Genomic DNA, 143,683 nt, shown 5'->3' with positions numbered 1-143,683 from the left:
AAGGTCTCTGGGAGTGGTCAAGATAGACGAAGGGTCCTGTATGGAAAGGAGTGGAGTCTGTATGGGAAATGTATTGGCTAGTATCCTTAGGGACACATGAACTGTCTCCTGGCCATCTCCTCTTACATGTATAATAGGCATCTCAAAATGTGCAGGCTAAAAAGTGAACTCCCAGTCTTTCCCTTAAACCCACTCCTATCTCTGTCAACAGTAACACTATTTTTCCAGTTGCTCAGGCCAGACATCTTGGAGTACTTTTTGCCTCTTCTTTCTCTTATATCCCACATCAGTAAATCTTGCTGTCCCTATTTAAAAAAATCTATCCAGAATTTGACCACTTCTCTTCATCTCTGCCACTGTGATCCAAGCTACCAGCATCTCTATCAGTAATAGCCTCTTGAGTGGTCTTCCCCCTGTACCTCCAGCCCTGCAGTCTATTCTCAACATAGTGCTGGCCAGTGAGCCTTCTAAAATGTAAGTCAGATGACATCTCTCTTCTCTAAACCCTCAGTGCCTTCCCATTCACTGAAAGGAAAAGCCAAAGAGTCCTTTACAACGGCCTTCAAGGACCTTCGTGATCTGGTCCCTGCCAAACTCTCTGACCTCATTGTTTATTTTTCCCCTTCTCACAACACCTGGCTTCCATTCAAAAGTCACCCTTAATATTTATTTACGTATTTATTTATTGACAGAGTCTTGCTTTGTCATTCAAGCTGGAGTGCAGAGGTGTGATTATAGCTACTGCAACCTCGAACTGCTGGGCTCAAGTGATCCTCCTATTTCAGACTCCCAAAGCACTGGGATTACAGATGTGACCCACTGTGCCTGGTTTCACTCCTAATATTTAAAACCACAACCCTGTCTATTACCCTTTTCCTTCCCTCTTTAATTTTTCTCCATAATGATGTTTGTAATCTACATATTTTACTTATTGATTTTATTAGCCCCCAGTAGTATGTAAGCACCATTAGGGTGGGAGTTTTTAATCTGTTTTGTGCACTCTTAAGGAACTACCAGGACCTAGAACTGGACCAGGCAAAAGTAGGCTCTCAGTAAACTTTTGTGGTTTTTTAAAAAATTATTTATTTATGTTTGAGACAGGGTCTCACTTTGTCACCCAGATTGAAGTGTAGTGGCACGATCACAGCTCACTACAGCCTCAAAGTCCCAGGTTCAAGCAATCCTCCTGCCTCAGCCTCCCAGGTAGCTGGAACTTCAGATGCGTGCCACCGCGCCCAACTAATTTTTTGTATTTTTTTGTAGAGACAGGGTTTTGCCATGTTGTCCAGGCTTGTCTTGAACTCCTGAGCTCAAGAGATCTGCCTGCCTCTGTGTCTCATAAATATCTGTTGATTCTTTCCTGGATCATAGTCAGTGGCTTCGAGAGGCAATTTAAACATAGCAAGTAAGTCATGGATGCTAGAGCTTGGTCCAAAGGCAGCCCTGCCTGGGTTCCGATCTTGACTTTACCACTAAATAGCAAGACACCTAAACTCTCTGTGCCTTAATGTTTTCATCAGCAAAGCAGAGAAAATAATAGTACCTAGTTCATGGAGAGCCTCTGGGGTCATTAATAAGTATAAAGCACTTAGAAAAATACCTGTCACATAGTAAGTACTATATAAGCATTTGTTGTAATTATATGCATACAGGGTTGAGATACTAAATATAGGTAGTTTAGATTTTCTAAAATCTTTCAATGCGTTGTCTTGCCCTTGCCCATGTGAAAATTCATTTCCCATGTTTCTGCTCACTTACACAAACTTGTATGATCCCCCTGTAATCTGTCTCCAGGGGCCTGGCTCTTGACAGGTAAACTTGGATGTTTCCCTATTTGCTCCCTCTTGCAGTCATTTCAAAGCTGTTAAATAGTAATCTTGCTGGGCCCCAGTTTCCCAATCTGTACAATGAGTGGGTTGGACTAGATCATTGTAAAGGGCCTTTCTAACTCTTTCAGTCTCCCAGATGGGAGGAGGGACCGGTCCTACCTCTAACTCCACCCCCTTGGATATGCCCTCTGGCTGCCAAGGGGAAAGGTGACAGAGTCAGCTGGGCTCAGCTTCAAGGGGACCAGGTAGGAGACGTGCCAAGGTTCTTGGGCAAGGGTGGCAATGGTGCTCCTGGGCTGTAGGCAGGCAGTGGGGAAGGTGTCATAGGTAAATGTCATCTGGAGACACTGTGGCCTGGACACGAGGAGAGGCAAAGGCACTGTGGGGAGAGACACTCCTCTTCCAGGGACACAGCTGTGATGACAAGTCAGGAGACACTTTGCGTCTGGGTATCTTCCTACTTTGGATAGTGCTGGGAGGCCTCTACCCTCTTTAGCCAGCCAGTCTCTTAGGGACAGAGTGAGCTGCAGAGTAAGAACAACCCAAACCCACGGACTGCCTGCCTGAGCCCTGCCCACCACTCCCTGAGCAGCACTGCCTGAGGCTGCCCACCACTCCCTGAGCGGGACCAAAGGAGCTCGGGTAGGGGCCAGGCTCGCCTGAGTGTACCCAGATGCACTCCTGTCAGCTTTCTGTAGTGCTTCAACCACTGCTCTCCCTGCTCTCTGCTTTTTTTTGCCCCAGCTCAGGGATGGGGGTGGGCAGAGAAATCCTGCCACCCTCACTTCTGTCCTTTCCACCTCCAGGGGGGCCATGGCCAGTACAGAGTCCTCGCTGCTGAGATCCCTAGGCCTCAGCCCAGGTCCTGGCAGCGGTGAGGTGGAGCTGGACTGCTGGTTTGATGAGGATTTCAAGTTCATCCTGCTGCCTGTGAGCTATGCAGTTGTCTTTGTGGTGGGCTTGGGCCTCAACACCCCAACCCTCTGGCTCTTCATCTTCCGCCTCCGACCCTGGGATGCAACGGCCACCTACATGTTCCACCTGGCATTGTCAGACACCTTGTATGTGCTGTCGCTGCCCACTCTCATCTATTATTATGCAGCCCGCAACCACTGGCCCTTTGGCACCGGGATCTGCAAGTTTGTCCGCTTTCTTTTCTATTGGAACCTCTACTGCAGCGTCCTTTTCCTCACCTGCATCAGTGTGCACCGCTACCTGGGCATCTGCCATCCACTGCGGGCACTACGCTGGGGCCGCCCTCGCCTCGCAGGCCTTCTCTGCCTGGCAGTTTGGTTGGTTGTAGCCGGCTGCCTCGTGCCCAACCTGTTCTTCGTCACAACCAGCACCAAAGGGGCCACTGTCCTGTGCCATGACACCACTCGGCCTGAAGAGTTTGACCACTATGTACACTTCAGCTCGGCAGTCATGGGTCTGCTTTTTGGTGTGCCCTGCCTGGTCACTCTTGTCTGCTATGGGCTCATGGCCCGGCGCCTGTGTCGGCCCTTGCCAGGTGCTGCCCAGTCGTCTTCCCGTCTCCGCTCTCTCCGCACCATCGCTGTGGTGCTGACTGTCTTCGCTGTCTGCTTTGTGCCTTTCCACATCACCCGAACTATTTACTACCTCGCAAGGCTGTTGGAAGCTGACTGCCGGGTGCTGAACATTGTCAACGTGATCTATAAAGTGACTCGGCCACTGGCCAGCGCCAACAGCTGCCTGGATCCTGTGCTCTACTTACTCACGGGGGACAAATATCGACGTCAGCTCCGGCAGCTCTGCGGTGGTGGCAAGCCCCAGTCCCGCACGGCTGCCTCTTCCCTGGCACTAGTGTCTCTGCCTGAGGATAGCAGCTGCAGGTGGGCGGACACCCCCGCAGGACAGTAGCTGCTCTACTCTTAGGGTAGATAGATTGTAACGCGGGAAGCCAGGAAGGGAGAGAAAAGGGGGTGAGTGCAGGGCAGAGGTGAGGGAACCCAATAGTGATACCTGGTAAGGTGCTTCCTCCTCTTTTCCAGGCTCTGGAGAGAAGCCCTCACCCTGCGGGTTGCGGGGAGGCAAGGACATCATGTGTAACCTCATCTCTCATAACCCCTTCAGTTGCCCACTCCTTTTTAGCTAATGCCAGTCTTCTACTCCTTTCTCTTTGTTTCTATCCCTTCCTGGGGCCATTGGTTCTACATGTCTTCTTGAAAAATCTTCCCCAGTCCTCTTTCCCCATCCCATTTCCCCCACAGCTGCCTAGACCATGTATTTCTCCAGCCACACCAGAGCATTCAGCTGAAGGGGTGGATCGGATCAGGCAGAGTCATCTCAGGACTGGCCTGACTTATCTGATGATGATAACCAGAATCAGGAAGTGGAGGCAACTTCCATATCACAGATGCCGAGGATGTGCCATATGTAGCACCCACACCAACTTCCTGGTTCTCCCTCAAAGACAGCAGAGTCTTGCTTACTGAGGCACTGGAATAGGGTGCGATCCTGGGGAGCCTGCATGCAGCTGGGGGCCTGACACTGTTGAACTGGTATGCAGCACGAATTAAAGTCCTGTCATGGGGTGGGGACCTTAGCTGATAACAGCCTTTGGGACAGGAATGGGACTGGACCTCCTTTATGATGTTTGCTGAGAACATGTATATGACAGCTCTCCTGTATTTAACCAAAGGAAAAGTGGATGGCTAAGACTGAGGGGGTGGAGCTCTCATGTCTGGCTGTAAGTTCTGGCATTGAGGGGTAGAGCAGGTTTGTGCAGAGGACGGTGGTAACAGGAATTGATGCCCAGAGCTAGCGTTTTAGGGATCTCTCCCTTTCTCTAGCTCCTGCCCCAAATGAATGATAAATCTGTCACCAGCTCTTTTAGATCAGGCTTCAGGACTTTGAGGCCAGGGTGGAGCACTAAGACTGTTAAGGTTCTTTTTAAAGTTTCCTACCCATTCATTCCTACTCTCTCTCAGTGCCATCTTAGCACTTACAGGCTTATAGGATCAAGTCGCTAGGGGGAGGAGGTATGTTGGAAATTGAGAAACTAACCCCTAAGTCTTGGGAAGTCAGAATTTCTTGGCAGGCATTCTTGAGAAGGGTGGGCTCACATTTACAGGTCTTTGCCCTCTGAAATCACCTTCCAGCCTGTTGGTCTCCTGAGTCAGACCCCAGCCGTGCCTTTCTTTTTTTCCCACCCTTGCTGACCTGTCTCTGATCTCTTATTTATCTAATGATATACCAACTTCCTATTGGCTTCTAAGAGGTCTCTCTCTGGAGACTAGGGTTGGGGTCGGACTGCAGGAAAAAAAAAATGACTTCAGTTTCCCTAAATTTCCCTTTTTGTTTTTTGAAGGGCTCCCACCTTCTCCCTAGATATCCAGGACCTTCTTGCTACGCAGGACTCCTGCCATTAGGAGTAAATGAACCAACCTCTTCTCCTCTTCTTAATAGTTCTCCCAGTCTCACAGCCACTGCTTAAGCTGTTACAGACACTGTTCCTCATCTGTGCTCTCTTCCTTTTATTCCTTTGACTATGGCCTCTTTGCCCATCACCTCCCCTACCTGCTGTCCCCATCCAGTAAATCTGCTGCCTCCATCCCAATTGACTCAGCCTCCTCCATTTCCTCGGTCTATTTAACTCCCATATGCTTAATTGAGACAAACTTTCTTGTGCATTACTTTAGGGCTGTCTTCCCTTGCACTTAAGCTTTAAACACCTTGACTTTCACCTCAGGCCAATCTCCTTTCATCTAGGACTGGAGGGGATTGCAGATGAAGCCAGAGGACAAGGCTGGCTTGACCCACTAACACTTCAAATCCTGGAACTTCACCTAAGCTCTCATTCGTCTTAGACTGGCGTGTTCCTAGCAAACATTTCCCATTCCACAGGGCCCCAAATTCATCTTCCTCTTGTGACCTCTTAAGAGTTACCTTGGCTGGGTGCAGTGGCTCACACCTGTCATCTCAGCACTTTGGGAGACCAAAATGGGTGGATCACAAGATCAGGAGTTTGAGACCAGCCTGGCCAACGTGGTAAAACCCTGTCTCTACTAAAAATATAAATAGTAGCCAGATGTGGTGGTGGGCACCTGTAATCCCAGCTACTCAGGAGGCTGAGGGAGGAGAATCAGTTGAACCTGGGAGGTGGAGGTTGCAGTGAGCCGAGATTGTGCCACTGCACTCCAGCCTGCGTGATAGAGTGAGACTCTGTCTCAAAAAAAAATGACCTTGCCTCTTGCAAAATTGGGAAGCTCTAATACTTCAACTTTTGTTTCATTCATAACTGCTTTGTATTTGCCTTGTCTTCCTCTCTTTCTTCCCTGCAGTTCCAGAATAAGAGGTGGTCTCCTTTCTTATTCCTTTACCTCTCTCCTTTATTTCAAGTCTCTTCCATCACTTTATTTTATCCCATCTTAAACACAAACAAACAACAAAAACAAAGCATTACCAATTACCACTGACACCTTAACCCTGCCATCTTTTGTCCTTTCTTTTCTTTTTTGAGATGGAGTGTCACTCTGTCACCCAGGCTGGAGTGCAGTAGCACCATCTCGGCTCACTGCAACCTCTACCTCCCGGGTTCAAGTGATTCTCCTGCCTCAGCCTCCCAAGTAGCTGGGATTACAGGTGTGCACAACCATGCCAGGCTAATTTTTGTATTTTTAGTAGAGACAGGGTTTCACCACATTGCCCAGGCTGGTCTCGAACTCCTGACCTCAGGTGCTATGCCCCCCCACCCCCGCCTCGGCCTCCCAAAGTGCTGGGATTACAGGTGTGAGCCACCACACCTGGTCAACCCTGCTGTCTTCTTCCGTCGTCTTTCTGCTATCTTTAGACCATAGTCTAATTACCATGTTACTCATCCTTATTCATTTCACTGCCAAATCTCTAAAAGAATACTGTAAACCCAGTTTCCTCACCACAAAATCACTCTAATTATCTGCATCTGCTTTCCTTCCTACACTTTGCTGGACTCAGAAGAACACAAATTATCTCTTAAGCAAGACCTTTAACAATCTTGTCTCTACCTTCATCTTCTTTGACCTCTCTATTTCGGTTGACAGTGTTGCACTGTTCTATTTAAATTGTTTTCATGTTGCCATGCTCCATGCTTCGTCAGTTTGGGTACATATACATATTTATATGAGTGTAGTCAGAGCATACATGTATTTTACAATTCGTTTTTAGAAACCTTCGTGTGTGTGTGTGTGTGTGTGTGTGTGTGTGGTGGAGTCTTGCTCTGTCACCCAGGCTGGAGTACAGTGGCACAATCCTCAGCTCACTGCAACCTTTACCTCCCAGGTTCAAACCATTCTCCTGCCTCAGCCTCTGGAGTAGCTGGGATTACAGGCACTCACCACCATACCCAGCTAATTTTGGTATTTTTAGTAGAGATGGGGTTGCACCATGTTGGCCAGGCTGGCCTTGGACTTCTGAACTCAAGGGTCTGCCCACCTCAGTCTCCCAAAGTACTGGGATTACAGGCATGAGCCACTGCACCTGGCCGACAAACCTTTTATTGTAAATATTCTCCCGGGTTGCTGTAGTTTTTCATATCTATTATTTCAATTGCCCCACAAAATTATACCTGTCAGTAGATTATATTTTATTTGACTATTCTCTTATTATTGAATATTTAGATATATTTCAATTTTTCTGTGCTTTGAACATCTTAATGTGTATAGCTATTTTCTTCTTTGTAATTCTGTCTCTAGGACAAGTTCCCAGGAGCGGGATTACCAGACCAAAGAGCATGAGCATTTTTATGGACTGTGATTGCCAAAAGGACTGCAAAAATTTTCAGCTGCACAATGACATATGAGTGTTCTAATTCCCTTGCAGCGCCAGCATTGAACTTTAGAAGAAATCTCTTTAGATGATTAAAAATTATTTTAATATTTTTTGCATTTCTTTGATTACTCCTGGGACTAAACTCTTTCCCATGTTTACTCTTTGAATCTTTCTTCAGTTGGCATCCTAGTAGTATTCATATATATGTATTCTTCATTTAATATTCATGTGATACCTTTGTCATTATTTGATGTAAATATTTATCTCATTTATTGTGATACTTTTCATTTTAGTTCCTTATTTTATCCTATCACTTTAGAATTTCTCTCTTCGTGCTTTTCTCTCTCTGATTACTTTCTGTCTATCTCCTTTGCTGATTTCTCTTTTGCTCCTTAAGTAAATAGCATTCCTGAGACTGGTCACAGAGTCATAGCATTTGGGGATTATTTAATGCCCTTTGTTCATCAGACTGTTGATTTTGTCTTGGAGAGAACATACATGCAGGTGACTCATAGTCCTTGAGAGTACCTCAGAGATCATATAGGGCCTGCACACCCTCTCACTTTACAGTGGAGGAAACAGGCCCAGAGAGGTGGCTGGCCCATGACTTAGTAAGTTAGTGGCAGAGAAGAGGCAAAGTCCCAGGTCTCCTGACTCCCAGGGTTCCATTACATACCATTACACCAGACCAACTAAATTCTAGTCCTTCCCTTCTCCCAACCTCCACCTCCTTATCTTCAATTGCCTACTAGACAGTTTCACTTGAACCTTCCATTGTTACTTCCACCCCAGCATGTCAAAAGCGAAACTACCTGAACCAGTTTCCCTACCTGTCTTGCTAATTTCTGTTGATGGCATCGCCTTTCTTCAAGTCAGCTAGGCTTGAAAACTCTCAGGCAAGTTCAACTCTTGTCTTTCCCTATTTCACAGGTTCTAACATTTCTTTTTTCATCTTGCCAATTACAATTGGCCTTCTTTTTAGTCTCAGCACTACCATTCTAATACTGGCTTTTGTCACCTTATCCCTGACTGTCATAGGCTCCTAACCAGTCTTCCTTATCTCTAGTCTCTTCCCATCGAAAGGCATCCTCTACCATGCGTATTGACAAATTGGTCTGCCCACACACTGCTTTTAGAGTTTCACTCTCTTACTCAAAATTCTTTCATGGTTCTCTACTGTCCACAAGACATGTCAAAATCCTTTTGTCAGAAATTCAAGAGGGGCTTTTGAATCTTATTTTCCATTATTCCCCAATAAAAGTCTCTCTTGTCTAGATAAATTGGTCTCTTCATTCTCTCTCCAAACAAGACTTGCATTTTCTCACCTCTGCCTTTATTTTTCCTGACCCCGACACTGGACTGCCCTCTCTTTCTTCTTGGGCTGCCCTTTCTCTATTCAGTTTCCAAGGCCAGGCTTACGTCCTACTTCCTGTTTGAGGCCTTCTCTGCTGACTCTTACCCACTGTGACCTTCCGGGTCACTCCTAGAGTAATTATTGTCTATATTAGTCATTGGACACTTTTATTGTCTTTTAACATTACTTCTACTGTTATCTTGGATTGTTATTTAACTCTTCATGTATGTTTGTCTTGAGTTCCCACCTATAAACCCCTTGAGTTACTGTGATAGAAAGGAAAGAGTATAGAACAGAAAATCAGAAGAGCCAAGTCTGAACTCTGGTTCAGAAAATGGGGCTCAGGTGTATCATCCTGGATGAGTCACTCAGACTCTCTGAGCCACAGTTTCATCATCTGTAAAAACAAGATCATAATCTCAGCTTTAAGTACTTCTTCAGATTCTTTTTTTTCTTTTTTTGAGATGGAGTTTCGCTGTTGTTACCCATACTGGAGTGCAATAGCATGATCTTGGCTCACCACAACCTCTGCCTCCTGGGTTCAAGCAATTCTCCTGCCTCAGCCTCCCAAGTAGCTGGGACTACAGGCGCACACCACCATGCCCAGCTAATTTTTGTATTTTTAGTAGATACGGGGTTTCACCTTGTTGACCAGGATGATCTCAATCTCTTGACCTCGTGATCCACCTGCCTCAGCCTCCCAAAGTGCTGGGATTATAGGCGTGAGCCACCGAGCCCGGCCAGTACTTCTTCAGATTCTGATGAAGTTCTGCAAATCTAGAGCGCTAAGCAAATATAAGCGGTTGTTATGATATCATTCCATTTGCTTAATAACTTGTGCTTAATAAATATTTTCTGAATGATTATATGTTAGTGATTCAGTTTATTGTTTCTTCTTCCGGGTATATTTCCACTTTGAGAGGCCACAGGAACCCTGAGGAATTAAAGATCTAGGGAACTTTAGGAACAGTGGGGGTGGGAGGGCATTGGAAAGATATTTTGAAGGGAAGTAGACCTAGCCATCACCTTTCACATTCCACTCTGTGGGCTACTCACTACTTGGCCTGCCTATAAGGCTAACCTGAATGTAGGGAGGAGGGGAAGGGGACACATTCTGAGCTTTCACTTTGCTCACGTTCTCTATTGCTTCATCCAAAAATCCCCAGCTGGTTAAGTCAAATGCTTCATGTAGGACTCTGCTCTCGTTCGTTGATATGATGAAAGCCAGTATTTTGGTAAAGGATGTGATAAGGAGTAGTAGAGAGGACAAACAATTTTCATCAGATAACTGGACTTGGCTTTGAATCCTTGATCTGATACTCGTTAGCTGCATGATCTTGGACAAGTTACTTGATCTCCCTGAACTTCAGTTTCCTCATTGATAAGTTGGGATAAGAATACCCATTTTACAAGACTGTTGCAAAAAGTCAATGGAGTAATGGATGAAGAAACATCATTTACAATTTCCTGTGGGTGGGTACATCCTTTCAGTGGTTTTCAACTTTAGCATAGCTGGACATGGAACCAGAACTCCCATTCAAGTACTAATCAGGCCCAACCCTGCTTAGCTTCTGAGATTAGATGAGATTGGGCACGTTCAGAGTGGTATGGCCACAGATCATGGAAACAGAACTCTATATGTGAATCTGCTACTTAGATGTGATAGTTAAGATCATGACAAAGAATGAAACTTCGAGTGTGAGGAGCAGAGGGCTGAGAACTGATCATTGAGGGATGGCCACAGTGATGGATTGGGAGGAAACAGTTTGGGATACTGGTATTGCATCAAGGGAGAAGAGAGCTTCAAAAAGAGAGATTTAGAATAGTTATTTAAAAAAAAAAACTTGGAATGAAAAAAAGAGAAAGATTAAGAAAGCTATTAACAGTGTCAAATGCCTAAGAGAATTCAAGGAGAATGTGATGTTCAGAAACACTCAATAAAAAATACTTGATTCTCTGCCAACCTGGGTTTATGCATACAATAGATAACAGCCAATGGCATTGACTAAAAAGGCCAATTTTAAATAGCTTTTGTAATCAATAACTTTATACATACACTTACACTCCTTTACTTTGAGTTCCTTGGTGACCACACCTCTTTCCAAAGTTTTCAGAATAACCCATTTAATGGGTTACTTGCCATAACCTACGGAGCTGATATTTCCCATGAGATGAGATGTGGCTAGTTATCAAAAGAAAGAGCAGAAATACCTGAGTGCAACCAAAGAGTGAGTCTGTCTGTGAGGGTATCTCATAGAGGTATAGGTTTGGTTACCAGAGCTTATGTATTTGGGTCACAGGATGGGAAGAAAAATTACCCTTCTTGAATCAAAGTGTAAATTATTAAAATGTAAGAACTCTTCAAGAGAAAAAGGAAGATGAAACCTTTCTTGAAGCTAGTTGGTTATTATTGTCAATTTTGTTCCACAGTCTGGGGTCCCAGTCCTGTTTTGGATCTACTGATGGAAAGAAGGAAACAAATGTACTGGGGCCAGGTGCAGTGGCTCACGCTGGTAATCCCAGCACTTTGGGAGGCTGAGGCAGGCAGATCACCTGAGGTCAGGAGTTTGAGACCAGCCTGGCCAACATGATGAAACCCTGTCTCTACTAAAAATACAAATATTAGCTGGTCGTAGTGGTGCATGTCTGTAATCCCAGCTACTCAGGAGGCTGAGGCAGGAGAATCGCTTGAACCTGAGAGGCGGAGGTTGGAGAGCTGAGATCATGTCACTGCACTCCAGCCTGTGCAACAGAGTGAGACTCCAACTCAAAAAAATAAAAAATAAAAATAAAAGAAAACAAATGCACTGTGAAAACCCAAGAGAAGAATCAACTGATACCCTCTCAGAGATCACCATGCCGATGGCACCTGCCCAATTTGTGTTACTTCTCACTGATATTTAACTTACTGCTCTTTGTAAATCTCATTCCCTTCACTAAATAAATAGCACTGTATCTGCAATATGAATAAAACATTTCTTTTTACTCACTCTAAATATTGCTAATCCCTTTCCAGAGGGTAGCTGTTGTTCTGATTCTTTGAGGGTTTAAGCTAGTTTGATTTTTTAAAAGTTTTTGTCTAAATAAAGTTTTCTAACAAAGTTTTCTCAAGTACATTTTCCAGGTGCAACTAAGTTTTGAAGGGGCTGGGTTTAATAATGTTAAGCAGGTTTCTCTACTACAGGATTTATCTGGAGCCCTTAACATATGATATCCACTGTGAATTTCTAAGAGGAGGATGTTCTATATACAGTACCTACCAGACTTATGGACCAAGGAACCATTTTTTCTGCAAGGCACATCTCAAGGACCTCCTATGCCAAGATATATTTTAGGAGACACTGTTCTAGTCAGGGAAACCTACTATCTGGAAACCACCTAGTCAGAGGGCAGGAGTTAGCTTATGTCTCCTGCTCTCCTAGATTTCTTCTCTCCACCATGGGCAGATGCAGGCCAAGAAAAGTTCTTTTCTTTTTTTGTATGTAGAAATGTAAAAAATACTTTTCTACATTTTCCAGCTTTTCAAATTGGAAGGAAAAGTATTTCTCCCTCTCCTAATAATAAGTGAAATACTTTTCCTGGAAACCTTTCCCTTTTGAGGTAGTCTATCAGTTAGGAATGCATTTGACTGCATGTAACAGAAACTCATGGTGAGGCTCCACAAGATATGTGTTTCTTGTGTGTGTTTGTTTTAATAAAAAAATCCCCAGGTTGGCAGTACAGGGTAGGTGCAGCTGCTCAAGAGAATCCTTACAGCTTCCTGCTTTACCATCTTTTTAATGTGTGTTTTTCATCTTTATGGTTATAAAATGACTGCTCAACTTCCAAGCACTTTGTCTGTGTTCTACACAGGAGGGAAGGGGTAAAAGCATATAGCAAGGTTCTGAAGAATCCAGTAAACTAAACCCTTTTTCCTTATCAGGAAAACAATATCCTTTCCAGAAACACCACCCAGTAGACCACTGGTTAGAGCAGGTCATGTGGCCACCCCCAGTTATGTGTATGGGAAGTTGCTGCCCCAAACAGAAGGGGGGTTCTCTGAGTAAAGAAGACAGGGATAATAGGTGTTGGGTAGGATACTAGCAGGGTCTGTTAAATACTGCTTGTTGTTTTTCTTCTGACTTACAACCAATTTTCCAATGGTAACCTTCTGTAACACAACTAAATTCCTGAGAAAGTTCTGTAATGAAAGCATGATTAACAGCATACAATTTTTTATCATATCTGTTACAAACTTCTCGGAAAACCAAGAACCTAATAAATCATGAGTTCAACAATTGAAATTCCTCCAAATTGTCTTGTGCTCATTGTGTACATATTATTGTAGCCTGACATTGTCACTTCCATTTCACATGCAAAGTTGTATACAGTCTGCATGTGAGAATGCTTAATGTATAGTAAATCAGCATTAATAACTGTCAATTGCATTTGAGCAGTCATCCAATAGATTGAGTTCTTAGGGACGTATGTGTCTGACTTATTTCTCTGTTTTCTCCAGTGCCTACCACATAATAGGTGGTCAATAAATATTGCTGAATGAAGTGAGTGAATGAGTGAATATCTGAGGTGTCCAGGAAGACCTGTCAGGGTTATCAAGGAAGATCTAGCCTGAAGTAGGCAAGGACTAGCCTTGGTGAGAAGATAGCAGAAAAACTGAAATGTCCACAGTTGATTCAAAAGCAACTCTTTATATATTGATTAATTTTGGTGCACAAGAGATGGTTTTGGAAAACTTTTATTCATCTTTAAGTATCTTTGTTTTTCAAAATTTGAGTTTTTATTTTTAATTTATTAAGGCATTGCCAAGCCAGCAAGGCTGACATAACTGTCTAAAAATGAATTAGAAATAAAACTCCAAAAAAATCTAGGAGCAATAATCCCACATCTGAAAAGTTATGGATTTTTATTAAATTTTTAAAACTTGCCTTACATTATTATAAACACAATGCATTACCATTACACAAAGATCATAAAATATACAGACAAGCAAGAACGCCATGGGGCAGGCAAAGTTTTATTAGAACCCAGAAAACAATAACCATATGAAATAATTTGATAAATTAGGCTTTATCAAAAATTTGTACAAATTGCTAGAAACAAATCTCCAATGCAGATTTTTTTTTTTTGAGAAGGAGTCTTGCTCTGTCACTGAGGCTGGAGTGCAATGGCACAATCTCGGCTCACAGCAAGCTCTGCCTCCCAGGTTCACGTGATTCTCCTGCCTCAGCCTCTGGGGTAGCCAGGATTACAGGCATCTGACACCACATCTGGCTAATTTTTGTATTTTTAGTAAACGCAGTGTTTTACCATGTTGCCCAGGCTGGTCTCAAACTCCTGACCTCAGGTGATCCAACAACCTTAGCCTCCCAAAGTGCTCGGGATTACAGGTGTGAGCCACCGTGTAAATTTCAAATAATTGAGCCACCAGAAAAATTTCAAATAATTCATATAGCTGCTTCATCCTCAAGAAGAGAGAGCATAATTCCCGACTCCTAAGGGTCAAATATAGAGACTTATTTCCAAAGAGCACTGTTGAGAAACATTAAGTTTACCCTGCCCCCATGGCTCCTTTGTGGAGCATACCTTCTAGTTTGTGATTGGTGGTAGGAGAGTAACAGCTGTCTACCTGGTGTATTCCTGAGTTATGTATATATGTAGAACACCTGTGTATTAATAAGAATATATGTAGAACATCTGTGTATTAATAAGAATCACCTGTCAAAGAACAAATAAATACATGGTTGACTCTCTACTCAGGGCCTTCAGTCCCAGAAAGCTGCAAGCCCTCAGGCTCTCAGGCTGTTAGTCCTGAGATAGCTCCACTCTGTTGGCTATCTGGATGTCTGCCTCTCTCAATACCTTCAGCCCGCCTGGGTGGGGGTTTCATGGCTGCGCTGGTTCTTGGTAAGTAACGTCCAGTGGGGACTCAAACCCAGGACAAAGAGTTGCCGGAACAACAAAGAAAGGAGAGGCTAAGCTGAAGGTATCCCGAGTAAGTTTGGAAAGAATCCTCAGGGCAAACTGGGGAGCTCGGAAGGCATCCCGGGACCGTTTGAAAGTATACCCCAGGTGAATTAGGGGGAACCTGGAAGAGCCAGGGGAGATTCCCAGGTGAGTTAGGGAGTACCTGGGGTAAGGCTCAGAACATTAGAGAAAGAATTTCCTAGGGATAGCTGGGGGAGTTCAGGATTCCCAGGGTGGCAGCTGGGGAAGCTTGGTCATACTGGGGTAACGGGATAAAAATGAAGTAAACATGGGGCTTACTTGGTGTGGTGTGTTTGGGCTTTGATATGTCTTGCCCTGGAGTTGTTTTAGACCAAGGAGGAGGAAAAGGATTCAGGACAGAAATCAAGTAAACATGGGGCTTATTTGGTGTGGTCTGTTTGGGCTTTGGTGTGTTTTGCCCTGGAGCTGTTTCAGACCTACATTGAGGAAGACGATTCAGAAGATACAGGAGAGAAGTGTGATAAAGTATGTAAAGAAATTATAGGAGAGAACGATCCAAGATGGCCGATCGCTAACATCCTGGGATTGCAGCTCTCAGGGAAGGCGCGGAGAACTAGAGGACGCCACACTTTCAGACAAAGTCTGGTCGCTCACGGAGCAGAAGATCCCCCAGTGGTGGAAACACACGGGTCGCCAGCGCGACTCTCGTGGTCGGCGCAGCGGTTCCGCCGGCACCTCGGCGCGGCAGCTCTTGGCGCAGAGTAAACGGGACCGCTTCCTCTTCTGACCGAGGTTTGGAGCCCCGGGAAGGCAGAGTCGCCTACTAGGGAAACAAGAAGGAAGCCCGACAGGAGAATCCTGGGCAGAAAAGCACCATCAGTTTTAACGCCGCTGCTCTGGCCCTGGGAACTAACAACCTGGACGTCCACTCAAGAGACCTAATCTGAAAGTTGGTAATTTCAAAGACGAGAGGAGGATAAATTTACAATGACGGGAAGAAACCAGCGTAAAAAAGCTGAGAATATTCAAAGTCAGAACGCCTCTCCCTCTAAAGATGATCACAGTTCCACATCAACAATGGAACAAGGCTTGATGGAGAACGAGCGCCTCCTGATGACAGAATCACTCTTCAAGGAATGGATAATAACAAACTTCGGTGAGTTAAAAGAACATGTTGTAGCCCAACGTAAAGAAACTAGGAACTTTGAAAAAAGGTTTGATGAAATCCTATTGAGAATAGACAACTTAGAGAGGCGTATGAGTGAAATAATGGAACTGAAGAATACAATACAGGAACTCCGAGAAGTATGCACAGGTTTAAACACTCGAATTGTTCAAGCAGAAGAAGGGATATCAGAGGTCAAAGTCCAACTTAATGAAATAAAACGTGAAGAAAAGATTAGAGAAAAAAGGATAAAAAGGAATGAGCAAAGTCTCCAAGAAATGTGGGACTATGTGAAAAGACCAAATTTACGTTTGATAGGTGTACCTGAATGCGACGGAGAGAATGAATCCAAGCTGGAAAATACCCTTCAGGATATTATTCAGGAAAATTTTCCTAAACTAGCAAAGCAGGTCCACATTCAACCCCAGGTAATACAGAGAACACCACAAAGATATTCCTCAAGAAGAGCAACCCCAAGGCACATAATCGTTAGATTCACCAGGGTTGAAATGAAGGAGAGGATACTAAGGGCAGCCAGAGAGAAAGGTCGGATAACCCACAAAGGCAAGCCTATCAGACTTACAGCAGATCTCTCGGCAGAAACTCTACAGGCCAGAAGAGAGTGGGAGCCAATATTCAACATCCTCAAAGAACAGAACCTTCAGCCCAGAATTTCATATCCAGCCAAACTAAGCTTCACAACTGAAGGAAAAATAAACTCTTTTATGAACAAGCAAGAACTCAGAGATTTTATTACCACCAGGCCTGCTTTACAAGAGCTTCTGAAAGAAGCATTACACACAGAAAGAAACAACCAGTATTAGCCTTTCTAAAAATACACCAAAAAGTAAAGAGGACCAACATAAAGAAGAATTTACACTAACAAATGGATAAAACAGCCAGTCAACATCAAATGGCAGTAACCCTAAATTTAAATTGACTAAATTCCCAATCAAAAGACACAGCCAAAACCCAACGGCATGTTACATCCAGACCTGTTTCACATGCAAGGATACACAAAGACTCAAAGGGATGGAGAAAGATTTACCAACCAAATGGAGAGCAAAAATAAATAATAAATAAATAAAAAGCAGGAGTTGCAATTCTTGTATCGGATAAAATAGATTTTAAAGCAACAAAGATATAGTGGTAAAAGGATCAATGCAACAAGAGCTAACGATCCTAACACCCAGATAGGAGACTTAGATTCAATGAGACAGAAAATTAATAAGGATATCAAGGACTCGAACTCAGATCCAGAACAAGTAAACTTAATAAATATTTATAGAGCTCTCCACTTCAAATACACAAAATATACATTCTTGTCAATACCACATCACACCTACCCATTAGTTTAAATAAAACATTGATTGGCCATTATTAATACCCAATTTTTTTCAAAATAAAGCAATATTTCCATTTACTCTCCCTCTTTCTCTTCCTCTTTCTTCCTCTCCTTTATTTTTTTTTCTTTCCTTCTCTCAAAAAAAAAGAAATCAACTTGTAAACCTCTAGATCCAGGTTGGCAATGTCTCTTTCATTGCTTGATTTCCTTTCTTCCCTTCCCTCCCTCCCTCCCTCCCTCCCCGCTTCCTCCCTTCCTTCCTTCCTTCATCCCTTCCTTCCTCCCTACCGTCCTTCTTCCCTTCCTTCCTGCCTTCCTCCCCCCCCCAAAAAAAAAAAAAAGAAATTATAGAGCAAAAAGATAAAAAGTCAAATGAGGAAAAGGTGTGCCCGTCAGCCCCCACCCCCCACACCACCCCAGTATCTTGTTGAGGGATGGCCAGGTCCTCCCGTATTTCTACTGCTGCTTCTGTTGGTGTTTGTATTCCTAGAACTAAGGTAAGCACTTCAGGCATTTGTACTCCTAGAATTATGGTAACTGGTTTCACCCAAGCCAGAATTCAACAAGTGAGAAAAGAGGGAGATTTGGAGGTGTCGTAATTTCCAGTTGTTGTACACTCTCAAGATCAGCAAGGGCAAGTACGGGTTGCTTTTGAACTCCTTCCCTTCAGATTGTGGAAGGAGTTTAAGCAGGCCGTTAGCCAGTACGGGCCTCAGTCTCCGTTTGTGCTAGGATTATTAAAGAATGTAGCTATTGGGCTGGGCGCGGTGGCTCACGCCTGTAATCCTAGCACTTTGGGAGGCTGAGGCGGGTGGATCATGAGGTCAAGAGATCGAGACCATCCTGGTCAACATGGTGAAACCCCGTCTTTACTAAAAATACAAAAAATTAGCTGGGCATGGTGGCACGTGACTGTAATCCCAGCTACTCAGGAGGCTGAGGCAGGAGAATTGCTTGAACCCAGGAGGTGGAGGTTTCGGTGAGCCAAGATTGCGCCATTGCACTCCAACCTGGGTAACAAGAGTGAAACTCCGTCTCAAAAAAAAAAAAAAAAAAGGAATGTAGCTATTTCTTACTGGCTGATTCCAATAGATCTGATTTTGGGAAATGGGTTGAGGGGCCTATCTCAGACCCAGAGACAAACTGGGGCCTATCCAGTACGAACTATTCCCTTAACTCTGTACAATGCATGTTCCTCACCACAGCTGGGAGCACTGCAGTAGATTTGTGCAGCTCTCGGAGAGTAAGCAGTTTGCCAGGAGAGCCACTGCAAAAAATATCTATGGGAGTTTGTGGCCCTTTACCCCCGCCCCCTGGAACTGTGGGTTTACTTCTAGGAAAATCTAGTCTTACTACTCAAGGAGTTAGCATTCATACAGGAGTTACTGATGTGGACTTTATAGGGGAAATTCAAATTGTAGTGTTTTCTTCCATTCACTGGAGTGCTGAGCCTGGAGAACGCATACCACAGCTTTTAGTTTTACCATATGAGAAAATTGTTAAAACTCGCGCTTTGAATGAAGAGACCCCCCCCCCCAAACAGGCTTTCTGTGAGCAACATGGCTGTTTCTTCACCTGGGTGCAGGTGGGCTAAGGCAGAAAAGGGCATTAGCGAAGCGTGGTGGGATAGGAGTTGGTTTTATAGGTTGGGGCAAATCTTTTGGGAAGGGGGCAGGGGTGTTATGGAGTAAGATTAGTTACAGTGGTGGCGGTAGGGGCAAGGAGTATACATTACCGTAAGTTCAGTTACAATGGCAGGTGGGGTAAGACGTAAGAACAGTTAAGATGGCAGGGTTGGGTGAGGAGTATTTACATTATTATAATAACAGTTAAGATGGCAAGGTGGGTTGATGTCCGGGGGAAGCTCCACTGGGTGATCAGGGATAATGGCGAACACGGAGCGGGGTGGGGATGGGGTGATCAGCTAAGGCATGCAGGCAGGACTTTAGACTTTCTGGGTCTGGGCTTGCACATGGAGGCCTGACAAAAATAGGGCAAAGTGAAACTAAAAAAAACTAGAAGACTCGGAGGTACAAACAAGACAGAACAGCATATTGGGTAAATCAAAATTACTGATAAACGTCCTACATGTGAGATTTACTTTCCTTGAATGTATTTACAGGATTTGTAGATGCTTGGAGTAGGGCAGGCCTCAGAAGTGTATCAAAGTAGTCTCATTTTAACCTGTGAGGGGCCTGAGGGACAGCTTGGAACGATCAGCCTATTGTCATGCAAATCGCCGTTAACTTGTGGGGAAGAGACTTGTTGCAGCAATGGGGAGCTCAGGTTTTAATACCTGAACAATCATGTAGCCCCCCCAGGCCATCAAATGATGCAGGACAAGGGTTATGTGCCTAAAATGGGATTGGAAGAAAATATGCAGAACGGGAGAACAATCCAAGATGGCTGATCGCTAACATCTCGGGATTGCAGCTCCCAGTGAAAGCGCAGAGAACTAGAGGACGCCACACTTTCAGACACATTTTTGTCGCTCACAGACTAGAAGATTCCCAGTGGAGGAGCCCCACGGGTCGCCAGCGTGACTCTTGTGGCCGGCACAGTGGTATTGCTGGCACCTTGGCACGGCAGCTCTTGGTGCAGAGTAAACGGGACTGGTTCCCCTTCTGACCGACGTTTGGAGCTCTGGGGAGGCAGAGTCGCCTATTACGGACTCAAGAAGGAAGCCAGACTGGAGATTCCTGGGCAGAAAAGCACCATCAGTCTTAATGCCGCTGTTTTGGCCGGCGCAGTGGGTTGCTCATATTTTGGCCCTGGGAATTAACAACTTGGACGTCCACTGAGAGACCTAATTTGAAAGTTGGTAATTACAAAGACGACAGGTGGATAAATTTACAATGATGGGAAGAAACCAGCATAAAAAGGCTCAAAATCAGAATGCCTCTCCCCTTAAAGAGGATCACAGTTCCTCATCAACAAGGGAACAAGGCTTAATGGAGAATGAGTGCATTCCATTAACAGAATCAGGCTTCAGAAGGTGGATAATAAGAAACTTCTGTGAGTTAAAAGAACATGTTGTAGCCGAATGTAAAGAAACTAAGAACTTCGAAAAAAGGTTTGACGAAATCCTAATGAGAATAGACAATTTAGAGAGGACTGTAAGTGAATTAATGGAACTGAAGAATGCAATAGGGGAACGCCGAGAAGTATTCACAGGTTTAAACACTTGAATTGATCAAGCAGAAGAAAGGATATCAGTGGTCGAAGACCAACTTAATGAAATAAAATGAGAAGACAAGAATAGAGAAAAACAGATAAAAAGGAATGAGCAAAGTCTCCAAGAAATATGGGACTATGTGAAGAGACCTAATTTACGTTTGATAGGTATACCTGAATGCGACGGAGAGAATGAATCCAAGCTGGAAAATACTCTTCGGGATATTATTCAGGAAAACTTTCCCAACCTAGCAAGGCAGGACAATATTCAATTCCAGGTAATACAGAGAACACCACAAAGATATTCCTCAAGAAGAGCAACCCTAAGGCACATAATTGTTAGATTCACCAGGGTTGAAATGAAGGAGAAAATACTAAGGGCAGCCAGAGAGAAAGGTTGGGTCACCCACAAAGGGAAGCCTATCAGACTTACAGCAGATCTCTCAGCAGAAACTCTACAGGCCAGAAGAGAGTGGGGACCAATATTCAACATCCTTAAAGAACAGAACTTTCAGCCCAGAATTTCATATCCAGCCAAACTAAGCTTCACAACTGAAGGAAAAATAAAATCTTTTATGAACAAGCAAGTACTCAGAGATTTTATTACCACCAGGCGTGCTTTACAAGAGCTTCTGAAAGAAACATTACACATAGAAAGAAACAACCAGTATTAGCCTTTCTAAAAATATACCAAAAAGTAAAGAGCATCAACATAAAGAAGAATTTACATCAATGAATGGACAAAAAAGCCAGTTAACATAAAATGCAGTAATCCTAAATTTAAATCGACCAAATCCCCCAATCAAAAGATACAGCCAAAACCCAACGGTATGCTACATCCAGACCCATTTCACATGCAAGGATACACAAAGACTCAAAACAAAGGGATGGAGAAAGATTTACCAACTAAATGAAGAGCAAAAATAAATAAATAAAAAGGAGGAGTTGCAATTCTCGCATCTGATAAAATAGATTTTAAAGCAACAAAGATATAGTGGTAAAAGGATCAATGCAACAGTAAGAGCTAACGATCCTAACACCCAGATACATAAGACCTATAAAGAGATTTAGACTCAATGAGACAGAAAATTAATAAGGATATCCAGGACTTGAACTCAGATCCGGAACAAGTAAACTTAACAAATATTAATAGAGCTCTCCACTTTAAATATACAAAATACACATTCTTGTCAATACCACATCACACCTACTCATAGGTTTAAATGAAATACTGATTGGACATTATTAATACCCATTTTTAGAATAAAGCAACATTTCCATTCTCTCTCCCTTTTTCTTCCTCTTTCTTCCTCTCCTTCACTCTTTTTTTTCTTCTCTAAAAAAAAAAAAATCCTTTTTTAAAAAAAATTTGAGTCAAGATAGTTGGTTGGTCAATTAAAAAAAAAAAAAAAAAGAAAAGAAAATTTGCAGAGCACAAGGAATCCTCAGAAAGTAAAGGACAAAATTCTCGCCAGGACCTAGGATAATATACTTTGATGGCGGCCATTGTTAAGCCTTCAGAGCCTATTGGTTTGACATGGATAACAAACTTATATGGATAAAGCAATGGCTCCTAACAAAAAAACTGGAGGCTTTAGAAAATTTAGTTACTGAACAGCATCTGAATAAACAAACCAAGGAAGAAACTGTAAGGCAATTAATCTGGTGGCAAGATCCACTCAAAGAATCGGAAAAGGACAGTGTGTTAACCTGGGGGAGAGGATTTGCTTGTATTTCTGCCGGTCCAAATCAACAACTGGTGTGGATACCAATCCAGACATTTAAAGCCATACTATAAGCCAAATGCCAAAAAGGACTTGTGGAGGACTCTGTGACCCCAGTCACAGAGATGGCAAGACTAACATTGAGGTGGAGTACTGTTCCCACAAGGAGAACATGCCGAACATCACCACTGACTTAGGGTTAAATTAAAAAAGGTTTGACAAATACTGGAAGCTAATGTAATCATGATGATGGTTATGATGATTAAAGTGAGTATTTCTGGAGTTGGGATTGAAGTAAAAGAAAGTTTTACACATTGGGCATACATTCTTTCCTTCCTTTAATGATTTCTGACCTTAGTATTTTCTGTAATTTAGGAAATAAACAATGTTTTGGCCATCAAAACCTGAGTGCGAATAAAGAATGGTCCCCTAAATTAAACACGTTAATCTGGAGAGATTGTGTTGTGATGGAGGTTGAGATACTGCACAATTCCTATGGAATTATTATTGGGCCCCTAAGGGGATACTTAGCATTGATTGCACCGGTCAGTTCTCTTATAGTAACATGGAATTCAGATGGCAGTTAAAGAACTGCAATTATTTAGAATCTATACATACTTAGAACAACTCTATTGTCTGGAGAGATGGGGGACTAGTAGGACCACGACCACAAATAGTATGGCCAATGTTAAGAGATGAATAAAAACTTTGAAAAATACCTATGGCTCTAAAACCAATAAAAGTCTGGGAAAGAAAATAGAGAATCGGGCCCTAATTCTTATTCATTAGAAGTTTACTAGAAATAAAAGCTCTTTAGATTCAGAGCTGTGTTAAACCCCCCATATCTTTTGGTGGTAGGAGAGTTATAGGTTAACTTTAGTAACTCTAAAAAGTATGAGACTGAACAACTGAACCTAATTGGGAGAGAATAAAACAGCACCTGGAAAAGCCTTTAGATGGCAAGCAAGGGGGAGGGACCCCGAGGGCCCCTGATGCCCTTTTTCAGCAGGAAGTAGTTACAGAAGAATGACCTCAGCCCTATTTCCCAAAAGATTTCTGGGTCCCAACTCATTAAGGAAGAAATGTAAGAGTAGGTAGTCAGGTTCTGAGGTGCTTAAGGAAGCTGCAGCCCTGAAATTTGGATTATAAACACTTGGAGATCTATGATTGCTGTTATGATTATTAATCTGTTTCTCTTCGTAGTTTGCAAGTACAGATTCAGAAGTCTCTGAGAAATAGTTCACCAAGATGGAGTCATGTTTGCTTACCCTAGTTTTGTGAAACAAAAGGGGAAAGATGTTGAGAAACACTTTTACCCTGCCCCCATGGCTCCTTTGTGGAGGATACCTTCTAGTTGATATCCTATGTGATTGGTGGTAGGCAAGTAACCACTGCTTACCTGGTGTATTCCTGAGTTATGTGTATATGTAGAGCACCTGTGTATTAATATATGTAGAACATCTGTATTAATAAGAATCACCTGTCAAAGAGCAAATATGTGGATGAATCTCTGCTCAGGGCCTTCGGTCCTGGAGAGCTGCAAGCCCCACAGGCTCTCAGTCTATTGGTCCCCAGGATAGATCCACTCTGCTGGCTATCTGGGTGTCTGCCTCTCTCAATACCTTCAGCCCACCTGAGTAGGGTCCTGACTGAGCTGGTTTCTCAGCAGAGCCCAGAGTGGAAAGGGGGAAGAGGAGTAACTTTAAAGTGGAGAAACCTGACAAACACTACCTCAGCCAGGTGATTAAGGTCAGCAACAACTGTGATAAGTCATGTTGATACTATGTCTTGGTTATAAGGTGATGAACAATGGCACTTTACCTGGTCTTCTTCCCTAAAACCCATAACTTCAGTCTCTTCATTAAAAAACATCAGACAAATTTCAACAGCAGGACATCCTACAATGTACTTGACCAGTGTGCCTCAAAAGCATCAAAGTCATTAAAACAGGAAAATCTGAAAAACCAGCAAAGCCAAAGGGAGCCAAACATATAATACCTTAATGTAATGTGGTATCTTGGATGGGATCCTGGAACTGTAAAAGGACATTAGGTAAAAACTAAAATCTGAATAAAGTATACTTAATAATGTATTGTGAAAAATGTATCAATGTTGGTTCATTAATTGTAACAACTATACCATACCTAATGTAAGATGCTAACAATAGGTAAACTCCGTTATCTTAATTTTCAGTAAGTCTAACATTCCAAACAAAGTGTATGAAAACATAAAAATTTGCTCATAAAAAGAGACCATTACTAGCTGAGTGTGGTGGCTTAATCCTGTAATCCAGTACTTTGGGAGGCTGAAGCAGGTGGATCACCTGAGGTCAGGAGTTCAAGACCAGCCTGGCCAACACAGCGAAACCCCATGTCTACTAAAAATACAAAACTTAGCTGGGCATGGTGGTAGGAGCATGTAGTTGCAGCTACGATGGAGGCTGAGGCAGGAGAATTACTTGAACCCAGGAGGTGGAAGTTGCAGTGAGCCAAGATCATGCCACTGTACTTCTAGCCTGGGTGACAGACCATCTCCAAAAACCATTACCTCATGAATAGACAAACCACTGACTGGCAGAAAATATTTGCAAAGCATCTGACAAAGTACTGGTATCTAAGATATATAAAGAATTCCTGCTAACAATGAGAACACAAACAGCACCACAAAATAGGCAAAAGATATAAACAGATACTTCAGAAAAGAAGATATACTTATTAGTGACTAAGTGTGGTGAAAAAAATGATCCAACATTATTAGTCATCAAAGAACTGAAAATTAAAACCACCATGAGATACTATTACACTATCTCCAGAATAGCTAAACCTGAAAGGACTGATAATGCCTAATGTTGGTGAGAGTGTGAAACATCCAGAAATTTCATACATTGTTGATAGGCGTGTAAAATGCTACAAACATTGGAAAGAGTCTGTTAGTTTCTTATATAAGTAAACATACACCTTTGACTCAGGAACTATATTTCTAGGTATTTACCCAAGATAACGCCATGAAGATGTTTATAGTAGCTTTATTCTTTGTGTGTGTGACAGTGTCTCGCTGTCAGCCAGGCTACAGCGCAGTGGCATGATCATGGCTCACTGAAGCCTCAACTTCCTGAGCTCAATTGATCCTTCCACCTCTGCTTCTGGAGTAGCTTGGGACTACTGGGGCTTGCTACCACACCTTGCTAATTTTTCTTCTGTAGAGATGAGGTCTGGCTTTGTCACCCAGGCTGGTCTTGAATTTTTGGACTCAAGCTATTCTCCCACCTTGGCTTCCAAAAGTGCTGGCATTACAGGCATGAGCCACTGTGACAGGCCAGCTTTACTGTTTTTTTTTTTTTTTTTTGAGACAGGGTCTCACTGTCTCTCTAGCTGGAGTACAGTGGCGCCATCTCGGCTCACTGCAACCTCTCCATTCCGGTTTCAAGTGATTCTCCTCCCTCAGCCTCCCGAGTAGCTGGCAGCTTTGCTTATAATTGCTCCAAATTATAAACATTCCAAGTGACCATCCACAGGATAGTGGATAAACAGACTTGTAAACTATACAGCAATAACAAGGAATGAATCACTGATAAACGTAACAGTATGGATGAATCTCAAAATCATTATGCTGAATGGGAGAAGCCTGACACAAAGGGTTTGTACCGCATGATTCCATTTATACAAAAGTCCAGGATATGTGAAACTAATATATAGTGATAAAAGTTCCTTCTGGGTAGCTTGGGAGCAGGGATTGAGAGGGAAGGCATATAAAGAAACTTGGGTGATGCTAATGTTCTATATCTTGATAGGGGTTTAGGTTGTCACACATGCAGTGGTACACAAGATTTGTGCATTTAACTGTATGTAAACTTTACCTAAAATGTAAACAAATATTGAACTATTAATGATATGTATGCTAAGACATTTATGGGTGAAGTGTACTGATGTCAGCATTTTATTTTGAAATGCATAAAAAGATGGATCAATAGATGGATCAAGAAAATATAAAATGCCACTTTCAACTTGTCTGTATGCTTCAAAATTCTTGTAATAAAATGTTGGGTAAAGTCCACCATAAAGAAGAATAGAGAGTTACTGTTCATACCTTGGTGTATATCTTTCCAGATCCTTTCTTATGCACAAATACAAGGGGCATTGTAAACTTATTTTGGCCTAATGCTGAGTGGCCAAGTTTTTTTTCTTTCCAATTTTCATTTTAGGTTCGGGGTTACATGCGCATGTTTGTTACATAGGTGAATTACATGTCACTGGGGTTTGGTGTACAGATTATTACATCACCCAGGTAGTGAGCATAGTACCTGATAGGTAGTTTTTTGATCCTCACCTTCCTCCTATCCTCCACCCTCAAGCAGGCCCTAGTGTCTGTTGTTCCCTTCTTTGTGTCCACGTGTACTTAATGTTTAGCTCCCACTTATAAGTAAGAACACGCAGTATTTGGTTTTCTGTTCCTGTGTTGATTCACTTAGGATAATGGCTTCCAGCTCCATGCATGTTGCTGCAAAGGACATGATTTTATTCTTTTTAATGGCTGCATAGTATTCCACAGTGTATTTGTACCACATTTTCTTTAATCCATCATTGAAGAGCATCTAGGTTAATTCCATGTGTTTTCTATTGTGAATAGTGCTGTGATGAATATACATGTGCATGTGTCTTTTTGGTAGGATGATTTCTATTCCTTTCGGTATATACCTAGTAGTGGGATTGCTGGGTAAAATGGTAGTTCTGTTTTAAGTCCTTTGATAAATCTCCAAACTGCCTTCCACAGTGGCTGAACTAATTTCCATTCCCACAGTGTATAAGTGTTCCCTTTTCTCTGCAACCTCACTAGCATCTATTTTTTGACTTTTTAATACTAGCCCGAATGGCAAGTTTTAAAGTCAATATTCAACTGAAGCTCAGGGTGAAGTTGAATATCAAATATTTTAGCATGAATCCCTGGTATATAAGAATAAATCTGGAACTTTATTAAAATAAGTGTTAGTGGAACTTAAAATTTTCAGTAGCAATTTTTAAGAAATTTGACCTTACAGCAAAGGAACTATATATAATGTGTCACATTGTGAGTGGCATGATTGTTCTTATGCTCACTGTTTTGTACATTCGCCATGTTAAATAAACTTTCAGATGAAGTCAAGGGAAGAGCACAATTCATGGCCTAAATGGAATTAGTTAATTAAAAATTAAATATAGTTCCTAGAAGTTATTCTAATGTTGTTAAGACTAGTACATCAAACAATTCTGTAAAGATTAGAATTCAGATATAATTTAACTATTTTTTTTGAGGCAGGGTCTCACTCTGTCTCTCAGGCTGGAGGGCCATGATGTGATCACAGCTCACTGTAGCCTCAAACTCGAGCAATCCTCCCACCTCAGCCTCCCAAGTAGCTGGGACTACAGGCATGCACCACCATGTCTGGCTGATTTTTGTAGAGATGAGGTCTATGTTGCCCTGCTGGTCTCAAACACGTGGGCTCAAGCAATCCTCTCATGCCAGCCTCCGAAAGCATTGGGATTATAGGCATGAGCCATTGCACCTGACTGGAATATTACCTATGGTACGTAAGTGATCGTCTTATGTCCCCATATGTAACATGTAGTATGTTATGTACTGAGTATTTGTGTTCTCCACACCATAATTCATATGTTAATGTCCTAACCCCCCAATTTGGCAGTGTTTGGAGATGGGACCTTTAAGGAAGTAAGTAAGGTTAAATTGGGTCATAAGGAAGGGGCTCCAATCTGATAGGATTAGTGTCCTTACAGAGAGAGACACCAGAGAGCTCTGTCTCTCTCCCCAAGTGCATTCACTGAGGAAAGAAAGACCATATGAAGACCTAAAAGCAAGAAGGGTGGCCATCTATAAGTCAGGAAAAGTGCCCTTACGAGGAAACAAACTTACTGGCACCTTAATCTTGAACTTCCCAGCCTCTAGAACTGTGGGAAAATAAATTTTAGTTGTGTAAGCTGTCCAGTCTGGTATTTTATCATAGCAGCCCAAGCCAAGTAATACGGTACAGTACATTGGCCAAATTCAGTGACTCTGCCTAGGATTTATTAAACCCACGCACCCACACACACACCCACACACACCCCTGGGTTTTATCTTACATATGTTCTAGTTAATTAGTTAACTTTCCTGTAACTTTTAAAGCTTTTCATGTAGGAATATAATTAATTTATTTTCTTATTAGTAGAAACATTTAAAAGTGATTAGTTTTTCTTTCAGTACCAATCTAGCAGAAACCCACACATTTTTAAAATAAATTATTTTAGATTAATTTTACATATACAAAAAAACTGCAAAGATAATGCATAGAATTCCCAAATATCTCTCATTCAATTTCTCCTAATGCTAACATCTTATTTAACCATGGCACATTTTTCATAACTGAGACATTAACATTGCTGCATTACTATTAATTAAACTCCTGGCTGGGCGCAGTGGCTCACTCCTATAATCCCAGCACTTTAGGAGACCAAGACCGGTGGATCACAAGGTCAAGAGATCCAAGACCATCCTGACCAACATGTGAAACCCCATCTCTACTTTAAAAAAATACAAAAATTAGCTGGACATGGTGGTGCGCGCCTGTAGTTCCACTTACTCGGAAGGCTGAGGCGGAAGAATCACTTGAACCGGGAGGCAGAGGTGGCAGTGAGCCAAGATTGTGCCACTGCACTCCAGCCTAGTGTCAGCGTGAGACTGTCTCAAAAAAAAAAAAAAAAAAAAAAACAAACCTCCAGACTTTATTCAAATTTCACCAGTTTTTCCACTAATATTGTTTTTTTCTGTTCCAGGATGCAATTCAGGATAGCAGGTTGCATTCTGTCAACATGTGTCTCCTTAGACTCCTTTGGTCTGCGAACAATTTGTCTTTCCTTGTTTTCATGACTTTGATGATTTTTGAAGTCCTAGTCAGGTATTTAGTGAAATATTCCTCAATTTGGGCTTCTTTGATATTTTTGTCATAATCAAACTAGGTTCTTGGGACTGGAGAATAGCACAGAAGTGAAATACCTTTCTCATCACAAGATATCAACATGATTTATCACTTGTGATGTTGTAACCGCCCAAGGGGTTCACCTTGCCCGCTGCCTAGACAGAGCCGATTCATCAAGATGGGGAATTGCAATAGAGAAAGTCATTCACACAGAGCCAGCTGTGCGGGAGACCGGAGTTTTATTATTACTCAAATCAGTCTCTCCAGCATTCAGGAAGGAGAGGTTTTAAGGATAACTTGGTGGGTGGGAGGAAGCCAGTGAGCCAGGAGTGCTGATTGGTCAGAGATGAAATCACAGGGAGTCAGAGCTGTCTTCTTGCTCTGCGTTAGTTCCTGGGTGGGGGCCACAAGATCAGATGAGCCAGTTTATTGATCTGGGTGGTGCCAGCTGATCCATCAAGGGCAAGGTCTGCAAAATATCTCAAGCACCTATCTTAGGAGCAATGTAGGGAGGGTCAGAATTTTGTAGCCTCCAGCTATATGACTGTAAACCATACTTTCTAATCTTGTGGCTAATGTTGGTCCTACAAAGGCAATCTAGTCCTCAGGCAAGAAGGAGGTCTGCTTTGGGAAAGGACTGTTGCTGTCTTTGTTTAAACTGTAAGTTTCTCCCAAAGTTAGTTCAGCCTACACCCAGGAATGAATAAGGACAGCTTGGAGGTTAGAAGCAAGATGGAGTCAGTTAAGTTAAATCTCTTTCACTGTCTCAGTCATAATTTTGCAAAGACAGTGTCAATGTTAACCTTGATTGCTGGGTTAAGGTAGTGTTTACCTGTTTTCTCTGCTGTAAAGTACTATTAAGTTGGTGCAAAAGTGATTGCATTTTTGCCATTAAAAGTAATGTTTTTCACTTTCCACATTCCATTCTTTGAAATTGAATTGCTAAATCTAGCCTGCGCTTGGGGGTGGGGAGGGGATTAAGTTCTACCTCCTGAGGGGAAGTATCTACTTACATTATTTGTAATTCTTCCATGAGGAAGATTTGTCCCTTTCCCACCATTTATTTGTTTACTCATTCATTTTTATCAATATAGAATCTTGTATATATAGTTTATATTTCAGATTATAATTGAACACTATGTTATTTATGTTATTTGTCTTATTGCTCAAATGGTTTCAGCTTTGACCATTGAGAGCTTTTTTAGATCACTCATGTGTCTCTTTGACACACTTTCATTCTTTTGTTTTCTAAGCACTTCTTTGCTTTCCGACACTACAAGATGCTCCAGGATGATCTTGTATTTGCATACATTTTTATGTGCTATATTTACATTTCATTTGTTCCTTTTAGCATATTATTGTTTCTAAATTTATTTTCTGAGCCAGTTGTCAGGAGAATATTTTTTATTCCAATTCAGCTGTGGATTCTAATGCTATCTTAATTATTTCTAAGTTTGCTGTATTGTACTAGGTAGAACTTCTGCCTTTTACATCTTAGTTAATAAAAGTATTTTTATTTTCAAATACATAAATAATGGTTGTGAATGATTCATGTACACTTGTAAAGAAAATGTAATTCTCTGTCCTGCTCACTAAGTCCTTATCATTTGAAAGCCTAGTCTACATTATTTATTGTATTATTCAGCTCCATACTTTTCAGTCTTATCTCAAATCAATCCCTAACAAATGGCAATGGAAGAATGAAGGAAGGAGTAACTCATTCAGCCTGATGAGGGCTTCACTGAGAAGGTGAGATTTGATGTAGGCTTAAGAGATGAATATGCTTTACATGTAGAGAGAACGTAAGCAAAGGCAAAGTAATGTGGGAAAGTTCAGAAAACGTGATGCCGTCCAGTGTACTGCTTCAGATCATAATTGGATAGAACAACAAGATTAGTAGGGACTAGAGTGTTAGGGGCCTTTGTTGGTTGCCCCTCCATGGAGAGACCCTCTGGATATCATTCAAGTCTTCTGCTTATATCCTGCCTCCATGGTTACCTCAGCCAGATCCTTGGCCATTTGGTCCACCAGGGATTGCCATCTTAGTCACTCTTTGGAAATGTTCCTTTCTGTCCTCAAATACCATGATTAAGTGCTACTGATTAGTTCCCTTGATAATGACCACATATGAATTCACTGTGACACCTGGAGTGTGGAGCAGATACTTAGGATATTAGGATATCTCAAAAATATTCTGAGAGAAGTAGGGGGAGGCAGAAGGAGAAGCAGAGGTTGCATTGTGTGGAGAGGGTGAGGAGAAAAGATATGGAGGAGGTGAATTTTTGAGGAGGAGCAACTGGCTGATGTTAGTATGGAAACAAAGGCTTAAATTGCCATCCCTCTGTTCACTTACTCTTCCAGGGAGCCAAGGCCATGAACACAGATAACCTCATTCCCATGTGTGCCCTTGAGACTTTTCTGGAAAATGCTGCTCTCATTTCCCCTTCCTGGAAGAAACTAGCAAAACAGGTAGGAACAGTTCAAATGCAACTCCCTTTTTATTCAGTTACCTTATTATCAACCCCTATAAGGTTTTGATCTGCTCTATGAATCCAACTTCTCTTAAAAAGGCTTCACCCAATCTGATAGGCTCCTGATATAGTTTGGCTGTTTGTCCCCTCCAAATCTCATGTTGAAATGTGATCCCCAGTTGTTGGAGGTGGGACCTAGTGGGAGGTGTTTGGGTCATGGAGGCAGATCCCTCATGAATCGTTTGGTGCTGACCTCACAGTAGTGAGTTCTCACTCTATTAGTTCACATGAGAGCTGGTTATTTAAAAGAGCCTGGTATCTCTCTTTTGCTTCCTCTATCACCATGTGACATGCCTGCTCCCCCTTTGCCTTCTGCCATAAGTAAAACCTTCCTGAGTCCTCACCAGAAGCTGAGTAGATGCTGACGCCATACTTGTACAGCCTGAAGAATCATGAGCCAAATAAGCCTCTTTTCTTTATGCATTAGCCAGTCTCTGGTATTTCTTTCTTTCTTTCTTTTTTTTTGTTCTTGAAATGGAGTCTCACTCTGTCACGCAGGCTGGAGTGCAGTGGAGTAATCTTGGCTCACTGTAACCTCCGCCTTCCGGGTTGAAGCAATTCCCCTGCCTCAGCCTCCCGAGTAGCTGGGACTACAGGTGCATGCCACCCACCCAGCAATTTTTTTGTGCTTTTAGTAGAGACGAGGTTTCCCCATGTTGGCCAGGCTGATCTCAAACTCCTGACCTCAAGTGATCTGCCTCCCTTGGCCTTTCAAAGTGCTGGGATTACAGGTGTGAGCCATTGTGGCCGGCGGTATTTCTTTCGAGTAAAACAAAATGGACTAACAAGGCTTCTAAATCAAATCAACCACCTTCCTTATATTACCGGCAGGCTTCTCTGCCATGCTAAGGAATTCAAACTTTATTCTGTAGGCCAGCATTTCCAAGATTGCATTTAGAGAAAGTCTAAATGTTCTATGAACTGTTAATAAGTGTTACTTGAAACAAGGGTTTCTTTGTCAGATAAGTTTGGGAAATGCTAAATACTCCTTTTCCAAAAGTAACAGTGCTCACTAGTGTACTAAGAACTCTGAAAACATTATAATAAATATACCTGTCAAAATTTGTTTAATCCAGCATCTTCTACCCTTATTTTTACCACAGAATCTTTTTTTTCCTTTTTGAGACAGAGTCTTCCTCTGTGGTCCAGGCTGGAGTGCTGTGGCACAATCTCAGCTTACTGCAACCTCTGCCTTCTGGGTTCAAGTGATTCTCCTGCCTCAGCCTCCCAAGTAGCTGGGACCACAGGTATGTGCCACCACGCCTGGATAATTTTTGTAATTTTAATAGAGACGCGGTTTCACCATGTTGGCCAGGCTGGTCTTGAACTCCTGACCTCAGGTGATCTACCCATCTTGGCCTCCCAGAATGCTGGGATTATAGGGGTGAGCCACTGCACCCCACAGAATTATTTTAGTGTGTGCAATATTCATTAACATCTAAGAAACATTAGTGGTACCCAGAGTAAAATTTAGGATATTTTGGTAGAGGCACTGTAGGAACAGTATTTAAGCAGGGGAGTGACAAGTCAGATATAAGTTTTAGGAAGATTGCCCTGGCAATAGTATGATGGTTGGGTTGATTAGAGAGGGCTTTTCTAGAGGGAGTGGCAATAGTCTGGAAATGTTGAGGGCCTTGACAAGGTTGTGACTGTAGAAGGGGAGAAGGGGACAGGTTGGATTAATATGAAGGTCGTGAAATCAATACAACTTGGTGATAAGTCGTGAAGTTGGGAGAGGAAGAGGACTCAACTGGCATTGGGTATGTTGAGGTTGAGATACTCGTTGGAGTCTGGTAAATTGGATATATTGGGCTCTTTGCTTATGAGGAAAATCTGGGTTAGAAATAAATGTCTCAGACCTGAAACAGTAGAAAGTGAGAGGAGGTGGGGACCTCACCAGGACCCAACATTTGAAGGTTAAGCAAAGGAAAAAAGCCTAGTGGTCTAACTGGTCTTTTAACTTTTGGTCACTTGCTGTGTTTTTTTTTTAATTGCATTTTAGGTTTTGGGGTACATGTGAAGAACATGCAAGATTGTTGCATAGGTACACACGTGGCAGTGTGATTTGCTGCCTTCCTCCCCTTCACCTATATCTGGCATTTCTCCCCGTGCTATTTCTCCCCAACTCCCCACCCCCTGCTGTCCCTCCCCTATTTCCCCCCAGCAGACCCCATTGCGTGATGCTCCCCTCCCTGTGTCCATGTGTTCTCATTGTTCACCACCTGCCTATGAGTGAGAACATGGGGTGTTTGATTTTCTGTTCTTGTTTGCCGAGAATGATGGTTTCCAGGTTCATCCATGTCCCTACAAAGGACATGAACTCATTTTTGATGGCTGCATAATATTCCATGGTGTATATGTGCCACATTTTCTCTGTCCAGTCTATTACCAATGGGCATTTGGGTTGGTTCCAGGTCTTTGCTATGGTAAACTCTGCTGCAATGAACATTCATGTGCATGTGACCTTATAGTAGAACGATTTATAATCCTTTGGATATATACCCAGTAATGGGATTTCTGGGTCAAATGGAATTTCTATTTCTAGGTCCTTGAGGAATTGCCACACTGTCTTCCACAATGGTTGAACTAATTTACACTCCCACCAACAGTGTAGAAGTGTTCCTATTTCTCCACATCCTCTCCAGCATGTGTTGTCTTCAGATTTTTTTTTTTTTAAGATGGCGTTTCACCATATTGGTCAGGCTGGTCTCGCACTCCTGACCTCAGGTGATCCACCTGCCTCAGCCTTCCAAAGTGCTGGGATTACAGGCATGAGCCACCATGCCCAGCTGTCTCCAGATTTTTTAATTATTGCCATTTGGACTGTCATGAGATGGTATCTCAATGTAGTTTTGATTTGCATTTCTCTAATGACCAGTGATGATGAGCATTTTTTCATATGTTTGTTGGCCTCATATACGTCTTCTTTTGTAAAGTGTCTGTTCATATCCTTTGCCCACTTTTGAATGGGCTTGTTTGTTTTTTTCTTGTAAATCTGTTTTAGTTCTTTGTAAATTCTGGATATCAGCCCTTTGTCAGATGGGTAAACTGCAAAAATTTTTTTCCCATTCTGTTGGTTGCCAATTCACTCTAATGACTGTTTCTTTTGCTGTGCAGAAGTTGTGGAGTTTGATTAGGTCCCATTTATCTATTTTGGATTTTGTTGCCAATGCTTTTGGTGTTTTGGTCATGAAGTCCTTGCCTACGCCTATGTCCTGAATGTTTTGCCTAGATTTTCTTCTAGGGTTTTTATGGTGCCAGGTCTTATGTTTAAGTCTTTAATCCATCTGGAGTTAATTTTTGTGTAAGGTGTCAGGAAGGGGTCTGGTTTCTGCTTCTGCTCATGGCTAGCCAGTTTTCCCAACATCATTTATTAAACAGGGAATCCTTTCCCCATTGCTTGTTTTCATGAGGTTTGTCAAAGATTGAATGTTTGTAGTTATATTGTGTTGCCTCCCAGGCCTCTGTTCTGTTCCATTGGTCTGTATCTCTGTTTTGGTACCAGTACCATGCTGTTTTGATTACTGTAGCCTTGTAGTATAGTTTGAAGTCTGGTGGTGATGCCTCCTGCTGTGTTCTTTTTGCTTAGAATTGACTTGGCTATGTGGGCTCTCTTTTGGTTCCATATGAAGTTGAAGGTGGTTTTTTCCAGTTCTGGGAAGAAGGTCATTGGTAGCTTGATGGGGATAGCATTGAATCTGTAAATTACTTTGGGCAGTATGGCCATTTTCATAATATTGATTCCTCCTAACCATGAACATGGAATGTTTCTCCATCTGTTTGTGTCCTCTCTTATTTTGTTGAGCAGTGGTTTGTAATTCTCCTTGAAGAGGTCCTTTACGTTCCTTGTTAGTTGTATTCCTAGGTGTTTTATTCTCTTTGTAGCAATTGTGAATGTCAGTTCGTTCTTGATTTGGCTCTCTTTAAGTCTCTTATTGGTGTATAGGAATGCTTGTGATTTTTGCACATTGATTTTGTATCCTGAGACTTTGCTGAAGTTGCTTATCAGTTTCAGGAGATTTTGGGCTGAGACGGTGGGAAAGGAGGAAGTCAAATTGTCTCTATGTGCAGAGGACATGACTATATATCTTCTAGACATATAATCTTCTAGATATATAATTATGTCCTCTGCACATAGAGACAATTTGACTTCCTCCTTTCCTATTTGAATACCCTTTATTTCTTTTTCTTGCCTGATTGTTCTGGCTAGAACTTCCAGTACTATACTGAATAGGAGTGGTGAGAGAGGGCATCCTTGTCTAGTGCCAGATTTCAAAGGGAATGCTTCCAGTTTTTGCCCATTCAGTATGATATTGGCTGTTGGTTTGTTGTAAATAGCTTGTATTATTTTGAGATACATTCCATCAATACCTAGTTTATGGAGGGTTTTTAGCATAAAGGGCTGTTGAATTTTGTCAAAGGCCTTCTCTGTGTCAATTGAGATAATCATGTGGTTTTTGTCTTTGGTTCTGTTTATGTGGTGAATTACGTTTATAGACTTGCGTATGTTGAGCCAGCCTTGTATTTCCGGGATGAATCCTACTTGATCATCGTGGATAAGCTTTTTGATGAGCTTCTGAAATTTGTTTGCCAGTATTTTATTGAATATTTCTGCATCTATGTTCATCATGGATATTAGCCTGAAGTTTCCTTTTCCTGTTGAGTCTCTGACGGGTTTTGGTATCAGGATGATGTTGGTCTCATAAAATGATTTTGGAAGGATTCCCTCTTCTGGATTATTTGGAATAGTTTCAGGAGGAATGGTAACAGTTCCTCTTTGTGTGTCTTGTAGAATTTGGCTGTGAATCCATCTGGACCTGGGCTTTTTGTGTGTGGTAGACTCTTAACTGCTGCCTCAACTTCAGACCTTGTTATTGGTCTATTCAGGGTTTCAACTTCTTCCTGGTTTAGGCTTGGGAGGAGGCAAGTGTCCAGCAATTTATCCATTTCTTCCAGGTTTACTAGTTTATGTGCAAAGAGTTGTTTGTAATAATCTCTGATGATGGTTTGAATGTCTGTGGAATCTGTGGTGATATCCCCGTTATCTTTTTTTATTGCATATATTTGGTTATTCTCTCTTTTCTTTTTTATTAATCTGGCTAGTGGTCTGTCTATTTTGTTGATCTTTTTGAAAAACGAGCTCCTGGATTTATTGATTTTTTTTGAAGGGTTTTTTGTGTCTCTATCTACTTCAGTTCTGCTCTGATCTTAGTTATTTCTTGTCTTCTGCTAGGTTTTGAGTTTTTTTGATCTTGCTCCTCTAGCTCTTTCAATTTTGATGATAGGGTGTCAATTTTAGATCTCTCCTTGCTTCTCATCTGGGCATTTATTGCTATATATTTTCCTCTAGAGACTGCTTTAAATGTGTCCCAGAGATTCTGGTATATTGTGTCTTCATTCTCATTGGTTCTGAAGAACTTCTTTATTTCTGCCTTCATTTCAGTGTTTATCCAGTCAACATTCAAGAGCCAGTTGTTCAGTTTCCATGAAGCTGTGCGGTTCTGAGTTAGTTTCAAAATTCTGAGTTCTAACTTGATTGCACTGTGTTCTGAGAGACTGTTTGTTATGATTTCAGTTGTTTTGCATTTGCTGAGGAGTGCTTTACTTCCAATTATGTGGTCAATTTTAGAGTAGGTGTGATGTGGTGCTGAGAAGAATGTATATTCTGTGGAGTTGGGGTGGAGAGTTCTGTAAATGTCTATTAGGTTTGCTTGTTCCAGGTCTGATTTCAAGTCCTGGATATCCTTGTTAATTTTCTGACTGGTCGATCTGTCTAATATTGACAATGGGGTGTTAAAGTCTCCCACTATTATTGTGTGGGAGTCTAAGTCTCTTTGTAAGTCATTAAGAACTTGCCTTATGTATCTGGGTACTCCTGTATTGGGTGCTATATATTTAGGATCATTAGCTCTTGTTGCATTGATCCTTTTACCATTATGTAATGTCCTTTTTTGTCTCTTTTGATCTTTGTTGCTTTAAAGTCTGTTTTATCACAGATGAGAATTGTCACTCCTGCTTTTTTTTTTTTTTTGCTCTCCATTTGCTTGGTAATCGTCCTCCATCCCTTTATTTTGAGCCTTTGTGTATCCTTGCATGTGAGATGGGTTTCCTGGATAGAGCACACTGATGGGTTTTGGCTTTTTATCCAATTTGCCAGTCTGTGTCTTTGATTGGGGCATTTAGTCCATTTACATTTAGGGTTAATATTGTTATGTGTGAATTTGATACTGCCATTTTGATGCTAGCTGGCTGTTTTGTCCATTAGTTGATGCAGATTCTTCATTTTGTTGATGCTCTTTAGCATTTCGTATGTTTTTGGAGTGGCTGATACTGGTCGTTCCTTTCTATGTGTAGTGCCTCTTTCAGGAGCTCTTGTAAAGCAGGCCTGGTGGTGACGAAATCTCTGAGTACTTGCTTATTTGCGAAGGATTTTATTTTTCCTTCACTTATGGAGCTCAGTTTGGCTGGATATGAAATTCTGGGTTGAAAGTTCTTTTCTTTAAGGATGTTGAATATTGGTTCCTACTCTCTTCTGGCTTGTAGGGTTTCTGCCAAGAGATCTGCTGTGAGTCTGATGGGCTTCCCTTTGTGGGTAACCCGACCTTTGTCTCTGGCTGCCCTTAGCATTTTCTCCTTCATTTCAACCCTGGTGAATCTGACGATTATGTTCCTTGGGGTTGCTCTTCTTGCGGAATATCTTTGTGGTGTTCTCTGTATTTCCTGGACTTGAATATTGGCCTGCCTTGCTAGGTTGGGGAAGTTTTCCTGGATGATATCCTGAAGAATAGTTTCCAGCTTGGATTCATTCTCTCTGTCACATTCAGGTACACCTATCAAATGTAGATTATGTCTTTTCACATAGTCCCATATTTCTTGGAGACTTTGTTCATTCCTTTTTGCGCTTTTTTCTCTAATATTGTCTTCTCATTTTATTTCATTGAGTTGATCTTCAACCTCTGATATCCTTTCTTCTGCTTGGTCAATTCGGCTGTTGAGACTTGTGCATGCTTTGCGAAGTTCTTGTGTTGTGTTTTTCAGCTCCATCAATTCACTTATATTCCTCTCTAACTTGTCTGTTCTCATTAGCATTTCATCAAATCTTTTTTCGATGTTCTTAGTTTCTTTGCATTGGGTTAGAACATGTTCTTTTAGCTCATAGAAGTTTCTTATTACCCACCTTCTGAAGACTGATTCTGTCAATTCATCACACTCATTCTCCATCCAGCCTTGTTCCCTTGCTGGTGAGCAGTTGTGATCCCTTGTAGGAGGAGAGGCGTTCTGGTTTTGGGTGTTTTCATCCTTTTTGTACTGGTTTCTTCCCATCTGTGTGGGTTTATCCACCTGTCATCTTTGTAGTTGCTGACTTTCAGATTTTGTCTCTGAGTGGACGTCCAGTTTGTTAATGATGAAGTATTTCTGTTTCTTAGTTTTCCTTCTAACAGTCTGGCCCCTCTGCTGTAGGACTGCTGAGGTCCACTCCAGGCCCTGCTTGCCTGGGGATCACCTGCAGCAGCTGCAGAACAGTAAGGGTTGCTACCAGTTTCTTTTTCTGCTACCTTTGTCCCAGAAGGATGCCCGCCAAATGTCAGTCTGAGCTCTCCTTTATGAGTTGACTCTTTGGAGATACAGGGGTCAGGGAGCTGCTTGAGATGACAGTCTGCCCCTTATAGGAGCTCAGATGCTGAGCTGTGAGCTCCGTTGTTCATTCAGAGCTGCTGGGCAGGTTCGTTTAAGTCTGCTGCAGCAGAACTCATAAACCCCCTTTTTTCCCAGGTGCTCTGTCCCAGTGAGTTAGGCCTTTATTTATGAGTTTCCATTGTGCTGCTGCCTTTTTTTCAGGGCTGCCCTGCCCAGCAAGGAGGCAGCCTAGTCACTGTCTACCTGCAGAGGCTTTGCTGAGCTGCTGTGGGCTCTGCCCAGTTGCCATGTGAACTTCCCTGTAGTCCTGTTTATATGGGTGTAGTTAGAACTGCCTCGGCAATGGTGGCCCATCTCTGTAATGGCGGACTCTCTCTGTAATGGCTGGTTGCCTCGGCAATGGCAGGTTGCCTCCATTTGCCATGTTTTTAAGTGTCTCTTGTTGGCTGCCTCATGAAGGAAGAGACATCTGTGTTTTTCTTTACTCTTTTAAGATTTTCAGAATACAATTTTAGAAAAAACTTTGTTATTTATTTATTTATGTTGAGACAGAGTCTCGCTCTGTCACCCAGGCTGGAGTGCAGTGGCAGGATCTCAGCTTACTTCAGTGTCTGCCTCCCAGGTTCAAGTGATTCTCCTGCCTCCACTTCCCAAGCAGCAGAGGGACTATAGGCATGTGCCACCATGCCCAGCTAATTTTTTTTCTATTTTTAGTAAAGGTGGGGTTTCACCATATTGACCAGGCTGGTCTCAAACTCCTGACCTTGTGATCCACCTACCTTGGCCTCCCAAAATGCTGGAATTACAGGCGTGAGCCACCATGCCCTATCTTATTATTATTATTATTTTTTTTGAGATAGAGTCTCACTCTGTCTCCCAGGCTGGAGTGCAGTGGCACGATCTCAGCTCACCGCAACCTCCATTTCCTGGGTTTAAGTGATTCTCCTGCTTCAGCCTCCTGAGTAGCTGGGACTACAGGTATGTGCCACCATGCCCGGCTGATTTTTGTATTTTCAGTAGATATGGGGTCAGGCTGGTCTTGAACTCCTGACCTCAAGCAGTCTACGTGCCTTGACCTCCTAAAGTGCTGGGATTACAGGCGTGAGCCACTGCACCCGGCAAGAAAAACTTTTAAACAAGATTTAGTAAGTAAAACATAGATATTAAGTGTATTCCCCACAGGAGGCTATGAGGATGGTTGCAAGTACCTTGGGACTATGAAGTCAGGATCATTATGACAAGGTGACTTATGGGAAATGCCTATGCTAACTAAAAAATGATCCCAAGTACCTGTTATCTATCCTAAAGGGATGCTGGTCAGTGCTATGGGCATAAGATAAGCCTTTATATCTGGGGATGGCAGATGACAACACAAGAACTTGTACATACCTGAGTGTTTATAGCAGTGCTGTTCATAACAGCTAAAAAGTGGAAATGACCCAAATGTCCATCAAGTGGTGAATGGATAAACAAATGTGGCATACCTATACATACTGGGGTGTTGTCTAGCCATAAGAAGGAATGAAACAGTGATACATGCTACAGCGTGGATGAACCTTGGGAACATTATGCTAAGAAGCCAGCCACAAAGGATCACATATTGTATTAATCCATTTACATTAAATGTTCAGAACTGGCAAATCCACAGAGACAGAAAGTAGGTAGTTGCTCAGGGGCTGGGGGAATATGCAGTGACTGCTAATGTGTCCCAGAGGACACCAGTGATGACCGGGCATCAGGCCCCAGCATGAGGGGTGCTAGGATGCCCTCCTTTGAGGAATGACTACTGAGTGCAGCTCTTCAGGAAGAACTCCCACAAGGGCCCTGTGGCAAGAAGGCAAAGAAGGAATTCCTCATGCCCTCCCCTACCACACATAACTCCTTTGTCTCCTGCCTCTCTTTAGTTAGTGACAGGCGAGTCTCTTCTCCAAGGCAGGCACTCCTGTACTCCTGGACATGCAGTCCTTTTATTCACAGGAAAACTAGATTTTGGGTCTCTGAGCAGCCGTAGTGGGTCTTATGCTGGTCAAACAGTTTGTGCAGAGCGTCAATATAAAGTGCATGGTATTTGTCCACCATCTCCTGGCTTGGGTTTTCAACTTGGGGCAGTGGCAGAGGCTCCCCAACTGCCAAGAGAGATGGGAAAAGAGAAGGGTAAAGTGTTAGAACCTACTCTTCCTTTAACCTCCCTCTCCTACCTTGGGCCTGACTCTTGCATCCCAGATCAGCTCCCACCTTCCCCTCTGCTGCCCTCCTCTTCAATGGGGCTGGGCTGAGGTCGAGGTTGAGAAGCCTGAGGTGGTGTTGGGACTGAGAGTGGCACTCACCCACAGTGACAATAGGCTGGGAGTATGGCAGAAGCCCAGTAGACCCTGGCCAGAAGCTCTTTCCATAGAAGACACAAAAGTAGAAACCAAAGATACGGCGGAAGCAGCTCTGGAATGTGTACATCCTGCTGTCCTTATGGAATAGCACCTGATCATACACCTCAGTTTCCCCAAAAGTGAAGGTGGGGACCAGATGAGCCCTGTAGGAAAACTCCAATTTATTTTCTAAACACAGACTAGGGTGAGACCCACCCTGGAAGAACATTTGTTTGCTTGCCAGGCCCTCATCTATTTTGATGAAATCCTGGTGACATAAAACATTTTTTCTTGCACTAAACAGGGTACCCCTGTTTGATGTCTCTTCTCATGAAATTTTCAAGGCCAGTGAGAGAGCTGTCTCTAAGCTAGGATTACAATGGCAAGAAAAGGGGGGTCAGGGAAGCAAGAGAAGTTGAACAGAGATCCCCAGAGAGATCCATATCGTGAAAAGTTTCCAGGAGGTATCAAGGAGGGGAATATGTGACTGTTTCTATTAGTAGAACACCCAGAGAAGATGACAGTAATTTTGCATAGATGGTCATACTTTATGTGATATGTCCCTCACTCAAAGGGGCAATGCATAGAGCAGAGAAAAGTTGTTTCCCTTCCACAGACCATGAGAATCCACCCTTAACAGTGCCCTGGGTAGATGTCAGGCTCAAATTCCTTGAAGGAGAGAAGAGTAAATCTCTTATACAAATCTTTGTGACTTGCTAATAACAATCTCTCAGCACTTGGACATGTTACTGGTTCCTCACAGCAAAGGCTGTGGAGGACACAGTGGGGTATGCAGAAGCACAGGTCCAGAAAGGGACGGTCATTCAGGCTGTCAGCGAGTGACAGGATCTGGACTAGAACCCAGGACTCCCAGCTCAGAGCTCTCTTCCCTATGTGATTCTTCCAACTGGTGAACAGGCCCTTCAGACAAGGTACTTGGAAGAAATCTTCCTCTCTTCTCTAAGTCTGCAATAGGACAATTGTCCTTGCGCTCAGAGAGCCAGCCTGCTGATCCAATGGGGCACTCTACAGCTCCAAGCTTGGACCCCTAAGTCACAATGACTAACATTTATTGATCTCTTACAGTGTGCTGGGAACACAATAAGAGTTTTGTGGGGATGAATTCATTTGAAGCCCACAGTCACCCTGTGGAGTAGGTACAATTTTCAGCCACATCATTAAGATGGAAAAACTCCAAGGCTCAGAATGGTTAAGGAACCTGTCCCAGAGTGCACAGTCACAGAGCCAGGATTTTAGATCAGCCTCCTGACTTCCATTCCTGCACGCACACTCATTATACTGTATTGCCTCTTGCACTTACCATTAGCAGACAGGTGTAGGTATCAGTATTGATAGAGATAATGTGGGCATCATATATATGCTAGGGCAGCCTTAAGCCAATCCCCCTTTGATATTGAACCAGGGTTTATGGTTTGGCCTCTTGGAAACTAGTCTAGCTAGCTCAGAAGGACTGGATGACCTGTACCTTTTGAAAATTCTTTCTTGGTAGTATGTTCCCTGAGGGCAAAATTTGCATCTGATTCATCCTGGCATCATGTACAAGGTCATGCAGCTCAGAGAATACCATGCACTGCCCCTCTGGGGAGAACACCTACCCATGCCGGAGGGCTGTGCGCACAAACCCCTTGCGCTTCTGGAGGATGAGGGTGGTGGTGTTGGGCACACTTTGCAGGGCCTCACCCACACCTCCCACTACAATGCCTACGAGGTTGCCAGTGCCATGGCTCAGCAGATAGTCGATGGCTGGTTGGCTCACGGAGCACACACCTAAAGAGAATCAAGGAGCAAAATGATCAGGAGAGGAGAAAATTGTTAAGAGGGAGCACTCTTCTCTGCTCTCCACTGGCTTGTTCCCATAGCTCCTAGGAGGAGAGGATCAATGAGATGGGACTAAAGAGTATGGAGAAGAAAAGGCTGTGGACAAATAGAATAGCTCACATTGAGGCAATATCTCCACTTTGCAGGAGGCACTAAGTCAAAACTGGTAGGAAGGTTTTCAGTGGGATAACCAGAAGGACTTTCTGAATCCCATGTATAATTTTACCCTTTTTTTCCCATGAAGAGCAACAGCTATTATTTATTGAGCATATACTCTATGGCAGGCAGGCACTGTGTTTAATTCTTTTTTTTTTTTTTTTTTTTTTTGGAGAAACAGAGTTTTGCTCTGTCATGCAGTCTGGATTGCAATGGCATGATCTCGGCTCACTGCAACTTCCACCTCCTGGGTTCAAACGATTCTCCTGCCTGAGCCTCCTGAGTACAGGCACCCACCATTATGCCAGGCTAATTTTTGTATTTTTAGTAGAGACAGGGTTTCACCATGTTGGCCAGGATGGTCTCAAACTTCTGACCTCAGATGATCCATCCGTCTCAGCCTCCCAAAGTACTGGGATTACAGGAGTGTGCCACTAGGCCTGGCCAGTGTTGAATTCTTTACTTGCATTATCTCACTTAGTCATCATCCCACAACTAAGGTCAGACTTTTTTTTTTGCCCAACTTCTGGTTGATTTGCAGTCTATTTTCATCTGTACCACTCTATGGACGAGGAAATTGAGGTTAGTTTGCTCAAGACCACACAAGGGGCAGAGCTAAGATTCAAACCCAGGCAGTTTACCTCTAGAACATTTGCTTTTGGCTACTATGCTATAATGATATGGGGGTGGGGGGTGGGGAAGATGGGATGGGATTTAAAAGGGTACATTTCCAAACAGAAAAATGGACCAGAAGCTCCAATAAGTATGGTCAGAAGCACCTTTGGCCATGAGGTACTCCCTAACAAGGGGGATCTTGAAGAACCAGGACAGCGTGGCCAAGTGAGGAGTGATGCCTGGGAAGGTCTTCGAGAAGCCTGTGGCCTCAGTGCAGAAGTTGCAGAAGGCGCCAAAGGTCAGAAGGCCATGGGGGTGAACCCCCATGAGGTAGTTGTGCTCAGGTGACAGGTCCTTTGTCTTCAGGATCTGCAGCCATGGAGAGAAATGCCAGAGGTAGTGGAATGAGATTACATGGCAGAAACAAGGGTGGTGACACTTCAGGGATCAGGGTGCTCTCTAAAGCAGAGCTTTCCAACAAATAGACCATGAATGAGTTTCAGGAGGGCTGAGATACTGGTCTCCTTGGCCACTGGACAACAGGGTAGGATCTGGGACAGGTAGAACTGCCAGGTCTCAGCCATCTATGTCAGTGTACTTTGTGCAGGTTATCATTTTCTATGAGCACTTTTGTGAAAAAGATCAGGAAGCTTGGCTCTAAAAATTGGGGCAGTGTTTGTTGTATACTACAAAGAGTGCCTTGAGGATCAGCATAGCAGTACCTCAAGAGGTTTCTGGAACCTCTTCCTGGCATTGTTTCCCCCCAATCCTCTTGCCTAAGGAACTTGTACTGAACTTGGAAAACCCTGCTTAGGTGTCACCATATCTGTGAAGCCTTTCCTTATCCCCCATCTGAACTACTACTGTATCTTGGGCCAAACAAATGATATACTTGTCTGTCCTCCCCATTAGATGTGAGCTCCTCGATGGCAGATAATTGGATCCTCTTCACTTCTCTGTACTCCTAACATGGTTCAGAATAGACTTTCAATCCATGCTTATTAAACTGATCTGAACTGTGCTTGCCTTCTCCCTGTGTCAGCTGGCAGGTGATGCCAAGGGCACCCAAAGTTTCCTAGCAGAGATAGAGTACTCAGTAGAAATGTTGAGTCTTGAAGTATATCTAGCATAGACTGAGACTTCTCTGAGATACTTATCTTTCTTATGGACAACTCTAGTCATGTGGGATAAATGCCTACCCAGTATTTTGGGAACTGTGAGGACACTGGGGAAGAGATACTTACTGTAATGGGGAAATAATCCCTGATGTGGGTCCAGACACACCAGTTCCTTACCCAGGCTGAACGCCTGCCACCTGAGACAAAAGAAGCAGTAGGGACTGATGTCAGCGTGTGCCACCTTATATGTTCCATGGACCCAGGGCTTTCCTTGCATGGCTCTGCTAGAGGAGACCCTAGGATGGTCCTGTCTGGCTCAGCTCCCATGGCTCTGAGAACTTGGATGAGGGGCCTGTGGTATGGCGAGTGGAACTCCCTGGCTGCAGGTTATGATGAAACATTCTTCTTTCTATGTCTATGAGTCTTACCTTGCTCTGGGGTCTTCCAGTCCAGGAACAACCAGGCAAAGTAAAGCGCTGGTAGCGGCCACAAGGATGTAAACAGCAGGTAGATGAACAATGGCTGCAAGATCCAAACTGATAAGGGACCGAGTTAGACCAGATGTGTGCTGCCAGCAGAACTTGACCATGCAAAGTCCCATTACCAGCCCTCCACATTACCTAAGCCTCTGGTCCTGGCCCTCTACACAAGCCAGATCCTGTTCATCCATCATCCATGTCTACTTGTTCTTCAGACTTTTCCTCTATCATCTACCATACACAAGCCCTATTTCTCTGCCTACCTGTCATCCCTGTCCACCTGCTTCCCTGTATAGCCTGTATCTCTATACTCCTGCTCTCTGTTTCCCACCAGCTTTCATTCCTCCTGCCCCCATTTGGTCACCATCTTTATCCTTTTGTCTCCTGTCTCCATCCCTATCCATTATCCCTCATTAAGCCACTAGCCCACTCTCCCTCACCCCTATAGTATCCATATCTTCCTACACACCGCCTACCCAGCATCTGCATCTTTCTAATGTTTCCTATTCACTATGCTTGTCCTCTTGCCCATTCACCATTCTTTCCAGTGACACTGTCTTTTCCCATGCTACCACCACCCCCAGAATGACAACGCTATGGTTCAAACACAGGCTATACTTCTTCAAGTCTGGGATGCTAATGTTTCCTCTGTCCTATTCCCCATGATCATAAGGAGCATTCCCTGGGCCTAATTTTTCCTCTCTAGATAGTAAGGATTCAGAAGTGGCTGAAATTAACTAAATCTACTCATATCCATCATGACCCTGTTCCACACACTACCACCCCACCACCGCCCCTACCTATTCTCACTGTCTCCTGGGGTGCTATCTCATTCTTCTCCAGGGCACTCATGGAACTTGAGACTCCTTGGTTTTACTCTCTAGTATAATCTTTGATGATGGAAAGGCTTGAGATGAGACTTCACATGGTCATAAAAGTCACCCTAGATCTGGCCCTCGCTTCTGACTCTGGCTTCTTGCTATGCACTCTTGGGTCAATACTCACAGATAGCAAGGTAGCTCAAAGGCCACTGCAGAAGCATCAGACTCTGGAAGTGACTAGGCTGCTTGGAATGAGGCATGATGCTCAGGAGCCTGAGGAAGGCAAAGTTCTCAGAACAGTGTTCCAACCAAAGCTGCCACCAGCCTCTGGAGGTTCACTCAATAGTGAATGCATATGACTGAGGAGTTTGCACCTGCCCTCTTCCCTCCTGTCCTTCCCCGCCCCCCACCCACTGCAGGGGTAGGCTTTGAAGCACAAGGACTGCCCCATCAGGTCTAGTCCAGCCCATTTGCACTTTGACTGTCTTTCCTAGGATTAGGACATCAGGATGGAGAAAGATGAGAAGGACTGCCATGCAGTTGGAGTGACACAGGGACCCAGAGAAGGGGCAACGCCCCTCACAGGCTACTCAGAAACTATAGGAATTTTGTGTGACCTTAGGGAGATGACTGGTGGGAAGGGAGTTCTAGGGATTTGTGTGGTGTGGGGAGCACCTGGAATTTGGCCTTACTCAGATTGGGTTAGTCTCTCCGTCTTTCTTCGACTTCCATGAGTTTGGTGCTTTTGAAGAGTTAAGTCAGTTTCCCCTCCATCTCTTTCCTTTCCTTATGATTTAGTTGTTGAAGAACCCACAGCCTTTGACCTGTAGAATTTCCCACAATTTGGATTTTGCTTATCTCATACTTACTTAGGGTGCTTCAGCATATTCCTCTGTATTTCTTGCAAATTGATAGCTGCATTCAAAGACTATAGTGATTCGTATTTGATCCCTTTGTCAAGATCTTAATTTGATTTTAATGCAGAACAATCTCCCTTCCTTACCTCCTTTTCTTCCCCCCATGCCACTGACTTAGTTAGGACTGTTTTTCTTTGGAGTAAGCCAATCTTCCAAGCTTTCCGTGACCAGGGGTGGAGTGTGGAGGGTGGTTTCTTGGTGGGTCTCAAATACAGGCCAAAGTAAGAGGGGGAAGCAAAGCCCTCATTTCTCTCTTTGACTCTTGTTGTAACTTTATGCCCATTAAAGCAAACGTGGATGTGTGTGTGGTTTTTTTATTTTGTTTTTTGCTTTTTCCACCTGAAGATTGCATGCTTCTAAAGAGATTGGGACCGTATCTTATTTGTCAGTATATCTGCTCCTAATGCCTGAAAGCCCTAGGGCCTCCATGTTAAGTGAAGGATCAGTAAGTGAGGATCTATGATTGGGTGATTTCTTACATGTAATGAGATCACTAGAGTCCTATGGGGGCATATGTGGACCCGAATGGGGGTTGTGAGGGTATACAGAAACAGAAGGGACACATTACAAAAGGAGAGAAGAAAGAATGAGAGAAAGGAAGGCAGATGCTCACCTTTGAGGCACTTTGGCACAAGAAAAAGTTATACCTACTTTGCCCTCCCACTCCAGGTCTTCCTGTTGACTGGAAACCAGCCTGGCCCTAGAGCAAATGTTAGCGCTCAGGTCTTAAGGCACCACTGCCCTACTGATGTGCTGACATCCCTGTGGTTGAGGATGGACACTTGCCCCTGACAATATGGGGGAGATTAGTACTCTGTCTTTCCAGACTAGAATATCCTGGGCCTACACCAACTCCCTCTCCACACTCTCTCATTCTTGTAAATTGTCTTCTCCAGGAAGCAAGCCTCCTGGTTTAACTTTTAATAATGTGTGACTTCTCAGTTTTTCTCCTCTATTTCCTCCTGCCTCCCCTGGAAAAAAAGGAAGTAAATTGTTGAGAAGACACTCAAACTAAGAGAGTTTATATATATATCTCACTAGATCCCAACCATTGCCTTAGTATTTTAATGAAAATGCCATGGATCTCCACATGATAATATGTAACAAACTAAAACCACTATGATATACATAATGACAGTATTTATATGCATTTGAAAGAAGTGTGCTACAAGCATATTATTTATTCATTCTAAACAATGCTTGAGCCAGGTAGAGATTTCTGGAATCTTTGTAATAATTAAGTTGCTCCTCCACTCCTCAGGGGCTTGCACCTACAGGTTGGAAGCAATGGCTGGCTTGCTTTTTTCCAAAATGGAAATTTATTATTATTTTTTCTTATTATGAAAATAATCCATGTAAATCCTAAAATTTTCAGAGCACTCAGAAAAGTATAAAGGGAACAAAAGTCATTCATAATCTCACTATCCAGAAACAGCCACTGTTAACTGTTAACATCCTGTTATCTGTGTTTCTTGACTTTTTTTCGATACAAATATAAACATATGTGTAGCATCGCATTAGAGTTTGGGCTCTTATGTTCAACATATCTAAGTCTGTATCTTAGCTCTGCCACTTAAGTGCACTATGACAGACGATTTAATCTCTTCATGCCTCAGATCCCTCATACATAAAAAGATAATTATAATACCCACATCACAGGTTGTCATGAAGTTAAAATAATTCATGGGAAGCACTTTGATCAGTGCCTTGCTCATATATATGATCATATTAAAAGCTCAATAAACGTTAGCTATTATATATTTTAACCAAAATGGGAGTATATTCTATGTCCCATTTGGTAACCTGCTTTTTCACCCAAAGGTATATTGTGAGCATTTTTCATGTCAGTCTTGTATAACATCATACATAGCATTATGTGGGTATTAAATGTATGGGTACCCATATATTTCATTATATGGGTATGCTATAATTCATTTAACCAATCTCCTATTATAGAGGAAGCACTTGACATGTCTCTTCCATATTCTCGTCAGATCTTTAGCTCTTTTAATGCTAGGTGAAAGGTCAGAAACCCTCCTTTACTTGGAGCCTTCTCAGTGGCATTGCTATGTTCTCTCCCCCACCACTTTTTAGGAGTTAGTGCTACAGAAAGTGAAATGCAGTCTTTTTTTAAAATTTTCTTTTCTTTTTTTTTTTTTCAGACATAGTCTCACTCTTTTTGCCCAGGCTGGAGTGCAATGGTGCGATCTCAGCTCACTGCAATCTCTGCCTCCCAGGTTCAAGTGAGTCTCTTGACTCAGCCTCCTGAGTTGCTAAGATCACAGGTGTGTGCCACCATACCCGGTGGCTAATTTTTGTATTTTTAGTAGAGAAGGGGTTTCACATGTTGGCCAGGCTGGTCTTGAACTACTGACCTCAATTGATCTGCCCACCTAGGCCTCGCAAAGTGCTGGAATTACAGGAGTGAGCCACTGTGCCCGGCCTGTGAAATGCATTCTTAAGCTTCCATCAACCTAGGTAGGTTCCAGGGATCAGGTAGCCAGGTTAGCAGAATCAGCCTGTCTCTCCAAGGAGATGACCGTATCTGAACAAAGCGCTTGTTTTCTTCTCCAAACAACTCAGGAAGCAGGCGCTATGGTCGGAATGTGTCCCCCAAAGTTCATGTGTTAGAAGCTTAATCCCAAACACAACACTGTTGGGAGTTGGACCTTTAAGAGGTAATTAATGTAATCATCACAGGAAGGGGCTAGTTATCATGGGAGTGGGTTCATTATCACAAGAGGGGATTCGTTTAAAAAGCGAGTTTGGCAGTTTCTTGCTCTCACTCTTGCTCTTCTACCTTCTACCGTGGGATGGCGCAGTAAGGAGACCCTCACCAGATGCAGGCCCCTTAAGTTTGGACTTCTCAGCCCCCAGAACTAGAAGAAATAAATTTATTTTCTTTGTAAATTACCCAGTGTGTGGTATTCTGTTATGGCAACACAAAATTGTCTAAGACAGCAGGTTTCATGAAGGCCCCCCATATCCTACTAGACCTGGCAGGGCTGTTGTTTGACTTCACCTCAGTTAAGTTGAGGAAATGTTTAAATGCGAGCTGAAACCTGGAAAAGTGGGACTTGTAAGTCACATCATTGAGGTCAGCCTGTACCCAGGATAAACTAGGTAAGAAATCTGTGTTTTATCAGCATCTTGTTTCTCCACTTTTCTGTTGTTTTGTTTTCGTTTTGAGAAAAATTCAATCAGCTCACCTGAACTAATGATGTTTTACAGTTTCCTAGGCCAGAAGGTGTGGGGCATCCAGGGATTTTCTTGATATGTGAGTGATCCTGGCCACCCTGCCTGATTTACATATTAAAAAAATAGCTAAAAGAAAACCTGGGAATGTGGAGAACTGGTTATTAGTAAGAGCACTGATCCTTTCCTTTTGTTTTTGTTTTTATTTTCTTAATGTGACCTCAAATTGTAGTAATCATAATCCTTGGCTGGTGACATACTCTCATTGTTTTATGAATGTCTTTCTTTTCTATCTATCCTACTGTCCTCCTTTTCTATCTGTGTATCCATGTATCTACATATCTATGTATCTACCTATCTATCTGTCTATCTATGTATCTATCTACCTATCTTTATTGATCCAGTTTTTCTAGTTGGAATTTCCCTCTTGAGCAGTACACATGTAAAGTACTGTCTTGCCCCTGGATCACAGCTTAGCAGCTAGTTATCTGGCCTTGGTCTTTACTTTCTTTTCTGAGGGCTAAACATATCTTCTTGATGCTACCGCTTTGGTAATAGACTTTTTCTTTCCCTTATCTTCAGTCCCTGGCCTGTAAGCATTCATCAGAGCAGATTCAAACTCTCAAGTGAGTTATTTCACAATAGAATGTGGGCAGCAAATAGCTAAAATAGGTCACAGAGGATCAAGAGGTGTCAACATTCTCCTAAGCCAACATTTGGTCATATGAAGATCTAGATATCAAGACACAAACTGATGTTCTAAGATCTGGAAGGTCAGGAAGTAGAGAGGTCAAGGCAAGAATAAACCCAAAAGACAAGGCCATTCCAAAAAGTGATGAAGCCAGTGGAAACCACCCAGGCCTAGTCCTAGGTCAAAGGTTAGTGGATATCAAAAGAGCAAGTGATCTCGCTCTCTCTGCCTGAGTGATTGGAGCAATCAGACAGGGATCTTGCTATTTTCACACCTGCTTTGACATGCTAGGCCAGGCTGTCATGCAGTGTTGCTGGCTAACCTCAGCTTATCCCCAAGTTATCCTGCTTGACTCTGGCTATCTGCCTTTTCCTTTTAAATGTGTTTTGGTGTGAGACAATTGAATGAATTCATGCTGTAGGGTGTGTGTGTGTGTGTGTGTGTGTGTGTGTGTGTGTGTAAATAGCCAAGGTAGGGGCAGCAAAGATGGAGGATTTATTTAATGCAGTGTGGCAGCTACAGGAGTGAAAACCATGGTGTGCAAAGAAAGAATCTGTCATAACACGGAATGTGGCTAGGCAAGTGCTCTCTGGGAAGCTGCTTCTGTTTCTCCAACGTGATTGAACTGTGAGGGATTGAGAACCCATCAGTTTGAAGAGCAGTGGTTTATTGGCTGCAAACTCTCTGGGGCCTATGTACCTTCCAGGGACTCTTTCTCATTCATGAAGTCCAGGAATGGCTGCCTGTGCCCACTGGGTAACAGCCATTCATCTCATACATTATATCCCTGATAAGTAGTTTACCCCATTGGCTCCTTGGTGTTTCTGGAAGATCTTAGTTTCCCACTCTTTTCACCTTTGGTGTCAGAGAGACTACAAGAGACATAAAAAAATCATAAAATTGGGCCAGGCACGGTGGCTCACACCTGTAATCCTAGCACTTTGGGAGGCCAAGGCAGGTGCATCACTTGAGATCAGGAGTTCAAGACCAGCCTGTCCAACATGGTGAAACCCTGTCTCTACTAAAAATACAAAAAAATTAGCCGGGTGTGGTGGCAGACACCTCACCCAGTAATCCCAGCTACTTGAGAGGCTGATGCAGGAGAATCGCTTGAACTTGGGAGGCGGAGGTTGCAGTGAGCTGAGATCACGCCATTGTACTCCAGCCTGTGCAACAAGAGCAAAGCTCCATCTGGGAAAAAAAAAAAAGGAATCATAAAATTTTTCATCTTATCTTTTGGGAGAAGTAATCGGTGTGGCTTGACATTTCCAAGGCTTTGTCTTTATCTTCTGAGAGATGGCACACTTGCCAAAGTTACTGTAGCTGCTGGGGCTACAGGTGGAGAGGGATGTCCTTCACTGCAGGGTAGTGGGGAATTACATCAGCTTTTAGTGTCCTTAACCTGTTCTCAAAACTAAACTAAACTTAGTGTATGGCTTCTTCAGCCTGTGGGAATGAGAAAAATATCTTTTATGCCCCAAAGCCGTGACCTGTTTACATAGAGGAGGCAGGGAGACCTAGGAGGAGTCAAGAACTACAAGCTGAGCCAGAGGTTGCAAACCCATGTCTCTAGGGATGAGAGGTATAGATATGAGGGAACCAGGCTGAGAGTTGTAATCAAGAAAGGGTGTGTTCTTTCTAAAGGCCTTGCCAAAATGGCACAGACCCGTCTGATTGTTCTATACCCAGAGAGACCAAGATCACTTGCCCTTTGACTAAGTGAGGGGCTGAGAACCCATCAGTCTGAAGAACAATGGTTTATTGGCTGTAGGGTGTGTGTGTGTGTGTGCGCATGTGCGTGCCTGTGTGTGTGTGTGTGTGTGTGTGTGTGTGTGTATTGACCAAGAGAGGGCATATTCTTTCTAAAGGCCTTCAAATTTAGTTTCTCCGGCGTTTTTTGGAAAAAAAAATTCAAACATATAGGAAAGTTGAAAGAAAATTATAATAAACAACTGTATATCATCTATCTTTCATTCAACAATACTGTATATATTTCATCTCTCTGTACATATATGTATGTACATGTGTACATATGCATGCATGTATGTATATGTGTGTGTCTTGATTTTCGGAACCATTTCAAATTTAAAAACAACCACAACTGTGCTGTCTACATAAAACACAACTGCAAAAAGATTTGGCCAAGGGCTGCTAATTTGTTACCATTGGGGAAGGGCTGCTATGAGGTGCATAGACCAACTGTGGGGTCCAAGAGGAAGTCCTGGTAGTGCAATCAATATCAGAGATATCTGGCATGGAACAAGGGGTGGACTAGGAGAAACAGGTGTGGGTCCTTCCCTGTCTTGTTTCTGAAAAGAATATGTAATTGTTTTCAGATCTAGTAGGGTTTTTTTTTTTTAGTGAAAAAAGCAAGATACAAAACAGCATATATAGTAAGATTACCTTTTGGGCTAGATGGAGGGAATAAAAATATATCTATTATATACAATGTGTATTTGTATAAATATATTTCTATATAATATATATTTCTATACGTATTTGTATAAATATATATAGTTACATATAAATGTAAATGTATAATATAAATATATAAAAATAACATATAAATAGAATATATACTTATATACAAACATATGTTTATATATTATTTATATATATTTGTACAACACATAGATATAGAAATGCTTCTTATTGCAAAAAGTACTCTAGAAGGAAAATAAACCCCAAATTAATAAAAATGGTTATCTGTAGGGAGTGGAGGACAGGTTAGAGAAGGTGGAGATGGAGGTGAGATATCTCTGAATATACTGTATCATATCAGCTAATAAGCATGGAGGGAGTTATAGAAATAGAAAAACATTATTGTACAACCTCTGATGAAACAATAGGGTAAGGCAATGATGATCATTGGCTGCTAAAACCATAAGTTGAAAGACTGATGTAGAATGTCACAATGAAAAGATCAGGCTGTCACCACCTGCACTTCTGATCAATCTTAGAATCACAGAAAGTGGGGCAACCCAATGTGAAGGACCTAACTATATTTACTCTTCTAAAGTTAATTCTGAATCTAAACAAGCCTTGGACTAACTTTTAGTTTACAGGAAATGGAATAAAGCAACAAGTTAGAAGATACCACAGGGTAGCAAACAGAGAGATCCAGAATACAGGACTTTTTACAGGACAGTAATCTAGTTTCTCCTACAAGTCAGTGGATCCAGGCTTGGAGACATGTACCTGTAGTCCCAGCTACTTGGAAGGCTGAGGCAGAAAGATTGCTTGAGCCCAGGAGCTCTGGGCTAGAGTGTGCTATGCTAATGGGGTATCTGCACTAAGTTTGGCATTGATATGGTGACCTCCTGGGAGCAGGGGACCATCAGATTGCTTAAGGAGGGGTGAACTGACCCAGGTTGGAAATGGAGCAGGTCAGAACTCCTGTGCTTACCAGTAGTGGGATCATGTGTGTGAATAACCATTGCACTACATCCTGGGAAACATAAGAACGCTTCTCTTAAAAATAAGTCAGTGGTATGAAAAAAGCGAGGGACAAAAGATGAAGGACTGCTTTAGATAAAAATAATTTATGTGACATCATAAACCTGCTGGAAAAAAATGTTTTAAGGCAATGAGGGAAATTTGACTATGGACTGAGCATTAGATGATACCAAGGAATTAATTTTGTTAGTTGTGATAATGGCTTTATTTTATGTAAGAAAATATATTTTTCAGATGTGACATGTAAGGGAGAAATTTGCTTTAAAATACTTCAGCAAAAATAGACAAAATAGATGAATAAAGTGGCATTATCTTTCTACTTTTGTATCTGTTTAGAAATTTTCATAATAAAACATTTTTGCCCCTCCAACAATTCTTCCTCTCAGTTAGAAAAAATATCCAAAGTCAACCAATACCTTGATCTCCAAGGTCCTACTTGATCTAGTCTCTGTCTACCTCTCTCACCTCATCTTCCATTCTCCCACTGTTCATTCCACTCCAGCCAGTGTTTGTCTGTACTGGTCCAAATAATACATTTCCAGGAAGGGTCTTCATCAGCACTCCAGCTGAAGTAGGACTCACTGAGCCCTTGATTTTTCTTCATGGCACTTATCACTACCTAATGGTGTGGCTTGCTTACTTGATTGATTGTCTGCCACCCCCAACTCTAATGCAAACTCTCTGAGGGCAGAGTCTTCGTTTTATTCAGTGTTGCAATCCCAGCATCTATTAGGCTGGTGCAAAAGTAATTTTTTTTCTTAAATTTTAAATATATATATTTTTATTTTAAGATGGAATTTCACCATGTTGGCCAGGCTGGTCTTGAACTCCTGACCTCAGGTGATCCACCCACCTCGGCCTCCCAAAGTGCTAGGATTACAGGCATGAGCCACCGCGCCCAGCATCTTTTTTTTTTTTTTTTTTGAGAGTCTTGCCCTATCATCCAGGCTGGAGTGCAGTGTTGCGATCTCGGCTCACTGCAACTTCTGCCTCCTGGGTTCAAGCGATTCTTCTGCCTCAGTCTCCAGAGTAGCTGAGACTACAGGTACGTGCTACCATGCCCAGCTAATTTTTGTATTTTTAGTAGAGATGGGGTTTCAGCATATTGGTCAGGCTTGTCTCAAACTCCTGACCTCATGATCAGCCTGCCTTGGCCAGCCTCCCAAAGTGCTAGGATTATAGACGGGAGCCACCACGCCTGGCCTTAGCGCAAAGGTAATTCTATTAGATTGCACCAACCTAATAGAACAGTGCTTGCCACTTATTAGGAACTCCATACGAATTTATTAAAATAACAAAAGGACAGGGAAGTGATCACTTGAAAGCACTGAGTGACGTGTCACGTTGACACATTTGCTGTACTGCGAATCCTCTACGAACATCATGTGCTATAATGACCTGTATATGTCATGTGGTGTGAGGTATCTTGGAGATAAAGAGTGAGGCATCTCGGACACTCTGCTTGTCTTCTGGGAGGACTCGTTTGCACAGATGCTTTTGGGCGTGTTACCTGGCTCACTTCCAGGCAGTTGGTTTGTAAAGGGGGTGGAGCCCTCCTCCAGCTGCCAGCATGACTGCTCTATTTTCTGACTCACCAGTTCCCTGTTCCCTAAGCTCTGTTTTCTTCCAGTTACTGGGGAAAACAGGAAAACTGTTTGTTGAGAAAAAGCACCACCAGATCTTGGGAGCCAGCATGTAGGCTCTGAATGTTTTCAGTTCTTCCTCAGACATCACGTCTTGAGACTGTGGTGGTTTATGTTGTGGAGGCCTGAAAAGAGTGGGTTTCCTGTGACAGTCTTGGACCTGGTAGTGTTGTACTGAAGTGAGCATAGAAAGTCAACACCAAGACAAGAGTATGCCAGATTGCAGGGTGTTTATTGCTGGTGGCCACGGAGGACTCACATCTCTCCAACCCGTGGCCCGGAAAGGAGGGTATCAAGACCTTTTATGCCTGTAAACCACCTTGGGGGTGAGGGGCTTCAGACATTCCAAGGGCCAATGGACTTTGGACATTCTGTAAATCACCTCCTGGGTGGAGATGAGGGTGAGGGGCTTCTGACATTCCGATTGTTACTTAAGTGGTTCACAGAAGTCAAGATAAGCATTAGTTTACATATTGCCTGGGTAGGGTGGAAATTACAGGCCTTAGTTACCTATTACAAGTCATGGGGCCAAGATGGCGTGGGTTTGGACTGCTTGCCTGTCACATCAGGGTTACAGAGAGCAGTTTCAACAGAAAGCCGAGGTATGGTTAAGGTATGCAGTTTTATGGGGCTTTTACCATATCACAGTAGCAGCGGTGAGTCTGAAGGTCTCTTTCTTTCCTCGACAAGGAACCCTCCAACCTCTCTCCTTTGTCCCTCCTGATACTTTCTTGTTATGCAGCGACAGGACAGAAGTGAGCTTGGGCCTGTGGCACCTGAGGGAGGCTGCTGAGGGATGCCTGAGTAGAGGCCCCATTCAATTCTTTTCAGTTCAACAAATGCTAAGGGACTTTGACCACTGATTTTGCTACACATGAGGAGAATAGTGTTGTGCCATTGGGTTGGAGTCTTGCTTCAGCCTAGAACACACCAGGGCCAAGGAAAAAACTTTGTAGGCTCTGAGGAGGGCCTCTCTGTTTTCTCTTAAGGGAAGAGTCCACAAAGGAACTACAAGGAGAGGGACTCTAAATCCTGAGCCCATTTTCTGAGAGTCCCTTTGGTGTTTTCTATTATTTTTATGGTTTGATGATTTAAATGAAACTCTTTAATCTAATTAGAATATATTTAGATATACAACATGACATTATACCTCTTTCCCTGTAGCACCATTTATTGAACAATCCACCTATTTGTTATTTATTTGTGAGGTGTTCTTTATCCTGTATTCAGTGTGTGTGTGCATGCGCGGATGCATGTGCATACACAGACATATGTTATTAGGACTGTTTATTCTTTCAGATGAATTTTAGAATAAATTTCTTAAATTTTAGACAAAACCCTGTTTGTATTTTATGTACATTAAACATTCAATTTGATTTGCAAATAAGAGCTTCACAACATTGAATTGTCTCATCCAGAAACATGGTAAATCTCTCCGTTTATTCCTACATTCCTTTATGTATCTTATTAATGTTTGTAGATCTTTTTCCCATTGTGCTTTCTAATCTGGTTGTTATTGGTATGTAGGAAAAGTTGATTTTTTTTGTGTATATTATCTTGTTTTTAGCCACTTGACTGAACTCTCTTATCAATTCTAACAATTTCCCAGCTTCTCTTAAGATTTTAAAGTAAACAACCACATTGTTTGCAAATAACTTATAGCTCACTGGTTTCTGGGCCAAGTTCAGACATTAGACTATCATAAAGTAAACTCAAATATTATTGGTACAATATAATAATACATTGTAATTTGTTCCTGAAGACTCATCTCACACTATAAAAATACCAAAATTGATAATGAAAATAAAAGAAAATCCAAATATGTTATTTTAAAAACTCTTATTAATTATGTAAAACCAAACAATAAAAATGCTATATCCTAGATGCTTCTTTTGGATTGACTAGCCTAAAAAAAAGAAATACTTCTTTTGGAAGATTATTCTTTCTCAGAGCCTGGACTATCTCAGATGCCTTAAAATATACATCTATCATGAACATATGAAAAACTACTGAATTTGTACACTTTAAAAGAATGAATTGTATAGTGTATTGGTCTGTTCTCATCCTGCTAATAAAGACATACACAAACTGGGTAGTTTATAAAGGAAAGAGGTTTAATTGACTCACAATTCAGCATGGCTTGGGAAGCCTCAGGAAACTTACAATCATGATGGAAGGGGAAGCTAATATATCCTTCTTCACATGGCAGCAGGAAGGAGAAGAATGAATGAAGGGGGCAAAAGTGTAAGGTCTTTTAGGCTGACTGAGTGCACCATGGATGGCATGGTAACCTCTGTGACCTGCATGTGCATTCCAGATGAATTCCTGAAACTAGAAAGTCTGAAGTAACTGGAAAACCACAAAAGGAGAATAAATGATCAATCCCTGAGGAGACTAATTAACTTTGAGACATTCTTTTATTGTTCCTTATTCCTGCCTCAACTGATAAGGCAACTGGACTTTGTAACCGACCTTGATCAATCTCATAACTCCAGACCTTACAACCCCCTCCCATCTTGCAAAAACTGCCCCGAACTGTAACTTCTGTAACTTTCCACTGCCTACCCCAAACCTATAAAACCAACTGCTATCCCACTGCCCTCTGATGACTCTCCTTTTGGACTCAGGCTGCCTGCGCCCAGGTGAATAAATAGCCATGTTGCTCACACAAAGCCTGTTTAGGGGGGTCTCTTCATTCAACGTGTATATTTAACAAAAGCCCCTTATAAAACCATCAGATCTTGTAAGAACTCACTCACTGTCACAAGAACAGCATGAAGGTAACCACCCCCATGATTAAATTACCTCTGGGAACTATAATTCAAGATGAGATTTGGGTAAGAACACAGCCAAACTATCATTCTTCCCTTGGCCCCTCTCAAATCTCATGTCCTCAATTTCAAAACACAACCTTGCCCTTCAAACAGTCCCGCAAAGTGTTTTTTTTTTTTTTTTTTTTTTAAGACAGAGTCTCACTTTGTCACCCAGGCTGGAGTGCAATGGTGTGATTTTGGCTCACTGCAACCTCTGTCTCCTGAGTTCAAGAGATTCTTGTGTGTCAACCTCCAGAGTAGCTGGGATTACAGGTGCCCGCTACCATACCTGGCTAATTTTTATATTTTTAGTAGAGACGGGGTTTCACTATGTTGGCCAGGCTGGTCAAATGCTTGATCTCAGATGATCCACCTGCCTTGGCCTCCCAAAGTGCTGAGATTACAGGGGTGAGCCACTGCACCTGGCTGTTCCAAAGTCTTAACTCATTCCAGTCTTAAAAGTCTAAGTTCAACGTCCCATCTGAGACAAGGCAAGTCTCTTCTGCCTATGAGCCTATAAAATCAAAAGCAAGTTAGTTACTTCCTAGATACAATGGGTGTATAGGCATTGGGTAAATACATGTGTTCCAAATGGGAAAAATTGGACAAAACAAAGGTGCTACAGGCTCCATGGAAGTCCAAAATCCAATTGGGCAGTCATTAAACCTTAAAGTTCTAAAATGATCTCTTTTGACTCCATGTCTCACATCCAGGTCATGCTGATACAAGACGTGGGCTCCAATAGTCTTGGGCAGCTCTGCCCCTGTGACTTTGCAGGGTCCAGCTCCCCTCCTGGCTTCTTTCACAGGCCAGCATTGAGTGTTTGTGGCTTTTCCAGGTACATGGTGCAAGCTGTGGGTGGATCTACAATTCTGTGGTCTAGAGAATGGTGGCACTCTTCTCACAGCTCCACTAGGCAGTGCTCCAGTGGGGACTCTGTGTTGGGGCTTCAACCCCACATTTCCCTTTTACACTGCCCTAGCAGAGGCTTTCCATGAGGGCCCTTTTCCTACAGCAAACTTCTGCCTAGACATGCAGGCATTTCCATACATCCTCTGCAATCTAGGTGGAGGTTCCCAAATCTTGATTCTTGACTTCTGTGTACACACAGGCCCAACACCATGTGGAAGCTGCCAAAGCCTGGGGCTTGGACCCTCTGAGGCATGGCCTCAGCTGTACCTTGACCCCTTTTAACCACAGCTGGAGCAGCTGGGACGCCAGGCACCAAGTTCTTATACTGCACACAGCACAGGGGCCCTGAGCCCAGCCCACGAAACCATTTTTTCCTCATAGGCCTCTGGTCCTGTGATGGGAGGGACTGCTGCTAAGGTTTCTGGCATGCTCTGGAGACATTTTCCCCATTGTCTTGGTGGTTAACATTTGAATCCTTATTATTTATGCAAATTTCTGCAGCAGGCTTGAATTTCTCCCCAGAAAATGGGTTTTCCTTTTCAGTCATATTGTCAGGCTGCAAATTTTCCAAACCTTTATGCTGTTTCCTCTTGAATACTTTGCCACTTAGAAATTTCTTCCACCAGATACCCCAAATCATCTCTCTGAAGTTCAGAGTTCTGCAGATCTTTGGGGCAGAGGCAAAATGTCACCAGTCTCTTTGCTAAAGCATAGCAAGAATCACCTTTACTACAGTTCCCAACAAGTTCCTCATCTCCATCTGAGACCATCTCAACCTGGACTTCATTGTCCATATCACTATCAGAATTTTGGTCAAAACCATTCAATAAGTGTCTAGGAAGTTCCAAATTTTCTCACCTTCCTGTCTACTGAGCCCTCCAAGTCTCTAGGCAGTTCCAAACTTTCCCACCTTTTCCTGTCTTCTTCTAAGCCCTCCAAACTGTTCCAACTTCTCCCTGTTACCCAGTTCAAAAATCACTTCCACATTTTAGGGTATCTTTACAGCAGTGCCCCACTCTCTGCAGTGCCAATTTTCTGTATTACTACATTCTCACTCTGCTAATAAAGACATACCTGAGACTGGGTAATTTATAAAAGATTTATAATGTACAAACCTCTTTAGGTTTAATTGACTCACAGTTCAGCATGGCTGGGGAGGCCTCAGAAAACTTACATTCATGGCAGAATGGGAAGCAAATACATCCTTCTTCACATGGCAGCAGGAGAGAGAAGTGCCCAGCAAAAAGGGGGAAGAGCCCTTTATAAAACCATCAGATCTCGTGAGAACTCACTTTCACAAGAACAGCATGAGGGTAACTGCCTCCATGATCAAATTACCTCCCACTGGGTTTCTCCCACAACACATGGGGGTTATGGGAACTACAATTCAAGATGAGATTTGGGTGTGGATACAGCCAAACCATATCATATGGTCTGTATATTATATCTCAACCAAAAAAGTAATACACGTCCTCGAAGTTTGGAATTAAGATGTCATATTTTTCTGCTAAATATTCCTCAAGTAAACACAGGCATTCTTTATTACTATCAGGACCCTCCAGGTGTATTTTATAATAAGGTAATCTCTCTGGAAAGTTTTTGTTGTCAATGAGGTGTATAATGACACATAGTAAATATTTGGAGCCAGGTAATTTCTATAGCAACTGTTAAAATGATCCCTTGCTCTCCTATTTCAATCACATTTTATGCCTGAGTTCTTTTGAGAATATAACAATTCAACCATCTCTGCTTTATAGTCAGACCTTGATTTGTATTTCTTAGTATTGTGTATTTGTGACAGAATTACATTATAAAAAAGTCTTGTTCCATTGATGTTAGACACTTGTTTGCAAATAGTAGCTTTCCTCTTCAATGATTTCAGTTTAACTTTGCCAGGAACTTCAATGCTTCTGTGCAGGGACCTGCACATACCCCCTGTCCCAATTCTGGGACTGGTTACAGCAACCAGTTCTCTTTCTGTAGTTGTTAAACTGGAAATACATTTTGCTCAGAATAAAATGTCTTTCTTTGATATTTCACTCCACCTGCTTTTATATGTTCTTGTTATTTTGTTTTTCTTTTTTATACCTCATTGCATTTTAAGTACAGTTGATTACTTTTATATGTTCTTAAGAGAGACAATGTTTTTGTTAAAATTGTTGCCTGGCTTATTATGTGTTCATGGAGTCAAAATTCAAAATTTTAAATCACAGCTCTTCTTGATATTTTATTGATTTGACATTTGTTTTCTTATATATTGGGAGGGGTGTAAATTTTAGATATTTTCAGCGGCTTTACTTGTAATAGCCAAACAACTGGAAACAATCCAGATGTCTTTCAATGGATGAGTGGTTAAACAAATTCTTGTATGTGCACACCGTGGAAAACTGACCAGCCAACTGAAAGGAATGAACTGTGGATACATTATAATTCAGATCTTTAAGGGCATTATGCTTAGTGAAAAAAGACAATCTCAAAATATTACATACTGTATGATTCCATTTGTATAATCCTTGAAATGACGAAGCTGTAGAGATGAAAAGTAGACCAGTGATTGCCAGGGACAGAAACAAAGGTGGGGGTATGTGGTTATACATGGGTAATATGAGGAAGTTCCTCTGTGGTAATAAAACAGTCCTATATCATGATGGTCATGGGAGTTACATGAATCTATTTATGGGATCAAGTTGCATAGACACACATGCTCACACGCACACACACACACACACACATATGTGAGTGTAAAATCAGTGAAAACGGAATAAGTTTTAACAGTATTGTACCAGCATCAATTTCCTGTTTTGATATTGTACTACAGTTGCATATGATGTCACCATTGTGGAAAGCTTGATAAAGGATTCAAACGACTCTAATTTTGCAACTACCTGTAAATCTACAATCGTTTCAAAATAGAAAGCAGTTAAAATTTTTTATTGTGATTTTTTTTTTACTTTAAAATATCTCACACTTTTTTCCCTTAAAACTAAATGGCTAAGTTTTTTTTAAACATTGCTCTTTCATTGAGATAGAATTCACATACCATAAACTTCACCATTTTAAAGTGTACAATTTAGTTGCAAGGTTGTGCAACTACCACTATCTAATTCCAGAACATTTTCATCAGCCCCAAAAGAAACCCCTACCCATTAGCTGTCATTCTCCTTACCTTTTTTCCTTCATAATCTCTGGTAACCACTAATTTATTTTCTCTTTTCTCTCTCCTTCCCTCCCTCCCCATTCTGGATATTTCATAGAAATAGAATTATACAATATATGACCTTTTGTGTCTGTCTTCTTTTACTTACCATAATGTTTTCAAGGTTCATCTGTTTTTTAGGATGTATCATTGCTGCATTTATTTTTATTGCCAAATATTATTCCATTGTATGGATAGACCCAATACATTTATCCATTCATCAGTTGCTAGACCTTTGGATGTTTGCACTGTTTTGCTATCAGGAATAATTCTGCTTTGCTCATCTATGTACAAGTTTTTGTGTGACCATATGTTTTAAATTTGGAGGGTATATAACTAACTAAAAGTAGAATTGCTGGGTCATATGGTAACTCTACACTTGACTCTTTAAGGAACTGTCAAACTGTTTTCCAAAGTGGCTTCACCATTTTACCATCAGCAATGTCTGAGAGTTCCAGTTTCTCCAAATCCTGATACTTGTTATTGTCTATCTTGTTTTATTATAGTCATCCTAGTGGGTGTAAAATGGTATCACGGTGGTTTTGATTTGCATTTCCCTAATGATTAATGATTTTGAGCACTTTTTCTTTTTCTTTTCTGCTAGAGACAGGGTCTCACCCTGTCACCCAGGCTGGAGTGCGGTGATATGATGATTGTAGGTAACTGCAGCCTTGTAATCCTGGGATCAAGCAATCCTCCCACCTCAGCCTCCTTGGTAGCTGGGAATACAGGAATGCACCACCACACCTGGCTAATTATTCAATTTTTTGCAGAGATGGGGTCTCACTATGTTGTCCAGGCTGGTCTTGAATTCCTGGGCTCAAGCAATCCTCCCACCTGGGCTTCCCAAATTGCTGGGATTACAGGCATTAGCCACCAAATCCAACACTTACTTTTTCATTTGTATAGCTTCTTTGGAGAAATGTTTATTTAAATCCTTTACTTATTTTTAAAATTGGGTTATCTTTCAGTTGTTGAGTTGTAAGAATTCTTTATCTATTCTGACTCCTGAACTCTTATGAGATACATGATTTGCAGATATTTTCTCCCATTCTGTGGGTTACCTTTTCACTTTCTTAATGATGTCCTTTGAAGCACAAAAGTGTTTAATTATAATGGAGTCCAACTTATCTATTTTTTATTTTGTTGTTTGTGCTTTTGATGCCGTGTCTAAGAAGCCATTGTCTAATCCAAGATTATGAAGTTTTACGCCTGTGTTTTCTTCCCTGAGTTTAATAGTTTTTTTTATTGCATTTTAGGTTTTGAGGTACATGTGCAGAACGTGCAAGATAGTTGCATAGGTACACACATGGCAGTGTGTTTTGCTGCCTTCCTCCTCTTCACCCACATTTGGCATTTCTCCCCAGGCTATCCCTCCCCAGCTCCCCCCACCGCTGTCCCTCCCCTATTCCCCCCAATAGAGTTTAATAGTTTTAACTTTAGGTCTTTGATCCATTTGGGTTAATTTTTGTACATGGTATGATATAAGGTCCAACTTTATTTTTCTGCATGTAGATGTCCAGTTATCCCAGCATTGTTTGTTGAAGACTATTTTTTTACTGCGTTGAATTGTCTTGGCACCGTAGGTGAAAATCAATTGACCTTCTGTGTTCTCACTTCTATTCTATTGATATAGAAAGGTTTTTTAAATTAATCAATTATTTTCCTTGAGGCCCAATATAGGACCACTGTGAGTAGAATCTGTGCCATTTTTGCCCACGCTTATGCACTAATTTTGGTGGAGTGCCATGAGACCTCATTTAGGAAAATGAAGCTCAAGAATGGATCTCCAGAAAATGAGGAATGGGACATGGAGTGGTACATTGGAGAGAGAACTTTCATTTGGAATTAGTAAGACCTGGATTTGAATGCTAGTTCTATCCAAAGTTGTGTGGCTTTGGGCAAGTTACCTAACCTCTAGGATTGTTAGCTACTAGAAATGGAGGTGATGACAGTCTGAATCTCACTGGGCTTATGTTTAGTGTTACGAGACAGCAGTTATGAAAGCAATGTCATGGTCCCTGGAACATAGTAGGGACTTGACATCAAGCAAACTTACAGTTGGTGCATGGCCTTGTGGTTCCCTCCCTTCTGACATAGGTTGGTTATGTGGGATCAGGAGAGGTAGGCTACCCAGTGGGTTGTGCCAGTTCCATGTTTCTGCTCCTGTCTCCTACACTGGGCAGCAGCTATGGTTCCTTTCCCCCATTTTTTTCTGTCGGGGGAAGTATGAAGCGTAGATAAAGAACAGGAAAATGGCTCTTCACAGAGCAGCATTCTGGCCAGAAGGGAAAAATCTTCCCCAGAAGGGAAGCCCAATAGCAAACCACAGAGTAATCAGGAAATAGAGGCATCCTGTTTCATATGTCTAGAACATTATTTTCAAAGAAGAAACAATGTAACTGTATTGCCAATCTAGAACTCTATCACAACTGTGGGAATTCTGTCTGCTTGGACCAGGCAGCTACAGTTCAGGTCCCTGGTTTACCTTGTGGCAGTCCCCAAGTTGTAAGGAAAGGACCAGGAGGAAACAAACTACCTCTATTACAAATAAAGCTTCTAAGTCTAAACCTAAATAGTGACGCTGAACTAAGGTTTAGGAGAAAGGGGCACAGTATTCTTTTTTTCTTTTCTTTTCTTTTTTAATTTTTTTTTAAATTTTTTATTTTTTGTTCTTGGGGCACAGTATTTTTTGTGATCTGAGAGTGGCTGGAGTGATTCATAAAACTCCCAAACTGGGTTGTTGCCCTAGAATAACCAGGGGTGATAGAGCCAGCTCCTCTGGCTGGCCAGCCCTCCCCAGTCCTCCCCTGCCCCTCTGGTTTTCTTCTAAGCCTGCCTTAGCAACTTGGGAGAGGACTCTATTGCTAGAACTAATAATTTCCAAGCCAGAAATTATTTAATAAATCAGAGTTCTAGAAATAGGATGTAAGTTCTCTCATCCTTACAATCCTTCCCTCTCCCTGAATTCTTCTTTTCCTGTGGCTCTTCTTGGATCCCATGGCTTTAGGGGTTTATTAAAGGGGAATGTGGATCCTGTTATGTAATTGTCAGCTCTTGGGTCTCGGGGAGGCCATATTCAACTTTGTGTTGGTCAAAGAGCTTGCGCAGGGCACTGATGTAGAGTGCATGATACTTGTCCACTGTCTTCTGGTTTGGCCTCTCAATCTTGGGAATTGGCAGGGGTTCCCCAACTATGAAAAAAGAGACAAACATCAGAGTTCCCTCCTCAGCTCAAACTACCCATCCCTCACTGGGAGCCATGTACTGAAATTCAGTATCTGGCTTTCCTCCCCTTCCTTCATTCTTACCCTTTGCTCCAGCCTCATCCTGGTGGTTGTTCTCTGATCATCTAATCAAACCCATGCTCAAGAGAATACAAGCAAGCTCAGGAGAGTGGTGACAGAATGTGTGTGAATGGTGATGCTCTTGTGGCAGTTGCTGATGTCACATCCATGAATGGCCACAACTCTTATCTGTTTAGTTGTCCTATCCATCCTGCTCTCAACCACACCCATTACCCATCCCAGATATGAGTTTGGTCCCCATGGACTTGATGGATGACTTAAAGGATGTGGGAAGTAAATGAAGAACCAGGCCATCTGGAGATACTGGAAAGCTCACCAACAGTGGTAATGGGCCGCTTGAAAGGCAGGAAGCCCCAGGATCCATGAGTGAAGCCCCGGCCATGGAAGGTACAGAAATTTAGTCCCAAGATTTTTTTGACTGTGTCCTGTAAGGTTTTTTGGAACAACCTTAGCCACGTGCCCTCAGGGAATTTCTCCTGATTGAAAACGTCATTCTCACCAAAGGAATAGGAAGGGACGAGGTATGCCCTGCAAAGACAGGAACAGGAGTGTGAGCTCTCTGAGGAAGCTCCTCAGAAAAATCCTCTCCACGGTGGGAAACTTTTCCAACCTCCCCACTGTAGAACAAGAACCTAAGCACCCAAACCTCTCCAGCCACATGTCCCATTCCTGCCATGCCTCACTCTCCCAGCTGAACTCTCTGAGGGCACCTGCTGCTCTGCCTTCTCCTATGGTAGGAAGAAACTAATCTCAAAAGCTCTGTCTTCATTGCATCGAGCAACCAGAGTGTTCTTTGTAAACTGCATATCTGGACATACCACTCCTCTCAAATTCTTCTAGGGCTCCTCAGTTTGCACCATCCTGCTTCATTATGGCCTTTATGTTCTAGCCTTCCCTCCCTGGCTAGCTTTTCCTCTCCCCACTCTTTCCTTATAATCTGCTTAGCCATACTAAGTGTGCCTCATACTCTGTCATCTAAGTGTCTTTGTACATTCTGCTCCCTCTGTGGAAGTGCCTTCCCTCTATCTTCATGTGCCTCATTCAATTTTGTGCTCAGTCTCAACTGCATCCCCTTGAAGGAACTTTGTTTGACCACCTCAGTTCCCCCAGTGCAGATTAGGTACCCCTCATCTAGTGCTTACCTCTCGTCTACACTAATACTGCCCAACCCTGTGTTACAGTCATCTCTTTACCTGTCCGACTCCTCCCGTAGACAGCAAGCCAATCAAAGGCAAGAACTGGGTCATATTTATCTTTGAATCCCTAGGCCCTGGCATAGCTCCTGACATGCCATAGGTCTTCACTGAATGCCTGGGTTCTTTCTCCTTTCAATTCACAATTCAGATGTTACCTGCCTATGAAACCTCTACTCTGAGTCAAGATCTTTCCATAAATTCATGCTCAGATAGCACTTTGTACACATTTCCATTACAGTGCTCCATTTATTTAACAAATATTAAGTTCTTTCTATGTGCCAGCACTGTTTTAGGCACTGGAGATGTATCAGTGAATACAATGGATTTGTAAAAATTCCATCTTCATGGAACTTACCTTCTTTGGGAGGAAGACAACAAACATTGAAAATAGTAGGTAAACAAATAAATGATATAGATGATCTATAAGAAGATAAGTTTAACAGGGAAAAAATAGAGCAAGATGGTCAGATAACTGTATTGAGAAGAGACTTTTTTTTTTTGTTTTTGAGATGGAGTCTCACTCTGTCACCCAGGCTGGAGTGCAGTGGTGCGATCTCAGCTCACTGCAACCTCTGTCTCCAGGGTTCAAGAGATTCTGCTGCCTCAGCCTCCCAAGTAGCTGGGACTACAGGCACTTGCTGCCACACCTGGCTAATTTTTTTGTGTTTTAGTAGAGATGGAGTTTCACTGTGTTGCTCAGGCTGGTCGCGAACTCCTGGGCTCAGGCAATCTGCCCGCCTCAGCCTCCTAAAGTGCTGGGATTGCAGGTGTGAGTCACCACACCCAGCTGAGAAGAGACATTTGAGCAAAGACTTGATGGAGGTAAAGGAATGAGCCAAGCAGTCATTTGGAGGAATAGTGTTCCAGGTACAGGGAACAGCTAAAGCAAAGACCCTAAGGCAGGAGTGAGTGGCCTGCTTGAGGGACAGCAAAGAGGCCATTGTAGTGATGGAGTGAGAGAAGGTGGAGAGGAGTGAGTGATGAGAACAGAGAGGCAGCTAAGGACCAGATTATTCAGCATCTCACAAGCCCCCGTAAGGACTTTAGCTTTTACTCTGAGTGACCTGGGAGCCACTGGAGCATTTTGAGTAGTGATATGATCTGACTCATGCTTAACAGGAGCATCCTGGCTGAAGCTGGGAATAAACTCCTGCAGGTGGAGGAGTGGGAATATATGCAGGAAGAGCAGTTAGAAGTGTCCTAATCATCCAGGGAAAGATGATGATAATAAGCCAGGGCTAGTAGTCTAGGTAGTAAGTGGCTGGATTCTGCATGTATTTGGTAATTACATGTGCATGGGTCTGTCTTCTTCCATACTGGACTCTGAGTTTGCGAGGACCAGGTGTTACTTACTTTTATGTCCTACATGCCTAGTACTATGCTTGACATAGGGTGGGTGTTCAATAACTGCTGAATGAATGTGGTCTATTTCTCAAACCAGATTGTATGCTCTTTGGGTGCATGTCTTATTCATCGTTTTGATCCTCACAGCATCAAAGCTAGTGCCTCCCTTGCAGTTGGGAGATTCTCAGGGCCTCTCAGTTAACAGGTTGATATAGAGTGAGGCCTCACTTTCCCACACCTCCAGCCTACCAGGCCAAAGGGCAGAAAGTAAAAGGTTTTCTTCTGCTGTTCTTTCTCCAACTTCAAGTAAGAGAAGTGCCCACTGAAATGTATCTAGAGGCCCAAACATGCCCAAGGCACAATGTGAAGGGGTAGATGGAAGGAATTAGAGTGAAGATGGGGGCCCTCTAACAGGTTTCCCAGGGAGAAGACCATTCTGGAGAGGGCTACAGATGGCCTATGGCACCCTGACAAGAGAGCACTAAAACCTAGGAACCCACCCTGTCTTCAGTGCCAACTTCACAAAACCTTTACGCTGCTTGAGGAAGAGAGTGGAGGTTCCTGGCCGGCACAAGAGAGCTTCAGTAGCTCCACCCACCACAATAACCACGGCATTGCCTGAGCCTTTCTGGGTCAGCAAGTACTTCAAGGCTGACCTACTCACGGGGCACACACCTGTGAAACCAAAGAGTCAAGTGGTAGAAAACACTTCATGCCTGAGGATGGGATAAAGGCTTTTCCCAGGCTCTTCTGTTGGAGACAGTTCTTCTGTTTTCTGACTATTGCTGTTTGTACCTTTCTGTCTCTGACCTTTGTGTCCTGGGTTATGACTGTCTTAGCCTAAGGTTGGTCCTTAGGGTCAGGTGTTTGCCTTGGGGGTCTGTGCTACTACAGTTGGGTCTATACTGAGTTTCTCTGCCTCCTACCATCCATAGTCTACTACATTTCAGGTCAGTTGTATCTAAGCCCACCTCATCCCTTGCTACCCATGAAGCACAGCCATCTTCCACTCTGCCCAGGCTGACAACACTGGAGATCCTCCAGAGTTCTCTCCTCCAGGGGTAATCGAGACTAGCCATCACCAACCTGCTTCCCTAAGAGTGACCTGCCAAAGGGGAGCCATGGCTGGGGTTTCTGGAGAGTAGGCAGACCCCTGAGCCTGTCAAAGCCAAACTGAAATGTAGATGAATAATGAAATGTGAATAACACCCTGTTGCTTAACAACAATCATCTAGCCTTTCTCACTTCTGTCTCCCATCTTTGCCATGCGCTCATCTTCTATTCTCTACTGGGATGGCAGAAATTCCTTCCAGACTTTAGCCATTCAGAGAGATTCCTGCTCCAGGGCCATGCTAACCTCAGAGCAGAGTAGAAGCATCCTCTGGGACTCTAGTGGTCCCACCTGGCCCCTCCAGAGAAATGTATCTTACCTTTTCATGTTTGGCTTCAGTTGTTTTTTGGTGTCCAGAAGGGTGACTGTTCGTCCAGAGAGAGGGACATTTGTCACAGTGCTCTGGCTTGAAGCTGACCATGGGGAAGTTGTTCTGGATACTCTGAGGAATGCCTATCCTTGATCCTTTGGCATTTTATGCAAGTGTGAAGGGGTTCCCACGAGATAAAAGTCACGGACTAGGAGGGTGTTAGCTAGTATGATAGACTTCAAAATGTTTTTAAGACACCATGGTGGCCGGGCACGGTGGCTCAAGCCTGTAATCCCAGCACTTTGGGAGGCCGAGGCGGGTGGATCACGAGGTCAAGAGATCGAGACCATCCTGGTTAACATGGTGAAGCCCCGTCTCTACTAAAAATGCAAAAAATTAGCTGGGCATGGTAGCGCGTGCCTGTAATCCCAGCTACTCGGGAGGCTGAGGCAGGAGAATTGCCTGAACCCGGGAGGCGGAGGTTGCGGTGAGCCGAGATCGCGCCATTGCACTCCAGCCTGGGTAACAAGAGCGAAACTCCATCTCAAAAAAAAAAAGACACCATGGTGTACAAATGACAGGCCCAAAGAGGCCAGCCGACATCCTAGAGAGAACCTGGTGAAGTTTGCCTGAGCGATCCCATTCACACCTGCTTTTCCCTGCATTTGTGTTTAATTCTTGGCTTTCATCCTCGGATTTCCACTTTGGCATTGGTCCTGAATTCTAGCCTTCTGGTTCTCCCTCTGAAAAAAGTACTGGTGACTCTTATGAATGCCTGTAACTTCCTCTGCTGCCCAACCAAACCCTGCTCCCAGGTCTTGGACAGAAACTAATGTTCAGCCACATACTCCTGTTACTGGCCCAGGGTGCTCTGGACTCGTTTTCTATCATGTATGTTTCAAGCAGGGAGTGATTGTCAGGACTTATTGGGGTTGCAGCTCTGAAGTAGGTAAAAAAATAGAATTTATTATTTCTTATACTCACCCATTGACATCACATATTCTCGCACAATTGGGATCCAAAATATCCCTTCCAAGGTCCCTACAAAGGGAGTGATGGATGGGAAAATCCGAGCAATGCCAGTGGCCTCAGTGGCAAAGTTGATGAAGACACCAAAAGAGAAAACGCCATGGGGGTGATTGGCAATGATGTAGTTGTGTTTGGGAGAAAGGTCATGAGTCTTCACCAGCTGTTAGAGGGAGATTGAGTCAGAGCATTGGCTACAAAGGAGGAAGAAATGATGTGTGGACTCAAATCCCATCAGGTAGCCTGTTTCCCTCCAGGAGCCCCCAATCCCTGTTCGCTGGGATGTCGTTATTGTCATAGGATTGCCAGGGCTCACGATGGTCAGAGAGGCTGACTGGGTCTGCCACTGCAGGAGAGGCTGCCATCCACCTGTCTCCCCACCTGCCCATCTATGAACACCTACTGTGTGCCAAGCTCTCTTCTAAACACCGGGGATACAAAAAGAAATTATTTGAAACAAGATATAAAAGAAATGATACAATTAGGCTAACTTTAATTAGTGATGATTCTTATTTAACTTTATCTGAGTTTTCTTCTGAAGCTTAACTGGCAAATTTACTCTCCTCTTTGACGAAGGGCACAGATATCAAGGCCTTTCTCCATGGCAGGCTTCCCATAAAATTCCTCCCACCACTCTTTCCTGTCTAATTCAAATGCTTACAACAACCATCTCAACTGTGCTTATCAGGGGAATTCAGCCTAGCACAAGGTTTCTTCTACTCCATACCATGACTATTTAAAGCACTATCCACTCAGCCTTTGCTCTGCATTATGACTCTTTGCCCAATCTTGGGCCCTTGCCTTGGGCCATTATGACTCTGGGCCTCAACATTCACTGCTGACCACCAAAACCTCTGAAAACATGGAGCTGAGTAGGGAACAAGAGTCTAGACAACAGGGACTGAGGGCACCCAGAAGAAGGGTAGTCACCTTTATTGGGAAGTAATTTTGGAAATACTTCCAGAGGGTCCAGTTTCGTATCCAAGCTGAACGTCTGCCACCTGTGGGTGCATAAGGGAAGGGAAGAGTACATAGGGCATTGCAGTACCTCTACCTCTCCCAGAAGAGGAGAGTTCTGCCTGCAGTCCTCAGGTCACAGGAGGGGCCTCCTTCTGACACCTCAGAACTCTAAGTACTGTCCCTGAATCCAATCCCTAGGACATAGGAAGCCCCTGATCCACTAGAGCTGACCAGAAAGGTGACAGGAAAATAGTCTAAGGAGACTTCCACCTCATAATTCTTCCTGAGCAGCCTGGTAGAGACCTCTGTCCCTGCTGAGTTTTGCTCTCTGTTCTCCCTCCCCTTCCTTTTCTTCTCCCCTACCCTGAGTTCTCCACCTCTCCCTCCACCTCCCTCTGCCTGTGCTTCCATCCTTGGCACAAACAGGACCACCATTGTGCCCCTGTCTCTTACCTTGACTGTGGGTGTTCCAGTCATAGGCGAGCCAGGTTAAGGAGAGCACAGCCAAGGACCAGAACTTACTGAACAGCAGAAAGTAGGGTATAAGGAGAATGGGAATAGCTCCTGAGGAGACACAAAAGGTTCAAGCCTTTTAGTTCCCTTCAAATTTTAGTATACCTCTCATAACCCCGCCCTCTGCTCTACACTACGGGAGCAGGGCTAGGCCAGTGTGGGACCTTTCTCTCCTTCTCCCCTCTTCCCTAACCCCTCACCCTCCACTTGTCTCTGTTGTGGTCTAGGCAGGCCTCTGAGCCCTTGGATCTGGGTCTCCTTGATGGCCAAACTGAATTGAAGAAAGAGCAGAACCGTGAAGTTGGGGTCAAAGGACGGCACAGCTTGGTGAATGGGAAGAAGAGCACATTGGGCTGGTAATTGACATCCCCATTCTGGGACCTCTGGAAATTCTTTCTGAAAGCTTGACCCTCTTTCCTTTGCTGAACTCCTAAGTCTGCATATTCCAGCAGGGAGGTTACCTGCAGTGTACAGGCTGTTTGATGCTGAAAAGTAAACACGGATTAAAAACCATTCTAGTAGGCCAGGTGTGGTGGCTCTCTCCTGCAATCCTAGCAATTTGGGAGGCCAAAACAAGAGGACAGCTTGAACCTAGGAGTTTGAGACCAGCCTGGGCAACAAAGCAAGATCCTATCTTTAAACAAACAAACCCCACAACAACAACAAAAAACATTTTACTGTGTTCATTTTGTTCCATTCAAAAGTGTCACAAAGGTTCAGAAGGGGAAGTCTGTATTGGTAAATGGTCACAGCAGCCAGTAATTACAAACATGACACATCTTACAGCCGTGGGAATGAATTCCATTTAAAAATCTGCATTCATGAGAAAGAGGGGCTGAGTATATATATGGTTGATTTAAAAAGACCTAACTAAGGGAATGACTTCTTTGACCAGGTACCATGTCATGGCAGATAAATGTTTCAAAGAAGGAAAAGAAACTCAAGAGTTACCTTCCAGCTCTTTGTCTCTTGCATTTTGGACATAAATGAAAATAACAGGAAAAAGGCTGAGTGGACAGTGCTTTAAATAGTCATGTTATGGAGTAGAAGAAACCTTGTGCTAGGCTGAATTCCCCTGATAAGCACAGTTGAGATGGTTGTTGTAAGCATTTGAATTAGACAGGAAAGAGTGGTGGGAGGAATTTTATGGGAAGCCTGCCATGGAGAAAGGCCTTGATATCTTTGCCCTTCGGGGTCAAAGAGGAGAGTAAATTTGCCAGTTAAGCTTCAGAAGAAAACTCAGATAAAGTTAAATAAGAACCATCACTAATTAAAGTTAGCCTAATTGTATCATTTCTTTTATATCTTGTTTCAAATAATTTCTTTTTGTATCCCCGGTGTTTAGAAGAGAGCTTGGCACACAGTTAAGTGTTCAACAATTATCTGTAGACTGACTGAAAAAGAAATAAGCAAATGTTTTCTCTCTTCAATAATAAACTTAAATGATTACTATTGGTCAGCATGTATTATATTATTTAAATGCGATGTTATTTAAAAAGTGTAGATAGGTTAATTGTGTGCCTTTTATCTCATTCATTTATCCACGAGTCCTAAAGGCAGTCTAAGAGCCCTTATCTGGGCAACACCATCCCCCTTGTGGAACCTAGTGGAACTGCAGGTGTGGCCCGGCCGGAAACTAAGAACTATTTTATTTTATTTTTTTTTTTTGAGATGGAGTTTTGCCCTTGTTGCCCAGGCTGGAGTGCAGTGACACGATTTTGGCTCACTTCAACCTCCGCCTCCCAGGTTCAAGCGATTCTCCTGCCTCAGCCTCCCGAGTAGCTTGGATTACACGCATGCACCACCATGCCCAGCTAATTTTGTATTTTTAGTAGAGACGGGGTTTCGCCATGTTGGACAGGCTGGTTTCGAGCTCCTGACCTCAAGTGATCCAAATGCCTCAGCCTCCCAAAGTGCTGGGATTACAGGCATGAGCCACCACGATCGGCCAAGAACATTTTTTGAGACCAAGTTTTCCATACCCAGCCTGACTGTCATCAGTGTTGTGTATGGTGACAAAAGTGGAATTTAAAGATATAGGAGAAACAGAGACCAAATGTGGAAGAGCTGAATCTAACTGAAAAAGAGTTTCGTGACATAAAGTGAGGGTATCTGAAGAAGGAATGGTGAAGAACAAGCATTTATATACGTGTGACATTCCCTGAGGTATTATGGCCTTGATACCAGGAGATGGTTCCAATTTCTCTTGTCACATTCAAGTGAGGCATCTTGGACAGGGTTATTAAAGAGCAAGTTCACATAGGTAGCCTCCTAATTTAGTTTGTAGTGAAGATGTTCAAGCCATTCTAATATATGTGCATTGGTAGTTCATCATAATTTTAACTTGCATTTCTCTAATACCTAATGGTGTGTAACAGCTTTTCATGTGCTTGTCTGCTTTCTATATATCCTCTTTGGTGAAGTGTCCATTCAAATCTTTTGCCCATTTTTCAGTGAGTTGTTTGTTTTCTTACTGTTGACTTTTGATAGTTCTTTATACATTTTGGATGTAAGTTCTTTGTTTGATATGTGATTTGAAAACACTTTCTCCTAGTCTGTGTCTATCTTTCATTCTTGTAACAGGGTCCTTTTTAGAGCAAAAGCTTTTAATATTGATGAAGTCCAGTTTATTTTTATTTTATTTTTTTACAGATTGTGCTTTTGGTGTCAAACTGAAAGAACACTTTGCCTAATTTCATGTCATGAAGATTTTCCCCTGTTCTTTCTTTTATTGTTTTGGAGACAGGATCTGGCTCTGTCACCCAGACTGGAGTGCAGTGGCATGATCTCAGCTTGGCTCACTGCAACCTCCTCTTCCTGGGCTCAAGCAATCCTCCCACTTCAGCCTCCAGAGTAGCTGGGACTACAGGAGCATGCCACCACACCCAGCTAATTTATTTTCTATTTTTTTTTTTTGTAGAGACAGGGTCTTGCTATTTGCCCCGGCTAGTTTCAAACTCCTGGTCTCAAGTGATCCTCCTGCCTTGGCCTCCCAAAGTTCTGGGATTACAGGTGTCAGCCACTGCACCTGGCCTCCCCTATGTTTTCTACTAAACATTTTACAGTTTTCTTTTTTTATATTTAGATCTACAGTCCACTTCAAGTTAATTTTTCCAGTTTTATGGAGGTATAATTGACAAATAAAAATAGTGTATATTCAATGTGCACAATGTGATGATTTGACACAGGTATACTCTGTGTGATGATTACAACAATCAAATTAATCAACACATCCACCACCATACATAGTTACATTTCATGTGTGTGGCTAGAGGTGAGGACACTTAAGATCTACTCACTTAGCAAATTTCAAGCATATAATACAGTATTATTAACTATAGTCACCATGCTGCTGTACATTAGATACCCAGAACTTATTCTTTTTTTTTTTTTTTTTGAGATGGAGTCTCTCTCTGTCACCCAGGCTGGAGTGCAGTGGCACGATCCTGGCTCACGGCAACCTCTGTTCCCAGGTTCAAGTGATTCTCCTGCCTCAGCCTCCCGAGTAGCTGGGACTACAGGTGCCCGCCACCACACCTGGCTCATTTTTGTATTTTTCTTTCTTTCTTTTTTTTTTTGAGACAGAGTTTCACTCTTGTTGCCCAGGCTGGAGTGAAATGGCTTTTGTGTTTTAGTAGAGACAGGGTTTCCCCATGTTGATCAGGCTGGTCTCGAACTCACAACCTCAGGTGATCTGCCTGCCTCGGCCTCCCAAAGTTGCATCTATGTTCATCAGGGATATGGGCCTGTGATGTTCTTTTTTTGCACTATCCTTGCCTAGCTTTGGTATCAGGGTAGTACTGACATTGTAAAAGGAGTTTGGAAGTGCTCCTGCCTTTTCAGTTTTTTGGAAGTGTTTGAGAAGGATTGACGTTAATTCTTTTTTTTTTCATTTGGACACAGTTTCACTCTGTTGCCCAGGCTGGAGTGCAGTGGCATGATCTTGGCTCACTGTAACCTCCACCACCCTGGTTCAAGCAGTTCTCGTGCCTCAGCCTCCCGAGTAGCTGGGATTACAGGACCACACCACCAGGCCTGGCTAATTTTTGTATTTTCAGCATGTTGGCTAGGCTGATCTCAAACTCACCATGTTGGCTGAGCTGGTCTCAAACTCCTGACCTCAGGTGATCTGACTGCCTCAGCCTCCCAAAGTGCTGGGATTACAGATGTGAGCCACTGCATCCAGCCTGGCATTAATTTCTTTAAGTGCATGGTAGATTTCACCCATGAAGCTGACTGGTCCTAGGCTTTTCTTTGTTGGGGGGTTTTTGATTACCGATTAAATCTCATTTGTCACTGATCTGTTTAGATTTTCTTCCTTCATAATTTATTCTTGGTAGGTTGTATGTGTCTAGAAACATATCCATTTCTTCTAGGTTATCCAATTTGTTGGCATATGATTGTTCATGGTAGTCTTTTTTTTCTTTTTTCTTTTTTCTTTTTCAATGATTATGCCATGATCATGGGAGTCTTTTTATGATCTTTTGTATTTCTGCGTTATCAGTTGTAATGTCTCCTCTTTTATTTCTGATTTTATTTATTTGATATTCTCTTTCTTTTTTCCTTGAATATTGTACCTAAGGGTTTGTCACTTTTGTTTATCTTAGGGTCAGTTTATTTTGTTTCTAGTTTCATGCAATATAAAGTTAGGTTATTGATTCGTGATATTTCTTTCTTCTTTAGATATTTATCATGATAAGCTTTCCCCTTAGAACTGTTTTTGCTGCATTCTATTTGTTTCGGTATGATGTATTTCCATTTTTATTTGCCTCAAGATACTTTCTATTTCCACTTTTAACTCTATCGTGAGATAAGAGACAAAAGTGCTAAAAAAAAACACTACAGCACTAATAATTTGTTAATGGATACATGATATAAAAAGATGTAAAGTTAAAAGTGATTTACACACTATCATTGCAGTATTATGAGTATTTTGAATTTGATGATATATTTACCTTTACCAATGAGTTTCATATTTTTATATGTTTTAGTGTTGTTACGGCCAGGTGCAGTGGCTCACGCCTGTAATCCCAGCACTTTGGCAGGCCGAGGCAGATGGATCACTTGAGGTCAGGAGTTCGAGACCAGCCTGGCCAATATGGTGAAACCCTGTCTCTACTAAAAATACGAAAATTAGCCGAGTGTGGTAGCCTATGCCTTTAATCCCAGCTACTCAGGAGGTTGAGGTGGGAGATTGCTTGAACCCAGGGGGCAGAGATTGCAGTGAGCTGAGATTGCACAGTGCACTCCAGCCTGGGCAACAGAGCAAGAATCCATCTCAAAAAAAAATGTTGTTACTTAGTATCCTTTAATTTCAACTTAAACAACTTTCATTAGTATTTATTGTAAGGCAGGTCTAGAGGTGATGAACTCCCCTAGCTTTTATTTGTCTGGAAATGTCTTTTTTTTTGTTAGACATGAGGTATCATTTTGTCACCCATGCTAATGTGTAGTGGCATGCTCATAGCTCACTGAAGTTTTGAACTCCTAAGCTCAAGCAATCTTCCTGCCTTAGCTTCTTAAGTAGCTGGAAGTCCAAGTAGCTGGATATCACCATGCTTGGCTAATTTTATTATTTTTATTTTTGTAGGGACAGAGTCTCACTATGTTGCCCCAGCTGGTTTCAAACTGGCCTCAAGCAGTCCTTCCATCTCAGCATCCCAACATGCTGAGATTACAGGTATGAGTCACCATGCCTGGCTTTGGGAATGTCTTTATTGTTCCTTTATTTATGAATGACCACTTTGCTGGTCATAGTATTCTTTACTGGCAGTTTTTCATCTTTTAGCACTTTGAAGGTATCATCCTCCTCCCTCCTGTCCTGCAAGATTTCTGCTGAGAAGTTTGCTGATGAGATTCCCTTGTATGTGATGAGACTCTTTTTTCTTAATGCTTTCAATATCCTCTTTTGTCTTCGACTTTTGACAATTTGATTATAATGTGCTTCAGGATATTCCTCTTTGGGTTGATCTTGTGTGGGATCCTCTGAGCTTCATGAATCTGAATGTCCATTTCTTTCTCAGGATTTGAGAAGTTTTCAACCGTTATTTCTTGAAATAAGCTTTCTGTTTTTCTCTCTCTTTTTCTTCTCCTAAATTATGGGACTTCCATAATTAATAGATTCATTTACTTATTGTATCCCATAGGTCCCTTATGTTTTCTTCACTCATTTTCATTTTTTGTTTCTCTAATTGGCTAATGTCAAATTACCTATCTTTGTGTTACTTGATTCTTTCTTCTGCATGATCAAGTCTTCTATTGAAACTCTCTATTTTAGTTTTCAGTTCTATCATTGCATACATCAGCTCCAGGATTTCTTTTTGGGTCCTTTTTATGGATTTTATTTCTTTATTAAACTTCTCATTTCATTTCTGTGTTATTTTCCTGATTCTGTTTAGTTTAGTTATCTGTGTTCTCCTACAACTCACTGCACTTCAGGATGATTATCTTGAATTCTTTGTCAAGCCTTTAATAGATCTCCATTTATTTGGGCTCAGTTACTGGAGCTATACTAGTTTCCTTTAGTGGTGTCATGTTTGCTGGATATTTTGTTATTTATATGGCCTTTCATTGTTTTCTGTGCATTTGAAGGAGCAAATCAGTCTTTATAAACTGATTTCAGCAGGTTTAGGGAGGGCTTCTGCTAGCTCAGGCTCAGGACTGTGGCTAAGAAGGGCTAGAACCAAGTCATAGGGCTGCCTCAAGGTCTATAGCCAAGACTGAGGCCTGCAGGCCTGCCTCCAGTGGCATGGACAGGTATGTCTCCTGTCAGGTTCCTGGGTGGACAGGACTGCCCTGTACAGTTGAATGGAGCTGGAGCCAAGTTATGGGGCTATTTCAGGATCTGCTGTGATACCAAGGTTAGCAAGCTTACCTCCTATAAAACAGACAGGCATGACTGTTCCCATACTACAGCAGAGTGTGACCAGAGCTGAGTTATAAGGGTGCTTCAGGATCTATTGCTAGGACCAAAGTTGGCAGTCCTATAACTTGAGGCACAGATGGTTGTGACTCCTCCTGGATGCCTTGGCAGATGATTTTGGTGGCAGAATCAAGGCCAAATGGCATTGTAGCTGAGTTTACAGGGGGATGAGGTTATTTTCAGGTCTGTAGTCTTCACCACAGTCAACAAGCCTAGGTGTGGGCCTGCCCTCTCAAAACAGCCTTCCTTGGCATTGGACTCTACTAGAGTTTTGTAACATCATACATGGGTCCAAAATTCCCACAAAGGTACTTTGGTCCATGGATGGCTGCCAAATTATTGTTGCTCTGGAGAGATGTGATAAACTTCCCATTCACCATCTTGTTGATGTCATTCTTGAGTTAATTTTTTTTTTTGGGGGGGACATAGTCTCACCAGGTCACCAGGCTGGAGTGCAGTGGCACGATCTCAGCTCACTGCAACCTCCGCCTCCCAGGTTCAAGCAATTCTCCTGCCTCAGCCTCCCAAGTAGTTGGGACTACAGGCACGTGCCACCATGCCCAGATAATTTTTGTATTTTTAGTAGAGATGGGGTTTCATCATGTTGGCCAGGATGGTCTCGATCTCTTGATTGTGATCCACTTGCCTCAGCCTCCCAAAATGCTGGAATTACAGGTGTGAGCCACCATGCCCAGCTTGAGTTAATTTTCGCAGAGCCTGATGTTTGGGTCAAGGTTCATTTTGCCACATGTGGACATCAGATTGTTCCTACACTATTCATTGAAAAGACTTATTCATCCTCCATCCTCCAGATGATTTCCTTTATCATCTTTGTCAAAAATCAGTTGACCATGTTCATGTGTCTATTTCTTAACTCTCTTTTCTGTTCTGTGAATCAATATGTCTATTCCTTCACAAAAACATCACTGTCCTGATTGCTGTAGTCTTATACTGTCTCAAAATCAGATAGTATAATTCCTTTAACTTTATTCTTTCTCAAAATTGTTTTAGTTATTGTAGTTCCTTTGTTTTTCTGTATAAGTTTTTGAATCAGCTTGTCTATTTCTATAAAAACTCTTCATGGAGAGTTTTTTAATTAAACTATTTTGAAAAAAACAAGATTATTTTAATAAAGTCCTGTATAATCTTCATGTATGTCTACCCATTGTCAATATTTTACATTTGATTTATCTTTAAATGTAAAAATGTAAGTATATACATATATACATATATGTTTGTATTTGACATACATCACAGAGATTACAACCTTTTGTATCTAAATCCTCCAGCATGTATTTTGCAAGAACAAAGATATTCTCTTCCCTTATAGCTCCCACAGTGCTATTATCAAATTTGGGACACTTAATATTTATGCAAAACTATTACCTAATATACCCTGGCTGTGATTTTTGCTTAAATTGCATTATACTTATAGATCAATCTGAGGACAATTGGCATCTTTACTGTGTTGAATCTTCCTATCTGTGAACATGGTATGCCTCTAATTATTTAGATCTTTTATTTTATTCATCAGCATTTTACAGCTTTCAACTTATGAATCCTGAATTTTTTTTTAGATTTATTCCTAAACACTTTTATTTTTGAAGGTATTTAAATAGTATTGTTTTTCAAATTTCTATTTTCAATTCTTCTCTGTTAGTATATAGAAATGTGATTAATTTTTATGTGATTGATTTTTTTTTTTTTTTTTGAGACGGAGTTTCGCTCTTGTTACCCAGGCTGGAGTGCAATGGCGCGATCTCAGCTCACTGCAACCTCCGCCTCCTGGATTCAGGCAATTCTCCTGCCTCAGCCTCCTGAGTAGCTGGGATTACAGGCACGCGCCACCATGCCCAGCTAATTTTTTAATTTTTTAGTAGAGACAGGGTTTCACCATGTTCACCAGGATGGTCTCGATCTCTTGACCTCATGATCCACCCGCCTCGGCCTCCCAAAGTGCTGGGATTACAGGCGTTAGCCACCGCGCCCGGCCTATGTGATTAATTTTTAGGCATGATCTTGTATCCTGTGACTGGCTAATCTCATTTGTTAGTTCTTGGAGGTTTTTGTTTTATTTAAAATAGAGTCTGCTGGGTGCAGTGGCTCATGTCTGTAATCCCAGCACTTTAGGAGGCTGAGGTGGGCAGATCACAAGGTCAGAAGTTTGAGACCAGCCTGGCCAATACAATGAAACCCCATCTCTACTAAAAATACAAAAATTAGCTGGGCATGGTGGTGTGTGCCTGTAATCCTAGCTACTTGGGAGGCTGAGGCAGAAGAATCACTTCAACTTGGGATGTGGAGATTGCAGTGAGCTGAGATTGTGCCACTGCACTGTAGCCTGGGCCACAGAGCAAGACTCCATCTCAAAAAAAAAAAAAAATAGAGTCCTTGGGATTTTTCATATGGGCTATCATGTCATTCACAAATAAGGACAGTTTTATTTCTCATTTTTTGCAATCTGTATGCATTTATTTCTTTTTTCTTCTTGCCATATTGCACTTGCTAGGACTTTTAGTATGCCATTGAATACAAGTCGTGAGAGTGGACATCCTTGTTTTTTTCTAATCTTAGGGAGAAAGCATTTCATCTTTCATCTTCAAGTGTGATATTAACTGTAGGGTTTTTTTGTAGATGCTCTTTATCAGATTGAGGAAGTTCCCTTCTATTCCTGGTTTGCTGACAGATATTATTATGATTAAATGTTGGAGTTTGTCAATTGATATGGTTACATGGGTTTTTTTCATGCTTACATGGTTAATATGGTAGTTTACATTGATTTATTTTCAAATAGTTACACTTGTCTTTCTGAATAAAGGCCACTTGGTCGTGATGCATTATTCTTTGTAATGTGTTGCTGGATTCAATTTGTTAATATTTTATTGCTTTTTTCATTTATATACATGAAGGATCTTAGTTTATAGTTTTCTTTTCTTTTTTTGTACTATCTTTATCTGATTTTGGTATCAGGATGTGCCCTCATAAATTAGTTGGGAAATGTTCCTTTCTTCTAAGTTTTCTCAAAAGAGATTACACAGAATTCGTGATATTTCTTCTGTAAAATGTTTGGTAGAATTTTCTGTTGGAACCATCTGGGTCTGAAAATCTCCTTTTGGAAGGTTTTTAAACTTCTAAAATTAAGATTAAATTAAAATTATTGAATAGTGATGGGTTATTTATCTCATGTTGAGTGAGTTTTGATTGATTGTGGTTGTCAAGGAGGTCTCCAAATATAATTGTTAACTTGTCTATTTTTCTTTTCAGTTCCATCAGTTTTTGCATCATGTATTTTGAAACTCTATCATTTGATATGTGCACATTTAGAATAGTTGTTTTCTTGGTGAATCAGCCCTTTTGTCATTACATAATGTCTCTTTTTATCCCTGATCCTGACTTTAAAATTAAAGTTAAACCTGTGTAGCCTCAAATTGCTAATGATTATTAGCTTAAGTTAAAAATGGTACCAATATGACCTAAATGGGTCCTTACTTCAAATCATCTCTGATTCTTCTCACCTGCTCACTTACCCCATAGATTAATAGCCAATATCTATTGTACACTTATGTAAAACTGTTTCACATGGCATATTTTATTTAATCTGCATAAAGACCCCATGGAAACAGTAATTATTATCATTTTGTGGATTAGGACCTCAGGTTCAGAGTGGTTAAATAGTTCCAAGGTTACATTAGCAGGTGAGTGAGCCAGGGCTGAGAACCAAGATTGTCTTACTCCAGAGACTGTACTCTTAACCACTAAGCTCTAGCTGTTACTTCCCTTTTAGTCAGGTGCCAATTCTTGCCAGTTTTGCCTTCCAGATATCTTTCAAATTATTCTATTTTCCACTTCCATGCTACCACTTGGTCAAAGCTACCATTATCTCTCACCTAGATGACCACCAGTGTCTTCTAAATAGGCCGCCTGCTTCCATTTGAGCCATAATGCAGCCAGTGCATTAAATGCAAGTCTGTCTTTGTCACTCTATAGAATGTAGCCAAGGACATGGCTGGTTTGTCAAAGAGGCATATTTGTGGCTTTATGATTACTTACTGTATTTAACTATAAATATAAGAACCTGTGGGAGTATATGGTAATTTAACAATTCAGCAATTAACATGGTTTCCTGAGGCCCTTAGGATCAAGTCCAGTTTCCTGACCCTGGTTTAGAAGGGTTAGGAGATCTTGGTGATCTGGCCCCTGGCCACCACCTTGTTCTTTGCATTCCACTGTACTGTTCTTCCAGCTCCTTCAAGTGCTCTCTAGCTTCAGGGCTTCTCTGCATGCAAACCCCTTTGCCTGGAAAACTCTTCAGCTTTTTGTCTGACTAGTTCCTAATCATCTTTCAGGTCTCAAGATAAATGTCATAGGTTCAATATTTTTAGGCCATCTTTGACTTCTTTCCCTTTCTACAAAAACCTCTCCTATCAGTCTTCCTGCCTGTGTCCCCATTGCTACTGCTATGGTCCAGGACTTGCATTTTTCTAGTCTGGACTGTAGCTTTTTGTCTGCTCTTTAGCTATTGGTTTTTTCCCCTCCAATCCATTTTCCACGCTACTGCAGACATTTTTAAGAAGCACAATCACATAATGTTGTTTGGTTTCTCCAAAATCATTAATATGTTCCCACTGCTGACAGAATAAAGCTGAACACATTGGCTTTGGTATTCAAGGCCCTGACTGACCTAGCCCCATATATCTTCCTAGCCTCATGCCTCAGTACCTGTACTCACACTCCTTATGCTGCAGCCTAGTGTTTCTCAAAGTGTTTCTCAGCCTAGTGTTCCCATACCCTTAGGGACATTAGATGATCCAAGGTGGTGTATGGACGAAAAGTTATGCATAGAGAATAAAAACAAATTCATGGTAGCAATATAAAGTTTCCTGTTAAAATACATTAATTTAGGGTACAGAGATGAATTAATTTGAAGGAAAAGTACATTAATTAATAATAGCATAGGTGGTACACAGCTGTGGAAAGAGTCAGAAGGTTGGACACAAATGGCTAAAGTATAGGAAACAGGGGCCTGACTACCTTTGTCTACTTCCCATTCCATCAACTCACCATATAATTCACGTGTCTGTGCCTTTGATGATGGCGTTCCCTTATTTTTATTACTCTCTTCCCAACGTTCTGCTTATCAAAATTCTCTCAGGCTTTAAGGTTTAGCTCAAATGACACTTCCTTGTGATACCTTTGCTCATCTCCTGGTCAAATTAAGGACTCCCTCCTCTGCACACCCCTAAGACATTACTCGTGTTTCTATCTGGTTCTGGTTCATTTTGTTTGATTGTGTAATTAGTACCTCGTATGTCTGTCCATCTCCCTATTAGACAGTCAGCTTCTTAAAAACAGCCTTCAGCACAGTGCCAAGCACAGAGAGAAAGCTTATAATAAATGTTCATTACATTGAATTGCAGTAAAGGAAGAAGTTCAAAATTCTCCAAGTTGTAGGTGAAAGTTAATAGGAAGAGAAACCACCAATGACTTATTCCAAACAAGGAAAGGCCTTCTGAAGTTATAAGGTGTGCATGTGTGTGTAAGGATATAGAAAACCAGTTATTTCCAGTGTAAGGTGAAAACCTATCATTCTTATGGGTAGAAACATTATGTTTCATGTTTCAAGGCAATGACCTAAATCTGAATGTTGGCAATGCCTGCCAAATCTAGTCACTTGGCTCAGTGCCTTCAGAGATTAAAAAAAAACAAAAACAATGGGTGGTTTGTCAAAAAGGAATATCTGTGGCTTTGTGATTACTTGTTGGATCCAAATAAACTATAAATATAAGAACTTGTAGGAGTAACAGGTAATTTAATAATTTAGTAAACATTGACGAGCCTACCTCATATGAAATCTCTATGCTAAAAGCCATGGGGACAGAGTTGGGAACTGAAAAGAGGAGGATGAAGGGAGTAAATATGGAAATGATAAAAATAATGCAAGCATGGTCCTTGATACCATGTATTAAGCATTTGTTGTAAAACGGCACTATGTTCAGCACTTAATGTATATTATCTCATTTAATGCTCTTGCAATCCTCATAGGTAGACAATTTTATTAGCTCATTTTACAGATGAAGAAACTGAGAATCACAGCTCATATATCTTTACTCCAAGCTTTAGGAAAAAAAGTAGATAGCATTTGTTGAATCTACAAATGTGGCAATAACTATTTTAAGTACTTCATGTGTATTAACTCATATTAATACATGTGGAGAACATAATTCCTGTCTTCCAGAACCTCTGAGTTTTTTGTGGAAGGTAAGATTCAAAGCTGAATTTTGGAGGAAAGCTTGGATTTTTGTCAGATGGACTGGTAGAGGAAGGGTCCTGCATGCACAAAGAAGAGCTCGAACGAAGGCCAAGAGGTGGGAGAGTCCAAGGCCTGTGAGTAACACTATTACCTGCAAAAACACAGGCAGCATAAGGAAGTTGTGGTAAAGGAGATGAAGCTGGGAAGGAAACTGGAGAGATTAGGCCTGATGCTGAAGGGAATGAGAAGCCAGTAAAGGTTATTAAGCAGAAAGCAGAAGAGTAGCATGATCGTGTCTGTTTCAGGAAGATAATCCGGAATAACTGTGAGAGCAAGAGAAACTATAGGCAAGGAGATCAGCTAGGAGTTTCAACGTTCAGATGAAAGCCAATGGGAATGTGAAATAGGCTACTATTTGACATACCAATTTGAAAATCACCAAGGAGGTAGAATTTTTAGCCCAACGCAGCTGATTTGATGCTGGGGTGATGGAAGGGGATTAGTGAAAGATGCCGTGATGGGGCGTGTGGGAATGCTGGGAATGCATCAAAGTCTAGGTCAGATATGGTGGCTCACTCCTGTAATCCCAGCATGTTGGGAGGCCAGGGCAGGAGGATCACTGGACCCCAGGAGTTCAAGACCAACCCAGGCAACATAGTGAGACTCCCATCTCTACAAAAAAAGTTAAAAGGTAACTGATCATGGTGGTGCACACCTGTAGTCCCAGCTATTCAGGAAATTGAGGTAGAAGGATTGTTGAGCCCAGTAGTTTGAGGCTGTAGTGAGTTATAATCACATCACTGCCCTCCAGCCTAGGTGACAGAGCGAGACTCTGTCTCAAAAAAAAAGTCTCTATCTGCTTTATTTTCTAGAACCTAGTTATTATTCTTCCTGAAGATGCAATAAAATCAGAATTCAGAGGAGTGTTTGTCACTCCTCTGTTGATCGAGTGGCAAGTTTGGCAAGGTTGGAAGTATTTTGGAGCCTAGCGCTGGTTGGGCTCCGAGTAATATCAATTGCAACAGTTGAAGGGAAGAAAATTAACATGTATTGAGGATTCCCTCACCTCAGAGATTTCCAGAACAGTCTTGAGAGGCAGGTACTATGATGTTTCTATTATGTCAGGGTGAATGACTTACTTGCTCAAGGTCACATAGAAAATAACAGAGACTTGGTTGCATAAGATCTCGTAGCAAGTAAGTGACAGAACTGGTCTATCTGACTCTGAAGACAATGTTCAATTTTTATTTATCTATTTTGAGACAGGGTCTCGCTCTGTCATCCAGGCTGTAATGCAATGGCATGACCATAACTCACTCTAGCCTTTATTTCTTGGGCTCAAATGGTCCTCTCATCTCAGCCAGCACAGTAGCTGGGACCACAGGCATGCACCACCATGCCTGGCTAATTTTTTTATTTTAATTTTTTTTCTGTAGAGATGGAGTCTCACTATGTTGCCTGGGCTGGTCTCAAACTCCCAGGCTCAAGTGATCCTCCAACCTCGGCCTCCCAAAACGTTGGGATTACAGGCACGAGCCCCTGCACCCAGCCTATTCTATTTTTTACAGTATCAGAAACCAGAGAAAGAGGGCAGGCCCACACACCAAAAAAGGATGTCTGAGGGGGAGAAAAAAGAACAAGAGCAAATTTAAAGATTTCTGCCAAGGAAGAAGCAATCTGGAAAACCGTCGAATTAGTGTAAAGCTTGATCTTACATGAGATATATTAATGGTAAGAAAGGGCTCCTATTCTCATGAAGCTTATTGGGTAGAGGGCAGAAAAGATAAAATGACTGCTACCAGCCTATTGTTTACAAAGTGTTCTAGACTTTCAGAGGCTATGTCATTTTGGGTTGTCTGGAAAATGTTTCAGAGAAGATACAACTTGAGTAATATCTAAAAGGAGGTGCTGTCCCTGGATAGTCCAGGAAGAGCTATCATGGCATCTTTCCAGTGGCAGGAGTAGTGGGAGTAGTAGGAGCAGAGGTGAAGGAGTGGGAGAGTACATTTCTTGTTTGTTTAGCGAATGGATTGCCTGGAACATGTAGGGAAGAGTAGGAGGAAGAGCTGGCCACCAGAGTGGAGGAGGGCTTTGAATGCCCAGGCTGACACCTTTATACATCATCATGTAGTCAATGGGAAATCACTGACTATTTTTGAGCAGGAGAGGGATGTAATCAAAGATGCTTCTGAAAGACTTCCAGGAGCAGGCAGTGGAATAGATTGGAGAGGGTGGAGATCAGATGTTAGAGGATCAGGAAAAAGGATATTGAGATAGTTTAGGGGGATGGTGATACAAGCCCAGAAGAGATGATGGAAAGCCATCCTCTGAATGAAAGCTGGCCCTCAGAGGGGCTGTCAGAGCCACTGCCTAATTCGAAGTACATGAATATTTGTATTCCAAATCTCTTCCAAGCCATCTTCTCATTCCTCTCTTCTTGCTTCCTCCCTCCTTCTTGTCCCTCGGCCTTTTCTCCATTATCTCTATTTCCTCCCCCATCACTTCCAGTAATGCTCAGTAATCAGCCATGATTCTAAACATCATTTGGGAAGGAGGCGAAGCACTGAGGGAGGCTCTGAGCAAGATAGAAGGAAGGAGAGAGGGCAAGAAAGAAAAGGAAGAAGGAAGGGAGGGAGGTAGACATGTCTGTATGAGCATTTCCCATGGTCCAGGCTGAGAAGACGGGGATACTGAGACTTAGAGTGATTACAGCACTTGGAGTCACACAGCTAATTGGTATCTAAGTCTGATGAACTCCAGAACTCACGTCCTGTTTGCCATGCCACACTGATTTCATTTTCTGTCTCCCTTGATCTGTTCAACTCATATAATATTTTCTTATTCTGATGCCCTAATATCACTTTGTCATGGCTCTTTCACTCACCACAGTCTTTCTTACATTATAGTGATCTGTGTATATGTCGAGCACTGGCACATAAAATAGGGACAATGGTTGAATGAATGATTGATTGATCTCTGTTGCTAGATAGTAAGGAGCCTGTAAGGATCTCACAGCAAGGACAGCCCAAGAGCTTATCATTAGTATTTACTCTGTAACTGTTGGATTGAACATATTTGAATGTTTTAGGCACCTCTGTGGGCATCACGCCCTGTTGGACAGTGAAGCTACCTTGGTAACCTTCAAGACCCAGGATTTGTGTTGTAATTTCTAGCATAATCACTAAAAGAACAGAAACAGGATATATGGCACCTAAACTAGAAGAAAAAGACAAATGGAATGGTAAAGATAATCGGTCTAAAAGAAGTCAAAACAAATGGCCAACAAGCACATGAAAAGATGCTCAACATTACTGACCATCAGGGAAGTGTAAAGCAAAACCACAGTGAGATAACATCTCATACCCATTAGGATGGGTATTATTTAAAAAACAGAAAGTAAGTATAGGTGAGTACATGGAGAAATTGGAACTCCTGTGTACTGTTGGTGGGAATGTAAAATTATGCAGCCACTGAGGAAAACAAGATGGCAGTTTCCCCCCAAAAAAGTCAAAACAGAATTACTGTGTGATCCAGCAATTCCATTTCTGGTTATATATCAAAAGCATTGAAAGCAGAGTCTCCAAGAGATGTTTGTACATCTATAGTCATAGCAACATTACTCACAGTAGCCAAGCCGTCAAGGCAACGTAAATGTCCATCAACAGATGAATGGGAAACAATATGTGGCATATCCACACAAGGCACTGTATTACTCAGCCTTTCAAAGGAAATAATTTCTGACACATGATACCACATGGGTGAGCCTTAAAGCCATTATACTAAGTAAAAATAGCCAATCATGAAAGGACAAACATTGGAATAATAATTCCAATTTTATGAGATACCTAGAATAGGCAAATTCATAGATACAGAAAGCAGAATGGTGGTTGCCAGGGCCTGGAGGGAGGGGAAATTAGAGAGTTATTGTTTAATGGATACAGAGTTTCAGTTTGGGAACATAAATTCTGGAGATGGATGGTGGCCATCTTAATGACATGTACTTAGTTCACACTTGAAAATAGTTAAGATGGTAAATTTTATGTTCTAGGTATTGTACTGCAATAAAAATAACTTCAGGTGAAAAAAATCACATTTATTCTTTTTTTTTTGAGATGGAGTCTTGCTCTGTCGCCAGGCTGGTGTGCAGTGGCAAGATCTCAGCTTACTGCAACCTCCGCCTCCTGGGTTCAAGTGAGTCTCTTGCCTCAGCCTCCCGAGTACCTGGGACTACAGGTGTGCACCAGTGTGCCCAGCTAATTTTTGTATTTTTAGTAGAGATGGGGTTTCACCATATTGGCCAGGATGGTCTCGATCTCTTGACCTAGTGATCTGCCCGCCTTGGCCTCCCAAAGTGCTGTGATACCTGATATCTGACACATGATACCACATGGGTGAGCCTTAAAGCCATTATACTAAGTAAAAATAGCCAATCACGAAAGGACAAACATTGGAATAATAATTCCAATTTTATGAGATACCTAGAATAGGCAAATTCATAGAGACAGAAAGAAGAATGGTGGTTGCCAGGGCCTGGAGGGAGGGAAAATTAGAGAGTTATTGTTATTGGTGAGCCACCAAGCCTGGCCCCATTTATTGTTATGTGTTTCCATTGAAGACATGTAGGTATAATCATGTGTCCCTAACATCCCCACTCCATTCTGCCAACTCTTCTGGGACAACTGGAAACTGGTGAGATTTGAGGGTAAAGGGTCATTACATGGAGGCTAATCCTCACCTACTTGGTCCCTCAAATATCCAGTTATCTGATATACTCTCTACCCTATACCCAGCAAGACACAATGTCCTTTGAGTGGGGAAATGAAATAGAGAAGAAAATATATGAAAAAGAATCACTTTCTGGGAGAAAAATGAGTGCATTTTAATTAGAAAAGCTGCCTCAGAAGAGCCTTCTTGGGTGGGAGAGGGCCTACACCTAAAAGGACTCGCTCACATAGCTCATCCTCTTTTGACCTCTTTCCCCTTCTCTCTCTGCCCCATCTCTGCCCACTCTTTCTGGGATCTAGATTTGAAACGATTGCTGCCACCCCAATAGCAAGTCTCTTAGGACATTCCTGTGCCTCTCAGTTTCCTGGCTTAGGGTTGGAACTTATCAATGGGCTCTTTTTGAGGAAGTTAGGGAAATGCAAAGGAAAACAAATGGAAACTATGAAAGTCCAGAAACAACTAAGTTTACTAACAAAATCACTTTCTTCTCTCGACATAGCTAAAGTCAAGCCGTCAATGGGCTTAGCATGTTTTAATTTTTAATAAGGCTTAATGAGTCTGCATTTTGAGAAGGCTGTGGACCCCTCTGGCAGTCTGGTGAAGCCATGGACCCTTTCTCTGAATAATATGTTTAAATGCACAAAACAAAATACACAGATTTACAAAGGAAACCCATTATATTAAAATTCAGTTATCAGACTATTACCCACAATGTGATATAGTAACATATATGCTTCTTGATGTATGCATTAAATAAACAGATTTAACGACAGTGCCAATAGCTACTGGAATTTTGAAGTAGTCATGAACATAAATGAAATTTCGAGATGCCTGCAACAACTGTAATATGAAATGCAAATCTCTGTGATGTCTGCTACTGACAGTCACTGGTACTCCTAACACATCGTGGTTTATTGTCTGCATTCATCATTGAAGGAAATACTACATTTCAATTAGAGGTTAGTGAAAAGAGGCAATTTTATTAATCCCAATTCAGAGTCCCCTTATCTACCCTGAATTTTTGGCCTCTAGGACCCTGGTTGAGAGCAGGTCCTATAGGGTCATATAGACTCCCATGGGTTGGAACCAGCTGTCTCCTACCTGTCTCATCATTCAGGATGACATTATTTCTTCTCATTCAGTTTTCAAGCATACTCCTGAAATTGACTGCCCACAAATCCCTGGTTTCTGGCAGGGAAAATCTTGGAGCTGTCAGCCCATTTTCCCAACACTATTGACTCCTGTGCTGTGAGTCCAGTAAATAACTGGCTCTTTCTCAAAATTCTGTCTAAGAAGTCACTCAGACAGCCCTCAGATTTTCCAGAATTCTCACCAGAATCGTAGACTAGAAAATCACCCTATACCTACCTAGTAACACCAAGTCTGCCAGCCACCACCACTTCTACCCTGTCCCTGAATCTCACTCTTTTCAGCTAGTTCATAGGGGGCAGCTCCTGAGAAGGCTGGAGTGATCTTTTTTTTTTTAATTTTGAGACAGAGTCTTACTCTGTCACCGAGGCTGGAGTTCAGTGGCACAATCTCAGCTCACTGCAACCTCTGCCTCCCGGGTTTAAGTGATTCTCCTGCCTCAGCCTCCCAAGTAGCTGGATTACAGGTGCCCACCACCATGCCCAGCTAATGTTTTCTTTTTTCTTTTTTTTTTCCTGAGACAGAGTCTTGCTCTGTCACCAGGCTGGAGTGCAGTGGCGCAATTTCGGCTCACTGCGATCTCTGTCTCTGGGTTCAAGCGATTCCCCTCCCTCAGCCTCCTGAGTAGCTGGGACTACAGGTGCGTGCCACCACACCTGGCCAATTTTTTTGTATTTTAGTAGAGACCGGATCTCACCATGTTAGCCAGGATGGTCTCCATCTCCTGACCTGTTGATCTGCCTGCCTTGGCCTCCCAAAGTGTTGGGATTACAGGCGTTAGCCACTGCGGCCAGCATTTTTTTTTTTTTAAGTAGAGATGGGTTTTCACCATGTTGGCCAGGCTGGTCTCGAACTCCTGACCTCAGGTGACCCACTTGCTTCAGCCTCCCAAAGGGCTGGGATTATAGGCAGGAGCAACTGTGCCTGGCCTGGAGTAATCTTTAAACCAGAACAGATGCAGCCTCACTCCCAGCCTTTGTGCTGGCCAGATCCTTCCCAGAGGGTGGAGACCAACCAGAGGATCTCTTTGGAACCCTCCTCATTTGGAGATTAGCCACTCCTTTGGTTTGTTCCCTATGTGCTCTCCAGCCCTTGGGGTTCACTCACCTAAAAATATATAGACTGGGATCCATTGCAAAACAGAGAGGGTTTGGAGACCCTCCTGGAGATCCAGTCGGGAGAAGAAGGCCATGGTTATGGTGCTGTTCTGTTGTGGCAAGAAGTCCAACCAGAAGGTCAAAACTTCTTAAACCGAGTGGATTATAGATGCTTTGCTATAATCTCTTATCGTGGAATGAGATTAGCTGCTGGGGTTTTGTCAGGCTTGACCAAACCTTTTCTCCACTGCCCCGCCCCGTGTTCCTACCCACACACCAGGTTGCAGATCAGGTTATCTAATTGATCTCCCCAGTCATATCCTTTCTCCACAGTGTGCTCAATTGTAATGAAGCACAAATGGCCCTGGAATGGCTCTAGCTGTGGGGGAGGGGCACCCTTGATAAATTAGTGCAGGAAGAGAGTAGGTTAGGCCTCAAATAGGACCTCTGAAAAGCACCCCACTCCCTTTCCCTGCTTAAGAAAAGGGACTTAGCAGCCACACTTGTTTCTGCCCTAATGGTTACCCTTTGTCTCCTCTTGTCTTCTGCTGAGAGTCATCTAGCCCACTGGGGTGTTTTTCTGCATGGATATCTATTAATAGACTCCTCAGATCCCTCTTTGTGCCTCTAGTCCCAGGGGCCCTGTCTCAGTGGCCAGATACCTTGTCATAGAGTGGGAGAAGCATTGCACAGAAAGAAGACCTGGCTCCCACTCCCAGCTCCACCATGCTCTTCCTGTGACACCTTTGGAAAATGCTCCATCTCTCTAGAGCTCAGTTTGAGCATTCATTGCTAGAATGCAGTGTAGGCTAGGGGCACAGACTTTAGAGCCAGATAGCTGGGGTTCACATCTCAGCTCTATAGCTTATAAGGTGGTGAACCTCTATGGCCCAGTTTCTCCACCTGTAAAATTGGGACGATAATAGTACCTACTTCCTAGGGTAGTTCTGGGGATTAGATGAGTGAATGAATATAAAGTGCTTAGCACACAGCCTGGCATCATTTCCTGTCGTTACTACTTATTTAGTTCAAGTAACATATATTGAATAAGTAACGTGTTTCAGGCTGAGGCTTGCTTTTGTGTAATGGCCTTTGGAAAATGAAAGACAAACCTTTTTTTTTTTTTTTTTTTTTTTGTAGACACAGTCTCACTCTGTCACCCAGGCAGATCGTGCAGTGGTGTGATCTCAGCTCACTGGAACCTCTGCCTCCTGGGTTCAAGTGATTCTCCTGCCTCAGCCTCCTGAGTAGCTGGGACTATAGATGCATGCCATCACACCCAGCTAGTTTTTGTAGTTTTAGTAGAGATGGGGTTTCACCATGTTAGATATATTTTTTCTGTCATTATCTATTGAGTGACTGCTGTTTGCCAGGCACTGTTGTTAGGTGTTGAGGATTCAGTGGGGAAGAAGACAGACATAATTCTTGCCTTCTTTGAGCTTACAGTCTAGTGGAGGAGACAGACATTAAAAAAAAATCACACAAATGTTAGGCTGGGTGCCATGGCTCATGCCTGTAATCCTGGCACTTTGAGAGGCTGAACGGGAGGATTGCTTGAGCCCAGAAGTTCAAGACCAGCCTGGGCAACATAACAAGATGCCATCTCTACAAAATAAGTAAATAAATAAAAATAATAAAATAAAATGTTTGTACACTTGAAGTTGCGATGTGTCCTACAGGAAAAGGCCAGTACTCCCAGCAGAAGGCCTTGAATATAGAAGGTGGTCAAAAGTATCTGTTGAATGTAACTGAAGAGGTTGCTGGGAAAATCAGATACAAAAATGGTATCAAGGGTTCTACAAGTGCAAGAGATCATTGGTCCCGTTTCCAGGAAGATTAGCGGAACTCTGTTATCTCCCTACGCCCACTCTTCTTTGGGCTTCCTTTATTAGACTAATGTGACTCTTCAGAGCTGAGCTTGGGGAACTTTTTTGGTATGTCAGGGTGTGCTTTCACTCCCCCATGTGCCCTAGATGGTCATCTGACATACGACACCTTCCTCTTCTTTTCTTCCTCCTCTGTCTTATCTTCCCTGTGGGCTAGCTGGGGTTCTCCAGCTGCTTCATGGGGCTGCTTGACTACATAGAAGGTGGAATGTATTGGAGTGTATCTGCTCAGAATTTGTAGGAGAGGAGGGAGAGGTCAGAGAGGCAGTCCTGGCTCTTCTCGGAAGAAATATGGAGGGGCTTCGAGTACCCAGGACAGACAAGATCCACAGTATCAAGAGGTCCAATGCCCCTTACAGATGAGGTGTCTGTTTCCCTCTACTTTCAGATGGGTAAATGGAGGACATCTAGAAAGGGCTCCAGGTGACGCAGGAATCAGAGGCAGGCAGGGCCAGACAGTTTTCTACCTCTGTCTCCCTAATATCTGGCTCAGGGTCTGGTGCAGAGCAGGCACTCAAGTAAATGTCTGTGGAACCTGTGAGGGAGACCAGGTCTCCTGATGCCTGAGGCAAGATGGACTGGCAGGGCTGGGCCCAGACCCGGATTGGCCACCCTTTGCTCCCAAAGATAGCACACTGGCCGAGCTGGAGCTCTCTTGAGCCAAATGGACAAGTGTAACATAAACATCAGGGAACAGAGAAAGAGCAAGAAGAGAATTAGGTTAGCAGATAAACCCTGAACAGCCAGCACTTGTGATTTCCCAATTACAATTCATCAACCAACAAGCAAAAGCTTGGTCACCCCAGAGTAAGCAATAAAGAAGGAAAGGTTGCCAAGGAGCACAAAGGGCCTGCCAATTTCATCTGTAGACGTTGAAGGTTGACGTGATTCCCACCCTCAAAACACTCACAGTCCAGTGTTGGAAGTATGTGTAAAAGCAGACACCTGCATGGGGTGCTGTGGCTTGCACAGATGAGAGAAGCACCTGCCTGCCCTGGGGAGGTGAGGGAGGGCTCTGTGGAAGCGGGCCTGCTGCAGTGAGGAGAAATGGATCAGGCGAGAGAGGCCTGGATGGGCAGTACAAGAAAGACTGTCATGAGCTCACCAAATGGGGCTGGGATAAGCTGGACCCCAAAGAAACTTCGAAGGGGCAGCAGAAAAACAGAGGAGAAAAGTGGAAGGAAACAGATGAAGGGGACTGGCACCAGAGAGCTCAGAAAGGGTGGTGGAAGCGAGGGTAGCTCTGATTCACCCTCAGCCTTTGGAATGACTCATTTCTAGAAAGCTTTGGATACCTGAGGTTTTGCCATAATTTGTTTTCTTCCGCTCTTCTCCCTCTGTCCCACCCTTATTTGGTTAGGTATTACAATTTCAGCTCAGTTGAAAACATTAGGGCCAGGCATGGTGGCTCATACCTGTAATCCCAGCACTTTGGGAGGCTGAGGTGGGTGGATCACTTGAGCCCAGGAGTTAGAGACCAGCCTGGCCAATGTGGTAAAACCATGTGTCTACTAAAAATACAAAAATTAGCTGAGCGTGGTGGTTCAGACCTGTAGTCCCAGCTACTCACTTGGGAGGCTGAGGTGGAAGAAGTCCTAGAGCCCAGAAGGCCGAGGCTGCAGTGAGCCAAGAATGTACCACTGCACTACAGCCTGGATGACAGAGCGAGACCCTATCTCAAGCAACAACAATAACATTAGCAATGGAGAACCTATTTATTGCCAAGCACCAGGCTAGGTATTCTAGACAGAGTATACCTAATCCCTTCATTCACCAAATTTTTCTCAAGGCCCTACTTAAAGTCTGGTATTGTTCTAGGTTTACAATTGCTTGAGTGTTGGTTTAGGGGGCAGGGGGCACAGACAGGGAATGCAAGAAGTGCATATGTCATCAATACAAGGATTGGAGTCATCAGAGAATTTCAAAGGAGACAAGAGGGGAATGCTAGTAGCTGTGTGACCTTGGACCAGACACTTCCTCTCTTTGAGTCTCGGTTTCCTCATCTGGTGAAAAGGATGCATCCTATTTCTTTGCTGTGAGATTTAGCAGCAGTGTTTGAAAAGCTTCTCATGTAGTATCTGCCATCCAGGAGCTGTTCACTAGCGTTACTATTCAGCCGTGGGGAGCAAGTATTTGCAGTGTGCTCTAATGGGCTGAGAAGTGGAGAGCATGACATTTCCCATGGTGGCCCAGCATACACAAAAAGCTGGAATTTTGCTTTGGTAAGGAGGTGGTTTAGTTTGATAGGAGCCTCAGGTTGGTGGAGGGGAGTAGTAGAAGAAAAGTCTGGAAAATGGTAAGTGGACATGATTTCCTAACAAATCTCTTTACATATCGGGGGACCTAGATACGTAAAGAGATTTATGTTTCACTGGATTCTAGGTTTAGAATCCAGTGAAAGTAGACCCAGGAGTGGTGGTGGGAGGAGGGGTCCGTGGCGATGGAGGGTGGGGCGGAACAGGGGATGTTTGAAATACTTGGAAGCATTAGTGATTGGATCACTTCTAGGCAAGGCCCAGGGAACAGCAGCCTCCAGGGTCTTGGTTCAGGGTCTTGGCGGGGGGTGACCAACCCTCCCAGTTTGCCTGGGATGAGGAGTTGCCCAGGATGCTGGACTTCTGTTGCACCCAAGCGAGACAAGGAATGTGCCACACTCTGAGATTGAATTATGAGTCCTTTATTATGCCGGTGGCCGAGAGGTGGCTAATGCCCAAAATTCTCTTGGCCCCTAAGAAAAAGTGAGGTGGTCTTTTATATCCTAGTTTTAAAAGGGAGGGGGAAGCTAGCTGAAGCAAATTTTTCACAGACGCAGAGTGAGCAAAAAGTTAAAAGATAAACTAGTACATGAGAAATAAAACAGTGCCCGGTGCAAGGGGTAAAGCTGTCATAAAAGACATACAACTTATAGATAATGGGGGCTCTGGGGCTCGACAGCACCTGCATTCCCAGGCTCTGCTGGTGCCACTTAACTCAGCCTCTTATCAACAAATGCATTCCTGGAGGTGCCAGTGTCAGCCTGCCCCAGCTACATACTACAGTTACATACTTAATGTTGGGAAAATAACTAAAATGAAGAAGCTAAGATGGAGTCTGTCTGACTCAAGAAGCTAACATAAAGCTTGAACAGCTTTTAGTCTGAGAAAGAGAGTTTGTTTTAGCTGGCAAAAAGCAGGGCATCACACTTCCAGGGCTAAAACTGGTGTAAACTTGGGCAAACTGGAACAGTCGGTCCTCTAGTTTGGGCCCCTGTCACTGTCTCCTGGACTACAGCAGGTTGCTGCCTGCTCACCTCCCTTCCTTTGGTCTCCATTCTGCAATAAGAGGGGCTGCTGTCAAACATAGCTCTTACTGTCTCTCTGCTTTGTTTCAAACACTCCAAAGGCTCCATTGCCTCTGGAATCCAATTCAGACCCCAGGACCTGGACACAGAGCCCTTTCTACACTAGTTTCCACTCTTCTTGAAAGTCTCATTTCCCGTCGCTTACACACCACCCCAGATACAGCCTAGTTCCCCAAACTGGAAGTGTCCCTTCCTATTCTGAGCAGTATCCTGTCAACCTGACTGTCTCTACCCACCCTTCAAGGTTCAGTGAAAATGTCATTCCTTTCTCTCTCGTCTGGGTTTCTGAGGCACATTATACATACTTTTGGGAGAACACATATCAAAGAGGTGGGTTGGGAGTGTAAACCCCACCTCTACAGCCAGCTTCTGGCACAATGCTTGGTGTACAGTAAGCTTTTGACATGTATATTTTGAATAGCTGGTATATTTACATGACTCAGAATTCCAAAGAAACTATGCAAGCTCAGTGAAATGTGTCCTTCCCACTCCTGGCCTCTAACAACCCAACACTCCACCCTCTCTAGGGACCTCTTTTTGCATACACAGGCAAATAAGGTAATTTACTCTGTTAATGAATAAAGAAACTAACAGTAAAAATCTGGAATCATTCCAAATGTTCAAAATCTGGGGCTGGCTAAGTAAGCGATTATATAGCAACATTATAGACTAATCAGCAGTCATTAAACATTATTAAAATTATTGTAAGGCAGACTCTGTAGTATTATATGCTAAGCTTTAAAAGCAGCCTATAAAGCAGACCTCCACATTGAATGCACTTGTTAAAAAAAGAAAATTGATCTCTTCAGTGATAGACTGAACTGATCCATCAGTCTGAGACAGAAATGATTGCTGCTTTAAGGTGAAGGGACTCGAAGTTTTCTTTTATGCAAAGTTGTTTGAATATGAAAAGAAAGAGGCTGGATCCTTGTGAATCTGTCTGATGAAGTGTGATTCATAATGGGACTCATTCATTCAGTAATTCATTTAGCAGACATTTGAATGCTTGCTTGGTCAGGAAGAAAAACCAGCAACAATCCTGAGCTGCTGAGGATGAGCACTAAGTAGGTGATGGGGACATAAGCTCTGATGGAGAGAGAGGGGTGGGGAATGTGATGAGTTCATTCTAAGACTGTGGAGTTTGAGTTCAGTTTGTTCATCAAGGTAAGCTGTGTAGCAGATGGCAGGATACAGGTCTGGGAGCTCAGTGAAACAGTCAGGGCTAGTGATACCCTCCAGTATATTTGTGGTCAGGGAAGCTGGAGGTGGAGTAGAGAAGATAGACAAGGAAAGGGGAAGACAGATGAAATAAAGCTGGTGAAGAAGTCTTTCTGCAAATCTCTTAATGCCTCTGAGCCAGGGCCAAGGGCACCAGGGTAGCAGAGGCTGTATCTGTTACTGAGTGTTGAAGAGCCTCAGAGTTCAGGCAGAAACTCTTCTTCCCAGCCCCTATCTCCCAAATCCCATGCACTTAACGGCCTGGGTCTGGTCTTAGTTGTCCTTAAAGCCCTGATAGATCAAGAGATGCTTTGACTGGCTTAGAAAATATGTAGGAACTGGCCAGGCATGGTGGATCCTGTAATCCTAGCACTTTGGGAGGCCCAGGTGGGTGGATCACGAGATGAGTGTGAGACCAGCCTGGCCAACATGGTGAAACCCCCTCTCTACTAAAAATACAAAAATTAGCTGGGGATGGTGGCGTGCATCTGTAGTCCCAGCTGCTCGGGAGGCTGAGGCAGGAGAACTGCTTGAACCGGGAGGCGGAGGTTGCAGTGAGCTGAGATTGTGCCACGGCACTCCAGCCTGGGCAGCAGAGCGAGACTCCATCTCAAAAAAAAAAAAAAGACAGAAAATATGTAGGAACCCCTGAGTGAGAGGCTGGGACAGAAGGTTTAAAAGGTTTACTTGAAGCCTGGGCAATGTAGCAAGACCCCATCTCTACAAAATAAAACAGAAAAAACAGCTGAGTGTGGACATTTATCTATTATCCTAGCTACTCAGGAGGCTGAAACAGGAGGCTTGTTTGAGCCCAAGGCTGCAGTGTGCAATGACTGTAAATAGCCACTGCACTCCAGCCTGGGCAACATAGCAAGACTCTGTCTCTATTTTTAAAAATGAGGTGCTGGCATTCAGGTTAAAGAGAGCAGAGTTCACAGTTAGAGTGAGCTATGATTGCACCACTGCATTCCAGCCTAGGGGAGAGAGCAAGACTTTGTTTCTAAAAAATATATAAAAATAAAAGAGTTACTTGAACAAAGACCAGCTAAATAAGGCTGGACAGGGAAAGGGAAAGTAGGTGGGCTTGGCATTGGGGGAAGGAATGTTCCACTGCAGGTTGAGTGATGCAAGGGCCCCAGGAAGGGTAGATTTCTGAGTGGGAATTTGCCCCTAGTGAGCAGGTCTCAGACTGTCCCTGATGGGGCCAGCAGGCAAAGCTGATGGAATTGTTGCTCAGTGCTTGGAGAGAGAAAGGGGAGGAGAGCACTGTACCACCAGGATGTATTTCCTACCTTCATGTGTCCTCAGGTAAACCTGGAACCCAGGCCCAGCTCAACCATGCAGAGCTTAGTGAACTTTGGGAAATCTCTTCTCTAGGCCTCAATTCCCTCATCGACAGATTGAGTCTATAATAGTATCTACCTTGGGTGTTGTGAGGATCAGAAATGTTGTATGTAAAGCTCCTAGTATATAGTAGGTGCTTAATACACAGTAGCCATAATTTTTATTCCTGCTACCATGCTGGACTAGGCTGGCCTAAGAAATTGCTCACTTCTACTCTCTTTGGAGGATTTGTTGCCAGTTGGAACAAGACACTGAAATTTAAGACTTTGCCCATCATCTTTTCGTATACATTTGTCAAAGGTGGCCTGGCAGTCAGATACGTAAAAACTGGTTCTCAGTTTTCATTGTACATAGTTCTCTGTTTTGCTGGTCACTTCAGCACTCGAAAAAAAGCATGTCACCTTTTGGCTGGTGGTGACATCTAGAAGATTGATTGAGGAAGCATTGGAGGAGCAAGGGTTAAAAATGAAGTCAGGAACTGCTGACTTAAAAAAAAAAAAAAAAAAAAAAGAAAAGGCCAGGCTCAGTGGCTCATGCCTGTAATCCCAGCACTTTCAGAGGCAGGAGGATCACTTGAGCCCGGGAGTTCAAGACCAGCCTGGGCAACATGGTGAAAACCCATCTCTACAAAAAATACAAAACTCATCAGGGTATGGTGGTATACACCTGTAATCTCAGCTACTTGGAAGACTGAGGCAGGAGGATCGCTTTAACCCAGGAGTTTGAGACCAGCCTGGGCAACACAGGGAGACCCCATCTCTATTACAAAAATTTTTAATGAAAAAAAGAGCATCCCCTCCTCCATCCCTCCAGCTTACCAACAGCCTCCTGCTCTTACTCCTCACTCTTGTGTCGTGTCTTATAACTGGTCAAAGTGCTTTTGCCTATTTGATTTCCTTTGCTCCCTACCCTGGCCTGTGAGGTAAGTAGGGAAGATATTGGCTACATCTCAGAGGGGCTAAGACAGTGACAGAGCTGGTACTAGAACCGACGTCACCTTGTGATGGAACAGAAGTGAACCATGCCCTGTTGACTTGTACCTTGGATGAGTGGGTTAGGAATCTGTGAGGAAATGATGCACAAGTTTTGGGGACAGCTGTTTTGCAAGGGGACGGTGATAACAATACCCTATTGTTTTAGCGTGCCCAGCAGAAACGGGTGGCAATGCTCCTGTTGTGCTGATGAGCGAACTGCAGGCCCAAGGTCAGCGGAGGAGGACTTTCTGGGGTGTGAGTGACACAGAGAGGTGTTTTTCCCCTTTTCAAGTTGTTTCGAATGATAGAAGACTTTGCCTGGGGCCACTCAGCTTGGGAGCAGCAGAGCCCCCAGAACTGAGAGTTTGACTTGGGTTTGAAGTCAGTTCATTTCTCCCCTTGCCTTTTCTCATAGAGGTGTTGAGAGGATCAAGAGTGGAAAGGACAAATCAGTGTGTAACGGCATTAAAGGAAACTGCCTAGCATTCTCCTTTTTCAAATCTAATTGGCCTCCACGTGAGGGCCACAGAGAGCAAATACTTTGGCTAAGCTGATCTGTTTGCGCGCTCTACTTCTTAGCTGTGTGAAGATATCAGATCTTGCTTGACAGGTTGTAAGAATGAAATAAGCAGCATATGTGAAAGTGTTTTGCAAACTATGAAACAGTACTATCATTGAGAGCTTTAAGGAGTCTTTGCTTCCGGGAATCCACCAAACCCAGCTCACTCTAGGACCCTGAAGGAACTCGCCTCTGGTGGGAGTAGTGAAGGTGGTGCTTTTTTGGTTTCTCTGGCAGTCAGGCAGACTGAACAGGGAAGGAAAATGGAGGAAGATGGGCTTGCTCACCACCTCCGTCTTCTTATTCCCCAGCTGAGGGGGCAGTGGCGGGGGAGCTGGCCTAACTTTTTCTTTGGTGAGTCAGCTAAGAAGGAATTTCTAGAGCTCCAGTGATGTAGACATAGTTGCTTTAGTTTAGATTTTTAAAGCTGCTCCTCTTTGAAGCAGCTTTAAGACACAGCTAAAAGCACAAGCAATTGGGAAGCACATGGAAAATGACAGTAGCATAACATCTTACCAGTGTGAACTTAAAGAAATCAGTTTCGCAGGGTCCTTGTATTAACAGTGTGGGAAAGTGCCTGGCACATACTAGGGGCCAGATATCTGTCCATTTCCTTTCCCTTCTCAGTGGACAGACTGCAGTCACCTGAGCTAACGGAAAGCACTTAGTCTTTAGTTGCCTGAGTTTATTATAATAGGTGCCATTATTCACTTAATCCTCACAGCCCGAAGAAAAGGCAGTTCAGACTTTTATTGCCCAAGGTCACATCACACAGCCTGTAATTTTTAATTTTCTTGTTTTGGGGGTGCATAGTAGGTGTGAGGAAGGAGACCCAGGCATCTGGGATCACCTCCCCCTCGACTTCCACAATGCATTTTAATAGAATAAAAAAGTAGGCCAGCTGGCGCCTCCTGATCCACCTTCCTGTAAATAACATGCTTGGTATTGGGGAAACTTTCCGGAAGACACTTTTTACTTAAAACAAGATCAAACCCCCACCCCACTCCTCGGTCCGGGGACCAGAACCTTTTCACATGTGATTTCTAAAACTCTAAACCCGAAATCCTTTCACATGTGGTTCCTAAAGCTGTAAATCCAAAACCTTTTTCACTCATGATATCTAAGGCTATAAACTTAAGATTCTTCCACGTGTAATATCTAGAGCGTAAGCCTATATAAAGGCAGAACCTTCCTTTGTTAAACGAGCTGGGTTTTAGACAAATCATCGCCTGGCTCCCAGACGTAATAAACCCCTTTTCCTTCCCATTCAGTGTTCGAGATCCCTGTTTTTCGCGGCTGCTCCTGCTACAGGTGTATATATTTATGGGGTTCCTGAGATGTTTTGATACAGGCATGCAATGCATAACAATCACATCATGAAAAATGGGATAGCTATCCTGTCAAGCATTTCTCCTTTGTGTTAAAAATTATACTTTTAAAATGTGCAATTAAATTATTGACTATAGTCACCCTGTCGTGCTATCAAATAGTAGGTCTTATTCATTATATATTTTTGTATCCATTAACCATCCCCATCCCCCCAACCCCTCCCTCCAGTGCCCTTCCCAGTCTCTGGTAACCAACCTTCTACTATCTCCCTGAATTCAGTTGTTTTATTAGCTCCCACCAATTAGCGAGTTTGTCTTTCTTTCAGCCTGCAATTTTTAAAGCCAGAATTCAAACCCACCTTGTCTGGTTTGCCTCTTAGATATCAGGATGTATGAAGGGGTTTAATTGAGCTGGACCCTCTGGAAGGGCCAATCTTAAATGGACTTGGACCAAGGAGGTAACTCCAACTTGGCTCATTTGAGAATAAACTCAGGGTGGAGTTTCAAGAGCAAGAAATAGGCCATTGCTAGAGGCAGGCTAGGAACCATTGAAAGAGAGCGGAAAATGATGCTTTCCAGATCTTTGGGGAATTTAATCTGTGCTCTCTCAGTTTCAGGAGCTTATGTTGTGAGGGTGAGATGACTCCTCTCATTAAGCAGTATGCAAATAGATTATCGGTGGTCTTCTATCATCTCCCACGAAACACAACCTCCCCCTCATCACCTGACAGCCCTCCACTAACCAGCCTATAAACGAGGGAACTGAAACTCCTTTTCAAACCCCTCTCCTAAGCTAGACTGCAGAAGCTAGGAGGGCTGAGTCATCTTCCACTTAAAAGAAAACCCATGTAACAAAGCCACAGAAGTATGCTTTCTGTGCAGATCATTTGTTTCAACACATGGCTGCTTTTATAGGATACCAACGCAGGAACTGAGGACACTTGTCTTCTCTCTTCCCCAGAAAGTAGGTGCCCTGCAGTGTCATCTGTACTGTCCCCCTCCTCCACACCCATTATCTGCGTGATTGCAGGCACCTCACTAAGCAGCCAAATGACCACCGTGGCACATTTACCCAGGCCATTAGTTTGGATTGTGCCAGGTATCTCGCAGCATAGGCAATAAGGACCAATGGGAATTAGGCTGGCCAGGCTCGGTGGCTCATGCCTACAGTCCCAGCACTTTCAAGGCCGAGGCAGGTGGATCACCTGAAGTTGAGTTTGAGACCAGCCTGACCAACATGGTAAGTAAGGACTCGTCTCTACTAAAAATACAAAAATTAGCTGGGTGTGGTGGTGGGCGCCTATACCACCAGCTACTTGGGAGGCTGAGGCAGGAGAATCGCTTGAACCCGGGAGGCAGAGGTTGTAGTGAGCCAAGATTGTGCCATTCCACTCCAGCCTGGGCAACAGAGTGAGACTTGTCTCAAAAAAGTTAGGCTATGGTCTGAGGCTGCTCTTGACCCCAAGGGATATATGGTAATGTTTGCATGACGGTAAAGACCCTGGCCTCAGATACACACACAAGGATGACTCTGTATCTCTCATTTCTTCTGGCCAAGCTAGGACAAGGTAGATAGGACTGGGAAGTAGACTACATCCCTTTGCGGTCCATTACCTACAGCTATAGTTTCTGAAAATAGCACTGTGTGGCACAGAAAGCTCTCCCCTTATAGAATGCTGGATTGCTTCATGGTGCAGGGTGTTACTTACATGGCTTCATATCATATGCCTAGTAGGAAGAATGCCTGGGCAGATCTGATGCTGGACAAATTCACTGCCCTCATCAAAGGGCATCTCCCCATAGGCCCAGAGACTCAGAGCTCAACGCCCCCACTCCCCCATCAAAAAAAGCAGCTGACAGCCATATTTCTGCACAGGCTCATGTAATAGAGGAGACTTTTATTTTTTCAGAGAATTCAGACAGCCATTGATTATACAGAGCCATTTCTCAGCACTCTTTTCTTTCTATGTAAGAAATCAGAATACAACATGATGAGGATGATGATGCTAAAACAAGACTGCTGGTTCACATCACCTAGGATACAAATACACACTTAATCACTTGACACTTTATTGAATGTAAAGCAAGATTTAGCATCTTTGCCTTTGTTGTACATAGCTGCAGTGGGAGCCCAGGGAGGGGAGGACTGCATGATTTTTCTTGGCGGGGGAGGTGTGCACCTTGCAGTCCTGTGGTGTTGTCTGTGGTGTTGTGGGAAGATCAGCCCATGTTCTGTCGGTTGCCATAGCCCCTAGGATGGGTGTCCTTCCAGTCATCCCACTCCCGAGCTCTGTACAGTGTTTGTTCATCGTCGTCTTCCTCCTTTTTTTCTTGATTTTCCTGTTGCTGAGCTGCTTTTCTGAATTCTTCTAAAAGTGGAAAAATTAGAAAGGGAGGTGAGAAATTGAGGGAATGTTAATAAGTAACGTCAGGGGCCTCAGTTCCACTCTGAGCACAACCACATGCAATGAGAACAGGAATACAGCCAGCTGCCTACCCTGGGCCCAGCGGAAGCAGGGAGAGCACTTGCATTACCTAATATATATCGCATGTTAAAAAATAGTACCAAAGGATGCTCTGAGTGGTTTCCACAAGAAGGCAAAAATCATAAAAGGTGCCCCTCAGAATGAATTCTATTTTGGAAGAGAATTCTTGCAAAAAACAGCCAACAGCCCCCTGGTCCAAAAACACAACACTACCACCACCACCAAACACCACCAGCATTCCAAAAACACGGAAGTAAAAAATATTTATGAATTTGTGATTTGTGAGTTGCCGGGGTGGGGGGTGGGATTGATTGCCGTTGACGTTTCCCCCTCCATCCATTTCGTTTACTGTAGTCATATAATTTTTTGTGCATAAAACTGAAAATCACAGGGAAGTTGAACCTACCAGAAAAGAATGCCTATGTACTATTTTGCAGTGCTTGAAATAAATAGGTTCTGAGGTCCAAATGGCACTTACCATGCAGTGTACGCGCAAAAGAAATTTAACCAACTGCTGCATCTCTTTTGCATTTTTTTCTTTTGTGAGGTAAAGCAGCATTTTCCTGGCTACTCTGAGTTTGCCCATGAGAAATAGTCTCATTATTATGAATGAAATGTGTGGGGATCTGATATCTTCTAATAGCTCAGGAGTCTCGTATTTTCCTTTTTTGAGATAGGGCTTTTCTCTATTGCCTAGGCTAGAGTGCAGTGGTGTGATCACGGCTCAGTGCAGTCTCAAACTCCTGGGCTCAAGTCATCCTCTTGCCTCAGCCTCCAGAGTAGCTGGAACCACAGGCATGAACCACCATGTTTGGCTAATTTTTACATTTTTTGTAGAGACAAGGTCTTCCCCTATGTTGCCCAGGCTGGTCTTCGGCATCCTAAAGTGCTGGGGTTACAGGCGTGAGCCACCTTGCCTGGTTCATTTCTTTAAAACCCTTTATTATAAAAGAAAAGATGGTAGAAACCACATAAGTACATAGAAAACAAATTTTTATAAAGAGGCCTTATAGCTTCCATTCAGGTCAAGAAACAGATCTCCTATATCCATCCCAAAGCCTCTCTGTGTGCATTATACAAATCAACTCTCCTCCCCCTGGCAAAAGTAACCACTATACTGCTTTTTATAGTAATAACTTCCTAGAGTTTATTACAGCTTTATTACCCAAGTGTACATCACTAGACACTGTAATTGTCCATTTGTACATCCATTTTTTACTCAATGTATTTTTTTAGTACAGAGTTGTGCCACTATCACCACAATCCAATTTAAACAATTCTATAACCTCAAAAGATCCCTTGTGTCCATTTACAGTTAATTCCCATTCCTTCCCTCCCTGCCCCCAGCTCCGAGGCCATGAATTTACTTTCTGTCTCCATAGATTTGCATTTCACATACATGGAATCAAAATAATGGAATCTGCGATCTTTTGTGGTTGACTTCTTTCACTTAGCATCACTTTTTTTTTTTTTTTTTTTGAGACAGTCTTCCTGTCTCCCAGGCTGGAGTACGGTGATGCAATCTCGGCTCACTGCAACCTCCACCTCCTGGGTTCAAGTAATTCTACTGCCTCAGTTTCCCAAGTAGCTGGGATTACAGGCACCTGCCACCATGCTCGGCTAATTTTTGTATTTTTAGTAGAGACGGGGTTTCACCATGTTAGCCAGGCTGGTCTTGACCTCCTGACCTCAAGTGATCTGCCTGCCTTGACCTCCCAAAGTGCTGGGATTATAGGCGTGAGCCACCGCGCCCAGCCTAGCATCATATTTTTGAGGTTAGCCTTGCCTATTTAAAAATGTTTTGATATCTTTTAAATCTATAGGTTCCCCCCTCCATCCCTTTCTTTCAAGTTATCTGTTGAAGAAGTTGGGGCATATGACCTGGAGAGTTTGTTTCCCAAAGACTGGATTTTGCTGATTGCATACTCATGATGCAGTCTTAACATGTCCTCCTGTATTTTCTGCAGATTGGCAACTGAATACAGAGGCTTGATCTGACTCAAATTTGATCCTTTCGGCATGAATAACTATACGTGGTGCTGCATTCCTTCATCAGGAGGCATGTAAATATCTCTGTCTCACTGTAATGTTAGGAGCTGTTGATGTTCAATGCTGAGACCCATTCATTTACTGGGGGGTTTCAAAAAGGTGATAACCTTAATTTTAACTTTTTTTTTTTTTGAGACGCAGTCTCACTCTGTCACCAGGCTGGAGTGCAGTGGCGTGATCTTGGCTCACTGCAACCTCCGCTTCCTGGGTTCAAGTGATTCTCCTGCCTCAGCCTCCCGAGTAGCTGGGACTACAGGCGTGTGCCACCATGCCCAGCTAATTTTTGTATTTTTAGTAGAGATGTGGTTTCACCATGTTGGCCAGGATGGTCTCGAACTCTTGACCTTGTGATCTGCCCACCTTGGCCTCCCAAAGTGCTGGGATTATGGGCGCAAGCCACCGTGACCGGACAATTTCAACTTTTTAAAATTAACTGAAATACTTTCACAAAGAGAGCCTTCCCCTCATCAACTATTTGGTTACCTAGTAGAAAAGATAAAATACTTGACTATTTTCCTTTATTTACCATTTCTCAAGGTAATGGTTTTCCTTATTAGCCTCTGAGGTTGAATAATTTGGTTTTGTTTTATCATATAATTATGGATCAGGCACAGAGGCTCAGACCTGTAATCCCAGCATTTTGAGAGGCCAAGGTGGGAGGACTGCTTGAACCCAAGAGTTTGAGAACATCCTAAGATGGTGAGACCCTGTCTCTACCAAAAAAAAAAAAAGGAAAAAAAAAAGAATGACACTTATATTGGCTCAAAAAATTATAAAAGAAAAAAAACTTTAAAAATCTGCCAGGCATAGTAGTGCATGCCTGTAGTCTCACCTACTTGGGAGGCTGAGGCAAGAGGATTGCTTGAGCACAGCCTGGGCTGAGTGAGACCCATAAATTAAAAAATATATAATTATGAACTCACAGATTTAAACATATTTGATGAGTTTCAACCAGTTGCAATTATTATTATTTTTGAGACAAAGGAGTCTCATTCCTGCCCAAGCTGGAGTGGAGTGGTACAATCTTGGCTCACTGCAAGCTCCACCTCCCAGGCTCAAGTGATTCTCCTGCCTCAGCCTCTCAAGTAGCTGGGATTACAGGCATGTGTCACCACACCAGGCAAATTTTTGTATTTTTAGCAGAGATGGGGTTTCACCATGTGGGTAAGGCTGGTCTTGAACTCCTGACCTCAAGTGATCCACCTGCCTCGGCCTCCCATCGGCCTCCCAAAGTGCTGGGATTACAGGCATTAGCCACCATGCCTGACCCACAATTACTATTTTAAAAAACTATATAAATCAACCTTTTAATTTTAGAAGTTTCCAATTTACAGAAAAATTGAGAAAATAGTACACCAAGTTCCCACATAAGCACACCCAGTTTCTTAACATCTTATATTAATAGTTTCTGTGATATAACTAATGAACCAATACTAATACATTATTAACAACTAAAGTCCATACATTACTCAAATGTCCTTAGGTTTTACCTAAAGTCCCTTTTCCATTCCAGGATCCTATCCAGGATACCACAGTACATTTTGTTGTTTGTCTCCTTAGTCTCCTCTAGGCTCTTTCTCAGACTTTTCCTTCATTCTGATGACCTGGACAGTTTTGAAGAGTACTTGTCAGGTATTTTGTAGAAAGTCCCTCAGTTTGGGTTGCCTATTTTTTACAGAACTATATAGGGTTTGGAGGACAATACTATATATGCAACAACCTGACTTCACACTGATAATAACCCCGATCACCTGACCAAAGTGGTATCTGTATGTTTCCAACTAAAGTTACGTCTCCTCCCTCCTTCCACACTGCAGTCTCTGGAAGCAAGTCACTAAGCACAGCCCACACTTACAGGGTGAACAGTCATGCTATACCTTCTTGAAGCAGGAGTATCTACATAAAATTATTTGAAGTTTTTCTGTAGGGGAGATTTGTCTCTTCTTCCTCATTTATTTACTTATTCAATTACCTATTTCTATCACAACAGACTGGTATGCATTCATTTTATTCCTTGTGTGATAATCCAATACTGTTAAATTTACTTTCCTGCCCAAGTCCTCCCAGTTTTGACCTGTAAGAGTTCAGCTGACTCTTGTGTTCCTTTAAAACCCCAATAGTTTTCTGAGCTCGTTTTCTAGTACAGAGAGCCCTGAGTTAAGATTTTTCAACTTTATGATGGTGTGAAAGTCATAGGCATTCAGTAAAAATCATACTTTATATTCTGAGATATTCAATATTTTAGCATAAAACAGGCTTTGTGTTAGATGATTTTGCCCAACTGTGGGCTAATATAAGGGTTCTGAGCAGGTCAAAGGTAGGCTACCTTAAGCTACGATGTTGGGTAGGTTAGGTATAGCAAATGCATTTTCAACTTACAATGGCTTTATCAGGATATAATCCCATCATATGTGCACTATCATCTGACAACAAGATGCTCCAGACTTATCTTGTATATTCCCCACCCCAGCCCTAGAATCAGCTATTTCTCCAAGGAGTCCTGGTTCATTTATCAGAGGATGATATTAGAAGCCAAGATTTGGGTGTTGGGTGGACTTGTTGCTACTGTTAATTATCCTCTGTGAAGCCAAATTGGCTACTGAAAACATCTTCAAATTGGCTTTTGCTATGACCCCAGTGGTCTTTGAAAGCTCCTTCCCTATCTTTTATGACAAGATGTTCCAAGCTTATCTTGTACATTTCCTGTCCCAGAACTGTGGTTAGTTATTTCTCTAAGACATCTTGATTTCTTAAAATAAGGAATATTGGGAAGAATATGTCTGTATCACAATTGGAGTTACTGGTGTACTTACTGCTACTAGGCTGGTCCTTGTTTCTAAGCCTTTTCAGTGGATAGAGCAAAAGTAGAGGTGTGTTTACTTTTAAATAAAATTTCTCATGAGTTCATATGCAGTACTATAGGGTTTAAAAAAAATCTAAATTCTTTGGAATTACATCTACATTCTTTCACATTAAAAGTCCTAGTTTTCAAAGGCACAGGATGATAGAATATCTAATAACTGCTCATTTATATTATCTCATATTCTACATGTAACTTTGACACCCCACCAATATATTTACTGAGAACTGTTAAAATTTTGCACGATTTCCCCATTTCACCATTTTTAAAAACAGTTATCTACATTATCCGGGCACAAAGGCAATACATACTCCATCTCCCTTTTAATCCTCATTTCATCTTCATTCTACAAATAACTGTACATTTAACGCTTGCCACCTGTCCTTATGTCAATGTCTCTCAACACTTTGGCTGTCTGAAGCTCATTCTCTAGCAAATTCATGGGCTCATGGGAACAATATTTCTTGAATTCCTGCATGTTGATAAATATCTGTACTCTTTATGCTTGAAAGTCAGTTTTACCAGGTATAATGTTCCTTGGCTCACATTTTTCCCTCTGAGTTTCTTAAATATTATCTGCTATTCCATTTTCTTCTGGCATAAAGTGTAGATCTCAAAAAATCTGAGGGTAACCTAAGTTTCTTTCCTTTATAAATCACCTACTATTTTTATTGAAATGTCTGTGGCTTTTCTTGTCAAGTGACTGTGGCGCTTGAGCCCTCCGGGATCAGGAGCTTAGGCCCCGCGGAGAAGCTGGGCCTGGTTTGGGGGAGCAGTTGCACCTCTTTAGTGCCTGATCCAACTCAGTGCCTCAGCCTCAGGGAATTGGAGCTTTGGCCCAGAGGAGTAGCTGTGACCCTGGTGCTTTAGTCTGCATGGTGCCTGGTCCCTGGACTCCCCCAGAGGAACACACCCTTGGCTAATCTGTATACACTGCTCTCTGGGCCAAACAGCCACAGCACCCCCACCTCCCTGGATCTAGACCAGCCCTCCAGGGTCTGAGCTGCTGAGGGGCCCCACCTCCTTGGGGAGCGAAACTAACACTGCACTGCATCCCACCCACTAGAGTTCAGGCCACAGCTATGCCCCACTGTTCCTGGGGCTGTGTTGCCACTGCACTGGGCCTCATAGAGCTTCCAGGGTCCACTATACTGTATCTTCTCTCCTGGTGCCTGAATTGCCACTGTGCCCTGCTCCTTGGAGTCTGAGCGTCTGGAACACCCTTCCCTCCCCAGAGCCATGCCAGTACTATGCCCTGACCCCCAGGATCAGAATCACAGCTACATCCCTGTCCCTGGGTCCAAGCTACTGGGTAGTGCCTCAGAGTCACAGTCCTCTGCTTAGTGGGAGAGCAGCATCCACCCATGCCTGAGACTGAACCTGCACCCATGTCACGGGTGCCACAGCAGTTCAACCAGACACTGGACCCAGGATCCAGCCACTCTGAGCACCTGTGCCTTGGAACACAGCACTGCTGTGGCTGCCTGTGGGTCATGTCACACCCAACACCAAGAGGGAATCCGCCCTGCCCGCGTTTTTAATCCCAAGAAACTTTCCTTAGTATTAACGTTTTGCATTTATTCTTTTTCCCTGCTTTGGCTTTCTTCTTCAGCTAATCCTATTATCTATATGCCAGGTCTTCTTTACTATCTTTAGTGTATTTCACTTTTCCTCAAACCCTGTTTAATATTTTTCTTTTAAAAATTTTCCTTCCTTTTACCGTAGTGGGGCATTTTCTGTTGTGTGCACTCATTCTTGTTTCCTTTAGCCTATATTTCTGAAATGATTCATGTTCCCCAAGTTGTCACATTTCTGAGTTTCTCTAATCCAGCTTTATATTATCCTTCCATGTCCTATGTTATTTTCTGAGTATCTTCCAACTCATTTTTACATACCATGTTTCAGATTTGTTCTGTTTTTTGAGCATGTCTTTCTGGAGTGTTTTCTTTTTTTTCTCTTCTAATAATTTTGTGTAGAATTTGACTTTGGTAATTTTCTGCTCCCTTTTTTCAGTGTTGAGCTGTATTTCACAAACCATAAAATCTACCCACTTAAAAGTGTACTTTTTTTTTTTTTTTGAGACGGAGTTTTGCTCTGTTGCCCAGGCTGGAGTGCACTGGTGCAATCTCGGCTCACTGCAACCTCTACCTCCCGGGTTCAAGCAATTCTCCTGCCTCAGCCTCCCAAGTAGCTGGGACTATGGGCACGTGCCACCATGCTGGGCTAATTTTTTTCTTTTTTGTATTTTTGTTTTGCTTTGTTTTTATTTTTATTTTTTACTTATTTTCTTTCTTTTTTGTATTTTTAGTAGAGATGGGGTTTCACCATGCTGGCCAGGCTGGTCTTGAACTCCTGACCTTGTGATCTGCCTGCCTTGGCCTCCCAAAGTGCTGGGATTACAGGTGTGAGCCACCATGCCCAGCCCAGTTCAGTGCTTTTTATTCAGAGTTGTGCAGCCATCACCACAATCTGCTGTTCATTTTAATGTCAAATACGTGTTTCTAAACTTGCAGAAAGAAGGAAGGTTCAGAGTAGCTTTTCTAACTCATGGAGGCTCGTTTTCTGCTGTTTTTATGTACATTGAAGAAATATGGTTACTTGCTTGATTGGAGTTCCTCATTCTGGTCCTGTCTCCTAACTTCATCTGGACCTTTTCTTTCTTTCTTTTTCTATTCCTGTCCCGCTTAATTCAATTCTACTCTTAGCAATTTCTCCTCAGTGTGAGTCTCTGACCTGGAAAGGAGATCTGCTGGATCAATTTGAAGAGTCCATTAAGGACTAGACTACTCCATCCCTTTTGGACCTTCGGACTATGGGTCCCTAATACTCATCCCTCCCAGTTTCAACTGCAGTTCTTAAATTGGACTGCCATACTTTCTAGGGAATATGCCGTTTTGGAATTCTGTTTGTCAAGTTTCTCAGATGGCCTGTCAACTCCAGCTTTCTCCTACACAGATGCCAATAACTGCTGGATCTCGTGGCTATGGGTAATTTGCCCTTATCTGTTTTTTTTTTTTTTTTTTTTTTGTGAGGTTCATGGAGACACACTGCCACCTATTTTCTTTCTTTTTTTTTTTTATTCTGTCACTCTTAGGATATGCTTAAGTTACTAAATGTAAACTTTTTTTTTTTTTGAGATGGAGTTTCGCTCTTGTTACCCAGGCTGGAGTGCAATGGCGCAATCTCGGCTCACGGCAACCTCCGCCTACTGGGTTCAAGCAATTCTCCTACCTCAGCCTCCCAAGTAGCTGGGACTACAGGTGTGCGCCACCATGCCCAGGTAATTTTTGTATTTTTAGTAGAGACAGGGTTTCACCTTGTTGACCAGGATGGTCTCGATCTCTTGACCTCGTGATCCAGCTGCCTCGGCCTCCCAAAGTGCTGGGATTATAGGCGTGAGCCACCATGCCCGGCCCCCTATTTTCATCGTAAATATTGTCCATGGGTTTTTTTCATATTCACTGAAGTATAACATACATATAGAAAAGTATGCTCAGTGAATTCTCACATATTGAACACATCCATGTAATCAGTACCCAGATCAAGATACAAAATATTTCTAACTCCTTAGAAGCCCCTGTAGGTCCAGTTCCATTTATGATCCCCAACTAAGGGTGAACATTTACTGGCTTTCAACCAGCACACACAAGTATCACCTGTTTTTGGAAGTTTATATGAATGGAATCAAACAGTATACTCTTTTGCATCTGGCTTTTTTCACTCATAATTAGGTTTATGAGATTCAGCTATATTTGTCACTTTACAGCGAACAAACTATAGTTTAACTTTATTGCTACACAGTCTTACATTGTGTGAATATACCAAAATTTATTTCTTCATTCTAGTATTTATGGGCATTTGAGTAGTGTATTCAGTGTGGACTATTACAAATAATGCTGCTGTGATCAATCTTGTACAGGTCTTTTGTGGACATACGGTCTCATTCCTCTTAGGCATATACTGAGGAGTGAAACTCCCCGTTCATGGGAGTATACACATGTCCAATTTTTGTGCGTTACTACCATGACCACGACCACCCCTAATTTCCCTGCCTTTGTTTTCTTTCATCTATTTACTTTGGGCTTGCTTTGTTCTCTATGCACCCCCCTCCCTTTGTTAAGGTAGAACCTTAGGTAACTGATTTTATCTTCCTTTTTTCTAACGTAAGTGTTGAAAGTTATACATATTTCCATCTCAGCATTGCTGGAGTTGTATCCCATAAATTCTGATGCTGTACTTTCATGTCATTCTGTTCAAAGTATTCTTTTATTCATTTTTAAATGGGCAGATAAACATATTTATTGTGTATAGCATGTTCTGAAGTATGCATTATGGGATAGTCAACCTAGCTAATTAAAAGATGCAGTACCTCACATTGTTATCTTTGTAGTAAGAACACTTAACATTCACTTTGTATTTTTCTCTTTTCTTTTTGAGATGGAGTTTTGCTCTGTTGCCCAGCCTGGAGTGCAATGGCATGATCTTGACTCAGCCTCTGCCTCCCGGGCTCAACTGATTCTCCTACCTCTCAGCCTCCCAAGTAGCTGGGATTACAGGCACCTGCTACCACACCCAGCTAATTTTTGTACTTTTAGTAGAGACGAGGTTTTACCATGTTGACCAGACTAGTCTTGAACTCCTGAACTCAGATGATCCACCCGCCTTGGCCTCCCAAAGTGTTAGGATTACGGGTGTGAGCCACCGTGCCCAGCCAATTTTTCAAGAATACCATATATCATCATTAACTATAGTCGCCATGATGTATAACAGGTCTTTTGAACTTATTCCCAGTTAGAAGTATTTTCTAATTTTCTTTCTAATTTCTTCTTGGACCTATAGGTTATTTAGAAGTGTGTTGTTTAATTTTCAAATATTTGAGAATTTTCTAGGTATGTTATTGATTTCTTATTTAATTCCATTGTGGTCTGAGGACATATTCAGTGTGATTTCAATTTCTGAAAATGTATGGAGAGTTATTTCATGGACCGGTATATGACTGACCTTGGTGAATGTTCCATGTGTATCTGAAAAGAAGGTGGAGGCATACCTTGTTTTATTGTGCTTCACTCTACTGTGCTTTGCAGAGAATGCATTTTTTTTTTTAACAAATTGAAGGTTTGTGGCAACCCTGCAATGACCAAGTCTACTGGTGTCCTTTTTCTAAGAGCATTTGTTCACTTCGTGTCACTGTGTCACATTTTGGTAATTCTCACAGTTTCTCAAACTTTTTCATTATTATATTTGTTATGGTGATCTGTGGTCTTTGATATTACTAATGTCATTGTTTTGGGGCACCACAAACCATGCCCACAGAAAACAGAGAACTTATTGGGTAAATGTGTATGTTCTGACTGCTCCACTGTCCTGACCCTGTCCCCGGGCCTCTGTTGAGACACAATAATATTGAAATTAGGCCAATTAATAACCCTATAGTGCCCTGTAAGTATTTAAGTAAATAATTTGAAAATTATTAGGCACAAATGCATTTATGACTGCTATGTCTACCTGAAAAACTGCCACTTTATCAGTAGAAAATGCCCTTTTAAAATCTCCGATTAATACCTTTTAATCTTGAAATCTACTTTATCTGATATTACTGTAGCTACTGCAGCTTTCTTATGCTTACTGTTAGCATGCTACAGGTTGAGTATCCCTTATCTGAAATGCATGGGACCAGACGTATTTCAGATTTGTTTTTTATTTTGGAATAGCTGCATTAAATACTTACTGGTTGAACATCCCAAATCTGAAAATCCAAAACGCTCCAGTGAGCATTTCCTTTAAGCATCACATTAGCCTTAAGAACTTTCAGATTTTGGAGCATTTCAGGTTTTGAATTTTCAGATTTAGGATGCAACCTATATATCTTTTTTTGTTGTTGTTTGAGACAGAGTCTTGTTCTGTCACCTAGGCTGGAGTGCAGCCATGTGATCTTGGCTCACTGCAACCTCCACCTTCCGGGTTCAAGCAATACTCCTGCCTCCGCCTCCCAAGTAGCTGGGATTACAGGCGTGCACCACCAAACCTGGCTAATTTTTGTATTTTTAGTAGATATGGGGTTTCACCATGTTGGTCAGGCCAGTCTTGAACTCCTGACCTCATGATTTGCCCACCTAGGCCTCCCAAAGTGTTCTTTTTATTTGTAACCAATCTGTGTCTTCATATTTAAAATGTATCTCTTATAGAGAGCATGCAGGTAGGCCTGATATCGATCCCTGACTTCTAATTTGAAGACTTACTCCATTTACATTTAAGGTGCTCTGAATTTGGCCATTCTAACAGATGTATAGTGGTATCTCAGTGTTGTTAAATTTGCATTGCCCTGATGACATGATGTAGAGCATCTTGGCACATGCATATCTGTCATCTGTATATTTTCTTTGGTGAGGTATCTGTTAAGGTCTTCCTAATCAGGCTGCTCCCTTTTTTCTGAGACAGTGTCTTGCTCTGTCATCCAGGCTAGAGTGCGGTGGCATGATGATGGCTCACTGCAGCCTTGACCTCCCAGGCTCAAGCAATCCTCCCACCTCAGCCTCCTGAATATTTGGGACTACACGCATGAGCCATCATGCTTGGCTAGTTAAAAAAAAAATTTTTTTTTATGGAGAGGGGTCTTTCTTACTATGTTGCTCAAGCTGGTCTTGAACTCCTGGGCTCAAGGGATCCTCCCACTCTGGCCTACCAAAGTATTGGGATTACAGATGTGAGCCACCACACCTGGTCTAAAACTGCTCCTTTTCCTATTGTTGGGTTTTAAGAGTTCTTTGTATATTTCGAGTAACACATAAAAAGTCCTTCATCAGATATGTCTTTTGCAAGGATTTTCTCTCAGGCTGTGGCTTGTTTTCTCATTCTCTTGATAAGTTATTTTTTAAGTGGTTGCTCTAGGAAATAAAATGTTCATCCTTAACTTCCCAGCCTAGAGTTAATACTATGTGATGGGGGGCCTCAAGGATGGTGCCCAACAATCCCAGCCTCTTGGTATTCATGCTTTTATGGAGACCCCTGTCATACTGTAACAGGGTTGGTCTATAATGACCAACAGAATAGGGCAGAAGTCATATTCCAACATTATGAAAGATATTGAGGCTTTCAATTTTGGTCATTCTCAGATCATTCACTTTAGGGAAAGGAAGCTATTAGGTTGTGAGCAACCCTATGTGAGCCTCCTGTCCTCAGCTACATCAATGAGCTTAAGAGCAAATTCTCTAGTCCCATTCAAGCTTCCAGAAGACTGCAGCCCCAGCTGACAGCTTGACTGCAACCTCATGAATGTTTCTGAGCTACGACTACCCAGTTGCTCCTGAATTCCTCATCCTCAGAAACTACGTGATACGTAAGTGCTGATTATTTTAAGCTACTAGGTTTTAGAGTAATTTGTTATACAGCCATAGACATGTATCAGTTAACATAAAACAAAAGAATCTCACAAACAAAATAGTTCCATTTACCCTGCCCTTTTTGCAATGGTTGTCATATATATTACACCTAATACATTATAAACCTCATGAGACAGAATTGTAATTTTTGCTTTGAGAAGCCATGTAAAGTTTTTAAAAATTGGGTTGAGGGAAATAGTTCTTTGTATTTACCCACATAATTACCATTTCTGCTGCTCTTCGCTCCTTGAATATTTATGTTTCTATCTGGTACCATTTCCCTGAGCCTGAGGAATTTCCTTCAGCATTTCTCTAATGCCAATTTTCTGGTGAAGAATTCTTTTAGCTCTCATTTATCTGCAAATGTCTTAATTTCATCTTCATTTTAGGGATTTTTTCACTGGGTATAAAATTACACATTGACAGCTTCCTCCCCCCACCACTTTGAAGATGTTCCACCATCTCTGGCTCCCACAGTTTTTAATGGAAATTCAGCAATAATTTATGTCCTTGTTCTCCTATTTGTAATGTGTACTTTACCTTTGGATGATTTCAAAATTTCCTCTTTTTCTCTGGTATTCCGCAGTTTGGCTATAATGTGCCTATGTGTGATTTTCTTTTTCTTTTTTTAAATTATACTTTAAGTTCTGGGGTACATGTACAGATTCTCTATGTGTGATTTTCTTTGTATTTAAACTGTTTGGGGTTTGCTGACATTTCTGAATCTAGGGAAATTTTTAGCCATCATTTCTTTTAATGTTTTTCTGTTCCCTTCTTTCTCCTCTCATACTGGCATCCAATTGCACATACATGGGATCTCTGTACATAATTTCGCAGGCCACCAAGAGGCTGCTTACTTTTTTCCCAATCTTTTTTGTTTTCAGATTGGATAACTTTCTATTGATCTTCAAGTTCTGACAAGCTCTTCTGTCAGCAACAATCTGGTATTAAGCTTATCCACTGACTTTGAATTTTCAGATATTGTATTTTTCCATTCCAGAATTTTTTGTGTGTATAGTTTCTATTTCTCTGCTGAGATATCTTTTTGTTAATTACAAACATATTTTGCTCTCTGCCCTTGAGGATAGAAATAAGCTGCTTTAAAGTCCCTGTCTGCTAATTCTAACACCTGAGTTATCTTGAGGTTGGTATCCATTGATTGCCTTTCCTTTTGAGTTATGAGTCACATTTTCCTTTTTGTTTTTTTCATGTCTAATAGCTTAGAATTGAATTCTAGATGTGATAAATGATATATTGAGAGATTCTGAATTCTGTTTCATTCCTCTAAAGAGTACTGATTTTTCATTTTAGCAGGCAATTAATTTGTCTAAAACCAAAATACCAAATTCTGTCTCCCTTGCACTGGGCAACAGCTGAAGTCTCCATTCAGTTATTTTAGCATTAGTCGAGGTGCTTAGAGTCCATTCTGTGCGTGCATAGTCAGCCAGAGATTTCAGTAGGGTTTATATACAGAATCAGGGTGTTTTCTCTGTGGTTCTCTCTTTTCTGGGATATACTCCTTCATTTTTCAGCTGCTAGTCACCCTGATCTCAGTTTTCTCATTCCTCAAACAACAAGACTGCAAGTTCCTATCTAAACTTGAGTTACCCCACATCATAGTAACTGCAGTCTGCCCACAAGTGAAAAGCTAATCCCTTCAAATTACCACTCTTCACTTTTTGGTGCTGTAGTAGAAACAGAACTAAACCTGGGAATTTGAAAGACAGATTTTTAAATCCTACCCAGGCCACTTTATAGCTATGGATAAGTCAGTTCTCAGTGACTACTTCCTTATCTTATTGATCTGAGACAGGGTTTCACTCTGTCACTCAGGCTGGAGTGCACTGTTGTGATCTTGGCTCACTACAATCTCTGCCTCCCAAGCTCAAGTGATCCTCCCATCTCAGCCTCCCAAGTAGATGGGACTAAAAGGTGCATGCCACTACACCCAGCTGGTTTTCGTATTTTTGGTAGATATGGTGTTTTGCCATATTCTTCAGGCCAGCCTTAAACTCCTAAGCTCAAGCAATCCACCTGCCTCAGCCTCCCAAAGTGCTGGGACTACAGGTGTGAGCCATTGTGCCTGGCCTATCTTATTTAATTTTTTTCTTTTTGTTTTCACCTATTTGTCCCAGAGCACTTTCTCATCTTAAAATGAGGATAAGAACGTGTCTTCATGAAGTTAAGAGGATCAAATGAAGCTGAGCATGGTGGTTGATGCCTGTAATCCCAGTGAATGGGAGGCTGAGGCAGGAGGATTGCTTGAGCCCAGGAGTTTGAGACCAGCCTGGGCAACACAGTGAGACCCTGTCTCTATTTTTCCTTTTTAAAAAGGATCAAATGGATAATGTATAAGGAAACTGAGGCTCAAGGGGCTAGGATGTCCCATCTATTAAGTGACAGGAGTTGGATTGTTCACCCCAGGTCTGTCCATACTTTTTCTGTTATGCCCTATGGCTTCCACATTTTTGATGGCCACCCTCTCCATCTTCCCCTTCCAAAGACAACTCCATGTACCCACTATGACCCAACTACCAAGTTGGGCACTAAAGGTACAGTAAGTCAAAGTCCCTGCCCTCAAGGAATTCCAAGTATCATTCCCTCCTTCTAAGTGTTGACTGTCCTTCAGCTTACACCTGCTTTTGGTTACTTTCTAATACCTTCAGGTAGTTGTTTTTTAAAATATTTTGTTCAGTTTGTAATTATCTGTATGAGAGGCTGGCCTGATACAACCTACTCTGCCATTCCCAGATGCAGAACAGCTATCCATGGATTTCTGATTTTGCTATACAGCCGCTGTGTTTTTATGTCATGACATTTGGAGAGATTTACAAACTATGCTACTGCTGTCCTCATCCTCCCATAATAATTTGCTATTTAATAATAAACACAATACTGCCTAGAATGTTTCTATTACTTTGAATCTCTGTTTCCACTACTTCTGCTCCTAAAGGACAACTATACTTGGTGAGAACTTACTTGCCAGGGAGCAAAAGTACTATTTCCCTCCTATCCAGTCATACCTGGCGTTTCCTTGGCTATTCCCTGATCTGGTAATGCTCCATGTTTCCGATGTTGCTCATACCAGTCACTCACCGTCATAGTTGCCAGACTTGGATAACCAGCTCCAAATACTCTGCAAAAATTACACTGCATTTAGAAAATGAACAAAATAAAAAAAAAAAAACCAACGACACTACTAAAAAGTCTCTTCTCTTTAACAACAAAATCTGTGTCCTTTTCAGCCTTGTTCCCTATCCAATCAACTTCTAAGGAGTTGTACAAACTCATGGGAGGATATGTTTAAAAAAAGGGATCCAGAAAGGGGCATTAAAGTCAAGAGTCTTCATGAGAAGATGAATAGCCCAGGATCATCTCCCATTAAGCAATCCCAGAGGCCAATGCCCCACAGAGCAGTGAAGACACTGTGGAATGGGTAGAGTCGGTGACTCTGAAAGGTACAGAAAAGGAGGAGACTCTCCTGCCACCCTAGGGAAAAGCATCTCAAGAACTCAGAATTAAATCATAGAGAGGCAAATATGTCCTTTTGAGAGTCGTAGCTGAAGGCAGGAAGAGTGCCAATAATGTAAAAAAACAAAAAAACAAAAAAAAAACATGAAAATTTAAAGTATACAGTTCTCTGTTCAATTATTTCCTTTTTTCTGTTTTATTTGCTTGTTTACATGAGTGCCTTTTTTTTTTTTTTTTTTTGAGATGGAATCTTGCTCTGTCATCCAGGCTAGAGTGCAGTGGGGCGATCTCAGCTCACTGCAACTTCTACCTCCTAGGTTCAAACGATTCTCTTGCCTTAGCCTCCTGAGTAGCTAGGATTACAGGCACCTGCCACCACACCCAGCTCATTTTTGTATTTTTAGTAGAGATGGGGTTTTGTCAAGTTGGCCTCAGGTGATCCTGGCCTTAGGTGATCTGCCCGCCTTGGCCTCCCAAAGTGTTGGGATTACAGGTGTGAGCCACCATACCTGGCCCACGTGTGTCTATTTTTTCTTTTTCTTTTTTTTTTTTTTTTACCAAGTACTAGAGCTGAAGGTCTGTATGAATGTGTGTCTATTTTTAAGCTCGAGTTTATGAAGGAAGTATCTGAGGAAGAGAGACATGGAGGAAGTTTCAGGAGAGATAATATCCCTTTGATGAAAAAACAACTTCCATAGGTGAGATTATGACTTTTCAACACCACCCAGTCTGTGGGTTACTCATGAATTGCCACCCTGACCCATAAAAGCAGAGGGTTGCAAAGCAAACCACTTTCTAGTATTACTTACTTGGCTTGGGCTGTGTTCCGAGTGAGAATGAAGGGTTTCATTGGAGGCCTCTCAAGGCGAGATGCGTTAGAAGTTGATGCCTAAAAAGGAAATTAATTATCAGGTGAATTTGCCATTTTACCCAACCTACCATTCGGGCTTTTAAGTCTTCAGGTGTTTGAAAAGTCCTGGATTCAAAATTCACTCACTTTCTATTTATCAGTTTCTAAGATATAGCAGCAGAACACTAATGGTGAAGGTTCCTTAGCTCTGAGGGGGCCTGAGTACCTTGCAAAAAAGAGAGAAAGAGAAAGTTCTCCCAGGAATCATGTCACTAGAAGTAAAAAAATTACTTGGCTTTAAAATACCCCATCCAAAGGAGGAGATTCCAAAGCCCTCTTCCATGTTCCACCTAAATCCCTTGAGCTGAACTTGAAGCCCCTTTCCTCAGCCTTCAGTTAAAAAGTTGAATCACTACCACCCTTCTTCTAAAACCTCTTCCAATGTAATTATGCACTTAATTGTCGTAACTTCTACGGTGCTTTAGAAGTCAGTGTTCTTAAATGGAAGGGACAAGGACTGGTTAGTAGTTTCCATATAAAGGTATATAGAAAAGTTGCAAGGAACCTTGGCTTTCTAGGGGCATGGTGAAACAAAGGATGATTAAAGAAAAGGTACTGACTTAGTTCTAGCTTGATCACTTTCAGAGCCAGTTCCAGTACCACAAGAACAATTTAAAACAACAACACAACAATGACAACAAACAAACAAAAACCCCACAAAACCCACACACAAAGAAAGGGACAGGGCAGGACCCAGAAAAGTCCAGCCTCAAAATGCTTGAGAAGCACCAATCTAGATATGCTCCACAGGCCTTATGACCTTAGAATACTAATTGTTCGTTCTTTGCTATCTTAACATGAAGAACTAGGTTGATGGTATCCTGAGGCAAGAGCTCCTGGGCTAATTAGTACAAATCAAATTACTAAGAGGTTTCTCTGAGGACTTAAATGCCTTTGACTTGCTGATAAATTCAACCCAATTCATGTTGTGTCCTGAACCAAAGAACAAGTGGCAGCTGAGCCTATTCTTTAGCAGCAGCAGCTCCAAAACAGGGTTATGATGTTCAAAGAAAGCCAAAGCTGTTACACCAAGTTTCTTTACCGGTTTACTGGACACTCTGTGCATGGAAATGCCCTTGCTGTGTCTCCTACTTGGGTAATCTAAAGGAGTGAGCGTGCATCATTGTAGCAAGGTTAAATTCCAATTCCTCCCCCAAACTAAGCATATCCCCTTGGTCTTTTGTTTCACATTCTTCCTACTCTTTTCTCCCTCTCCTCCAGTTCTACCTTTCTTCTCCATTCCCATCCTCTTCCTCTCTTTCCCTTTATTATAGTCAGCACAATTTTTTTAAGATGGAGTCCCGTTCTGTTGCCAAGGCTGGAGTGCAGTGGCGCAATCTCAGCTCACCACAACCTCTGACTCCCAGGTTCAAGTGATTCTCCTGCCTCAGCCTCCAGTATCTGGGAATACAGATGCGCATCACCATGCCCGGCTAATTTTTGTATTTTTACTAGAGGAGGGTTTTTCCATGTTGGCCAGGCTGGTCTCAAACTCCGTGCCTCAAGTGATCTGCCTGCCTTGGCCTCCCAAAGTGTTGGGATTACAGGCATGAGCCACCACGGCTGCCAGTCAGCACAGATTTTAAAGGTGAACTCCCTATGCCTTCCTTCAGCCACCACTTTTCACATCCAACCAGTTTTCATTTCAGAGACATTTCTGTTCACCATGGTGTACTACGAAATTACAAATGAATACAAGTGTGTTACAGATTAAAAAGCATGGGGAACACATTAAACTAAAGAGAAAGCTACCCTAGTGACCCTTCGGCCTTTCTATACTCATCTTGATAAAAATGGTGATTTTATGGAGACTTAAAAGGATCTTAATTTGATTACCCTCCTATAGAATACTCAAATCTCTGGCAGTAGCTTTCTTTGGCCAGGCTTACCTCTCTTGAAGAGCCTCTTTCTCTCAGGATCTTTATTTCCTGGTCAATGCTCTCAATCTCTTCTAAGCTGATATCAATCCACCTCTGAAGGTGAAGAAGATAATATTCACGAACACGCTCATCATCTGCTTGACCACTTTCCACAGCAGATTTCATTGTAGACAACCTATGTTCCAACTCCTTCTTCTGCTTGTATCTGTTCCACAGAAAAGTATTACCCATGAAGTTACAAATAAAGAGGCATTCCTTCAAAAGAAGGCCTCAGTAAGATTTTATCTTTGCAAATGACCACGTAGTAAGCATGCAGATTTCTGCCTTGGCAATAATACAGATTCTATACCCCAGAGTCTACCACTAGGCAGTTCCCTCAAATGACAAGTAAGGGCCCAGCAGGGGTCTTACTACATAAAAATACCGAAGTAACTGGATCTCAGCTAGTCCTTTAGGGACGATGAGTACCTTAGTCATTTGATTATATTGATCTTTACTAGGGTGGGTGCTTAGTATCAAAACACAGTGCTTTCTATGATGCTTCCCTTTTGAGAATTACACCTTCAAAAAGTCACAGAATCTTAGGGGTCATTTACCTGCCACTTATGCAGGAATGCCTCGTGAAACAGCCTAAAAAATGGTCAACTCTTTTTTCTTCTGGGCAAAACATTCCCATCTCTTCTGGCTCATCCTTATGTCATCTGAAGACTCAACCGCCCTAGCTGCCTTCTTTTTCAGGATGCATTCTAGTATGCCATCTGACAAATATCTACTGAGTGCCTATTGTGTGACAGGCACCGTTCTCAGTGCTGGAGACACAGCAATGTATAAAAGAAAGTCCTTGCCCTCATGAAGCATTCATTCTAGTGGGAGTAGACAAAAAGAAATAGACAAGTTAGATTGTGATAACTGCTATGAAAGAGCAAAAAGGTCAAGTGCATACAGTGATGGTGCAAAAGTAGTGGTGCTATTATATACAAGGTAGTCAGAAGAGACCTCTCTGAAGAGATGACAGTGAACAAGGTTTTCAAGAAAACATGCCAATATCTGGAAGAGTATGCTAAGGAGGAAGAGCAAATACAAGGGCCATGAGGTGGGAGTACACCTGGCCTGACATGGCTGAGAAATAACCAGGTGGCCAGTGTGGCCGAGATAAAGAGTGATAGAAAATGAGGTCAGACATAGCCAGGGCTATAATGTATAGAACCTGGTAGGTCACAATAACCAAAATATCAAATACCATGGTATTTTGAATGAGAAAGCCACTGGAGGCTTTTGAATAGAATACATGATGTGAATAGAGTGACATAATATGGGCTACTCTGGCTGCTATGTGGAGTATGGGCTGTGAAGGCTATGAGGCAAGGATTTAAGTAGGGAAAGCAATTAAGAGGATACTGCCACAATCCAAGTGAGAGAAGGTGACCTGAAATAGAAAGGTAGCGATGGAGACAGTGAGATGTGTGTGTATTTAAAATATAATATAGATAGGATTTGTTGATTTACTGGATGTAAGAGCTTGAAGCAAAGAGAGAAGAAAAAACATGAAGATTTGCAAGAGACGTATCTCGAAATAACTCTACTTAAAATCCCACTCTAGACTCTCCAGAATCAGATGTTCCTCTGTAGGTCTTCAACCAAATCAGTAAGTCTCAAGCTGAAGTCCACAGAGAGTTCAGGGTGGTGTGGTGGCCCTTGAACTCCCTCAAATTTTATACAGACCTCTACCTGTATGCTTTTTCTTTTTTGGCTGGGAAATTTTTATAGATTTTATCAAATTATCAAAGGGACAAGGGATCCATGACCCACAAAAAGTCAAGAATCACCTTCTGAATAGGCTATTATAAAAATTTTTGGGCTTTTCCATTCCTTTTACCTAACAAGTGGATATTTACTATAATGTTACAAATAGCTGAAACACCATCATCCTAGGTAGTTGAGTAAAACATGACAAAGAACTACAATTCCTAGTTCATGAATGCTATTACAGATATTACTTGAGAATGTTTAACTCCAGTCTCACTCTCATCCCCAACCCTCTTTCCTGGATGGACCTAAGTCATAGGAAAAAAAAAAAAAACATACAAGGACCTTAGGATGTCTATAATTCAGGGTAAATTCGGGGTTAGTCTAGTAGTCCTCTGAATAAGGTTCTTTTGCTTCTTTTCCCATTCCCTGCATGCTTAAAGCCTAACTACTGTACTCTGCTCCTTTTCTTCTACTTCCTAGCTTCTATGACTTTGCTCATCGTCTTTTTTTGTTGTTGTTTGAGGCAGTCTTGCTCTGTCACCCAGGCTGGAGTGCAGTGGTACGATCTTGGCTCACTGCAACCTCCACTTCCTGGGTTCAAGCAATTCTCCTGCCTCAGCCTCCCGAGTAGCTGGGATTATAGGTGTGCACCACCACACCCAGCTCATTTTTGTATTTTTAGTAGAGATGGGGTTTTGCCATGTTGGCCAGGCTGGTCTCGAACTATTGACCTCAGGTGATCTGCCTGCGTTAGCCTCTCTAAGTGCATTACAGGTGTGAGCCACCATGCCCAGCCTGCTCATCATCTTTCAAACTTCTACCCCAGTGTTTTTTAAACTGCTTTGTCTTAGTAAAAACATTTTCTTCTAATGAGAGATGCCATGGAACTCACATAAGTAATAAACAAGTAAAAGTATTTACCTTGGCTAAATCAGGAGGGCTGCCAACATTCCCCCTGCCCTCCCCCGACCCCAGGCATTGCAGTGAAATTTTAGGGCTCCAAGAACAGGCTGAAAACCACTGTCTTAGACCTTCATCACTGTTACATATTCCCCATCGTGGGCCATTACATGGCAACACTCCCTATTACCCTAGAATCCCCTATCTTTGAACCCTTCTGACCCTGGGCAACTTTCACCATTCCCTTTTTCTGTTCCCAAGCTGTTGAAGAGAGTTAAGGAATTAGAAACTTGTGTTAAATGGGTCTGCTACAAATCACTATTGTCAAACACTGGCTGAGTGGTCACCCTTGCTCAGTCATGCTTTTGCTAATCTTTTGTGAAGACTATTATCATCATCACACTCACCAGATGGACAGCCAATGTAGAATTCAATTTCCCTCTTCACCATAAAATCTCTGTAACTTCACTCTTCCTCTTTTACTTGTCTTTAAGGAGATGATTCTGTCTCTACCAAGGCATTTCCAAGGGAATGTCTTTGTTTTTTTTGTTGTTGTTGTTTTGGTCTTGCTTCTTTGCCCAGGCTGGAGTGCAGTGGCGTGATGACAGCCCACTTCAGCCTTGACCTCCTGGGCTCAAGTGATCCTCTTACCTCTCAGCCTCTTGAGTAACTAAGACTACAGGTGCACACCACTATGCCCAACTAATGTTTAAATTTTTTGTAGAGACGGGGGTCTCACTATGTTGCCCAGGCTGATCTCGAACTCCTAGCCTCAAATGATCCTCTTGCCTCAGCCTCCCAAAGTGCTAAGATTAAAGGCACCAGCCACTGTGCCCAACCAAAGGCAGTGTCTTTACCATTCTACTTTTGTTGTCAATCTAGTCCCTCCCACACATTCTTCCAGTCCTCACTCTTTTTATTGATCATCTTCATCATCATGAGCAGCTAGTTTTTCACTCTACTGGTGCCTTTCCCCTGTCTTAGAAACACTTTCCCTCAACTCATTTTTCAACCTTTTTGAATGATCACTCTTCTCTTTATTTTTTTTGTTTTCTGAGACAGAGTTTCGCTCTTGTTACCCAGGCTGGAGTGCAACGGCAAGATCTCGGCTCACTGCAACCTCCGCCTCCTGGGTTCAGGCAATTCTCCTGACTCAGCCTCCTGAGTAGCTGGGATTACAGGCACGCGCCACCATGCCCAGCTAATTTTTTGTATTTTTAGTAGAGACGGGGTTTCACCATGTTGACCAGGATCTTCTCTTTATTTTTGTTTATTTATTTTTGAGACAGGGTCTCTACTCTGTCACCCAGGCTGGAATACAGTGGTGCGATCACAGCTCGCTGCAGCTTCGAACTCTCAGGTTCAAGCCATCCTCCCACCTCAGCCTCCTGAGTAGCTGGGACTATAGGTGCACAGCATCACCCAGCTAATTTTTGTATTTCTTGTAAAGACAGGGTTTGGCCATGTAGCCCAGGCTGTTCTTGAACTTCTGGATTCAAACCATCTGCCTGCCTTGGCTTCATTACAGGCATGAGCCACCACACCTAGCCTACTATTCCCTTTTCTATGCTACAGTGTGAATGGTACTAGAACTGGGAATTTGAAGACCTGAGTTTAAATCCTAACCTAGCCACTTACTATTTAACCTTGAGCAATTCAATTCTCAGAGCCCATTTTATTATCTCTAAAATGGGGATAAGAATGTCTATTTCACAGGGTTGTTAAAAGGATCAAATGGAAAAACACACATGAAAGTGCTCTGTAAGGAGCTATACTGTTAGCTGATAAAGAAATTGAGGCTGGGGGGTGCTAAATGATGCCACATCTATCAAGTGGTAGAAATTGGATTAGTTACCCCAGGTCTGACTCCTAAGTCTAGGCTTTTTCCGCTACTGCATTTTGCTTCCATCTTTTTTATGACCACTCTGTCTCTCCCAAAGACACCTCCAAGTACCTACTATGATCCAACTACTGGGTGGGGCGCCAAGGGATACAATTATATACAATGATATATTTAGGATACTGAGATACAATTAGTCAAGGTCTCTGATCTTGAGGAGTTTCAAGTCTAGAGAAACAGTTTTACTGTGATAAGTAACATGAACTTAAATGCCATGGTATCTGGGAGGGAAGATAATTACAGAAAGGCTTCAAAGAGGAACTAACATTTGCTTTCTCTTTTCCACGCTCCTGTAAGTACCTGTACCTTACTGAGTTTCTTTTTTTTTTAAGACGGAGTCTTGCTCTGTCGCCCAGGCTAGAGTGCGGTGGCACGATCTCGGCTCACTGCAACCTCTGCCTCTCAGGTTCAAGCGATTTCCCTGCCTCAGCCTTTTGAGTACCTGGGATTACAGGCATCCACCACCATGCCCAGCTAATTTTTTTTGTATTTTTAGTAGAGATGGGGTTTCACCATGTTGGCCACGCTGATCTCCTGACCTCGTGATCCACCCACCTCAGCCTTTCAGAGTGCTGGGATTATAGGCGTTAGCCATCGCACCCAGCCACCTTATTGAGTTTCTGATTACTGTTTCCTTCCTCTTCCTTCTCCCTTAACTTGCCCCAAAGTTTTATCCTTCACTTTTCTGTTTACATGTTTTTCCTTGGCAAACTCATCTACACCCACCAAAGCAGAGGCCTCCTAAATTTTTCTTATCAGTCACAAAACAGTCTCATAAATTTTATTTGCACATTTCCATCTGTCTATGACTATCCAGTTGTCACTTTAGAACCTAAATTCAGTAAATCCAAAACTAGACTCAATACTTACCCAGCGTCCACTTCTGTATTTCTCTCAAAAGGATGCAGGTGCTGTTACCCAACCAGACTCATACTCACTCCTCAAATATGGGAATTAGAGGACACACATGAAGAAACAGGTTTTGAGAGAGAGGACATACCATTTAGGTGTTTTATGTAAGATGGCCTCAGTATCTACAGGCATGGGGTTAAGGGATTTCCAGAAAGTAATAAGGATCTGAGTAATTTGTTTTCTAACCATGTAAACTCCTCTTGCAAAAGTACTATCTCTGATAGCTATAACTTCATTTTTTATTGCTTCTTCCTATTTGAAGTACTATTATAACATGCTAACTTGTATTTCTCCCTCTGTCTCTCTTCTTTTTCAATATTTTATATACACATCACTTCCTTATGCAAAGCTGCAACCATACTGCTCTGAGCTTCTGCCAAACCAGACTATTATCTAGTCTTTGAACATACCTAAATATACCCTGGCTTTGGGCTTTTGTTCTTCTTTCTCCTGCTTGTCAACAATAAGTATTGATTGAGTAACTTCTCTATGCCAATCTCTATCGTAAGCATAACACAGTGAACAAGAAATGGCTTGTGCCCTCATGGAGTATATACACCGTAGTAGGGGAGAGAGACTCAGAAAGACACACACATGAAATAACTGCACATAAGTGCCAAGAAGGAAATAAACATGAAGCAAAGAGAGAATAACAGTTAACTACTTAGAGAGACCGGTCTAGAAAGGCCTGAGGAGTGACATTTAAGCAGAGACTTAGAGGATGAAGAATTAGCCATATGAAGAGCATTCCATGCAAAGAGAACTGCACACACAGATTCTATAGAGGGACAAAGCTGGCTCTATTCAAGGAACTGAAAGACAGTCATTGTGGCTGCAGTCTAGTGAACAAAGGGAGAATGACAGATGGTGAAACTGAAAAGAGGCAGGCAGTAGGCCACACAAGGCCTTGGAACAGATTTGTCTATCTCACGTGAGAAATGTTGGTAGCCTAGACTGAGGTATGATAGAGGATATGGAAAGAAACAGAAGGATAGAAGACACCTTTTGTAGCTATAATGGACTGGCCTTTGCTGATGGACTGGATGTGAAAATTCAGAAAAAGGGAGGAATTGAAGCTAAATCCTAGGTTTCTGGCTTAAAAACCTAAGTCAACGAGATGGTATCTGGGAGGGAAGACAATTACGGATTATCCTAGGTTACTGGCTTAAAAACCTAAGTAAAAACCACACTTACTGAGATGGGTGTGGAGGCACATTTGGGGTTAAAAAGCCAAGGGTTCAACATATGATGATATCTGTCAGGCATTTAAGAAAAATGTTCAAAGTGGCCAATGAAATGCAAATCAAAACAATAGATACTTTTTGTTTGCCAAATTGGATTTTCTTTCTTCTTTTTTTTTTTTGAGAGGGAGTTTCGCTGTTGTGGGTCCAGGCTAGAGAGCAATGGCGCCATCTCGGGTCACTGCAACCTCGCTTCTGGGGTTCCAGCAATTCTCCTGCCTCAGCCTCCCAAGTAGCTGAGATTACAGGCACCCACCACCATGCCCAGCTAATTTTTGTATTTTTAGTAGAGACGGGGTTTCACCATCTTGGCCAGGCTGGTCTCAAACTCCTGATCTCAGGTGATTCACCCACCTCAGCCTCCCAGAGTGCTGGGATTACAGGTGTGAGCCACTGTGCCCAGCCACCCAATTGGATTTTCTAAATGTTAACATCCAAGACAAGTGCAGTGGGACATATTCTGAAACTCTGTTATTGTAGAAAGTAACACTTTTACCATATATCAAGAGCCTCAACATATTCAAACACTTTGACCCAGTCACTGGTTCTAGAAATCTACCATAAGGAAATGGTGACAGATGCATTTAAACACACTTGTTTATAGCATTACTCAGACTAGCAAAAAACCATAGTCTAAATATTTGATAATAACAGATTAGTTTAAATAATTATGGCATAACTGTAGCATGAAACATTCATGACCATTCACTATCATGGTTTCAAAAGACATGAGGAAATGCTCACAGAATAATTTTAGGTTAAAAAAACAGGATAAAAAGCTCTATTTACAGCATTCCAAATTTATTAGTTCAAATAACTATATATCTGAAAGGAAACACATCAGAAAGTTAATGATCATCTATGAGTACTAGGATCGAGGCTTATTTTTAAATTTAAAAATATTCTTCCGTTTTGCAAACTTTCTACAATGAGCATTATTAATTTTACATTCAGGAAAATCTTTTTTTTTTTGAGACAGGCACCTAGGCTGGATCACAGCTCACTGCAGCCTCAACTTACAGGGGCGCAAGTGATCCTCCCAGCTCAGCCTCTGGAGTAGCTAGGACTACAGGCCTGTGCCACCACACCTGGCTATTTTTTTGGGGGGTTGGGGGGTAAAGACAGAGTTTCACTTTGTTGCCCAGACTGGTCTCAAACTCCTGGACTCAAGTAATCCTCTTGCCTTGACCTCCCAAAGTGTTGGGATTACCAGGCATGGGCCACCGCGCCCAGCCTAATTTCTATTTTTAACCATCCTTTAAGACTCATCTCAAATGCCATTTATGTTCTTATTTTTTTGAGACAGAGTCTCATTCTATTACCCAGGCTGGAGTGCAGTGGCCCGATGTTGGCTCACTGCAGCCTCCACCTCTCAGGCTCAAGGGACTGTCCTGCCTTAGCCTCCTGAGTACCTGGGATTACAGGTGTGCATCACCACTCCTGGTTAATTTTTTTTTTTTTTTTGCAGAGACAGGATTTTGCCATGTTGACCAGGCTGGTCTTGAACTCCTGACTTAAAGTGATCCACCTGCCTTGGACTCCCAAAGTGCTGGGATTACAGGCGTGAGCCACCATGCCTGGTATCAAATGTCATTATGTTCTGAAACCTTTTCTTCATCCCTTCAACCAGATGTGACCACTCCATCTTTCTCTTGCAGTTTTTTTTGTATAATTATTTGCATACCAAACTCACTGTTTAAACTACCTATTATCTGCTGACAGGCTGCCCCCAACTTCTTACAAAGGTAAGGATGTTAAATTCCATTTCTTATCAATCTAGTCCATATCTTCAGTCACTCACTATCCCCTAACTTTATCATTGTTCATGGCCCTTACCAGCTGAAATCACATTATTATTTACTAGCTTACTGTTTGTTTTCCACCACCAGAATAAAAGCTCTGTAACAGCATTGACTTTATCTGGTTTTCTAACACCTAGAACAGCTCCTGGCACACAGGAAGGGATTAATAAATATTTTTAAATAAATGAATCATCTTTAGCTCTCTAGACCAAGTCTCTCGAGCTTCAGACTAACAGATATCTCTACTTATCTCCTAGGCACCTTTTTTTTCTTCTTTGTTTTCTGAGATGGAGTATCACTCTGTTGCCCATGCTGGAGTGCAATGGTGTAATCTCAGCTCACTGTAACCTCTGCCTCCCAGGTTTAAGTGATTCCCCAGCTTCAGCCTCCTAAGTAACTGGGACTACAGGCACATGCCACCATACCTGGCCAATCTTTTTGTATTTTTAGTAGAGACAGGATTTCACCATGTTAGCCAGGATGGTCTCGATCTCCTGACCTTGTGATCCACCTGTCTAGGCTTTCCAAAGTGCTGGGCTTACGGGCATGAGTCACTGCACCTGGCCTCTAGGCACCTTAAACTCAACATGTTTCAATACTAAATTCATACTCTCCCCTTCCCCCATCTTCTCTTCTTCCTCTTTTCCCATCTTAGTAAATTTCACAGCCATTCATCTGAATTAGAAACATGGACATCTTTCCTTGCTGCTTCCTTTTATCCCACCTCGCATAACCAATTGATCACCAGGTTTCCTGTAGATTCATATCTAAATACACTCCCCCATCCCTCTGTCACTGCCATAGTAAACCCTGGTCTCCTTTATGACTTAGCTGGGTCTAATCTTTTCCCTCATTGTTTCCTAACTACTGTTAGACTGTGCTAGTTAAGATGCAAATATGATCATGCTACTATTTAAAAAAAACAGCGGAGCGCAGTGGCTCACGCCTGTAATCCCAGCACTTTGGGAGGCCAAAGCGGGAGGATCACCTGAGGTCAGGAGTTCGAGACCAGCTGGCCAACATAGCAAAACCCCACCTCCATTAAAAATACAAAAATTAGCCAGGCGTGGTGTTGGGCTCCGGTAATCCCACCTACTGGGGAGGCTGAGGCAGTAGAATTGCTTGAACCCAGGAGGTAGAGGTTGCAGTAAGCCGACATCGCACCATTGCATTCCAGCCTGGGTGACAAGAGTGAAACTCCATCTCAAAAAAAAAAAAAGAGAAAGAGAAACAGAACTCTTCAGTGAATCTCAGTCACAAATCAAAGTAAGCTCTTTAGCATGGCCTACCCAATAGCACCTGACATTTATAGAATACTCACTATGTGCCAGATATTGTGCTGTTTTATGCGCTTTTTCCCATTTGTGCTTATTAACCTTGAGATAGGTACACATGGGTCTCAACTTACCATGGGGCTATATCCATAAATTGAAAATATGCTAAGTTGAAAATGCATTTAATACACTTTATTGAACATCATAGCTTAGCCTAGTTTACCTGCAACATGCTCAGAATATATTAGCCTACAGTTGGGCAAAATCATCTAACACAAGACCTATTTTATAATAAAGTGTTGAATAACTCATGTAATTTATTGATATTCCCGTGTATTGCTTCTGCACCAATATAGTAAAAAAAATTCTAAGTCAAGCTGTCATAAGTCAGGGACCGTCTGTACCATTATTATTTAGATTTCACATATGAGGAAAGCTGAGGTTCAGTTAGGTTAAATACCTTCCCCAAAGTCCAACAGATTATAAGCAAAGCTGGGTCCCAAACCCAGGTCTCTGACTCTACGACCCATACTCTTAGCCACAAATAATAATAGTTGATTTTGAGTGCTTATTGTGTCAAACATTGTGCTAAGGGCTTTATATGGTATTTCTCTTTTAATCCTCATAAACTGTAAGGAAGGACCTATTATTATCTGAATTTTGCAGCTGGAGAAATTAAGGTACTGAAAGATTAAATAACTTGCCAAAAATCACACTGATTAATCACATTGTTCGAGTTGGGATTCAAACACCTTACCAAGTTCTCAGCAACAAGTTGATCCTTCATGTTCCTCACAGCCCAGGCTCTCCTTGGTGTGGACCCTACAACATTCTTCATTATCATTCCTTCCCTCTTACCACCACCCTCTTTGTGTTCTACCATCACCTAATTGCTTATAGCTGCTGTTTTTGTCCTACACATCTCCACCCGCCAATGTTTCTTTAATGCCTCTGTGGCTTTACTACAACTGTTACCTCTGCTGGCTAATGCCCTCCTCTCTTCTTCCTCTGGAAATTCCTATTTACGTTTAAAGAACTCAGGAGTCACCTCTTCCAGGGGGCCTTCTCCTCTCTCCTGCTCCTTTTGGTTAGGTGCCCCTCCTGTCTGCTCTCATAGTACCTTGTGCATCCCTCCATAACATCACTTTTTATTGACATTCTGTTTCTATGCCTGTTTTCCTCACCAGATTGTATGCTCCTCCAAGGCAGGGACCACTCATACTCACACAAATACCTATGCAGTTTCTATCCCCAGTGCCTAGCATAGTTCCTAGACACTATGACCATCCATTAAATGTTCTAACAACAACAACAACACTAAGAAAGTAAGCAACTTTTCCAAGGTCACATGATGAAGCTGTGCCAGGACTTAGATCAGTTCGGGATGTTACACATCTGCTCCAGTAGTCTGAACAGAGCTCCTCAATCAATGGACCACAAAATGGCCTAGCTTTGAGATACTGTGCACTTCAGAGACATCTACCTCACTGTACCATATGAACATTGCTATGGTCTGATGTGGAAACGGTTGGGAGACAGTTTGCTAAACTACACTGCTGCTGTTGGCAACCCATAACGTAGTAGGGGTCTGACAGATATGATCTCAACAAAAACAGAGGCTTCTTGAAAAACTCAGTTTGCTCTCCCCAGGGCCTATGCTCAATAAGAACCAAGAAAGTGACACACACCATTCTGGCCCTCCACCACCCACCAAGAAAGCATGCCCCCAAAAAGCACTTCCACTGGGCAGCCTCAAATTATAGCTATTGACCCACCTCTCTATTTTAGCCTGTCTTTGAGATGCCATAGCAACGAGGCTAGGATAAGCCATGGAGGAATTAGCAGTGTGATTTTCAGCTGAGTTGTCCTTGGTTTTGGGCAGCTCAAACTCTGCCACATGATGGCAACGGCATTCAGTTAAGTAGTTTATAAAGTGTTCTCGAGCCTGCTGCAAATGATCTAGACGCTTGCTGGGGTTGACCTGTTTCATGGTGAGGGCTCCTTGAAACGCTGGCACCAACAGATACTTCAGGTCGGTGGAAGCAATCTCTTCCAAATCTTCATTTCGGCTGGAAGAGCAAAAAGGAGGCAGTGAAGCCTGGCTGGGCATTCAAATTGTGGCCTGCTTCCTGGGGGACAGAAGGGGACGCTGGGCTCAAAGTGGAGCAGACGGAGGAGGCACCGGGAACAGCGGCGAGTTTCACTCGAACGTGGCTGAGCGCTCCACCCAATGCCTATGCAATCAGCAGACACTAGGGAGCAGAGTCGTGGGATATCAACCATCTGGGAAGAGAGGTAGGGAATGTAAACCGTGTACACAAGATAACAGTGGGAAGTAGGAACGAAAGGTTCTCACTGCTAAAGGTTCCCTCCACTCAGGTGCAATGGCTCCACCCTTGGTTACCATTATTACTATCTCCCCCATACCTGAACAAGTCGAGCTGCTTTAACATTTCGGCAGCCTTCTCAAGGAGGTCCAGGCCCTTGAACACCTTCTCCTGGACTATCCGGGAACCGGCGGGTTCAGTCGCTACTTCTACTTCATCTAGCAGCTGTTTGCTGCTTTCGAATAGCTCTGGGAGCCGCGGCAGCAGTAACTCGTCTTCAGCGGCCATCTTGAGGAGGGAGAGGCCCGGAAGATCTTAATTCCGGGGTTAAAGGCAACCTTGATGAAGAAGTACTGCGCGAGCGCGGACAAAACCGGAAGAGGCACCTCATTGGTTCAATAGCTTCATTGTTACGAAAGCGTCAAAGGACTTCCTGGAGCCGCAGTTCGCCGGCCCTGGCAACCGTTTCCATAGACTCATTTTATCACGCAGCCCGTTACAAGTCGTAGGTAGCTGTTGAAAACAAACAAGCAAAACCCTAGGCGCTATTTTACCAGATGCTCCTCGTCGCCGACAGGGAACTGCGAAGTTCTGAGGGCTCTGAAGCCCGGGTGTAGCGAGGCAGAATTTGGAGCGTGAGGACTGCAGGCGAGCGAGTGCGTTTTATGAGCCTGTCAGGCGCGCGCCTTACCTCGCGAGGGGCTCTCTAGGTTGAGTCCAGGGGCTCTAGCCGCCGCGCCGCTCCCACGGTTTTAAGAGCCGGTCGCTTGAGCGAGAAGTGCGAGTAGCGCCCCCCTGCGGCTTCCGTCCACCCACCAGATGGAGCTCCGGGTTCCTCCCAACCAATCATCTCCCGTCCTCTTACTCCTTCACCCCACACACGCCTACAACCCGTAGGCCAGCGTCCTTTGGAGCCCCTTTCAGTAAGCAAGATTGGTAACTGGCAACTCCGGTCACCCCACAGCCTGCTTCCCTTAGTGCACTTAGTTCCTAAGTCAAATGTTATTTCGGTGCAACCTTTCTTGTCTCCCCACCGCCTTCCACCCTGTGCATTTCAGCCGCCAAGTCAGGGTTTCTTCTCTGCATCTGTATCATGGCACCTACCACACTGTGTAATTGCTAGTGATTTACAATTCTCTCATCATAATTAATTTGATTCATCTTTACACCCCTGTGGCTAGCCTGAGTACTCAGTATCATTCTTTATCTTAATTAAAAAAAAAGTGGTCCGTTTTTAAGACAGTCCAGTTATGCAGAACTGCATTGTTCAGTAGGTCGTTACTAGCTACATGAGGCTACTAACCACTTGAAAGTGGCTATTTGAATAGAGATGTGCTGCAAGTGTAAAATACACCCCATATTTCAAAGACATTTTAAAAAATGTGAAAAATGTCAATACTTTTTACATGGACTACATGTTGAAATGATAGTCTTTTGGATATATTGGATTAAATATATTATTAGAATTAATTGTACTTGTTTCTTTTCACTTTGTAAATGTGCCTACCAGATAATTTAAAACTATATTTGTAGCTCACATTATATTTCTACTGGAGAGAACTGATGAAAAATATAATTCCAGGACTTCAAAGAAGGGAGTTTTGTTGAATTTATATTGCTTTGTTCAGTTTTGAACAAAGCAATATAAATACATATTGATGACCTTAGGACGCAGCCTGAATTGTCCTAGGAGATTTAAGTAGCAGGCACACTCTGTCTGCCCCTGAAAATAAACTTTTAAAGTAGTATTTTAAACTACATATAGTTGAGAAGAAAAAAGTTTCATAAAAAACAACTAGAGGGCAATATAGGACAGTATAAAATAGGTAATATGCTGTATTGCACAGGCTGTTGGAAAACCACGAAAGGGCAAGTCGTTCCATGCTAGGAGTAGTTCAGAAGGCTTCTTAGACGTGACATGCAGTCATATAGAAGAATTTCAAAGTTTAAAGGGAACCCCCAAAATCAGAGGAAAACCTGAGACCAGAAAGGTTAAGGGACTTGCCCAGCCCTTTGTGACAAAGTCAGTGACTTCCGAGTTCAATTGTTTCTACCCCATTAACCTTTAGTTGGGTAGGATTTACAAAGATGAAGACCTTTAATGTGGGACAGATTGAAGCCCCAAACTAGAACGGTGCTTCCTAAGAGAGAGAGGAAACTGTGGCACACGTGTAGGTTGAAAAAGCTTCCCAGGTGATTCTAACAAACCTTCCCTGGCAACCCCTGCTTTATAAAGTAAGAAGGAAGTGAGGCTTTGGCGAATTACCTATTTGGTTTGTCTAGCACCTCTAGCAACTGACCTTTCAGGGTCAGTCTTGGCAGGGAATATAAAAAAGAAAAAGAAAGTACTTGTGGATGAGACTTAGAAATTTAGTAATTGTGAGAGTAATGATAATTTGCTTCTCCTCACTTGCTTGGATTAAAACATGTCTTTACTGTTCCTTAAGAGGCAAAAAATAAGCAGAATCTTAATTTGGTCCTAAACTTTGTAAGCCATTTTCTATGGCTTTCAAAATTAGTCTTTTTTTTTTGAGACGGTCTCACTCTGTCACCCAGACTGGAGTACAGTGGCACGATCTCGGCTCACTGCAAACTCTGCCTCCTGGACTCAAGTGATCTTCTCCCCTCAGCCCCCTCAAGTAGCTGGGAATACAGGTGCAAGCCACCACACTTGGTTAATTTTCATATTTTTTTTTGTAGAGGTGGGGTTTCACTGTCTTGCCAGGCTGGTCTCAAACTCCTGAGGTCAAGTAATCCACCTGCTTCACCATCCCAAAGTGCTGGGATTACAGACATGATTCACTTTGCCCAGCCAAAATGACAGTCTTTATGGGGGAATCCCAATTACTTTTAGAGAGCCTATTATATATTAGAATTGTCATTTTAAGCATTGCATTTCATCTTATTTTGAAAGGATACCAACATTAAAAAGTGGTTAGAAAAAAAAGAATAATGGCCGGGCGTGGTGGCTCAACGCCTGTAATCCCAGCACTTTGGAAGGCCAAGTTGAGCAGATCACCTGAGGTCAGGAGTTCGAGACCAGCCTTACCAACATGACAAAACCCTGTCTCTACTAAAAATACAAAAATTAGCTGGGCATGGTGGCAGGCGCCTGTGATGCCAGCTACTCAGGATACTAAGACAGGAGAATTGCTTGAACCCGGGAGGTGGAGGCTGCAGTGAGCTGAGATGGCACCACTGTACTCCAGCCTGGGTGACAGAGCAAGACTGTCTCAAGAAAGAAAGAAAGAAAAAGGAATAGTAAAAACGAGTTGTTTACTGTGTTTTGTATGTAAACACTTTATCACATTAAACTGTTGTGCATAGGAGATTTTTAAAAATCCTAGTTTAGGGTACTTAGCAATCATGAAAGTATAATGGTATTTAAAATTTTTGTAGTAGCATAATTCTTTTTCCAAAACAAGTTTTAGAGAGGCCCATAATTTCTAAAAGGACTGATGTATTTGAAGAGGATACAAAGAAGCCTGCCAACTCAGCCACTGGCCAATATTCCTCAGCTTGCTCAGTGGCACTCCAGGTGAGGGACTCAAGGGCTCTAAGTAACACACTATAAAAAGCACTAATATGGCCAGGTACGCTGGCTCACGTTTGTAATCCCAACACTTTGGGAGACTGAGGTGGGAGAATCCCTTTAGCCCAACTCTGTTACTGAATAGCTGTGTGACCTTGGAGAAATTCCTTCCTTTATTCTTTCCATATGTGCTGTGTGCTACCTGAATGGTAGGCATTGAGAATTCAAAGACCACCACCCAAGGTTTGAGCTCTCAAGGGGCCCATAGTTCAAATGAAGAGACAAGTAAACAAATAATCAAATAGTAACTTGATAAATATTTTGAAAAAGTTTTTTCAAGGTGTTTAAAAACATGGAGAGAATAACTTTGGCCATGAACGGCATTCTGTTAAAGGTCAAATTCAGTAACATGACTTGAGGATCCTTTCTGATCTGCCTGCTGACATCCTTTTCATTTTGTTCCTTCATGGATCCTAAGCTGCACCTTTAGCAAATTCTCCTAGTTTTCCAAACCTGTCATGTTCTCTTAGGCCTTCATGCATTCACATAGGTGGTACCTTCTGCCTGGAGTGTCATCTTCCTTGTCTGTGCCTGGCAAATTTCTATTCATTACGCATGACTTAGCTCAAAGATCACTTCCTCTGGGAAGCACATCCTGATTTTCCCCTGTGGGTGGGGCTGCTTCCTTCTTAGCTCTTATAGCATTTGATTCATCTCCTTGTGATAGTACTGGATTGTAGCTATCTTTGTCTCCACACCTGTCTCTCACTAAACTGAGAGCTCTTTGAGGCCAGAGAGAGTGTCTTACTCATCTTCGTTCACTCCTGCACAGAACCTGCCACCCATTAAGTAGGAGAGATTCAATGTTGAATGAATAACTTTGTATCATATTAATACCTAACCTCCTCTGAGTGCCCACATCCTGCCAAATGACTATGCTAAGTACTTTACATGTGAATGAGTTCATGAGATGCCACCCCAAAATATGCCACTTTGGTATACTGATTACTTGAACTGAGAGAACTTGGGGAACAGTGGATACAGACAGTGGCTGTCTCTGAGCTCCCCTTATCCGCCTAAAGCTGGTGCCTCCAAAAGGAACTTAATTGTCATGAATCCCCTCTTTGGGAATCTTGTCAACCAGGGAAGATTAACTTGGATCATAGGAGAGACTGGAGGCTGACACCACACCTAGACAATCGCCTGTTCTTCTGAGGGCTGCTTTGAGACAACTTTTATTACCGGAAAGACTTTTTATCTGCATAAGAAGATGATCTCTATTACCACACATTTCCTTCCCTTGCTCTCCCATAACTCGTGTTGCCACCAGCCCCCAGGAAGCTCCAAGCCTTTATTCCTTTCTGTAATTCAGAATGCTGTATAAGCTTCAATTTAAATAATCCCTATAAACTTCATAAAGTTAATTAGGGAAGAAGGGAGGGAGAGAAAAAAATAAACCAAGGTCGCAGCAAATTCAGCATGAATCATGAGGTCAGCTTGCCCTCTGACCCGCTTCCTAATAGTTGTTTGCTGCCTACTGCTTCAAAATCATGTAGATCCTGTTACAAGATTATAGTTCCCCTTAACTGTTCTATAACTCATTGAGTATTCTTCTGTAAGCAGCCAAATGGTGCTTGTTATTATACCCATCCTCATCCAAATACCCTGAAGTTGTATAGGTGCAGTTGTCCTAATAATTGCCCATGGACTCACATCATCTATGCTGTTTTGCCCTGCAAACTCAAATTATGAACGAATCCATAGTTGAACAATACTATTAGCCTGATGATACCAGCAGGAGGCAGGCAAATCCCTAGGCAGACAGGGGTGGGTCCCGGGTGAAACCTGACCTTCAAACCAAAGACAGTTTGAAGCCTGAAAACCAAGGTACAAGTCTCGAATAAATCCACAGACCAGATTGAGAACCTCTCTTCCTGTTGGGTGCTTTTCTCTGATTGATCCCCACCCTTCACCTACTTTACATACACCTCCCCTTCCCTAATGGTTTTTTGACACTGTTGTGTCCATCTTTGAGTGGTGTCTTTTTTTAGCCTTTTTTGCACACTCACAAACTAATCAGCACACACTTCCCCATTCTGAGTCCATAAAAGCCCCAGACTCATTCACACTTTGGGACTACCTGCCCTCAGGCTGGGGGAGCCTATCTGACTTTGAGTAAAAGGGCTGCCCAACTCAGGTCCTCCTTCCCACTGAGAGCTGTTTCACAACTCAGTAGAACTCTTTGCCTTGCTCACCCACTGGCTGTCAGCATAACCTCATCCTTCTTGGAGGTGGGACAAGAACTTGGGATCCCATGAACCCTGCATGTGAACAGAGCTATAACCCTATAGGACTCCCCTCCCGCTTGCTGAGCAAGCAGGAGAGGGAGCCACTGGGCACCACATGCCCCACTTTGTCAGGCTGCGGACAGAGGGACTGAAAGAGCTTTTAGCATGCTGCAACACCCCCTTGGGGCTTTCAGATTGCTGGGATCTCTGTTCAGGTGCCACCACAGTCCCCCTCACAGATGCCAGTGCTCAAGGTGGAAGCAGGTCGTAGCACACTTGGCCCTGCTGAGGGCTGAGCATGGATTCCACTGCAAGTGTGGGATCCGGGCTGGAGCACATGCCAAGTGCAGCCCACTGGGATGAGTGGGCAAGGTACCTCCTGTGGCGAGCCCAGGGCTGAGTGAGGCTCAGGCAGGGTGTTGGTGGCCACAGAGGTCTCCAGTGGGCCAGGTGGCACCAAGGTCTCCAAATGCTCCCCTAATAGGCATGTGATGGCTTTTAGCTAGTCTTACTAATCTCGCTCACCCC

At 42.6% G+C, this 143,683-nt stretch overlaps 4 protein-coding genes across 10 annotated transcripts; 1 reads left to right on the top strand and 3 right to left on the bottom strand.

The window, feature by feature from the left end:
* The first annotated feature begins 2,038 nt into the window (after window positions 1-2,038).
* Window positions 2,039-6,332, top strand: P2RY4 (pyrimidinergic receptor P2Y4). Its single transcript, XM_002807892.6, has one exon. The coding sequence runs from the start codon at window positions 2,643-2,645 to the stop codon at window positions 3,708-3,710; it is 1,068 nt and encodes a 355-aa protein (XP_002807938.4). The 5' UTR covers window positions 2,039-2,642; the 3' UTR covers window positions 3,711-6,332.
* A 34,670-nt stretch (window positions 6,333-41,002) lies between these two features.
* AWAT1 (acyl-CoA wax alcohol acyltransferase 1) lies at window positions 41,003-47,141 on the bottom strand. Its single transcript, XM_035288837.2, has 7 exons — window positions 46,997-47,141; window positions 45,941-46,048; window positions 45,639-45,709; window positions 44,559-44,763; window positions 43,401-43,572; window positions 41,749-41,948; window positions 41,003-41,547 (listed from the first exon to the last, which is right to left on the bottom strand). The coding sequence occupies exons 1-7, from the start codon at window positions 47,070-47,072 to the stop codon at window positions 41,393-41,395; spliced, it is 987 nt and encodes a 328-aa protein (XP_035144728.1). The 5' UTR covers window positions 47,073-47,141; the 3' UTR covers window positions 41,003-41,392.
* Window positions 47,142-66,313: 19,172 nt separating this feature from the next.
* On the bottom strand, window positions 66,314-93,740 carry DGAT2L6 (diacylglycerol O-acyltransferase 2 like 6). Its single transcript, XM_002762961.6, has 7 exons — window positions 93,557-93,740; window positions 73,344-73,454; window positions 72,861-72,931; window positions 71,889-72,093; window positions 69,984-70,158; window positions 67,260-67,471; window positions 66,314-66,829 (listed from the first exon to the last, which is right to left on the bottom strand). The coding sequence occupies exons 1-7, from the start codon at window positions 93,639-93,641 to the stop codon at window positions 66,675-66,677; spliced, it is 1,014 nt and encodes a 337-aa protein (XP_002763007.1). The 5' UTR covers window positions 93,642-93,740; the 3' UTR covers window positions 66,314-66,674.
* A 12,320-nt stretch (window positions 93,741-106,060) lies between these two features.
* IGBP1 (immunoglobulin binding protein 1) lies at window positions 106,061-137,632 on the bottom strand. 7 transcript variants are annotated; one of them, XR_013531628.1, is made up of 7 exons: window positions 137,436-137,632; window positions 136,784-137,077; window positions 125,240-125,435; window positions 123,250-123,329; window positions 121,993-122,105; window positions 110,221-110,334; window positions 106,061-106,564 (listed from the first exon to the last, which is right to left on the bottom strand). XR_013531628.1 is itself a non-coding variant. In XM_078363333.1 (6 exons), exons 2-6 carry the CDS (start codon window positions 137,116-137,118, stop codon window positions 106,416-106,418), a joined length of 873 nt encoding a protein of 290 aa, XP_078219459.1. In that variant the 5' UTR covers window positions 137,119-137,291; window positions 137,436-137,632; the 3' UTR covers window positions 106,061-106,415. The 7 variants fall into 7 exon arrangements, 6 of the variants coding, with proteins under 6 accessions (XP_078219459.1, XP_078219460.1, XP_035143853.1 ...); XM_078363333.1 differs by lacking the exon at window positions 110,221-110,334 and having other exon boundaries at window positions 136,784-137,291; XM_078363334.1 differs by lacking the exon at window positions 110,221-110,334 and having other exon boundaries at window positions 106,061-106,561; window positions 136,784-137,291.
* Window positions 137,633-143,683: the final 6,051 nt, after the last annotated feature.

Source organism: Callithrix jacchus, chromosome X (genome assembly GCF_049354715.1).
Source record: "Callithrix jacchus isolate 240 chromosome X, calJac240_pri, whole genome shotgun sequence".
NCBI classification, from domain to species: Eukaryota; Metazoa; Chordata; class Mammalia; order Primates; family Cebidae; genus Callithrix; species Callithrix jacchus.
This window is presented reverse-complemented; position numbering and strand designations above follow the sequence as displayed.

Coding starts and splice junctions, on each gene's coding strand:
- P2RY4 (XM_002807892.6), top strand. CDS start 2,643: ATGGCCAGTACAGAGTCCTCGCTGCTGAGATCCCTAGGCCTCAGCCCA.
- IGBP1 (XM_035287962.2), bottom strand. CDS start 137,623: ATGGCCGCTGAAGACGAGTTACTGCTGCCGCGGCTCCCAGAGCTATTC. Junction 137,078..137,435: donor AAGCAGCTCGACTTGTTCAG/GTATGGGGGAGA, acceptor TTGCTCTTCCAG/CCGAAATGAAGATTTGGAAG. Junction 106,565..121,992: donor AATAGCCAAGGAAACGCCAG/GTATGACTGGAT, acceptor TTCCACTTTTAG/AAGAATTCAGAAAAGCAGCT.
- DGAT2L6 (XM_002762961.6), bottom strand. CDS start 93,641: ATGGCCTTCTTCTCCCGACTGGATCTCCAGGAGGGTCTCCAAACCCTC. Junction 72,094..72,860: donor AAAATTACTTCCCAATAAAG/GTGACTACCCTT, acceptor TCCCTCTAACAG/CTGGTGAAGACTCATGACCT. Junction 70,159..71,888: donor AGAATATGTGATGTCAATGG/GTGAGTATAAGA, acceptor TTGGTTTCACAG/GTGTGTGCCCCGTGAGTAGG.
- AWAT1 (XM_035288837.2), bottom strand. CDS start 47,072: ATGCCTCATTCCAAGCAGCCTAGTCACTTCCAGAGTCTGATGCTTCTG. Junction 46,049..46,996: donor TTTGAGCTACCTTGCTATCT/GTGAGTATTGAC, acceptor GTCCCTTATCAG/TTTGGATCTTGCAGCCATTG. Junction 45,710..45,940: donor CTGGAAGACCCCAGAGCAAG/GTAAGACTCATA, acceptor CTTTTGTCTCAG/GTGGCAGGCGTTCAGCCTGG.